This window comes from Protomyctophum bolini (assembly GCF_963924005.1).
Source record: "Protomyctophum bolini genome assembly, chromosome: 6".
Classification (NCBI taxonomy): domain Eukaryota; kingdom Metazoa; phylum Chordata; class Actinopteri; order Myctophiformes; family Myctophidae; genus Protomyctophum; species Protomyctophum bolini.
The window spans coordinates 44,228,364-44,372,542 of NC_137867.1; the positions used below are offsets into that span (position 1 = coordinate 44,228,364).

Below are 144,179 nucleotides of genomic sequence, written 5' to 3' on the forward strand. Positions count from 1 at the left end.
GGTACTACCTAGTACCACTATACTACCACTACGGTACTACCTAGTACCACTATACTACCACTATGGTACTACCTAGTACCACTATACTACCACTACGGTACTACCTAGTACCACTATACTACCACTACGGTACTACCTAGTACCACTATACTACCACTACGGTACTACCTAGTACCACTATACTACCACTACGGTACTACCTAGTACCACTATACTACCACTACGGTACTACCTAGTACCACTATACTACCACTACGGTACTACCTAGTACCACTATACTACCACTATGGTACTACCTAGTACCACTATACTACCACTACGGTACTACCTAGTACCACTATACTACCACTATGGTACTACCTAGTACCACTATACTACCACTACGGTACTACCTAGTACCACTATACTACCACTATGGTACTACCTAGTACCACTATACTACCACTACGGTACTACCTAGTACCACTATACTACCACTACGGTACTACCTAGTACCACTATACTACCACTATGGTACTACCTAGTACCACTATACTACCACTACGGTACTACTACTACCTAGTACCACTATACTACCACTATGGTACTACCTAGTACCACTATACTACCACTATGGTACTACCTAGTACCATAATACTACCACTATGGTACTACTACTACCTAGTACCACTATACTACCACTATGGTACTACCTAGTACCACTATACTACCACTACGGTACTACCTAGTACCACTATACTACCACTATGGTACTACCTAGTACCACTATACTACCACTACGGTACTACCTAGTACCACTATACTACCACTATGGTACTACCTAGTACCACTATACTACCACTACGGTACTACCTAGTACCACTATACTACCACTACGGTACTACCTAGTACCACTATACTACCACTATGGTACTACCTAGTACCACTATACTACCACTACGGTACTACCTAGTACCACTATACTACCACTACGGTACTACCTAGTACCACTATACTACCACTACGGTACTACCTAGTACCACTATACTACCACTACGGTACTACCTAGTACCACTATACTACCACTATGGTACTACCTAGTACCACTATACTACCACTATGGTACTACCTAGTACCACTATACTACCACTACGGTACTACCTAGTACCACTATACTACCACTACGGTACTACCTAGTACCACTATACTACCACTATGGTACTACCTAGTACCACTATACTACCACTACGGTACTACCTAGTACCACTATACTACCACTATGGTACTACCTAGTACCACTATACTACCACTAGGTACTACCTAGTACCACTATACTACCACTACGGTACTACCTAGTACCACTATACTACCACTACGGTACTACCTAGTACCACTATACTACCACTACGGTACTACCTAGTACCACTATACTACCACTATGGTACTACCTAGTACCACTATACTACCACTACGGTACTACCTAGTAGCACTATACTACCACTACGGTACTACCTAGTACCACTATACTACCACTACGGTACTACCTAGTACCACTATACTACCACTATGGTACTACCTAGTACCACTATACTACCACTACGGTACTACCTAGTACCACTATACTACCACTACGGTACTACCTAGTACCACACTGAATACCTGCATTGAACCCATTTAGACCAGTACTACCACTACGGTACTACCTAGTACCACTATACTACCACTATGGTACTACCTAGTACCACTATACTACCACTATGGTACTACCTAGTACCACTATACTACCACTACGGTACTACCTAGTACCACTATACTACCACTACGGTACTACCTAGTACCACTATACTACCACTATGGTACTACCTAGTACCACTATACTACCACTATGGTACTACCTAGTACCACTATACTACCACTATGGTACTACCTAGTACCACACTGAATACCTGCATTATAGACCTCTTCAGCTAAGTATAATTATAGGGTTTACGTGGTTCATAAATGACTTTAAAGTAGTTTTGTTTTACCTGAACCTCTCTCTCTGTCTGTCTGTCTCAGGCTTGGCTCTAGACCGCTACACACACTTCACCTCGCCTATCCGGCGCTATGCAGACATAGTGGTCCACCGCCTCCTCACTGCAGCCATCAGCCTGGACAAGGGCCAGGACCCCAAGGGGCCCAACAGCCTGGACAAGGGCCAGGACCCCAAGGGGCCCAACAGCTTGGACAAGGGCCCGCTCCCCAAAGGGGCCAACAAGGCGTTGGTGCTGAACAAAGAGCTGGACGAAATGTCGCAGCACATCAACTGCAAAAACAGGGTCAGCAATATTTACCTATTTATAGGCTGGGCTATTTTTAAGGATTTGTACCTCCAACATTTGCTTAATTATTACTTCAACTATAGGACAAGTTCATCACATTTGGTCAAATGGGGAAAAAACTAGCAAAACAAACAAAGAAAATCTAAAAACGTTCGATTCCCCGGACCGGCGGGGAAACATCTGGGTGGAGAAGTGAATGGCCACTGAAGTACCCTTTGGGCGAGGCCATTCTACGTCCGAGCATAGACATGGTAACGCCCCGCCTGCCTCTGATTGGCCTACCTACACTGCCACTCTTGCCTGTCCTCCGAGATGCAAGGCTACTAAATAATAATACAAGAACAAGAGAATGGCAACACGCAACAGTAACTTGAGACCTTTGTACAGTACAATAATGTTTCAAGTTTACACACGTATACAAAAACAAAAGTTACTGTTGCGCGTGCCAAGCTGTCATTCTCTTGTATTATATCGTACTTGTATTATTTATTTATTTCCCACCACGGAGTAACCTCGCAGAAGACTATCCTATATATAGTCTATATATATATATATATATATATGAAATCGATTGAATCAGTCTCCATGGCTAGGCTTGTACTTTCCCATAAGATACAGGTCGATAAACTCTCTCTTCGTCTGAAGAAGAGCCTGTAGCCAAATTGGTTTTACTCGCTGGAAATAATGGATATTTTCTTTTTTTGTTAGCCTGTTGTCTGTTAACTGTTGGCGGGTGTTTGATGTGTGCAGGCAGCGCAGCGGTCCCAGAAGATGTCTTTTAACCCATTCTGACCGGGCACCCATTTTGGTGTTGGCATCATGTTATGCTTTAGATATTGAAAAATAGCAGATCTACAAGCTCATATCGCGCCACCGAGTGGCGCGATACGAGCTTGTAGGTCTGCTATTTTTGAAAAATTCGAAGAACGACTGACATTTTTAGAATCTGATCTCAGGTCAGAATGGGTTAATCAGACCAGTGTGTGTCCCGTGGAAACCTCGTATGAATCTGATCTCGGGTCAGAATGGGTTAATTAACTGTTGGCGGGTGTTTGATGTGTGCAGGCAGCGCAGCAGGCCCAGAAGTTGTCTACGGAGCTGTTCCAGTGTCTCTACTTCAAAGATAAGGACCCCCAGGAGGACCGGGACTGTGTGGCCGACGCCGTCATCTACGCCATACGAGCCAACGGCGTGCTGGTCTTTGTCCAGCAGTAAGACTGTGAACCATTATTACACCTTGAATTATTCCGCTGGTCTTTGTCCCGCAGTAAGACTGTGAACCATTATTACACCTTGAATTATTCCGCTGGTCTTTGTCCCGCAGTAAGGGGCGATTCATACTCCTATTTTACCGCTGTTTTGGCGCTGTAGTGCCAAAATAATTTTGGCTCGTCAGAAAATTTCAGTAGCACCGAAGAGACGACTTTAGGACGGTACCCGCCCCCCCCCCCCGAACCTCAAATGACGTCACATTGTAGGCTCTACAGCGCCGAGCCGACTTTTATTCGGCTCTAAAATAGGAGTATGAATCGCCCCTAAGACTGAACAATATTACACCTTGAATTATTCTGCTGGTCTTTGACCCGTTTTGGGCGGGAACCCCTTTTTGGTGTTTTAACCCATTCTGACCGGGCACCCATTTTGGTGTTAGCATCATGTTATGCTTTAGCTATTGAAAAATAGCAGATCTACAAGCTCATAGCGCGCCACCGAGTGGCGCGCAACGAGCTTGTAGGTCTGCTATTTTTGAAAAATCGAAGAACGACTGACATTTTTAGAATCTGATCTCAGGTCAGAATGGGTTCATCAGACCAGTGTGTGTCCAGTTGAAACCTCGTATGAATCTGATCTCAGGTCAGAATGGGTTAAGCATTATGTTATACTTTAGCTATTGGAAAATAGAGCGGAACCGAGTGCCGCGCTATGAGCTTGTAGATCTGCTATTTTTGAAAAATCGCGAAAATGTGGCGCAAATATTTGAATATATATTCTTTTCCAGCGGACGCTTTTAACTCAAATATTTGCTTCTGGGAGGGTCCCTGGAACAACATATTTTCAGATGGGGGTCCGAGGCCCGAATACAGATAATTCTGGGGGTCCTTGACATGAAACTTTGAGAGACTTTGAGAACCACTGACATAGAAGAAACATGAGGTTTTTCAGAAAACTGTGAGGATTTAGAAAGCATTTGTAGAATCGTCAAAATGGGTTAAGACTGAACAATTTACCTTTTAATTATTCTGCATCCATTACACCAGTGGTTCTCAAACCTTTTCACGTCAAGAACCCCCGCAAATTGACACTCAGTAGCCCATGGACCCCATTTGAAAAGATGTGCCAGGGACCCCCGTAAGATTTATTTCTTTTTGTACGGCTCTAGCAGTGATTCTCAACCATTTTAACCCATTCTGACCTGAGATCAGATTCATACGAGGTTTCCACTATGGACACACACTGGTCTGATTAACCCATTCTGACCTGAGATCAGATTCTAAAAATGTTAGTCGTTCCTTAGATTTTTCAAAAATAGCAGACCTACAAGCTCGTAGTGCGCCACTCGGTGGCGCGCTATGAGCTTGTAGATCTGCTATTTTTCAATAGCTAAAGCATAACATGATGCCAACACCAAAACGGGTTCCCGGTCAGAATGGGTTAATTTGACATGCATTATGCTGCCCCGAGGTAAGATGGCCGCCACGTGGCAACGTCGCTCTCCATTGGCCAGAGCGCGGGTGAGCCATCTAGCTTTCTTATATATATGTATCTATGGTCCTAACGTTGACCTCTCCTCCACCACCAGGTATGGCCTGAAGGGGGCGGTGTACATGAGGAACCGCGAGGGTCAGGTGCTGAGCGTGAACGCGGACGGCAGCTGTGAGTGGCAGAGCGGCTCCATCCAGAGACATCCAGACCACATCAGCACCAGCAGCTCCTCTGGAAGCTCCACCTTCAGCCTGTTCCATCACATCACCGTAGGTCACTGTTTACCAAACCTTCAGCCTGTTCCATCACATCACCGTAGGTCACTGTTTAGTGTTTACCAAACGTTTTCATGTCAAGGACCCCCAAAATGATACTCATTTAGCCTGCAGACCCCCATTTGAAAATACATCCGAGGGACCCCCATGAGAGAAGATTTGTACGGTTCTAGGGCCGCCGGTTTGACCTGAATTAGGCCCTCTATTAATGGCATTTCTATCTCTGGTACACCAACACATCAAACTTGATTTAACTCTGAGAGTACTCTAGTCTAGCGGGTCCATTTGGTTCCATTTGTACACACTCTGAGTTACAGTCCCATAAGTGTCCAATTTTGTTCCAATATCATTTAGCTGGGGACCCCCTGGAACTCCCTCAAGGACCCCTAGGGGTCCCCGGACCACTGCTGTAAGTCACTGTTTCCCTAGACTGGAACCCATCTGTGCTTTCTATGGCACAGGATCCGCTACTGTAGCTGCTGGACATGAGACGAATTAATTAGAGAGAAAGAGAGAGAGAGTGTGTGTGTGTGTGTGTGTGTGTGTGTGTGTGTGTGTGTGTGTGTGTGTGTGTGTACGTGTGTGTGTGTGTGCGTGTGTGTGTGTGTGTGTGTGTACGTGTGTGCGTGTGTATGTGTCAATTTAACAAAGGTGCAGACGATCAGAAATCAGCAGAGAGTGATGGTCGTTTGCTCTACTCTATGCCATATTGAAGTGGACTCGGCCCCAGATTTATTTTTTCTCCCTGGAAATAAAAACGTCTGGGTTTTCTGAGGCTATTGTTTCCCCAATCTTAAAAAAGTCTAAGTGAAGTGAGGGGCGCTCTTATATCATCATACATCATCATACATCATCTCATGAACTACTGAATTTATGTGATCGGTTAGCCGATTTGCTCGTCTCCATATGAATTACATTTTCCCTTCATTGTCGATGGCATTTAATGTTTGTGTTGCCACAAATTGACGTCATATTTGAGGTACGCATGCCCTCATTTCTCTTTTCATTACCAATGGCAAATATTGAGACGTGTGGGGACAAAAGCTGTATATAGGAGGGGCGCTCTCGAAAATAAAATATCACACTTGTGTGAAGTGAGGGGCGCTCTCATCATCATCATCATCATACATCACATTTCGTGCTCAGCCAATCAAATCATCACCGATGTCATTCCGGCCAATCACTTTTGCCGTCTACACCTTTCTGCCCTCACTTTTATCCTCAATATATATTTTGCTTAGCCAATCAAATCATAGCTATGGGGTGACCAAATGATGTAGCAGGAGGGACTAGCGGCCCCTCACAATATCAGACTGAATACGTCTTCTGCTGAAATCCACCACATTTGAAGTCCTACGACGTCATAGATATGTCATAGACTGACGTCACAGGCTGTTTCTCTTTAACTGTGTCATTTTTGCCAGCATTCATACAACAAACACCCGGATTAGAGTGAGACTTTGGGGCTTGTATTGTAACTTAGTGTACATCTGCTACTTTAGTTACGGTAATTGACACATAGCTCCTCGTCGGTGGTAATAAGAGCGCTGTCCTCTGCAGGTGCGCATCTCCGTGGCGCCGTCCCGCTGCCACTCAGACAGCATCCACATGGAGATGATCAGCAACAAGCCCCACCGGAGCCCCCAGAGCACCCAGACCCAGGGGGGGGCCCGCCCCCAGACCCAGGGGGGGGCCCGCCCCAGCCTGGTCCAGGAGGTGGTCCGCCAGGCGGAGGAGGCGTCCCAGCAGGCCCAGGAGAAGGCGGCCCGCGGCCCCAAACTCTCCAAGGAGGAGCGGGAGTTCCGCCAGAGCAAAGTCCCCAACCTCTACTCCCTCCTGGAGGAAGCGAGGGAGCTGGCCTTGACGGACCTGTCCATCTGTACGACCCGATAGCTTGTTTTCCCCCGATGACGGATCAGAACTCTTTATAGTCCTGTGTACCTCGTCGACCTCAGGGAGGTGTAGTAGGCACTGTTGGGACATTAGGTCCTTCTATCATATATTACACTGTATGCACTGTATCCTGGTAGTGGGATAATATACAGAAACGGACGAAACAGCACTTGAAAAACAGTTTCTGGTTGATTGTGGACAGTTCTGAACCTCTTGTGTGGAAATCAGACAAGAGAGTACTGCCGAGGCAGACGACCCGCAACACTCCAGGTTAGAGAAGCAATGCTTCTACTGTAGGTGCAAGGCTACTTATGATACATAATGACAATACCAGCACGCAATACATGTACTTTTACATGATTTATTTACCTCTGACGAGCAGACAAGCATACATGTTTTAATCATTGTTTAACATGCCTATCTGGCAGCTCATTTGTTATTCTGAATTAAAGTTGTCCGAGTTTCTTCAGCCACATTAACCCTGGTGTCCCTATTTTTTTGTCATGAAAGAAACGCGGGTAGACAGACACGAGTACTTTTTTAAGCCTTTAGTTTGATGTAATCAAAGTGAAATCCTTCCAGACCATCTCAGCAACTGACGTCCATTTTGTTTCTGTTCTTCTGAATATGAACCGTCTTGCACGCGTGACCCTTGCCACTGTGTCAGAGCGGAGATGGTTGACACTCCCCCGTGAAACATCTTGTAAACCAAGTCCCAACACGTCCGAATCCCAGGCCAGGATAAGAGGATGCTGGCGACTTACTTACCTGTGCAATGTGAGTTTATATGTGAGGTAGCTGATTCAAATGTGATATGTTTTTGATCTGTACTTGGATGCACCAGCAGTGACTGTTGGGGTGGAGACAGTGAGTTGAATGAAGAAGTTGCTGGAAGCAATGATTTATTGTAATATTGCACTTCTGTAGTCTGTAACCTAGCATCTCAATCAGTGAATGTGTGGCCTACAATCGATTTTTACATTAAAGTTCCATCCATCCATCTTCAACCGCTTATCCATAGTCGGGTCGCGGGGGCAACAGTTCCACCAGCGAGCTCCAGATTTCCCTCTCCAGAGCAACATTTGTGACTTCTCCTGGGGGATCCCGAGACGTTTCAAGGCCAGTGAGTCGATGTAATCCCTCCATCTGCGCCTTTGTCTGCCCCGGGGTCTCCTCTCAGTGGGACATTACATTAAAGTTATCCAAAGATATCACACTTGTGTGAAGTGAGGGGCGCCTCACTAAACGTGACGTCATGTGGCAGCATGGTAATGTTTGTTTAAAGTGCTCTAAAACAAACATTACAAGTCCATAGACTTGGCTGCCACATGACAATTCCAAAAGCCAGATGTTGGATGGGCTAGTGCCCCTCAAAAAGAAAAGAAAAATCACACTTGTGTGAAGTGAGGGGCGCTCTTATCATTATACATCATCTCATGAACAACCTAATTTATGTGATTAGTTTTGCTCATCTACATATGATGTAAAGTTTCTTTTCATTGTCAATGGCAATTAGTGTTTGTGTTTCATGTCATATTTGGCAGACATTTTACCTAATTTCTCCTTTCATTGTCAATGGCAAATATGAGACGTGTGTGTGTGGACAAAAGCTGTATATACAGCTAGCGCCCCTCAAAATAGATTTAGTAGGTCAGCGAACACTAAGCAGGGCGGTACTTCTCTGCAAGCCTGCGCTGCTGCCTCACTTTCAGGAAGAACATTAGAACAAGCAACAGGTCATGCAACTGTCTCCACTCTCCGCAAATACCTTTTAGATTTGGTGAGTATATTTGATCATTTCTCAAATCGTTTCATTGAGGTACAGCATTAAACAGAGCTATATGTGACATTGGAGAAAAAAAAGCTCAATATTAAAGTAGCAGCTCTGTTTACATGCAGTAGGTCTACTTGGTACAGATATAGCTGGTATTCCATCGGCTGACAGCTAACCTTCTTTTGTCGCAACAGTTCACAAATCTTGCTGCCGTGTTTGCACATTGTCGTATTTCTCCCAATATAGATATGGGAGTATTTTGTCATTGGTCATATTATTCAAACTGGCTTTGGGTGTGTGTAATCTGTGATAGTGGGCAGGTGGTTAGAGCCTTGTTTCCACCACATTCTGTGTGCAGTGAGTGCATAGTCTGTCTCTCTCTCTCTCTCTGTGTCTCTCTCTCTCTGTTTTCAGGCCCATGAAGTATTGTGTTTGGAGATGTTGACCCTCCTGCTGGAGCGTCCCACAGATGATAGTGTGGAGGTGTCCATCGCCTTCCTGAAGGAGTGTGGACTCAAACTGACCGAGGGGTCCCCCAGAGGAATGAATGGTACTATAATACACTAAACATTATTTATCTATACATTATTACTCAAACTGACCGAGGTGTCCCCCAGAGGAATTAATGGTACTATAATACACTAAACATTAGTTATTTATACATTATTACTCAAACTGACCGAGGTGTCCCCCAGAGGAATTAATGGTACTATAATACACTAAACATTATTTATTTATACATTATTACTCAAACTGACCGAGGACGTGTCACCCAGAGGAATGAACAAGGCCCGGCCCTACCTGGGCCCTCATCAAACCATGTACACTCAAGACACGCTCCATATATGGCCAGTACAGAATTTATTCCATATGTTGATCCGACCCCCCCCCCCCCCCCCCCCCCATCCCAAAGCGCCAGCACTCGCTCAGCAGTCTGCTGTCACCCAGGCAGATGCGGGCCCTCAGGGCATCTTACTGGTTATTATTATTATTATTATTATAATTATTATTAGAGGAATGAATGGTATAACGGTTACCAGAAATAATGTTGATAATTTACTGTGCTTACAGTGCTTTAGTTTACTAGTTTACGATTGTCAAAATAGCTTCACTGCAGGAGTTTTCCACTAACCTTTGAATAATCACCCGGTCTTGATTTCACGGAAATCTGCCTTAAAATAGTGCCATCGTCTGTCATAGCTTCGAAAAATATCCCACCACCGCGAGCAACAACAACAAGGGGAACAGCCCAACATGGAAGCTGCCATGACACCCCATATAGCCTGTGCCTCAACTTCCCAGGATTTGAGAGTGTCTGAGTGTCTCAGTCAATAGTTATCAAAAACGACAAACAAAACAATTAAAACACAACTCTTGTAACTCATGATTGGGAGGGAACAAATACACAACAAATGTATTATGTGAATCTCATCTATTTATTGTAACTAATTGTGTGCGCGTGTGTGTGTGTGTGTGTGTGTGTGTGTGTGTGTGTGTGTGTGTGTGTGTGTGTGTGTGTGTGTGTGTGTGTGTGTGTGTGTGTGTGTGTGTGTGTGTCTGTGTGTGTGTGTCTGTGTGTGTATGTTTTTAAGATGGATCCAGACTTCTTGGCCAATGAGGAGAAATATAAAACTCTGAAGAGAGGTGAGATCAAGTTAGACTACAACTTAAAACATTCATATCATAACTAACTCTTTCTGTCCGTCTGACTGTGTGTGTGTGTGTGTGTGTGTGTGTGTTTCTTCCCCAGCAGTGATTCTGGTGGGGACGGAGGCAGTGATGATGATGATGACGAGGAGGATGAGGAGCATGCAGAGGGAACAGAGGGTATGTATTCATGTTATTATTATTATTTAAGTAAATCAAAATGTATCCCACCATTTTTTTCACTCTGTTGCCAACTGCCTAAGCCAAGGCTGGGCAACTCTGACGATGGCGAGGGCCAACATATTTCCACACTCACTTTTTTGCTACTGTCGTAGCAAGAAATAGCCCATCTACAAGCTTGTAGATCAGCTATTTTTTGCTATATTTAAATTGAAAACCTGACTAATGTTTTGCTATTTTTGAATTGGAATCCTGAAAAGTAACCTTTTTACTGAATTTCAAATGCATTCATTATATAGGCCTAGTTATGTTAACTTTATGAACTGTTAACATACAGTAACTACATTGGACACAAACAGACAATAACATTGTAATACTAGTCATTAAGTACTAGCCATTAAATGCTAATCATGAAGCGGGTTTGGCTGATATCAATACTATATCAGTATTCTGATACTGGTATTAACATGCGGGCCGCATTAAGTGAAGGTGGGGGCCGCATGTGGCCCCCGGGCCGCCAGTTGCCCACCCCTAAGCTGTAATCCTGGGCGCTACTCTCTGCCAACCTGGGGAGAGCCACCGAAGCCATGCTTCCTTCAACGCATGCAGAGTGAGCATGCTGCTTCTTTTCACCTGACGGGGCGGAGTATCCCCGGTTGAACGTAGCACGTGGAAGGAACACGTTGTTCCAACCAGTTCCTTTTCCGCTCCATCAGGCGCCCCGGCTGGCCAGGGGGAGGCAGTATAGAGAACAGGATTACTGCATGTTTGTTGTGAGGGTATCTACCCTAGGGGACACGGAAAGGCCCTTTCGCCAACCCCACCCAGGGTATGGGCAGAGGAGAGAACACGCCCACATAACAGCGGTCCCAGCGGGAATCAAACCCAGAACCTTCTAGCTGTTAAGCCCCAACCACACCATAGGGTCTAATCTACAACTACTTGCAACTACTTCAGTTGCATTGGTGTGGTTTGTTTTGTAACCAGGAGTTGTAGCTGGTGGTTTTCACCACCGTGTCCGCCACCTGACAGATGTTGATTGGACTTTATCCCATTCTGACCTGAGATCAGATTCATACGAGGTTTCCACTGGACACACACTGGGTCTGATTAACCCATTCTGACCGGAGATCAGATTCTAAAAATGTCAGTCGTTCTTCGATTTTTCAAAAATAGCAGACCTACAAGCTCGTAGCGCGCCACTCGGTGGCGCGCTATGAGCTTGTAGATCTGCTATTTTTCAATAGCTAAAGCATAACATGATGCTAACACCAAAATGGGTTCCCGTTCAGAATGGGTTAATTAGACTTGTTATTTGTAAAGACTCCCAGTGGAAAATGTTACTCAAGAACAACGTTTCGAGCTGGATGGGTCTTCGTCAGCACCTGTGGAATCTTTTGAGGTGTGCGCGTGCTTCCTTCTTGGACTTTATTTCAGACGTAATAAAGACTCAATAAAGACACATTTCTTTGTATGTGTTTCAGGAGATGACTATATTTGATCAGACGAAAGTGAACCTGGTGGCATTTAGACTAACTATCTATCTCGCTATCCAGTCCAGGTAAACACACACACACACACACACACACACACACACACACACACACACACACACACACACACACACACACACACACACACACACACACACACCCAGGCAGCAGAGATACTGCAGTAAATAAATGTGTTTATACCACAATCAGGAGTTTGTCGTAAGAGTCTGGCATTTTGGTTGACGGTGTTCGTCGACTCTGTTTCACTCGGACTAATTTTCACTAGAGTTCTATTTGAAGACTCTCAGAGCTATGGGTTCCATGTGAACACCCAGTTATGAGTTCTACTTCTATTTGAACACTCCTTGAAGGTCCTTGAAATCACAAATTCTGTGTTAGTGAGTACTTTAACACAATGCTGCTGGGACCATGTATTTCCCTCATTGACACAGTTTATAATGTAATGTATACACCTTAGTTTTTCTATTTTTTGAGTGGTGCAACCACTCCTACAACCAGAAATGTCCGTGTACCTGTGTCTATGAGCACGAGTATGTTACTTATTTTACCAGTAGGGGGCGCCAGAAACAGAGAGAGGGGTAGTGCTGTGTCTCTAATGAGAGAGAGAGAGAGAGAGAGAGAGAGAGAGGGGGGGGGGGGGGGGGGGGGGGGGGGGGGGGGGGGGGGGGGGGGGGGGGGGGGGAATTGCACCACTCAGTTCACACGTGTGTGATTTTTCTAATGTGTCTGCAATAAGCGTCATAGTGTATAGACCAGGGGTGCCCACACTTTTTTGACTTGAGGTCTACTTTTAAAATTGCCAGCTCAAGGTGATCTACCAACCAAAAACATATTATCCCATTGCTTAAAATACTCAAAATAAATAACATTAAGGCATTAGGACTGTTTCAATCAATAAAGTCTATTTATTTACCAGCTTTATTTTGTTAAAGTTGCTCTTTGTAATAACGTCAATCAATTTTAATTTGTAATAACATATTGCTCACAAATATTAAAAGTATCACACATAAAAAGCATACACAATCACATGAAGGAATAATGCATGACTCAACTTAACCAGAGCAGAACTCCTACCACAGGACTCTGGCAATCAATTAATAGGCCTACAGTTGCAACCACTATATTAATGGAAAGTATTTCATACAATTTAAGTTAAAAAAATGTGAACTATCCCTTTAATCAGATGACTGCTTTCAGCCTTGCACTGAATGGAGTCCGTCAGCGCTGCGTAATCCGGACAGTCACTGCTGACAGCTAGTCTAACAGGCCTCCAAATGATCGTCCGTCAACGTGGAACGATATTTGGCTTTGCAGACCACCTACTGTAACTTCAAATTGTGGAGTTAGGTGTTTGGGTACATTTTGGGTAATTTGGGTAACCATACCAACTTTGATTGTGTTGTTCTAAAACCATGTTTTGTTTGTTATTTTTTTCTCAAAAGTTAATATTTTGGGATTAACAGCTGCTTTCTGCCCGACAGCAGACATATAAGGTTTTAGACAACGACCACATTATGTAAGATCACAGCAGCACACAGTAGCTCTCCCCCTTTTCACTTGGTGCTGGGGTTTCAGGTCCAGGCGGAGGAACTGTTTCCAGGAGGAACTGGTTCCAGTCTGGCCTGGTGACAGGAAGCTGGGTCTGGAAGTGGTTCCAGAACCTGTGGTGGTAGACGTCTGGCTCTCTGCTGATGCGGTTCTGGAAGCCGATGTACAGGTCGTCCCACAGGAGGCCGTTCAGCACCACGTGTCTCATGACTCCCATCCGGTTTCGGATCTCCACATAGGCGTGGTTCCTGTCGGGCCTCTTGGGAGGGAAGGAGAGATCGAGGAAGTCCACCATGTAGTCATAGCCGCCGAGCGTGGGCTTAACCCATTCTGACCTGAGATCAGATTCATACGAGGTTTCCACGGGACACACACTGGTCTGATTAACCCATTCTGACCTGAGATCAGATTCTAAAAATGTCAGTCGTTCTTCGAATTTTTCAAAAATAGCAGACCTACAAGCTCGTATCGCGCCACTCGGTGGCGCGATATGAGCTTGTAGATCTGCTATTTTTCAATATCTAAAGCATAACATGATGCCAACACCAAAATGGGTGCCCGGTCAGAATGGGTTAAAGTCGTCTTCTGTCTCGATCACCCGTACAACTAGGTTGTAGTCTTTGAAACCTGCCCACTTGTAATAGAACTGGATCCAACTGTGACGTCTGAAGATCTCACAGCTGGTGGCGCTGTTCAGCTCATCCAGACACGAGTCAAAATCCCAACTGTCCTTGTAGATTTTCGTGCCGTCAGGTGGATTGGTGATGGACCCACCGAGTCTCAGGTCTGGGTCTTTCAATGCGAGGGCCAGATCCAACGCTGCACCTGGAATGGGTGTCCAGGTCCTGATGTTGGGTGAATTCTTATTGATACGACCGTTGAGCTCTCCTGCAGTATTTTTGACATTTGTTTTCTTAATGTCCTCGTCTGACGGATGCGCCTCCACAAAGTAGCCAGCTATTGGGCAGTAGATCTTAGGCTGTGAGGATTTCACCAGACCACACTTGTAAGTCAGGAGCTTCTTCCGGTCGTTTCTTATGAACTCTGCCTTCCACTCCTCAGTGTATTTCCCGCCATGGAAGGTCATGGGGAAACCGGAGGCGCCCCCGGCAAAGTCGCCCATCATCAAATCCACGTTTTGTGGCAGCCTCCCCCCGTTCGGCCTGGTGCAGTCCACCGTGTTCAAGATCATGTGACCTTTATAGTCGACAATGATGCAGGTGTCTAATTCCGGATGGATGCCGTCCATTAGGATCATGAACCTCAAGTGCTCGTCGACAATTTGCCAGATTCCAAAAGGAACCACGTTGATGTTTGTCAGGTTAACTTGGCTTTGCTCCAAGTACCAAAAGACCGGTCTTGATGTGTCACCCACATAAATCGGCGCGTCTGGCTTCCTCTCTGACAGGGCCTTCAGTGTGGGCCAACTGAGGTGGTCCGAATGCATGTGACTGACATAGATGACGTCTGCCCTACACAGTCTGTCAAAGGAGTCTGCAGGCGGCTCATGGAGAAGCCACCAGCCCCTGGCAAAGGCAGGACCCTTGAGCCAGGGATCGAATACGATGCTCCTCTCTCCGAGCTGCAACTCCATGCATGCATGGGTCAGGTAGGTGACGGTCACTTCCCCCGGCTGCAGTTCAACAGCAACACGAGGGTCCGCCAGCCAGGGGTCTGGAGGACTCAGCTCCAACAGCTGAAGCCCTCCATCATTCAACATTTCTATTTCAAGCTCATCTTGTTCAAAACTTTCTGGAGGATTGACGTATAGCATGGTCGACACATCCAGCTTCCAGCCGTGTTTTGTGCATTTCACAATGCATTCCTCTATGTCTTGTATGAATAACCCACCTTGGTGTTTGCACTGGTTCTTGCACGCCTTCAGGACTTTGTCCTCCTTCTTGTATATGATGTAGCATTTATCTTCCTGGCCTTTCTTGAAATTGATTCCATCTTTGAGCGAGCGAACGGCCTCGGAATCGAGAGTCAGCACTGGCTTTGCTTTCTGGGCACACATAGTCTGAGAGGATTGTCTCTCTGTGGGGAAAAAGAAAAGAAAAAGGGTATTATAATACCGACTGTTGCCACAAGTTGCACTTAATGAAACAAATTTTAACACATTTAGTACATAAATCGTCTGGAAACGTCATAAGGATTGGAACCGAGAGGTGCCTTCGACGTCTGTGGACGTCCTAGCGACGTCCAAACGACACGGGGCGAGGTAAGAATATTCAGAATTATTCCTATTTTTATTTTTTTGGCATTTCGCTTTTCGCTTGCCGTATGCTAACGCTCTGTGCAACTATTAGCTTGTCATTGACTCCCATGTTAGCGCGGCGGAAAGAAGTATCTCCTCATCCAGGGCGCTCTCCGTGGTGATGAATGGATCGATATGCTGGCGCTTCATTTCTGCTCCTCATCCGTCTCTATTTCCTACTCTATTTCCTACTTGAATGAGCTATATGTTCAAAAGTTGGCAAAGTGTCCCATCTGTCATTGTTATGTAAATGAGTGCCGCAATTATAGATCCATCTGAAGTGAATGGTGCTGTTGGGGTGTCTGATGATTGGTTGTCTGACTATTTGTTCTGTACTGTACTGTACTGTAGTTTGTAGTACTGTACTTCGTAGTACTGTTCTGTACTTCGTAGAACTGTACTGTACTGTACTGTACTTCATAGTACTGTTCTGTACTTCGTAGTACTGTTCTGTACTTCGTAGTACTGTACTGTAATGTACTTCATAGTACTGTACTGTACTGTACTGTACTGTACTTGTTGAGCGCCACTTTGGCACGTTGTGAGCTTGTAGATCTGAGAAGAAATGCTGTACTGTACTCCTCCCTGGTGTGTGTGTGTGTGTGTGTGTGTGTGTGTGTGTGTGTGTGTGTGTGTGTCTATGTGCGCGCTGGCCACTTCATACATCCATACACGTACACGCATACATCAGACAATATTGTACTTAAATGAACAAATAAGGTGTCTAGACCTATGTTTTGATGGTCAAGGATCTCAGTGAAACTATTCTTAAACGTTAATGTTAACTTATACAAGCGAGCTGAAGCTATTGTGGAAAAAACAATCATCTTTTAGGGAACTGTGTTGCTGTTGGACAGATTAATTTATACTGCATGAACAATATAAAAGCATGGGACAAAGGACCTGGGCCTGTACACACAGTATAAACATGACAGACACTCACTGTACTTTAATCATCTGCAATAAAAGCCCTTTTATATTCACCGTTTGACGTGGACAGTCAATAAAAATGAACAATTTCTTGATTACAGTGCATAATAGCCTACATTTGTTTTGGCCTCGCATTTTAACTTCCACCTCACTGAAGCGCTGGACAGACTATCAATTCAATTTATACACAGTATATTCTTTTTCTTCTTTTTTTCTCCATTCATTTATGATTTCTTACTTTTAATCAATGCTAAATATCTCTGTATTCCAATATTCCTGTAATCATTGCCATAGTGTGTTTATTTCAGTAGCAGGGGCCTCCCATGCAGTCTCTCCACCAGGGTTGGTTCTGGAGGGGACAGGGGTGTGCAGTCCCCACCGAAATGTGCGGTGCCCACCCAATCAAAAGTTATGGAGAATATTTATTTGTAGCCAATATAAAACATACCACAAAATATCAGTACCATTTATCAGTTCTGATTGGGTGGGCAGCATTTTTAGATAAATTGAACCCATCTGAACACTGTTTGCCAAGTGCTGTTAACCGACAGGAAGTGGCGTGCACATAAGACACTGGGTGGTACTAGAGCACCTGCCCTTTTCCCCTCTGGACAGCAATGTGCCCTTTTGAATGTTCGTTTTTTGTTATTTTTGTTTTGTACAGTATGTGGCCCATGCGGTGACATTGATCAATTCTGGATTAAAAGCTTCCAATATATTATTTATGCCCCAAAATCTATAAATCTCACACACTATTAAGGCAACCGGTGGTTCCACGTGCTCCACAAGGTGCCCTTTTTTTTCTTCACTTGAGCACCTGCCCCTCCAAAAAATGTCTGTGCACGCCACTGCCAACAGGGTGCGGATGGAAATTGGGTTACTGTTGGTCAAAGAAGGAGAAGATATAGATAGACAGATAATCTGAGATGATATAGCATAGTTTTCTATGCATTTCGGGGGATTATTACGCTATGCGGTGCGTGCGGGATGCACCCCCATATATTCGTCCTGCCCACCCTATAGTGGGCCAGGCTACAGCCGGCCCTGGCTACCATGTTTGATAAGTCATATAATAACATTACTTACACGAAAATGAGAATATAAACTTCACAGATTATAGATCACTTGGAATTATAACAATCTGTTGAGTATTGCCTGAATAATGCCACTATAAAATCCCAATTTTTATCGATGCGCCATTGCGCTGAGAACCTTGTGGAGCCTGGCGGTGTACATTATTTATACTTGTGAGGACCTGCTTGGATTCACATGGTGAGTGGCCGTGCGCTCAGTGCGCGCACCGAAAATTCAAAGATCTGCAATCTCATGCGCTGCGTTGTGCATATTGGCTGAGTATAATGGCACGAATTAAACTAGGCCTATAGATTTATTTTGGCGATGCGGAGAATTGATTTTGCCGTTGCCAGCGATATCTTTTTTTTTTTCTTGTCTGAAGACTGACCTGTTCCATCACTGTGAACTCCCATGCAGCAGAGCAGCTCCTACAGACCCAGACCAAAACACCTTTTCTCTTTGGCATTTAATTGCACCTGATCATATTATTGTAATTATGTAGCCTATACTATTTGCCTGTGTTTTTTCTTTTAATTATGCTTTTTTTTTGGTGCGCCGATGGTGATGCTCCACTTGTTTCAGCCTGTAGGCCTACAGCACTTTGGTCAGCTTTTATTATTTTAAATGTGCTATATAAATAAAGTTTGATTTAGGCCTATATTGGAGCAGGTGCTGGCAAATAACTAATTACTGTAATGCCATGCAGTGAAGTTGCGCAAATGTCAACTCAATTAGCAAGCGGAGCTGCTCTCATGCACTCTGCACTGCGCGTCTGCAGATCTCTTCTTAAAGTTTACTTTCAACCATAAACCATAATATGATTGACAAACCTTGGATTATAATTCTTCATCGACCAACAGCGCATAGAGCATATGACTATGAGGTAATTTAACTATGTGGGATTTCTCCATCGGCATCGCATGCATGTCGATAAAAAATGGGATTTCACTAGTGGCATTATTCAGGCAATACTCAGATTGTTATAATTCCAAGTGATCTATAATCTGTGAAGTTTATATATTTTTTCCCATACGCACACTCACAGTCACATTAACTTTTCTGACAAGTGTCAGGCTTGAAGAGTTCATTCATGTTACCGTTCGTTTACAATTGACAGAGGAGTTTGGATTATATATATTTTTATTTGATGGAGAGGTAATGCCTGTTTCAGGCAGTTGACTTGTTACGGTCGGATGTTTTATTAAGTCTAATTATTTGTGCGTCACTGCTTTCATGAAGGCTGCAACAGTTGTTGCTTATTGTTTAAAATAAATGAGACCAATCCAAGCATGCCTTTCTCTCCGCTATATCGTTTAAGCCAAAGAGTCACTGCTCGCATCCCCCCCCCCCCCCTCCCCGGGTATCGGGAATCGATCATGAATCTATCATCAAATACGGAATCGAAGGTCAGCCCTAGTTTACGCACAAATCACCACTTTTTATACTTTGAAATGGATAATTATTAGTAAGTCTGCTGCCTCTCTGCTTACCTTAGATTTAGAACCTCCGATTTAAGAATCCACTTGTGTGAGTGAAATGTATTAGATTAAGTGATGAACACATGCAGTACTGCCTCTCAGTGACCAATCCAGGCTCGTTATCTTCTTATAACGCCCCCCCCCCAGCCACAGGGCCAGGCAGTGGGCTCTTTTATGAGTAATACAATTCAATGTTGATACTGTACCTGCAAAGGCTTTTCTGTAGCTATCAGGGCGGGGGGGGTTATATAGTCTTTATATGCGTTTAGTGTACTGTAGTCCTCTAATCTTATCATCAAGGCCACATACCTGATTGTTGCACCGGCTCAGTGAGGATACATTTTAGTTCGTGATGTATATTTTGATAGCTTATGCCTCTCTACATATGTCATAATTGTTCACATAGCCTAACACTTCGGCCTATAGGTCACACGCAGGGAAGCCTGAGTGAAGAGGTCATTTAGGATAGTCACTAAGATAGCCTAGGGGCACTTTAAGATAAAGCGGGCAACAGCTGTTATACATCCTGTCATATATAGCATATAGTGGACAGGATGAGGTTTTATCACTGAAGAATGCTCTGAAAATAAGATCACCTGTGGTAACTTATTGACAGAGTCTTAAGGGTCAACTGACACGGTGCCAACACAAACATTAAACGCCATTAACAATGAAGAGACAATGTAAATGACACATGTAAATGTATTCCACTGTTTGACTGTCTGTTTTTCCATTTTGTGTTTCCTGTGAGGACTGCGGAGGAAAATTTGCAACTGTGCTATATCCGGTGTATTTACGTCCATGTGACGTCCATTAATCCGGGTCTTAAGCCCCATTCACACTGCAGAATGAATGAATGACCTTTATTTATATAGCACCCTTCTCAGCACGAGTGCACAGGGTGCTTTACAATAGTACAAAAATAAAACTATAAAAACAGCAGGCAGCCATTTTCACAGGGTCAACAGTGAAAAAAAAAAACATAGCAACAAAAAGGACAATAAAAACACACAGATAAAAACACAAACAGTAGAAAAACAGTGTTATAGGTGACCAAATAATCAATCAATAATGATGAAATGCCTGGAAAAACTGATTCTGAACATCATTCTGCCAGCTGTCGGGTCACAGCTGGACCCTTTCCAGTTTGCCTATCGGGCCAAGAGGGGGACAGAGGACGCTGTGGCATGCCTCCTTCATTCCCTTCTCCAACACCTGGATTCATCTTCGGACAATTTTGCCACTATTCTTTTTGTTGACTTTAGTTCTGCCTTTAATACAATTCAACGCCATCATATGATCAAGAAACTGCATCAGCTCAACGTCCCCCCACTTCTCATACACTGGACTCACAGCTTCCTGAGCAATAGACCACAAACAGTTAAAGTTGGTACATCATTTTCATCAACTGCCATCACCAACACAGGGGCCCCTCAAGGCTGTGTCCTCAGCCAATGGACAGGTATGGGAGACAGTCAAACATACCCGTCAAAAGGGAAGAGGAAGGATGGATGGGGAAGGATCAACATATGCGTGACGTAACGTGCCTTCCACCCTTTTGGCGTACCGGATATAATCATTAAGATAAGTTTATGCATGTACTGTGTGTTCTATATGTAAACTCTTCATTTCTATTTTCTAGCCATTCAGTTGCAAAAAATATATATTTGGGGACCCCCAAAATGATTTGGCGACCCCCCCTAGGGGTCGCAACCTACGGGTTTTTTATTTATTTGACAGGGACAAAGCTCATTAATCAACATGTCAGTTTTCACATCAATGTAAATGGGCCAGAGTTAGCCGAAGCTAAATTTCATCTGTAGTCCCTGGGCAGGCTCTTAAAAAATGAATGAATGATAAAAAAGAAGAACAAAGTGTAGTGTGCCTGCACACAACACCATGCGTTGATGCCATGTGTGCATATGTGCAAGCACCCAACACTACGTCCATACAAAACACAATACAATACAGATAAAAGAAGGACAAAGTGTAGTGTGCCTGCACACAACACCATGCGTTGATGCCATGTGTGCATATGTGCAAGCACTACGTCCATACAAAAACACAATACAGTACAATACAGGAACAGATCGACATGGTACAGGGGACAGAACAACGGCAAGTGAAGTGAGAAATGACACCGGTGATGAATACTAAATAGTGCTGATAGTTAGTTACTCATTATTACAAATTTGAGTTGTTTTTAGCCACCTTTTCAGGTTGGATTTGAAGGTCAGATAGTTGGAGGTCTCTCTTAATTCTGTAGGGAGACTGTTCCAGTGATGGGAGGCTCTAACAGAGAAGACTGTTTTACCAAACACACTACGTCTGATTGGCACTTTACAGTCCCCTCTGGTAGTTGCCCTTGTTGTTCTGTCACCACTGTCCGTTCGATCTATGAACTGTTTCAGTGGTGGAGGTGCAAGTCCATTTAAGATCTTAAAAATGAGGCAGGCATCAGCCTCATTTTTGAGAACCCCTGGTCTAGAGCAGGGGTCTCTAAATGTAGAAAAAATGTAGAAAAAAATTCTACATTTAATTTGTGTACTCATCTCATTCAGTTGTGAAAACAGACACTTGGAAAAGAGTATAGGCTAATTTTTATAGAGGGTATGTGCATGCATAAAGTGAATGGAAAATTGAGTGTCAAAGTGAGTCGTTTAATGCAATCATATTTGACTTTTCTGTTTGCATGTATGGACTGTCAAGGCCACACGCATATCCTCTATTGATTAATTGAATACTTTATTAACCTGACCTGAGATCAGATTCATAGGAGGTTTCCACTGGACAAACACTGGTCTGATTAACCCATTCTGACCTGAGATCAGATTTTTTAAAAAATCAGTCGTTCTTCGATTATTCAAAAATAGCAGACCTACAAGCTCGTAGCGCGCCACTCGGTGGCGCGCTATGAGCTTGTAGATCTGCTGTTTTTCAGTAGCTAAAGCATAACATGATGCTAAACACCAAAATGGGTTCCCGGTCAGAATGGGTTAACAGGCTTTGGGCCAAGCCCCTACTAGGATTGTTTCCATGGTGGTCCTCTGTATAATATCGGAATTGGTCAGAATCAGATATCGGCACATATTATGACCCTGCAAATAATCGGAGACCCGGATCATATCGGTCATCATTTCATAATCTTGCTCCCCTGGCCCTATACAAGAAATCAATAGCTTGCAGACCTGCTCCTGTCAGGGTCTCAAACCCAGTGCCGTGTGGCCCAGTTTCCCCAGAAAATCTGCCCCTACCCAACCAGCCCAATGGCTAATTTGGCCCTGGGCAAAGGACACCATACAAGTATAGCTATTTTACTAAGATCATCTCAGAATCCACAACACAACAGGTTGCTTGTTTTCATCCAAGATAGATGTTCCCAAAATCTACTGTTAAACCCTTGGCCCCTAACCTCGTCTCACCAGGCTTTCCACCTCGTAGGAAAACTTGGCCCCACAGAAATGGAACTCTTAAAGAGTGGCAGTGCCACCTAGTGGAGTTTACAGAGAACTGCAGGCATATTTGCCACTTGGCTATTGCTAGTATGGTTTCCTGTTAGGGAAACTAATTAACTAAACCCAAATGCAACGGTAACTCACTCAAATATGAAGTGGGGGGTGGGGGGGGATATTCCCCAGTCCATACATACACACAACTCAGGGTGGCAGTCATATCAGAGCTGACAGGTGAGTGACAGCAAACGGGGGTTAAATGATGAACAGAGGATCCACCAAACACAAAAGTTCTGTTTTTCCGTATCCGCTCCAGACCGGATAGGCATGCTGGCAAAGCTAATCGATCACAGATTTCATTTAACATGGGAGTAACCAGAGCCTCTTAATACATGGCTCTGGGAGTAACTAACGCAGGCGCAGTGCTTTTACCTTTACGACGGGATTCGATCATTAGATTTCTGAGTTGACTGTGGGCAGAACAGAAGGAGTAACCGAGGGACTGTCTGTCGCTGCATTAAGCCTCCAGACCAGTAATAATAATGTCTGACCTAACATGAGGCATCAAAGGAGGCTCCTTTGATTTTAAACGAATACGTGTCGGGTCTACTCCTGGACGCTGCGTTTCTTTGTGTTGTGTTGTATTGTTTGGAATTGGCTGGGGGGGCGGGAGGACGGACGGGTCCATAGGACGGGTCGGACTCGGGGAACACTCTCTACCAGTACCGTGGAGCCATTGGTCACATCACAGGCCGCAGATTGGGGGCTTGTTGCAGGGAGGAGACAGCTCACATCCACCGCCCTGCTGGCCCGCCTGTCCACCGGCCAGCCCGCCCGCCTGTGCCTGTGCCTGCTAGCGGTTAGCTGGCGATAGGATGCATCCAGCAGGCCACCGTACAGCAAGGCAAGCCCTTGGGTGATTTTTATTTGTACACTGCGACGGAGCTGAAGGGTGGATTTGGAGACAACGCCACACCTCTCAAGGTAACGTTAAGAGTCGTTCGCAAAATAAATAAATAATAACAGATCTATAAGCTATAACGCGAAGCAACGCCGGTGTCTAGCTCGTAGATCTGTTCGTTCTGGCAAAGCGAAACACAGGCTAAAGAGGCTATACACACACACACACACCAACATTATAGCTAACGCTAGCCCTTTTAGCCCCCAAATCACATAACCTTATTATCGCACTGTTTGAGCCAATTAAGTTAACATAATGGCAAGCAAACACCTGCTTATGTTATGACAGCCAAGATACGGTGCTGTTTACGATGAGCTATTGTGCAGCCACGTTTAAACTTGAACGAAGGAAATAATATGCAAAAGCATTCGTTATGTATGTGTCAGCAGGTGCCTCAAATAATAGTACATGTAATAATTATGCTCCAGCAGGCCATGGATGGTGGGAGTCTGTCTGTCTGTTTGTCTGTCTCAATTATTGTATGAGTCTCCTGCTGAACTATAACTAAGGTGATGTGTTCATGTGATGAGTGGGGACATGTTGTTGTATAGTAACAACCAACAGAGCAAGATAAACACCTGCAACTTGATATGCATGTTTTTGAATGATATTATAAAGCTGTGTGTGTGTGTGTGTGTGTGTGTGTGTGTGTGTGTGTGTGTGTGTGTGTGTGTGTGTGTGTTACTGTCCCAAGCTAATGGTGCCATCCCTTAGATTAGAAAGCTATACACTTGCTTGTTAACTAGCATGTGGAGCACTGGAGGCTGCTAAGCTTGAAGCACTTTTGTCTTTTTTTTTTATAACAACCACCTGTCGGAAGTGTTAATTGGTGTATTATTGTATGTAACACTGTGGGCGTTGTGTGTTCTGAATCCAGCATGGATGTGGGTCTGTGTGCTGGTGGAGATGGCACCAAAAGGAAAATGGATTTGGCGGGCGTCGCGGAGGGAACGATGGAAGTTGTACCTTTGGACATGTACGATTCTGCCAGAGCAAAAATTGATGCCAACCTACGGTGGCTGTTTGCCAAAGCCTACGGCATTGGTAAGTTGTCTCATATGCACACACTCACTCACTCACTCACACACACACACACACACACACACACACACACACACACACACACACACACACACACACACACACACACACACACACACACACACACACACCTATTTTTCCATACTGTAGAAGATGTTTTCCCTGGTGTCTTTAAAGATGGAGTGCTGTGATTTTAGTACTTTTTGCAGCAGTCAATGGAGATAACATTACTCCAACAGACCCCTATTATCTAATAGGTGTGGTTATAATATTCAAATATTTCTTCCCTGTCTATTTTTCCTTTCCTCCTGAAAGCTGAAAGCCTATAAGGACCAATCGAAATAACAGCATTTTAGTGACATCATTCATAACCCTAAGTTAACCCCTCCCACATTTTCATACAACAGCTGTGGGCGAGCCTTAAGTTCAGGTCGGGTGGTGCTAAGGTGAAAACCAGGTATACTTAACCCATTCTGACCTGAGATCAGATTCATACGAGGTTTCCACGGGACACACACTGGTCTGATTAACCCATTCTGACCTGAGATCAGATTCTAAAAATGTCAGTCGTTCTTCGAATTTTTCAAAAAATAGCAGACCTACAAGCTCGTATCGCGCCACTCGGTGGCGCGCTATGAGCTTGTAGATCTGCTATTTTTCAATAGCTAAAGCATAACATGATGCTGACACCAAAATGGGTTCCCGTTCAGAATAGGTTAACTGGTGGGTGTGGCCACATAAAAACATAATTTTAACACTTTCTGTACACTTTTTTTTTTTTTTAATCTTCCTAGTATAATCACAGTACCTGATGATCATGTTTTAGGGGGGGGGGGGGGGGAATCACAGCACTCGATCTTTCAATGGAGTACAGTACACTGATGTAAACAAGTCTTAGTGCACTGCTTTTTCTGCTTTTATCCTCGTGGCAGATATTGTTATTGACCTGTACTTTCGTTGAAACGTACCCATTCCACAAACGGACAATACAATTTTCAACCAATCAATCATGCGCAGTACAGTAGACACATCTTCAAAGAGGTGGGGGTAAGGCCGATGTTTTGGTACTGTTAGCTGCCAGCATTTTAACTGAACCTGTGTGTGTTTTGTTGCTGTAGCTGCCAGTGTAGTGCCCCTGTAAAGGGAGCAATGTGTAAATACAAATAAACACAAGACGATGTGCTTCTCCTCCAACGCAAACGGCACTTTTATCTCAATTTCGACAATAATCAGACACGTACATCATGAATACATCGTCTTACAGCAGTATTATTATGTCACGAGCACTACTGTACTAATCATGTGACCTTTAACCCTGAATCATCAAATCACTGTAAATGGCATCAATGCATTCAAATGCAATATTCTGTTACCATTTCAATCATTAACCGTAGTAACAGTCTCAGTAAATACACAATATGTATAGTTAGTAGTAGCATTAGCATCAATAAATGTTCAGATGAACCTCTAATATAATCACACATTCACATGACTTACTTAGAATTACATTCTGTAACAAGTAAAGGCACAATGTCACATTAATTAGGAAAGGCACCTTATATGCTTAAGCATACAGTAGAACCATTACCACACTAGAAGTGCATCAAAGTGCTTAAATGCAATTATAACAAATGCACAATCTGTGAACATACACATGAAATACACTGTTGTTCAGTTTTTAACTAATTATTATATAAATGCATTTCTCATTGTACTGTTATCCCTTTTTAACCATAAGTTATTCTTTTTACTTTTCAAATAACTCTCTTACTCTTTCAAATGAACTCAGTTGTCCATATTATTTTAGCTGTGACAATTGAAATTATTGATGCATCATGTATTAAACATTCACTATTCACCAATGTATTGCACTTGTTCTATAAACGAAATGATTCAGGAATAAATGTAAACATCATTCTACACAACGTGCATGCGACGCAAACCAGTGTATTGCTACCTAAAATGGCGGAGCCGAGTGTACACCCTGCGTCCCTGAAACAATAATAAACCCCGGCAAGTATTTGGTCTGTATTAAACTCTTAAGTGACTATAACAAACAAAAATACAGTTCACGTCATGCACAGTTCTCAATCAATATGTTCGGTTCATACTTTGAGCCGTCTGACGGCAGTTTTACCTGTAAAGGGAGCAATGTGTAAATACAAATAAACACAAGACGATGTGCTTCTCCTCCAACGCAAACGGCACTGGAGAGGAAACGCGCCAGATCCCAGAACGGAAACACTGTGACAGACCAAATCAATCGATCCCAAACACCATAGTCGATCCTAGAACCATCGATCTATGTGATATTGCAAGCAACACAACAATAAATTCCAATCTACTACATACTCCCCTTCAAAATAAATGTCGTCCCCGACATCAGAACAGCAATAATGCAGCATCAACATTTTTTTTTTTTTTTTTTTTACAGTTTTCATTTTTTTCTTCCACATGACAATAACACAATGCTGTAATAACTTGACCTTTCGACCATCTCCGTAACTGGCTTAATCAAAAGTCCATGAATGTACGAAAAGACACTCAGTTGTTTCAACAACAGTTCACGAGTAGTGTGTGTGTATAAGAGTATTCGACTTGATTCAAAGCCCACGAATGTGAGGTGCATATGTTGTATATGGCTTGTAATATGTAGTGAGTGTGTGCATGTCACGTTGTAGTACTCGACTTATTTCAAAGTTCAGGAGCGTAGTGTATGTGTTTGTGGATGTATGCGGCACTCAGCTTATTTCAAAGTCCAGGAGTGTAGTGTATGTGTTTGTGGATGTATGTGGCACTCAGCTTATTTCAAAGTCCAGGAGTGTAGTGTGGAGGTGTATGTGTGGCATTGGGGAAAAGGGGGGATTGGTAACCTTCATTCAGCATCCAGGAACGGTAGACTGGTAGACAAAGGGCTGTCCTGCAGGTATCCACACACCTGCTGCCTGCATGGGTCCATAAAGCCGGGGCACTGGAGGGTACCAGTACATGATGTCGCCTGGAGTTCCAGTAGTATAACAGGCTGGTTGGCCGAGCTGGTCATACGTGAAGACTCTCGTAGCTCGTCTCTCTCTTACTGGTCGCTGATAGTGCTGCGCCTCACTGTTGTCACTTGAAGCAGGTGAGGGTGGTGCTGACAGTCTTTCCTCCATGATAGGCTCTTCTTCACCGTGTATTTCCTCTTGATCTGATGTCTCCTCTTCATCCAGCACGTCTCCTATTTCCTGAGCCTCCTGCTGCGGGGGCATGTCTTGCCGCTGATGCTCAGCATCGTTAACATACTCTCTGTCTGTATCCACAGGTTGCCTCACAGGCAAAGGCTGATCCATTGGCCTGTAGTAGTATCCAAAATCATCGTCGTCACTCACATCATCCTCTTGATCTGTGACTTTCTCGTCTTTACTGGTCTGAGCCGTAGCTTTCCTCTTTGATTTGGCAGGTTGTAGCTGAATCTCTAGAGGCAAGTTATCACATGGCAACAGGAGGTTGCGGTGCAAAATCCTACTTCCTCTTCCATTCCCTTGTTCAGGTACAACTTCATATATGGGCATATCTTTTCCCACCTGACGGATGACTTTGTGGATACTGTCTTCCCAGTGATTTCGCAATTTTCCAGGTCCTCCTCTGGGTGTCATATTCCTTACGAGGACTCTGTCTCCCTCGTGCAATACAGAACTCCTCACCTTGTTGTCATAATTCCGCTTGTTCCTTCCTGCAGTTTTCTGTGCATTTGCAGACGTGATGTCATATGCCTCCTGCATCTGTGCTTTCCATTTTCTCATGTATTCTTTGTGATCTGCAGTCCCTGTCTCAGGAGTCAAGCCAAACAGCAAGTCCACAGGCAATCTTGGAGATCTCCCAAATAGCAAATAGAATGGAGAAAAGCCTGTAACTTCACTTCGGGTGCTGTTGTATGCAAACATAAGTTTGTTCAGTGACTCTTTCCAGTTGGACTTCTGCCTCTCGGTGAGCGTTTTCAGCATTTGCAGGAGAGTCCTGTTCATCCTCTCCACCTGCCCGTTACCTTCAGGGTGATACGGTGTTGTTCTCGAGCCCATCACTCCACAATTCTTCTTTAGCTGTGCCATCAACTGGTTCTCAAATTCGCCTCCCATGTCATGGTGGATCCGCTGGGCAAATCCAAATTTCAGGGCATAATCATTGAATATCTTGTCAGCAACACATTTAGCAGATTTCGTTGTTGTGGCATATGCTTGGGCAAAGCGGGTGTAATGATCAACTATCAACAAAATGTATTCATAGCCACCTTTACATTTGTCTAGATGCAGAAAGTCGATAGATACTAACTCAAATGGCTGTTTTGTGACAATGGAGGTGAGAGGTGCTCTTGTTTCTCTACAGGGCTTCTTCTGTTTAAGACATGCACAACATCGAGACATATAGGTTTCTACCTCTCGCTGCATATGTGGCCAGAAGAAGCGATCCCGCACAAGTGATGTTGTGCGCTCCATACCCTGATGTCCCATGTCGTCATGGAGTTGTCTCAGGACTGTGGTCTTGTACTTTTCCGGTAGAACCAGTTGTGTTCTGGTAGCAGTCTTTCGATGTAGTATGCCATCTCCATCCAAACTGAGTTTATCCCACTCTCTAAGTAGTCGTTTGCTCTGTGCACTGAATGATTTGAGCTCCTGTCCCACAGGTCTTTGATCAGACTGTCTGCAGTCCAACACAGGTCCAATATTCGGGTCGTCCTTCTGTGCCTGACAGATGTCCACTCTTGCGAAGGGTGTAGGTGTCTCCTCTTCTGTTGTTTCACACCCTAGGGCCATCATGCACCATGCTGTTTCAGAGTCTTTTGTTTCTATGGCTTGCACTGTAGCTTGTACTGAGAGGGAGGACATTTCCTCTGTACAATTCTCCATCATTTCCTCGATGTCACAGGGCATCCTGGACAGGCCATCGGCGTCACCGTTCTCTCTGCCTGGACGATATTTGATAGTTAGATGGAAATCTGCAAGTTCAGCAACCCACCTGCTTCCTGTGGCGTTCAGCTTGGCTGTGGACAACACGTAGGTAAGTGGATTGTTGTCTGTGTACACAACACAAGATGAGTTCATCAAATAGTCTCTAAAACGGTCTGTCACCGACCACTTCAAGGCTAGAAACTCTAGTTTACCCGAATGAAGGTGGTAATTCTTCTCCGCTTTGGTCAGTGTGCGAGATGCATATGCTATTACACGTAGCTTTCCCTCCTGTTCTTGATACAACACTGCACCTAGGCCCTGGTTTGAGGCGTCGGTGTGCAAGATGAATGACTTGTCGAAGTCCGGGAACCCGAGGATAGGGGGCTCAACTAGATGATCAATCAATATCTCCAATATCTGTTGGTGCTCATCAGTCCAGGTGATTGGTTTATTTGAAGGCGTCCCTCTGTTCTTCACTTTTCCTCTCGTTGTCCTTGTTTTGCTGTTTTTCTGTTTATCTGCTCCAGGTTCCGCTTCAAGCAGAGCATACAGGGGTCCAGCAATACGGGAGAAGTCTCTGATGTACTGGCGGTAGTAACTTAGCAGACCCATTACTGCCCTACACTCACCCACTGTTTTTGGTCTCTTCTCCTTTAATGCTCTCACGGCGAGTGTATCAGCAGGATCCATTTTACTGCCGTCAGCAGACACAATTCGCCCCAAGTAACGGACCTCCCGCTTGAATAGTTCACATTTACTGGGCTTTAACTTGATTCCGTGCTGCCGGAGTCGCTGTAGTACTGCTCTCACATCCTGTACATGGTTCTGGAACGATTTACTAAAGCACAAGGTGTCATCTAAGTATGGAATGCATATTTCATCTCTCAAGCCCTCCAGACACTCTTCCATGCAACGCTGGAACGCCGCTGGAGCGTTCATCAGGCCAAAGGGGATTCGAATCCATTCATAAAGACCCCAGGGAGTCACGAAGGCTGTCACATGTCTGCTCTCTTTGGCCATGAAGCCCTGATGATATGCTTTCCCTTGATCTAGAAGTGAGAACCACGAGTTTCCTCCTAGGCCATCCATGATGTCTTGCACTCTGGGAATAGGCTGTCTATCAGGGAGAGTTTTCCTGTTCACTTCACGGAAGTCGATACACAACCGTAAACTCCCGTCTTTCTTTCGAACACAGACGACTGGTGATGCATACGGTGAATTGGACTTCTGGACCCAGCCCTGTGCGATGAGATCGTGTACATAGTCTTTCATCTCCCTGTACAGCGGCTTGGGCACAGACATGTAGGTCTTTGCAACGGGTTCAGTGTCTTTCAGGGAAATGCTGAGTTGCAGTCTTTCAATCTGTCCGATATCATCATCTGTTTTAGAAAATGAGGCAGACTCCTCTCTCAACATCTGGTGAACTATTTCCCTCTCAGGCTCGGTAAGGTGACTCAGACTGACAGGCGGGTTCCATAGGTCATCCGCTTTGTTCTCTTCAACCCTGATGTGACTTATACTAACTGGAGGTGGAGGGCGGGACCCCTCTAGGATGGAAGCGGGGTGCACAGTCTGAATGTTCTGAACAGTTCCAATCACAGTTCTTCCTGTTAACACTATGTCATGGGCTGTGGGGTTCTGCACACTTACAGTGATAGAGGGTCTGTTGTCTTTACTCACCCTGACAAGTGTGTCACAAATTTCCAGTCCCTCTGTCCAGCGGGGGTTGACATCGGGCTCAAAGATGAGTGTGGTATCTTCATGTGGCGGATACATTTGTACGTGACACTCAACTTTGACAGACATGTGTTTAGGTATGTTGATCCATTCCTTCTTTGTCTTCACAGTATATTCACTTCTCTGCTCAACACTTACTTGCTGTACAAAGGCTTGAGCTTGCTCTGGTGCAAGGTTGGTGAATGCTGTCCTCACTGTGTGGCTCAGGCGTTCAGGAGCATTGGACTGTTTCAATTCACTGTCTATAATGAGCTCAATGACATTGGACCCAATGATTGGTCGACCAAGCTTGTTACCCTTCATTACAAGAGTGGGAACAGTAACGGTAGTGGTAGGTGCCCCCCCTGAAGCTAAACTGAAAGTTACCTCCACCCAGCCTACATATGGCATGTTCTCTCCATTAGCTGCAACAATATCTAAAGGGTTTGCCCTGTCCAAAATCTCAGAAATGTCTCTTAGTCTTGTGCGTGGCAGATGTTCTTCTTTCCATAGCTCATCAATGATTGTCACTTGAGAACCTGAGTCCCACAGAGCCTGAACCTCTTGGCCTTGAATGTGACAGTCGATCAGATACTTTTTACCCACTAGTGGAGCTACTTGGCCCTTCCTCTCTCGTCGGGTGGCAGCGTTCATCGTCATACAGGAGAGAGGTGAACAATGTTTTCTGTGCACAGTCCAATCATTAATTTGACAAGGTCTAGAACAGTAGAGGGCCTTTTTACATTTTGCACATTGCTTCATATCTTCGCCCTGTTTTCCACAGTGCACACAGTGCTGGGACATGGTCATGTCACTGGTCACTCCCTGTCCCGTGCGAATGACCTCTGATCGTTTAAAGGCTCACCTCCAAACTGTCCTTGTTGTCCTCTTGCTCGACATCCTGCCAGGTAGTGTTCACTGCTGCCACACCGGAAACAATGTGTGCAGTAATCCTCTGTCCCACTCTGTTGACAGCCGAGACATCTTTTCATCCATCCACGGTTTGATGGAAAGCCACGGCCTCCTCGCTGTCCTCCTCGCTGCTGTGGACCATATTGGGAGTTGTATTGGGGCTGTGGTTGTTGTGGGGAATTAGATTGGGGCTGGTTATACTGAGGTTGCCATTGAGGGGTGGACTGTGGCTGCGATTGGCATTGTGCTGGTGTATACTGAGATTGTTGTTGAGGGGGGAACTGGGACTGCTGCATAGACTCTCTCAATTGGGACACTTCAGCTTTAAGATCTTTCAGCACGGCCATCTCAGACCTCATTTCTTCAAGCTGGGCAACTACTGCAGGGGGTAATTTAACTGGGTTCTGTGGAGCAGGTGACTTGTCATTTCTTTCAACAGAAGTGTCACTCGACTGAACTGAATGAATAGTAGTAGGCTTCGACTGTCCTAATAATTTCTTCTTATCCTGCCTCTCTGTCTCATAGGCATATGCAGTGTTCATCCTTTCTAGTAGCAGTTCATCAGAGATGTCAGTCTGTTCCAGATAGGGCTGTAGATCACGCTTGATGCTGTCATTCTGAAGACCAGTTAACACTGTGTGGAGGAACATGTTCTGCACTAGACCTGGGTCATACTTGAGACCTGACTCGGCTTCTTGTGAGGCAAACAATATCTTCTGTCTCAGGTCAAGAGAACGAATGAGGAAGTTCTGTGGTGTTTCTTTGATGCCCTGCACTTCGGATGTCAGCTGCTTGTAGAGATCAGTGGCACTTTTCTCTTGATAATGAGAACGGAGTATTCTTCTGAGTGTGGGGAGAGTTAGGTTAGCTTTCCCCTCTAGATAGCTACGAAGCCCCATGCCAGGACTAATGGCTCTTATCACGGCATCTACTATCTCTAGCTCTGGAACCCCTTTACTTAAACCATGTTCAATTTGACGGGCCAGACTTGAAAAGGTCAGACGGTCTTTCTGCCCTGGCTCTCCGATTTGACCAGCTATTTTAAAATCTTTGTGCCAAGGAGTAGGGGGATAACTGTGGGATGAGCTCTGTGTTAACATCCCGCTAGTGGCTGGGGTTTTGACTTCTCTGCTTTCTGACTTCCCTACCTTATTCTGTTTCTGAGTGGCAGCCAGCTGAAGTTCCAAGGCCTCGATCTCTTTCCGTAGTCTTTCCTCCTCTTGTAACTCTGATCCCTGTGTCTGTTGCTGTGCTAGGGTGGCGGCTTCCTGGAGCTCTGTGATTTTGTCTCTAACTGCTAGCATGCCAGCCATACCCTCATCCTCTAGCTCTTCTATCTCCTCTCTCTGGATATAGTCAGAAACCAGCTTGATGAGCGCCCTGTGACTCTTACCAGTCACATGCTCCCTTGCTCCTCCTGCTATTAGTAAGAACTCGCATAGTTCTGCTAGAGTGTCTCTGGGAAGCTCACATAGCTCTCTAATTATTTCGACCTGTAGTTTTTCCACTTCGGATGACGCCATCTTGGTGCAGTGGGTGTGAACCTTCAGATTGATACCTCTTCACCTAGCGGCAGCGTAGTAGCAGCTCTCCTGGTATGTAGCAATACCTCAGATAGTCTGCCTTCTGCTCACTGATGATCGGGTTACCACTGTAGCTGGTTCACCACGGTGCTCTCGATGACTAGGTTGATTAGAAGAGATGGGTGACGGCAGGGAACTTCTGTAGCGGATAGAAGTGGACCCACGCTGCACACCATCCCGGACGAGCCCCCAAAATGTAGTGCCCCTGTAAAGGGAGCAATGTGTAAATACAAATAAACACAAGACGATGTGCTTCTCCTCCAACGCAAACGGCACTTTTATCTCAATTTCGACAATAATCAGACACGTACATCATGAATACATCGTCTTACAGCAGTATTATTATGTCACGAGCACTACTGTACTAATCATGTGACCTTTAACCCTGAATCATCAAATCACTGTAAATGGCATCAATGCATTCAAATGCAATATTCTGTTACCATTTCAATCATTAACCGTAGTAACAGTCTCAGTAAATACACAATATGTATAGTTAGTAGTAGCATTAGCATCAATAAATGTTCAGATGAACCTCTAATATAATCACACATTCACATGACTTACTTAGAATTACATTCTGTAACAAGTAAAGGCACAATGTCACATTAATTAGGAAAGGCACCTTATATGCTTAAGCATACAGTAGAACCATTACCACACTAGAAGTGCATCAAAGTGCTTAAATGCAATTATAACAAATGCACAATCTGTGAACATACACATGAAATACACTGTTGTTCAGTTTTTAACTAATTATTATATAAATGCATTTCTCATTGTACTGTTATCCCTTTTTAACCATAAGTTATTCTTTTTACTTTTCAAATAACTCTCTTACTCTTTCAAATGAACTCAGTTGTCCATATTATTTTAGCTGTGACAATTGAAATTATTGATGCATCATGTATTAAACATTCACTATTCACCAATGTATTGCACTTGTTCTATAAACGAAATGATTCAGGAATAAATGTAAACATCATTCTACACAACGTGCATGCGACGCAAACCAGTGTATTGCTACCTAAAATGGCGGAGCCGAGTGTACACCCTGCGTCCCTGAAACAATAATAAACCCCGGCAAGTATTTGGTCTGTATTAAACTCTTAAGTGACTATAACAAACAAAAATACAGTTCACGTCATGCACAGTTCTCAATCAATATGTTCGGTTCATACTTTGAGCCGTCTGACGGCAGTTTTACCTGTAAAGGGAGCAATGTGTAAATACAAATAAACACAAGACGATGTGCTTCTCCTCCAACGCAAACGGCACTGGAGAGGAAACGCGCCAGATCCCAGAACGGAAACACTGTGACAGACCAAATCAATCGATCCCAAACACCATAGTCGATCCTAGAACCATCGATCTATGTGATATTGCAAGCAACACAACAATAAATTCCAATCTACTACACCAGCGTTTTAACTGAACCTGTGTGTGTTTTGGTACTTGTAGCTGCCAGCATTTTAACTGAACCTGTTGTGTTTTGGTACTTGTAGCTGCCAGCGTTTTAACTGAACCTGTGTATGTTTTGGTACTTGTAGCTGCCAGCGTTTTAACTGAACCTGTGTATGTTTTGGTACTTGTAGCTGCCAGCGTTTTAACTGAACCTGTGTATGTTTTGGTACTTGTAGCTGCCAGCGTTTTAACTGAACCTGTGTATGTTTTGGTACTTGTAGCTGCCAGCGTTTTAACTGAACCTGTTGTGTTTTGGTACTTGTAGCTGCCAGCGTTTTAACTGAACCTGTGTGTGTTTTGGTACTTGTAGCTGCCAGCGTTTTAACTGAACCTGTGTGTGTTTTGGTACTTGTAGCTGCCAGCGTTTTAACTGAACCTGTTGTGTTTTGGGTGAAGTTATGCAGCAGTCTACATGTTCACATGCTCTGTTGGACAGCATGCCACGCTTTCTCATCGTCTCAGTCTCAGGCTCAGCATACTGATGGTCAGCAGAATGCGCTGAGCTTTCTTTAAGGGGGGGGGGGGCATTGACAGCAAGGGCCCAACAGAAAGAAATATGTGTCTGTGTGCACTTGTGCCAATTCTAATTTCCCCCCATGACACTTGGCAACTGAATTCTTCCCCACTGACTCACTGGATATCTCCCGTACGGATCACTGTGCAGTGGCCTTGGGCAGTCCAGCATGGTGGGACAGTAGCCGCAATTTGCAACACTACATTTTATTTTTATTTTTTTAATAATGGGATGAATCTAAAGTTGCAATACCCTCCATTGATAGCCCATTGATCCAAATAAAATTTCCGATCTGCTTGTAAACAAAGTTAAACTCACCAATACTGCAGCTGTAGGGAAAGCTTCAATTATCCTCTTTCAATCTGCAGAGCGTTTGTTTCATAAAAATGCACCGTATGTTTTGAGCTATACTTTCTGCAGAGAAGTTCCGTGCCATGATTTTATTTGTACGTTTCGGCTAACAGCCTTCGTCAGTGTCAAGGCTGTTAGCGACCCCTTCACCTATTTTACTAGGTTGATTTAACCCATTCTGACCGGGCACCCATTTTGGTGTTGGCATCATGTTATGCTTTAGCTATTGAAAAATAGCAGATCTACAAGCTCATATCGCGCCACCGAGTGGCGCGATACGAGCTTGTAGGTCTGCTATTTTTGAAAAATTCGAAGAACGACTGACATTTTTAGAATCTGATCTCAGGTCAGAATGGGTTCATCAGACCAGTGTGTGTCCAGTGGAAACCTCGTATGAATCTGATCTCAGGTCAGAATGGGTTAAGCTGGTAACGTACCGTAAGTCAGAGTGCAGTGGTCACAAGAAAGACCTCTAGATTCATCCCATTATACAGAATCTAGTATAGCAAATTGCGACTAGGTAGGACTGGAGTTCCCCATAGCAAGCTGATGCCTGGTTGAGGATTAGGTTATTTATTTAAATGTCCTCTGGCTGTAAAATAAAAAGCTGTAGAGCTATTCATTCACACTTCCTATCACAATGGCATCAGTGTTAATAGTAACTGGTGCCATAGGCTAGACTTGCATGTCTTATCTTGTCTAGACCTGTAATGACACTTTTAAGTCATGGCAAGCTTAAGTGAATGATTTAATGAGTGAGTGAACTTGCGAGATTGGTTCGTTTTGAACAAAATGCCTCAAATCATGAACGCAGTGTGCAATTTGAGGTATATTTTTCATGCACATTCCTCCTAGGCTGAGGAAGAAATTCCACCATGGTGACGCTATAATTGTATCCAAAAATCCCACAAATTGGTACACGTGATCTCTATAGTCATGTGGTCGGTTCCGTTTGATTTCTCATATTCCATCCTGATTGAATACGATTGGCTTCCAACGTTTCATGAACACAGCATCCAATTGCGGTGAAACTGTGCACGCATATTCCCACGAGGAAGAAATGCCACTTGACATTTTGCCATGAACGCTCCTATGATGGTGGAGAGTGAGACCTGTGCCCAGAGGGACACTTTTTCTAGTTTCTTGTACAAACTAGCTACAGTATATGGAACTGGTTGAAATTACGTGTTCCTTCCTTCCACGCGCTATGTCCAACCGGGGAAACTCCCTTCTGTCAGGTGAAAAGAAGCATAGTTGTAGATCTGCTATAAAAATTTGACCCAAAAGGTCAGGGATGCCAGGTTAAAAGGCAGGTCAAAGGAGAGCACTGTCATTGGAGGGGTTTTGTTATTGAATGACAACAGTGGCATGATGTCGTCATAGCTTCCATTGTTTATTGCTCAGTATTGACTCGCTCCAGGGCGGCTTTTTGTGAGATCTTAAGCATTCAGAGAGATTCAGTCAGTGTTGGTCTAAAGCCCACCACACACCGTCTGCGACCGTCTGGGCGGCGCGGCGCAGCCTGGAAAATAGAACTGTATTCTATCGGCGCGCCGGGCGGCGCGGCGCGGCGCGGCTCCGCGCGGCGGACGGAGCCGGTGTGCGTTAGGTTCATTGAAAATAATGGAGGCGGCTGTGTGCGCCGCGCGGGGGACGCAGCCGGTGTGTGTCGGGCTTAAGTTAGCGGACTCTGCACACTTTCACGTTGCACTGCTTTGCACGTTCCTTGCATGGCGTGTAGAAGTCTCTACATGTCACCTATCATTTACCTCAGGCTCAGAGGCTCAACTCGGCTAACCTGTGTTGAATGTCGTGACTCAGTCGTAACTCATTAGGCAGATTTAGTAAATGAGCCAAAATGTCAATGGGTTCAATACTATTGAGGCCAGGGATGGGATGGGATGGGCCAGGGATGGGATGGGATGGGCCAGGGATGGGATGGGCCAGCACTGAGACCTAGAATACACAGACCCGATGTTCATAGCAATGCTGCTGTCATTTTGGGCCGATGGCTGACTATGAAGGATGCTTGTTTTCATCTGACTGAGGAGTCTCTAAAATGTCTCGTTAGTCATAAACGAAACCCCGGCATAGAAGGCAAACCAAAGATGCAATATTGCTGGACTAAAATGATGCAATTCAGATGAAGCGACCGGGTGGGGATTTACAGTAGAGCTTTGTGTGTGTGTGTGTGTGTGTGCATGAGTGGGTGGGGGGGGGGGGGGGGGGGGGGCACTGTTCTTGGGTGCAGCTGCAATTATTCTCCCCATCCCATGGGAGGTGAATATATTAAGCTTTTAGTGCATTTCACCCTGTGCCTCATGTGGTGGTGTCCACAGCTTGGTCCATGAAATGCACCACGTTTACATTCATACAGCCTCCACATCATATCGGGGCGGCAGGTTCAGTCGAGTCGAGTAGTCCAATGTTTGTTTATCAGTGTGGTTTCTGCGTTTGGTGTAGGGTGTGTGTGTGTGTGTGTGTGTGTGTGCATGTACGCGCGCACACACACACACACACACACACACACACACACACTCCGGTCTTCATGCCAAGTGGACAGGGCACAGCTGTGTGCCAGACGGACGGACAGACAGACAGACGCAGTTTGGAGGAGTGGGCATACTGTATTGTACAGTTTGGAGGAGTGGGCATACTGTATTGCTGCCTGGTCATGTACATTCTCTCCAGCCTGACGTATGGAGACTGTCATCATTTCCCACAATAGAATGAATATACAGTATGCAGTGTTTATTGCCTACCGTTACAGTATGCTAAAGCCCCCCCCCCCCCTCGCCCCACCCCTTTTCCATTACAGTGAGTAAATATTTCAGCCTGGCTGGTGGTGGCGGCTGGAGGGAGGCGGGGCAGCTGCCACATGACATCAGTGTCTCTGTGTGGAGGCAAGTCAAACGTGAAGACCCAGCCGGGCTAGACGGCTTTTGTTTTCATGCACAATCGGGCCCTCTGTTGTTGTGACGGGCCTGGAGTTGATCTACTCTACTCGACACAGCTCTCCACATTGACCCCACACTGCTGCTGTAGCTATACGCTGTTCCACAACAACTGGGTTTGTTGTTTGTGTATGCATGGCTGGCTGCCAGTTGACCATACTACACACGCAGTGTGACGGTAACCTCGCCTCACCAGGCTTTCCACCACCTCGGAGGAAAGCCTGGTCTCTGTTTCAAAAGTCCGTATGATCCACTCGGGGGAGCGGATGATATCGCTACGTCATGTTGTAGTATTGTTTTGTAGTCGACAGACGGGACCAACGGGCGGCAACTTCCTTTTCCCTCAACCTGACGTAACGATATCATCCGATCCCGACCGGATCATATACCCAGGCTAGTGTGACAGTAGCTCAGGAGTAGAGTCGGACGGTTCCATCTCCGATGCCTTCGATGCCTGGCTTGGTGTCAAAGTTCAAATGTCAAAGTTCCTCCCCGCACATGAGGAAGCGTCCGTGAATCCACGTTAAGAGTCTGGCCCCGTCGGGCTAAGACACTGCACCCCTAACTGCTCCCGATAAATGGTAAATGGTGCTTTTGTACAGCGCCTTTATCCAAGGTGCTTTACATAGATTGTGCATCAATTCACCCATTCACACACGCATTCATACGCCGATGGCGGCGGAAACCATGCAAGGCACTAGTAGCCAGCACATCAGGAGTGTCTTGCTCAAGGACACTTCGACACTAACTCTGGGGGAGCCCGGGTTCGAACTGGCCACTCTACCCCCCTGAGCCACCGCCTCCCTGATGAGCAGAGTGCCTGCTGCCTTGCATGGTTGCTAGGCCTGTCAAAAAAAATCGATTCGAGTTAGAATCGCGATTCTAATGCCGTCCGATTCAGAATCGATTCTCATTTTCCAAAAATCGATTTTTCTAAAAAAAACACAAAAAAAAAAAACACAAATGTACCTGTGCATGCAATGCATTATGGCCTGGGTTTCTGCATAGTGCATTTACTACCAGCTAAGCTAAGCCTGCCAATTGTATTTATTTTACACCTGTTTTAATACTAATGTATTGTTCTGGTATTGAGTGAGAAGAGATTTTGTAACTTTTGTACTGGTTCAAATTTGTGCAAGCTAAATAATTTTCTTACTCTTGGATTTAACCTTTGTGTGTTTAAATCATACTCGTACTAAATGTACTCTGCTTTCATGCCAGAAGACTGGAGTAGATCATGCTAAAATTCTATTTAATTGTTTTTAATAAATAAATAAAACTGCTTTAGAATCGAAAAAATCTTTTTTTAATCGAATCGTCACCCCAAGAATCGGAATCGAATCGAATCGTGAGACACCTAAAGATTCGCAGCCCTAATGGTTGCCTCCGCCACTGGCGTGTCAATTTAATGCATGTTGTAGAGCGCTTTGGCTAGTATTTACCATTTTACACGCCGTAAAAACCTTTTTAGTTACGACGTGGTTTTGTCCGGGGGCGAGCTGTCTCGAAGAGCGTCTGTGTGTTTACATTTGCCTGGGTCTTCTAAGCCAGACTGGTCACATCAGGAAGCAATTTACGCTCATATTTTGACCGTACAGACCCACCGTACAGACCACGTCAGCTCGGAGGGTGACATACCAGTGGTCAAGGCATGCGTATATTTATTTAGAGTGCTTTACAATTTAGGCATTTAGTAGACGCTCTTGATCCAGAGCGATTTACAGTAAACAAGAACACAAACGTACAACATGTGAAATTGTCATCATGAGGTGCCACATCCCAGGTAGTTTTCACGGCTTATTGTTGTGTTGCCTTGTGGCTGTAGAGGGTTATTTGGCCATGCTTGCTTGTCTTCCTGTTTGTGCGGAAGGGAGAGTGCTGACGAGTGGTTCCATTTATCCTATCGGAGAGCACGCACGCACACACACGCACACGCACACACACGCACGCACACACACACACACACACACACACACACACACACACACACACACACACACACACACACACACACACACACACACACACACACACACACGTCACACACAGCTTCAGTTGTGTGACATCGCTGCACACTCTGTTCAAAACCAGAAGGCAGATATAAATGCTATTAACATATTTTTGCTTTCAGTTTCATCTCACCTTCTTGGGTTTTTGCATTCATTAACACATTTTCTAGGTTGACATTGATTTATCTCCTCCCCCCCCCCCCCCCCAGGGCCTGTCTTTATGGTGGTATTCTCTTGTTCTGCATGTGACTTTGTACGCAGAGCAACAGAATCCCTTTTTAACCCATTCTGACCTGAGATCAGATTCATACGAGGTTTCCACTAGGACACACACTGGTCTGATTAACCCATTCTGACCTGAGATCAGATTCTAAAAATGTCAGTCGTTCTTCGATTTTTCAAAAAATAGCAGACCTACAAGCTCGTAGCGCGCCACTCGGTGGCGCGCTATGAGCTTGTAGATCTGCTATTTTTCAATAGCTAAAGCATAACATAATGCTAACACCAAAATGCGTTCCCGTTCAGAATGGGTTAAATAAATATAGGTCATTGTTTTGTTTTTCCATGGTGCCTGGCCTGCAGTATTGTTAAATTGGCTTCACACTGGCAGACCCTACCCTTGTCACCTGAGAAGGCTGTGCTCACTCAGTCTAGCTGTAGCTGTTTCTATCTACAGGCTCACACAACCAAGACATATAGTTCAAGCCATGTATGGCCATATTTACTCAAAGTAAACCGAAACCCGCGCAGAACAAATATTTTAGCATTAGAAAGCCCGGCTGCCTTGCTTTTGACACCGTTGTGACACACGAGACGTCATAATGCCGAGGGCTTATAGGCGGGTTTCTGTATCGTGATAGCTCCTCTTTTCAGGAGGCATTGCATGACAGGATGAAAGAACGTGTATTTGTTGTTGTAATGCTGATGTTGGCGTGGCGATGCGTGACCAGACAACTGACACTGAATATGTGCTCATTCTGAAATCTGAATATGTGCTCATTCTGAAATCTGAATATGTGCTCATTCTGAAATCTGAATATGTGCTCATTCTGAAATCTGAATATGTGCTCATTCTGAAATCTGAATATGTGCTCTTATTCAGCTCATAATAGGTGCTTGCCACTGAGCACTAGAGTGGCCAATTACATTATCATTGTTGGGGTCCCTTTGAGAACCTCTGATATAGAATCATAGAAAGCTGTCATGATTTAGAAGACCTTTTGTAGAATCTGTTCTCGGGTCCTCAAATGGGTTAAACCTCTCAAAGTCTCTCTTGTATCAAAAACATAAGAGTAACTCGAATAGAATTGCGCAATCAACTATAGTAGTGCTGCACGATTCTTCACAAAATGAGATTGCATATTATTAGGTGTCTGAATCTAGATCGCAATCTTTTTTTCCCCCGATTTTAATTGTGCAGCACTAACTCGGATACCAGATCAGTGGCCTTGTGGTTAGAGTGTCCACTGTCCGCCCTGAGACTGGGAGGTCGGGGGTTCAATCCCCGACCGGGTCACACCAAAGACTCCCAAGAATGGGACCCATGCAGTGCCTCCCTGCTTGACACTCGGCATCAAGGGTTGGAGTGGGGGGTAAGTCCCTGCGACATACTAGCGTCATGTCCAGGGGGTGTACTTGTACATCAAGCTGCCTCACGCTACAGAAACAGGAGATGGGCTCCTGCCCCTATGGGCCTCATCATGGCTACTTAACCCATTTTGGGTGGGAACCCCTTTTGGTTTTAGCATTATATGTTATGCTTTAGCTATTGGAAAATAGCAGATCTACAAGCTCGTAGCGCGCCACCGAGTGGCGCGCTACGAGCTTGTAGGTCTGCTATTTTAGAAAAATCGAAGAACGACTGACATGGAAACATAGCTTTTTCAGAAAACCGTGTAGGATGTAGAACTTTTTAGAATCTGATCTCAGGTAAAAATGGGTTACCTCGGATAGGCATCGCTGCAATGTGACGGCATTGGATACAGTTGATACAGCGTGAACTCGGGTCTCGGGTGTGGTGGAATCCAGGCCAATGTGAACGGTGGCCAGCGCCCAGCGGGGGATCCGGGCCATCGTATTCGCCGGCGAACAAACGGTGTGAATGAAACGGACTCTGTGTGTGTGAATCTGCCCTAACTCTCCCCTTGTGCCCCCCTCCCGCCCCCTCCCGCCCCCTCCCGTCCGTCCGTCCCATAGACCACATCCCCGAGGACCTGCGCGACCCCTTCTACACGGACCAGTACGAGCAGGAGCACATCAAGCCGCCCGTGCTCCACCTGCTGCTGTCCTGCGAGCTCTACTGCCGCGTCTGTGCCCTCATCCTGGACGCTGAGCAGGCCGCCGCGCTGCAGGCGCACCTGTCCGTCATCCAGGCCCTGTCCAGGAAGGGCATCTACGTGGTGGAGAGTGACGACGCGCCCGTCACCGAGGGAGACCTGGCCTCCGTGCCCATCAAGATGGTGAGTGACTGGGGGGGTAGTGCTGTCGCCTCACAGCTAGAAGGTCCTGGGTTCGAAACCCCGCTGGGGACGCTGTGGGTGCTGGCGGCGTGTTCTCTCCTCCGCGTCATCAGTGCCCATACCCGAGGCGGGGTTGGCAAAGGGCCTTTCTGTGTGGAGTTTGCATGTTCTCCCCGTGTCCCCTAGGGTAGGTACCCTCACATGTTCTCCCCGTGTCCCCTAGGGTAGGTAGTATCCTAACATTTTCTCCCCGTGTCCCCTAGGGTAGGTACCCTCACATGTTCTCCCCGTGTCCCCTAGGGTAGGTACCCTCACATGTTCTCCCCGTGTCCCCTAGGGTAGGTAGTATCCTAACATGTTCTCCCCGTGTCCCCTATGGTAGGTACCCTCACATGTTCTCCCTGTGTCCCCTAGGGTAGGTAGTATCCTAACATGTTCTCCCCGTGTCCCCTAGGGTAGGTACCCTCACATGTTCTCCCCGTGTCCCCTATGGTAGGTACCCTCACATGTTCTCCCCGTGTCCCCTAGGGTAGGTACCCTCACATGTTCTCCCTGTGTCCCCTAGGGTAGGTACCCTCACATGTTCTCCCTGTGTCCCCTAGGGTAGGTACCCTCACATGTTCTCCCTGTGTCCCCTAGGGTAGGTACCCTCACAAAAAACATGTAGTAATCCTGGTCTCTAAACTGCGTCCCCCTGGCCAGTGGCCAGGGGGACGCGCTACGTCCAAACAGGGAAAGTCAGAAAGCCATGACGGCTGTAGCATTATTTCCTTTTGCAGGATGAAAGTATGCTTTGCAATAACGTTGCGATCTGAATCGCCATTTTGGCTTTTTTCCATCAATGACTGTAAATTTGATTTGTTACCCGTTGAATCGATAGATCCAGATTGACTGTTATACACCCTTAATGTTATAAAGAAAAGCAGGGCCTAAACTTTAACAACATGGCTCACAGCTTTGCACATTCCATATCTCGTCCTTCTCCCCATGCCTTATCTTATTTGGATATTGTTCCCATTTATCTAGCATCTTGGCCGCAGCACTTTGAAGACATTGCAACGCTAATCACATAATGGACCTGTCAAATATAACCTTTAAGTCCCGGGTTGCTTACTTTGCTGTTTCACAGGATAACGTGACATCGATCTATGTATGAGCTTGTAGATCTATGAGTTAACCCATTCTGACCGGGAACCCGTTTTAGTGTTTAGCATCATGTCATGCTTTAGCTATTGAAAAATAGCAGATCTACAAGCTCATATCGCGCCACCGAGTGGCGCGATACGAGCTTGTAGGTCTGCTATTTTTGAAAAATCGAAGAACGACTGACATTTTTCTAGAATCTGATCTCAGGTCAGAATGGATTAATCAGACCAGTGTGTGTCCTAGTGGAAACCTCATATGAATCTGATCTCAGGTCAGAATGGGTTAAAGACTAAAAGGCAAACGGAAATGTATTTATTTATTTGTTCCAATGCCAAAACGACAATGATATCTTAACAAAAAATATCATTATTGTGTATACAGCCCTAGTTTTGGGTTCTGCGTTTGCAGCCTGATTTAGCCCATTCTGACCGGGCACCCATTTTGGTGTTATAGCATCATGTTATGCTTTAGCTATTGAAAAATAGCAGATCTACAAGCTCATAGCGCGCCACCGAGTGGCGCGCTACGAGCTTGTAGGTCTGCTATTTTTGAAAAATCGAAGAACGACTGACATTTTTCTAGAATCTGATCTCAGGTCAGAATGGGTTCATCAGACCAGTGTGTGTCCAGTGGAAACCTCGTATGAATCTGATCTCAGGTCAGAATGGGTTAGGCAAAGAGGCTCCATGGGATTAGGTTGTACAACGCTGTTTTATTCAAATCGGGTGTGATCATTTGACTGCTACTCGTGCTAGTGAGGGCGTTGCCACGCCAGAGAAGCTTATGGGTAATCAGGTGTGATCATTTGACTGCTACTCGTGCTAGTGAGGGCGTCGCCACGCCAGAGAAGCTTATGGGTGGCTTTCCTTGTTCCTGGTCGTGTCTTTGTTGTTTTGCTACAATGGCACCGTTGTGTTGTTCACAGAACCTCTTGGCCAGGCTCATTTTCAGTCAACAAGAACACCTTTTTAACCCATTCTGACCTGAGATCAGATTCATATACGAGGTTTCCACTGGACACACACTGGTCTGATTAACCCATTCTGACCTGAGATCAGATTCTAAAAATGTCAGTCGTTCGTCGATTTTTCAAAAATAGCAGACCTACAAGCTCATATCGCGCCACTCGGTGGCGCGCTATGAGCTTGTAGATCTGCTATTTTTCAATAGCTAAAGCATAACATGATGCTAACACCAAAATGGGTGCCAGGTCAGAATGGGTTAATGTTGTTCCAGGTGTCTAGATCCATTGTCTGTCTGTCTATACACAAAGCATTTGATGTAGACAGAAATGGCTCTATTTCTGTTAAACCAAAAGTCTACACTGGAAGAGTGTAGGCAATACAACCTACACAGTAAAGTTAATGGTGCATATAGTGCCTTTATCCAAGGCGCTTTACATAGATTGTGCGGAAACCATGCAAGGCACCAACTAGCACATCAGGAGCAATTAGGGGTTCAGGGTCTTGCTCAAGGACACTTCCACAGTAACTCTGGGGGGAGCCCACAGGGTTCGAACTGGCAACCTTGCGGTTCCCATCCAGGCACTCTACCCCTGAGCCACCGCCGCCGCATTTGTATTTGATATATTTTTGGTTCCATTTGTGCACTCTAACGAGTTAAGCTAACGGTAACACTATAGATGTTTAACTGTGTAATACAAAAAAACTGTCCAAATTAAGAACTGGCAGTTTTTCAGCTGGCAAAGCGAGTGATTCACTAAAACAAGTGCCATGGCAACCGTTGAACTCCACAGGCACATTCCATCAGCCGTGCGTCAGTGTTTTATTCACACAAATGCCAACACTTGATTTTTCCACTGGAGTTATGCTCCGCTGTGTACAGTAGGTAGGTACGTCGAGCCAGTAAAAAAAAAAGATCTCTGTGAAGTGTGTGTCTTATAGGTCTGTCACTCTGCATTCAATGCTTGCACTGTCTGTGAATGGTTGTGTGCGAAGAGGGTTGTGGTGTCACTTAAACACTTAAGACCTATTTTAAGCTTCATGGTAAAAAAAAAAAGTGTTGTGAGCCAGAAAACAAACCTTGACGCGTCATGATTGACAACACGTTCTGATCTTGTATAGATCCCGTGCCCTAGTTGGCTTTGAAAAACGTTTTATTCTATTGTTTAGCTTATTTTATTCACATTGACATGCCCAAAATTGGGGACGCCGATCTTTCCCAGACGCGATTTTTCTTTGCTCACAAATGGCTTTGTGTCTTTGGGTTTAATTGTGTTTGTCATCCGGGAAACATTGTCCCCCCGTAACCGCATTTGATGGCTTTAATTTTCTCCATCCAGCTACCTTCTCTCATCCAGCCCAGCGACCTCAGCTCCTCTTCCTCGTATCCGTCTAGCTCTGTCTCTGGTGGCATGATGACTGATAAACTGTGGATCATGCTTTGACAGCTCTGTCTCTGATGGCATGAGAACTGTGAATCATGCTTTGACAGACACAGGAGTGTTTTAGAGTTGTCTTGGAGGGGGTCCATTAGTCATTTTCTATGGAGTCCATTGCTTGATTGGACGGGGGGGGGGGGGGTGGTGCTAGTAAGTAATCAATTAACCCATTTTGACCTGAGATCAGATTATAAAAATGTCTTCTACATCCTGACAGTTTTCTGAAAAAGCTATGTTTCTATATGTCAGTCGTTCTTCGATTTTTCAAAAATAGCAGACCTACAAGCTCGTAGCGCGGCGCCACTCGGTGGCGCGCTATGAGCTTGTAGATCTGCTATTTTTCAATAGCTAAAGCATAGCATGATGCTAACACCAAAAGGCGTTCCCGGCCCATTTTTATGGGTCCCATATTTTTGGGGTTTTTTTCCCAAAAAGCTAAAGTTTTCATGAATGAAATACCAAATCCAATGATTTTTCTAAAGTAGTTTCTTGAATAAATAAAATAAAAAATCTTAAGAAATTCCATGAATTAGAAAACAAATGTTTAAGAAGTAGTAAAAAAAATAGACTATCTACAAGCTCACAACGTGGCGCGACGCGTTGTGAGCTTGTAGATCTGCTATTTTCACGAAGTCGGCTCTCGGGGGGGGGGGGGGGGGGTGGGGGGGGAAATGTATCATTTCTATTTTTGGGTCACGGGCCTAAAAAGTTTGGGAACGACTGGCATATATAGTTATTATAGTACCACATACTGTCACTAGCAGCCAAGCCACAGAACCTCCTGTCACAGCCATGGTGCAAAGTAGGCCGGGTGATTTAAAGTGCAGAGATCCAGTCTTGGACACAGAACAGATAGAAACACCAGCTCCACTTCCTCTCTCTCTCTCGACTGTCTCTTCCCCTCTGCTGTTACCATGGAAACAAACAACGGTGTGACGGCGGCGTCAGCAGGGGTGTGTGTGTGTGTGTGTGTGTGTGTGTGTGTGTGCAGCTGTGCGCTCGCACGTGTGTGTGTGTGACTGTGTGTGTGTGTGCGCGTGTGTGTGTGTGTGTGTGTGTGTGTGTGTGTGTGTGTGTGTGTGTGTGTTCCTGACAGGGCCCTGGTGAATAATCCCAGCATGGGCCCCTGTGTAAGCATATTAAGCCAGACACAAAGCACCCAAGAGGGGCTGAAAAAAAACCAGTCCGTCTGTCAGACTGCTGGTGGAAGACGGTATAAGAAATCCCCCCCAACACCGGCTTTCTGACTCTTCAAGACGTCTCCATGGCAACTACCATGTTCCTATTCCTATGTGACGGAGAGAGATCCCCTACCCGTTCTGACCTGACTCCTGTTTCCCTTAACAGGAGAACCAGGCCTGAGTAGCATCTGGGCCCTTGTTAAAACCCCAGTGTTGCCCCAGACCCGGGGCAGTAGCAGCAGCAGCGCACCCCCTCCCTGTGGAGTTCTGTGCTGGCCTGATGAAAGGCCAGTTCAGGATCGAACAACACACAAACCCCATTGTCTGTTTTCTATTGTTTGTCTGATCACTACTGCTGCTGCTCATGGACCCCGAAGACATGATTGCTACTGTGTGGCTGAACCAATGGATCAGTAGATCAATGGATCTTGACCAGCATCAGTCCATTTCCATGTCCATATATTAATTTAGTTCTAGATGCCCGACACATCGGCACACATGTGGATACTGTGTATCCATATATGCACTAGACGTACCTGACGTAACCCATTTTGGGCGGGAACCCCTTTTGGTGTTAGCATTATGTTATGCTTTAGCTATTGAAAAATAGAAAATATTGAAAGCTCACGAGCTTGAAAAATTGACTGACTGACACAGAAACATAGCTTTTTCAGAAAACTGTCAGGATGTAGAAGACATTTTTAGAATCTGATCCCAGGTCAGAATGGGTTCATTCATCAGCATAACCCAGATGAGCTGACTAAACAGGCTCCTGTGTGTTCAATTAATCGAGTCATAGACAGACATCCAATTATATACAGTACAATACTATGCAAAAAAAATCATATATAATACGAGTGGTAATAAGAAAGAAAGATATGTACAGTAAACGGTTACAGGGGCCAGTTAACCCATTCTGACCTGAGATCAGATTCATACTAGGTTTCCACTGGGACACACACTGGTCTGATTAACCCATTCTGACCTGAGATCAGATTCTAAAAATGTCAGTCGTTCTTCGATTTTTCTAAAATAGCAGACCTACAAGCTCGTAGCGCGCCACTCGGTGGCGCGCTATGAGCTTGTAGATCTGCTATTTTTCAATAGCTAAAGCATAACATGATGCTAACACCAAAATGAGTTCCCGTTCAGAATGGGTTAATTTGCAGCCGGTGCTCCTTCAGAGCGGTTTTGGAGGATGGTAAAGGTGTAGGGCAGCGGTCCCCAAACTGTTTTGGCCGTGCACCCCCTGTTACCTCCTGACTTAGATGACGCACCCCCCCCCAACGCTCGGTCTCGTTGCATTTGGCCAAAAATGATACGTTCTTTAATATGATTATGGCAAATAATCAAAGAATGTCATACATGCAGCTGCTGTATAGTCCCGCAGCTGCTCATCTCCTTACAACAGTCAGTGGTTACCGGATTTTGGCCTTTGTGCTAAATAACACCATAAATGTGCCATTACCCTTTTCATGCCACACACCCCCCTAGAGAGCGTTTATGCACCACAAAAGGGGTGCACTGGCACGCACCACAGTTTGGGAACATCTGGTGTAGGGCAGCCATTGAGTCTACATTTCGGCGGCATAGCAGTAGAACAAATTTGACCCCATTTTGTTGCCGAAACTGGGTTCGGTGAGATCACCGGGGTTTCTCTTAATGCAGTGAGCACTTACTATGAGACCTAGCAGATCATGTCTGTCTGTGTGTGTGTGTGTCTGTCTGTCTGTCCCGCTTTTGTGCCCATATATGGAGCTGAGTGATTACGTCACCATGACTCAGCCATAACCATATAAGGAGTCCCCAAAGCAGCTATACGTCCAAAACCCAAATATGTACGAGCTGCGTTCGCTTCGCGCGTTTGCGCGTCTTACTGGTGCTAATTGGAGTAGTGTCTGACAGGTACACGGGTCGGGTACCCCTGTTTCCTGGCGTATCTTTGAAGGCCAGGCCCAAGCAAGCATTGCAAGTTGCTTTACTCTTGTCCTCTAGCCTGAGCCATATCCCACCCCTAGCATAGAGAGCAGGGGTTAGGTGAGTTCTGGCTGCGCAGGATCGATTCGCTTGACTAAACTACAGTTTAGTGAGTCTGCATGTACAGTACGCTACAGATTCATGGGAGCGAAACCTGAACACTCTTTTTTTTGGCAGGTTTGGCACGTCGACTCGGCACATGACCCCGGGCCATGCCGGGCGAAGCACATTTATGCTTGTCATGCATAAACCTTAAACGATGTTATGACGAGTACACCATGAGTCTTATGCTAAACATGCCAGCCCACCGGTACAGACCTTTGTGTACAATTTTCATAGCCACCAGCTTAGCAACCACACGCACACTTTACTCTTATGCTTGCTGCTTGTTCTATATTCATAGGACTTTGTAATGCATGTTGTCTACCGTTGTTATCCCTTTTTCCACTCGTTGTCCCTGGGCCGCGTGGGACAGTGCTGCTGTGAGCTCTGAATAGCTCTAATTAGCTTTGTTAGTTCTGTCTGTTCCCCCCTAGTCACCGATTGGATTACTGTGCTCTAGCAGGGTTCAATAAAGCATCGAATGGAGCAGTGCTCTCACTGCTCTGTAGTCTGGAAGTATTTCGGTTAATGATTAGAAACGGAACCGTAAACTTCCGGTTATAAACAATGTCTTATCTGCTAGGGGGGGCAATTTGGGTAGAATTCAGTAAACGATTAGTGACATTAATCATTTGATAACTCAGGTGAGTGATTCACTTCAATGTGTGTGTGTGTGTGTGTGTGTGTGTGTGTGTGTGTGTGTGTGTTTTGAGACGAGTGAAGGGGTTGAATGCTGTATCTGTCATCAACACACAGATGAAGCTATGGCCCACACATAAAGACCATGGGCCTACCATGGTGTACATACCTTTTTATTTAACCTTTATTTAACCAGTAAAAAAAAACATTGAGACAAGTGGGAACTGGCCAAGAGACAGAAATAAAATGACACTTCAATACTACATCGATAATGTCACATTTTGGACCAGCAAATACAACATCCATAATACACCTCAATGTACCTAAATAAATACAACAAATCACCAACAAGTCCTCATCTTTTAGTAGCCGGGCAAAATACACAATGTACAAAATATAAACCTACTGGGATTTGTTACAAAAGGCCATCATGGGTCTTAACCCATTCAGGACGGGAACCCCTTTTGGTGTTTTAAGCATTATGTTATACTTTAGCTATTGAAAAATAGAAGATCAACCAGCTCGTAGCGTGGCAGATCTGCTATTCTACAACTGTTATTTTTGAAAACTCATGAAAATGTGGTGCAAATCTTTGACTATACTATTATTCTTTCAGAGCAAACGTTTTTAACTCAAAAAACTGGGGGGGGGGGGGTCCCTGGAACAACATATTTTCAGATGTGGTCGGCGGCATGATTTAGATGACCTTTTGTAGAATCTGGTCTGTCCAAAGTGGGGGGTGAAGTGGAAGAGTCCATTCTGAAGCCTTCTTGGAATCTGTTGTAGTATTTAACTGAACTGTGCTCTCCATCTCTCTCTCCATGTCTGTCTGTGTGGGTTCCTCTCCTCTCCATCTCTCCATGTCTGTCTGTGATCGTATTTAACTGAACTGTGCTCTCCATCTCTCTCTCTCTCCATGTCTGTCTGTGTGGGTTCCATGATGGTATTTAACTCAACTGTGCTCTCCATCTCTCTCTCCATGTCTGTGGTTCCTCTCCTCTCCTGCGCCCCACGCAGAGTGCTCACATGCCCATGATCGATGCCCTGATGATGGCCTACACCGTGGAGATGATCAGCATAGAGAAGGTGGTGGCGTGCGTCAAGCGCTTCTCCACCTTCAGCGCCTCCAAGGAGCTGCCCTTTGACCTGGAGGACGCCATGGTCTTCTGGATCAACAAGGTCCGAATAGCAAATAGTAGAAGAAAATAAAGTACTCAATTGTGTCGGTAGTGCTACAGTTGCCTCACAGCTAGAAGGTCCTGGGTTCGATTCCCACTGGGGACGGCGCTGGGTGGCGTGTTCTCTCCTCCGCGTCATCAGTGCCCATACCACGAGGCGGGGGTCAGGCCTTTCTGTGTGGAGTTTGCAGGTTCTCCACGTGTCCTCTAGGGTAGGTACCCTCACAAAAAACATGCAGTAATCCTGGTCTCTAAACTGCCTCCCCCTGGCCAGCCGGGGTGCCTGATGGAGGGGAAAGGAACTGGTTGGAATAACGTGTTCCTTCCACGCGCTACGTCCAACCAGGGAAACTCCCCCCCCCCCTGTCAGGTGTAAAGGAGCGACTTGGACACTCGGGCATGAAGGAAGCATGAGTTCAAGTCCGTTGCTCTCCCCAGGTTGGCGGAGGGTGTGTAGAGCCCAGGATCACATTAGATAATTGACACAGGGGTGAAAAATGGGTTACAAAATCGTGGGATAAAATTTCTTTTTTTTTTTTAAAGAAAAGAGCTTTCAAATGGCCAAAATGTATACAGTATACAGGGCTGAAGTGGTTCATGTATGTTTTGTAATAATAATCCCAAACTACGTAAGTAACTAGTAACTACATTCTTCAAATAAATGTAGTGGAGTAAAAGTACAATATTTCTCTCTTGAGTTTTAGAGGAGTAAAAGTAAAACTATTGGAAATTGGAATTACTCAAGTGAAGTACAAATACCCCAAAATTGTATTAGTACAATACTTAACCCATTCTGACCGGGAACCCCTTTTGGTGTTAGCATCATGCTATGCTTTAGCTATTGAAGACCTACAAGCTCATAGCGCGCCACTCGGTGGCGCGCTATGAGCTTGTAGATCTGCTATTTTTAGAAAAATCGAAGAGCGACTGACATTTCTTTGAATCTGATCTCAGGTCAGAATGGGGTTAATCAGACCAGCGTGTGTCCAGTGGAAACCTCATATGAATCTGATCTCAGGTCAGAATGGGTTAAGTAAATGTACTTAGTTACTTTTACACCACTGAAAGAAGCCTGTCATGTGACCCGCGTGGCCTTTCCGACATGAGGCCTTATTCGTCGTGCTCCCGGAGAAGCTTGCGCCGCGTCACAGTGCGACGCCCCGTGAGCTTGTATGTCCACTGTTTCCCCTGTGCGACACCCCGTGAGCATCCAAGCATAGCTCAGGGTTTAGCCGCTGCTGTTTGTACTCACTCAGCACCGTGCCACGTGAATAACCCATTCTGACCTGAGATCAGATTCATACGAAGGTTTCCACTGGACACACACACTGGTCTGATTAACCCATTCTGACCCGAGATCAGATTCTAAAAATGTCAGTCGTTCTTCGATTTTTCAAAAATAGCAGACCTACAAGCTCGTAGCGCGCCACTCGGTGGCGCGCTATGAGCTTGTAGATCTGCTGTTTTTCAATAGCTAAAGCATAACATGATAACAACCCACCAAAATGGGTTCCCGTTCAGAATGGGTTAATGTCATGCACATCGATGTGGCCCACTTGTGTTCCCTGCTTGGGCATGGGCCAATTTGAACACGCACACACACACACACACACACACACACACACACACACACACACACACACAGGTCAGTAACACTCTCATATTGCATTAGCCCATCAGTGGACTGCAGGCTATAAAGTAACTGCCACAGCAGCTATAATCCTTCACTGAGATGTCTCACGTATTGGCAGTTCTTATATGTGTGAGTCTCTCTCTCTCTTCTTGTCACACTGTCCGGAACCCCAGAGTAATCTAGTAAGAGAGAGAGTAGCGACACGCTTTGAGCTCGCCGCAAAGCGGGGTGCTGCTATGGCGGGCTGTAGTTCCAAACGTTGGAACTATCCCATTGAGATAGAATGGGCACAAACATTGGAACTATCCCATTGAGATAGAATGGGCACAAACATTGGAACTATCCCATTGAGATAGAATGGGCACAAACATTGGAACTATCCCATTGAGATAGAATGGGCACAAACATTGGAACTATCCCATTGAGATAGAATGGGCACAAACATTGGAACTATCCCATTGAGATAGAATGGGCACAAACATTGGAACTATCCCATTGAGATAGAATGGGCACAAACATTGGAACTATCCCATTGAGATAGAATGGGCACAAACATTGGAACTATCCCATTGAGATAGAATGGGCACAAACATTGGAACTATCCCATTGAGATAGAATGGGCACAAACATTGGAACTATCCCATTGAGATAGAATGGGCACAAACATTGGAACTATCCCATTGAGATAGAATGGGCACTTCCGCATTCCATTGTTACAATGGGAGTCACCGCTAGTGTCGTCGCTATCGTCAATACTAGATCACGCTGACGGACCCAAGTCATGTGACTCACAACATTGTTAAAGCATTCATGGATTGAAGTTCTGAGGTCACTGGGGTTCCATTCCACAGTAGCCTGTATGTCTTCCTTCCTTCTCTTGTACTGAAAATGGCCGATCCACAAGCTCACAGCACGTGTCATCATGAGCTTGTAGATCGGCTATTTGCAGTTATTCGTTGTTTTAAGACAAGTAGTCAAACCAGACATGGGGAAACAAGAAAAATGTAATGATAATAATAATAAACCTTTATTTGTATAGCACCTTTCATGACATGAAATGCAGCTCAAAGTGCTTTACAGAGCAATGGAGAAAAAAAAAAGAAAAGCAAGGCAACGACATTAAAAAAAACAAGCAGTAATGCAATACAGTGAGGACATGCATAACAAAAAATTAAAAGATCAATTAAAAGCAATGTGGTAGAAGTGGGTCTTGAGCTGTGCTTTAAAAATGTCTACAGAGGCTGCCTGACGAAGTTACAGTGGGAGCTTGTTCCATGCCGTCGGCCCGTAGAAGCAAAAATGTGTAGATAGCATCTACACATCACAGTCCTACATATTCATTCATTTGTTTAGGAAACGTTCATGCTGTTCCACAAATCACAGATTCGGACATGGTTGTTTTTATTTCCCCCATTTTTTTTTTTTTATCCCACGGTTTTGTAACCCATTTTTCACCCCTGTGCCAATCATCTACTGTGATCCTGGGCTCTACACACCCTCCGCCAACCTGGGGAGAGCAACGGACTTAACTCATGCTCCCTTCATGCCTGAGTGTCCAAGTTGCTCCTTTACACCTGACAGGGGGGGAGTTTCCCTGGTTGGACGTAGCGCGTGGAAGGAACACGTTATTCCAACCAGTTCCTTTCCCCTCCATCAGGCGCCCCGGCTGGCCAGGGGGAGGCAGTTTAGAGACCAGTATTACTGAATGTTTTTGTGAGGGTATCTACCCCAGGGGGACACGGGGAGAACATGCAAACTCCACACAGAAAGGCCCTTTCGCCAACCCCCGCCTTCGGGTATGGGCACTGATGACGCGGAGGAGGAAACACGCCGCTAGCACCCACAGTGCCCCGAGCGGGAATCGAACCCAGGACCTTCTAGCCTGTGAGGCGACAGCACTACCAACTGTGCCACCGTGCCCCCCTTTGTGCCAGGGGAAACGAATAAGTCTTCCATTGTTCTTTATCCTCCTCCGTGTTTCCACAGGTGAACATGAAGATGCGTGACATCACAGAGCGGGAGCACAAGGTCAAGCAGCATCCTCTGGAGTCCCCCGGCCACCAGAAGGTAAACGCACGCCGCTTCTCCGCCGTGGCACCGTTTGGGACAAGAAAGGGGCCAGAGGAGAGCCCAAAATGTGAACCCACATTCAGCCAGTATACCAGTTCCTTATCGCTGCTTCAGGACAAAATTAACCCATTTAGGCCTGACCTCAAAATAAAAATAAAATCTTCTAAATCCTCCCCGTTTTCTGAATTAAATATTTTCACGATTAAAAAAAAGAAAAAATAGCAGACCTACAAGCTCGTAGCGCGCCACTCGGTGGCGCGCTATGAGCTTGTAGATCTGCTATTTTTCAATGGCTAAATTATAACATAATGTTTAAAACACCAAAAAGGGGTTCCCGCCCCAAAAATGGGTACAAAAAATTTATTCATCCCGGATAGTGTGACGTCACCACTTCATTCTTTCAGAAGGAACATCTGGGCTGCAAGACAACAGTTGGGTCACACTTTTATAACGAATGTTCCTCACCAGTTGTGTTATGACCTCTTCTCTCTCTCTCTCTCTCTCTCTCTCTCTGTCTCTCTGTCTCTCTGTCACTTTTTCCTTAACCTGGCAGCAGACCCATTCCTCTTGTCTGTAGCCTCTATTGACCTGCTCCTTTTTTCCTTTTATCTGACTACCCACCCTTCCCCTCGCCCCCTCCCCTCCTCTCTTCTATCCCTGCTATCTGGAAAGTCTCCCTCCAAATGGTATTGGAAGCTAGTACCTGTAAGTTGGATGCTATAGTCCCCCCCCTCCCCTCCCCCCCACGCCCTCTCGCACGCTTAGTTCTGTGTCGATGTGCGCACACTCATCCAACGCTCAAGCCTGAGTTACACTTAAGTTGCGTGCGGTGTGTGTGTGTGTGTGTGTGTGTGTGTGTGTGTCGCACCGGAAGTGGCTGATTTAACAAGCTTCTGGGCTTGTAGATCTGCTGTTTTTGGTGCTACGGGTCACGACATCCAGTATAAATCAGGCGTCATTCTGTGCTGCTTGGGGGGGTGGGGTGTCGGCGGATCCGTCTCACAATGCACCTCCAGGTTGTTGTGTGTTGACGACGGACTGAAGGATGTTCCCCTTTGTGTGCAATGTTCTTTTCATTCTGTCCCTCGACACGCGTGTGTGTGTGTGTGTGTGTGTGTGTGTGTGTGTGTGTGTGTGTGTGTGTGTGTGTGTGTGTGTGTGTGTGTGTGTGTGTGTGTGTGTGTGTGTGTGTGTGTGTGTGTGTGTGTGTGTGTGTGTGTGTGTGTGTGTGTGTGTGTGTGTGTGTGTGTGTGTCAGTAGGACTTAGGGGGAAATCCATGCTGCTTTCACACGCCTTTGCAATCCCATCCTTGGCACAGTCCCACCTCACTGATCCTCTGCTGTGTCACCCCCCCCCCCCCTCCCCCCGCCCCTCCTCTCTGTTTTTCCTCCCCTCCTCCGTCTCTCTCAAGTCTGATTTATACTTTGTTGTACAACGCTGTCGCATGCCGGAAATAGCAGATAAGCAAGCAGCCGGAAGCAGCTGCGCGTCCAACGCTTGTGAATCGGCTATTTGTGGCGCTTGGCACCGCCTTACAAGGGGTTATAAATGAAGCATCACTCCCTTCCTTTGCGTCCACAAAGTTTTGTGTCTGACAGCATCTGTATATCTCTACCGTGTGTGTGTGTGTGTGTGTGTGTGTGTCAGTATGAATGTCAGCCTGACGTGCACACGCTGACCCACTGCATGCTGGCGCCAGGGGAGCTCTCGGACGTGGTACGCGGTGCGGTCTCTTTCTCCAAAGCCAGGCCTCTGTAGACCATAGCCTGCTGTAGGCCTCACCTGTACTTAGACCCATTGAGGCTCATACATATAGTTTGGATTTTCGGTGGTTAGGTGACCACCCAACTACAACATGACATCACGAGCCGCGGTGAAGAGCAAACCACCGCCCCAACCCTTCTCTCTGTTTTTACTCACCACCGTTGAACGTTATTTCAGCTCCGGTGGTCAGCTCACCACCGGAGCGGTGGTCACCTCACCACCGAAAATCCAGACTATGAATAGGCCTTTACCCTGCTATAGACTTGCGATACCCTCTAGATCTAGACTAGTTTGACGCTATTAAGTCATAATGTCTTAGGTGTGTGTTGTGATTGGTATGTTTTTATTTAATGGCAACTGTGAATGCACAAATACGTAATTGCTGCTGCAATAACCAATTTAATCGGTTAAACTGTTCATTGTAAAGCCGCGAAAGTAGAAGATCTACGTCGTATTATCGCGCTGTGTTTTCGAGCTTGTGCATCGGCTACTTTTGATGCTGTAGGATTACCGTAGCAGAGATATGAAGTCACAACATACTAAACGTTAAAATATGGAGATGGGAGGTTTCGATATATACTTTGTTGTTTGATGATGAATAGCAAATATAGGCGATTGAAGCATTGTAGCTTATTATAGGGTTGTAGGGTTTGCCACTGATTTTATATATATATACTGTATATATAGGAGCAGAATTTGATCGGCACCACAGTTGTCACCAATTATGCCTAGATTAGACTCACAAACATTTAGAAAGCTTGAAAAAAAGAAATCATTACAGAACCGATATAAAATCCTTCATATTGGGATGGTATGATTTCCAAATCAGTGCGCTTAGGTTCGTTTGCGGCCGTTCTCATTGCTAATTATGCTAATTGACATAATGAGAAATGCAAAGCAGAAGAAAGGGGGGAAAAAAAGCACAGTATTGTTAATTTAAGGGACCCACTGAGTCTTCAATTGGACCTCTTCCTCACCTCACTGAAAACACTGAAAACAAAGTGGCCAAAGAAGAAGGCTAAACTCACGTCTGTGTATCTCTGAATCCGTGTTTACAGTAGCAGCTAAATGCTCCCGTCTAGAGAAACAGTGGGTTTATTTTTCTCACAAAGCCCCCAAGGGTCTCATTTCCAAGTGTCTTTCTTGGCGCTGAAGCAGCTATAGCATTGGTGGAGCAAAGTACGCCTGCTTAGAGGCTTTTCTCCAGGTTATCACACAATGACTAATGGGCTCTATGCACACACACACCATTTTGGAAAGAACTTGGGGTCCCTTCCCTACTTCCTTCACAGGTGTTACCCGCTGATACTAATGAAGGCTCTGTTCCATTCTGGTCAAACAGAGTCAGGGTTAATGATACTAATGAAGGCTCTGTTCCATTCTGGTCAAACAGAGTCAGGGTTAATGATACTAATGAAGGCTCTGTTCCATTCTGGTCAAACAGAGTCAGTGTTGATGATACTAATGAAAGCTCTGTAGTCTGTTCCATTCTGGTCAAACAGAGTCAGTGTTGATGATACTAATGAAGGCTCTGTTCCATTCTGGTCAAACAGAGTCAGTGTTGATGATACTAATGAAGGCTCTATTCTGGTCAAACAGAGTCAGTGTTGATGATACTAATGAAGGCTCTGTTCCATTCTGGTCCAAACAGAGTCAGTGTTGATGATACTAATGAAGGCTCTGTTCCATTCTGGTCAAACAGAGTCAGTGTTGATGATACTAATGAAGGCTCTGTTCCATTCTGGTCAAACAGAGTCAGTGTTAATGATACTAATGAAGGCTCTGTTCCATTCTGGTCAAACAGAGTCAGTGTTGATGATACTAATGAAGGCTCTGTTCCATTCTGGTCAAACAGAGTCAGTGTTGATGATACTAATGAAGGCTCTGTTCCATTCTGGTCAAACAGAGTCAGTGTTGATGATACTAATGAAGGCTCTGTTCCATTCTGGTCAAACAGAGTCAGTGTTGATGATACTAATGAAGGCTCTGTTCCATTCTGGTCAAACAGAGTCAGTGTTGATGATACTAATGAAGGCTCTGTTCCATTCTGGTCAAACAGAGTCAGTGTTGATGATACTAATGAAGGCTCTGTTCCATTCTGGTCAAACAGAGTCAGTGTTGATGATACTAATGAAGGCTCTGTTCCATTCTGGTCAAACAGAGTCAGTGTTGATGATACTAATGAAGGCTCTGTTCCATTCTGGACAAACAGAGTCAGTGTTGATGATACTAATGAAGGCTCTGTTCCATTCTGGTCAAACAGAGTCAGTGTTGATGATACTAATGAAGGCTCTGTTCCATTCTGGTCAAACAGAGTCAGTGTTGATGATACTAATGAAGGCTCTGTTCCATTCTGGTCAAACGGAGTCAGTGTTGATGATACTAATGAAGGCTCTGTTCCATTCTGGTCAAACAGAGTCAGTGTTGATGATACTAATGAAGGCTCTGTTCCATTCTGGTCAAACAGAGTCAGTGTTGATGATACTAATGAAGGCTCTGTTCCATTCTGGTCAAACAGAGTCAGGGTACTGCTCACTGGAACCACTCTGCTACACCAGTGGGTCTCAAAGTGTCCTTGAGTGGGTTCCAAAAGTAAGTTATGGACGTCCTTGAAATGAAAAGGTTTGAGAACCACTGCACACTAAATGGAACAGAGCCTTAATTAGTAACACCTGTGAAGGAAGTAGGGAAGCGAGGTTTATTAAATCATGTTAGGAAACGAAGACCGTGCGGTGGACTCCATGCTGCTCCCTGGAAGGAAAGAAACATACACAATTGAGACCAGGAAGTTGGCCCAGCAGATGGTGTGATCCCCCTATGGGAATTGTAATACAAATTTAAAAAAAACTTAGCGCTGACTATAGCCCGTTAGTTTACCTGTTGCTAAAAGACTCTGGTGAGGGCTATAGTTTGTCCTTCCTTTCACTGTAAATGAAGGCCGCTCCACGTAGGAGGACTATTCAGCCTTTCCTTTCCTTTAACCCATTCTGACCGGGAACCCATTTTGGTGTTTAGCATCATGTTATGCTTTAGCTATTGAAAAATAGCAGATCTACAAGCTCATAGCGCGCCACCGAGTGGCGCGATACGAGCTTGTAGGTCTGCTATTTTTGAAAAATCGAAGAACGACTGACATTTTTTAGAATCTGATCTCAGGTCAGAATGGGGTTAATCAGACCAGTGTGTGTCCAGTGGAAACCTCGTATGAATCTGATCTCAGGTCAGAATGGGTTAACTGCAGTGTTGGGACAAATGAGGGCAAGCTTTATCACCAGTAAAGGGGGCGGGGGTAGGGGGATCCACGTGGGAACCACGTGGGAACACCTTGGGACCCACGTGGGAACACCTTGGGACCCACGCGGGAACACCTTGGGACCAATGTGGATCTTGGACTTCATGTGGAGAGCCTGTGATGTCATTCGCCTCTGATGTGGACTCCCAAAGTTTCAGCCTGATCAGAGCCCCATTTGAATTCTATAATTATTTATAAAATACTCCAATATTAATGTGTGTGTGTGTGTGTGTGTGTGAGACTGTGTGTGTGTGTGTGTGTGTGTGTGTGTGTGTGTGTGTGTGTGTGTGTGTGTGTGTGTGTGCACTCATCCACCCCACGTGCAATATCCATAAGTGGGCCAGTGATTCCCTGGTGTCCCTCCCAGTTGTCCTGATGGCCTGGTTTGACTGGGCCCGCTCCACAGGGCCAGTGACGCAGCAACGCGTTCACACTGAGGCTCGATGACCCATTCTCTGCTTTATGTTGTCCATGTTGTCACTGCTCTGATATGACCGAGACCACCCGGCGCTCCCGTCTCCACCCAGTCAAATTAGGCCCCAGGGTTTTCCCCCAGCGGTCTGACTAATATAATGGTGACGCTCTGACGCCTTGTCAGTTATATACGTCTCACGTAAAGAAATTCCCTTATCAGTCATCCATTCCACAATGAATCGGTCACAGAGACCAGGGGGAGACCCCTGGACTTAAAGTCACAGAGACCAGGGGGAGACCCCTGGACTTAAAGTCACAGAGACCAGGGGGAGACCCCTGGACTTAAAGTCACAGAGACCAGGGGGAGAACCCTGGACTTAAAGTCACAGAGACCAGGGGGAGAACCCTGGACTTAAAATTAGAGATGCTCCGATAATCGGCCGTATCGGCCAAATATTCACTCCGATGGGTGTTCGGCAATTTACCCTATCTGGAAAAATCTATCGTCCGATCGTCTGATCATGAGAAAAACTATCTGTGATCGTCTCAAAAAACCTGATCGGAGCATCCCTACTTAAAATGAGGAGAGTGGAAGCAGATCGATAGCAGACATGCCATGCCGACTAGCTTCACCTGTTTCTGTGTGTTGTTCACGTTGGCACTAGTCATTACTTCTACACTTTACCACTGCATGGTACCAGCTCCACTCCACTGTTCTCTCTCTTGGTACCACCTGTACTTTGTTTTCCACTGCGGAAAGTAACCCCTCAATATAAATGCTCTCCCGTCCACCCTCTGTATCGAGCGCCACTCGCTCATCCCCCTGGTTCCAAGGGGTTTGCAGAAGTTTTTCTCTATGGAGAATAACATTTTGCTCATCTTTAACCCATTCTGACCTGAGATCAGATTCATACGAGGTTTCCACGGGACACACACTGGTCTGATTAACCCATTCTGACCTGAGATCAGATTCTAAAAATGTCAGTCGTTCTTCGAATTTTTCAAAAATAGCAGACCTACAAGCTCGTATCGCGCCACTCGGTGGCGCGATATGAGCTTGTAGATCTGCTATTTTTCAATAGCTAAAGCATAACATGATGCCAACACCAAAATGGGTGCCCGGTCAGAATGGGTTAAAATCGTCTCACATAAGCATTGTGATCCAAAAATAAACAAACTTGTCTCTGCGATAGTGTCGGGGGAGCTGTCTCTGTATCGTTTACGATAGTCGCTCCTATTTGATTGTCTGTTTCTAGCGACAATGTAACTAATTCGGCAGCAGTAACGTAACGTATCAGTGTTTTCTCGCAGTCAGTTGATTGAAGCCGCCGGGATGATTTGTTTATTTTTTTTACAAACACTGTTCTTAAATTACATGAACCCTAGCAATATTGACGTCAGACTTCGGTGGTCTATAGCAGAGAGACGTGTTAAAAGAGCAATAGTGTCTGTAAAACAAACTTATTTCCTATAGTCTGTCTAGCAAAACGTTTCTGCTAATAATTAGGGGAGAAATAGGCCATGCGCAGTTGCTCAATATCGATTAATTTCTAGTTAGAAATGCGCACAGTAATCGAGAGCTTCCATGCAGTCTGTCGTGATGCAGTGAGACTTGGCGACCACTTGACTAACCAGTAGTTAGTCTCTGACTAACCAGTAGTTAGTCTCTGACTAACCAGTAGTTATTCTCTGACTAACCAGTAGTCTGCAGTGTTTTCACGTCGCTCTTGGCATCGCCTCGGCTCGCTTGGAACCTCGACGGAGGTCATACAAAAATAGAGCCAGTACCATGCAGTTGAAAAGGCGCCATTGGTATGTTGCACTCTTGGTGGTAACGTAACGCACTTGTGTTGCCGGTGTTAGTGGTGTTTGTTTTTGTCCTGGCTTTAATGCTTTAATTAAGCCTCCCCCTCTCCCCCCCTCTCCCCCCCCGGTGGTCAGGTGCGGTATCGCAGGGAACACGCCTCCGGCCGTCAGCTGCCCTTCTTCCCTCTGCTGGAGGAGCTGATGAGGGACGTGTGTGACGGTGCCGCCCTGCTGGCCGTGGTCCACTACTACTGCCCTGATCTCATGAAGCTGGAAGGTACTGCAGAGAACAGAGCACACACACACACACACACACACACACGCAGGCGCACACACACACACACACACACACACACACCCCTGTACTGTAGCCCAGGGGTTCCCAAACTTTTTTTGGCCCAGGTACTCCTTTTGGGGGTAGAATCTTTTCCAAGTAAAATGTGTCCTCGCGACACTCGTAAGCATATTTATTTCTGCCTCTTGGCCAGTTCCCACTTTGTAAAAGAGACGCAGTCTCAATGTGATATTACTGGTTAAATAAAGGTTGGATAAATAAAATAAATATACTGTAGTTTACAACCTTAAATGTAGATGCTGTTGGAACTATTTGTATTATAATAACTTTTCAATCAAATTCACAAAACATTTTTAACTTTTATTGAAGATGCCATCTTAGAGTAGATTTTGGAAAAAATAAAAAATAATACTAATCCAAAATGTTGATAGATTCTCATCTGAACCCAAACACTGAAATTGCTGTCAAAAACATTAGCGTTCATATCATAAGCCTATCACATTCTTCCGAAGTAGCTAAATCAGGGTTCCCCAATTAGCGCCCCCTTGTGGCCCCTGGAAGATTTTTTCTTTTTTTTTAATTGCTTGTCGACTCGGCCCCCAGCCTGGTACCCTAGTCAAAATATGTACCTTGAGGAAAAATTTATTGCGGAACCCTGAGCTAAATGATGCGTCACTAAATTCGATTCTGCTCCAATTCAACACATTTTGTCTCAATTTCACGAGGGGTTTCCGGGGTCAGTGACCACTGACCAGTCACATCATGAGATTGTGTCCTCATCTAATCATGAGAGTGTGTCCTCATCTAATCATGAGATTGTGTCCTCATCTAATCATGAGATTGTGTCCTCATCTAATCATGAGAGTGTGTCCTCATCTAAGCATGAGGTTGTGTCCTCATCTAATCATGAGAGTGTGTCCTCATCTAAGCATGAGGTTGTGTCCTCATCTAAGCATGAGATTGTGTCCTCATCTAATCATGAGATTGTGTCCTCATCTAATCATGAGAGTGTGTCCTCATCTAAGCATGAGGTTGTGTCCTCATCTAAGCATGAGGTTGTGTCCTCATCTAATCATGAGATTGTGTCCTCATCTAATCATGAGATTGTGTCCTCATCTAATCATGAGAGTGTGTCCTCATCTAATCATGAGAGTGTGTCCTCATCTAAGCATGAGGTTGTGTCCTCATCTAATCATGAGAGTGTGTCCTCATCTAAGCATGAGGTTGTGTCCTCATCTAATCATGAGAGTGTGTCCTCATCTAAGCATGAGGTTGTGTCCTCATCTAATCATGAGAGTGTGTCCTCATCTAAGCATGAGGTTGTGTCCTCATCTAATCATGAGAGTGTGTCCTCATCTAATCATGAGAGTGTGTCCTCATCTAATCATGAGGTTGTGTCCTCATCTAATCATGAGAGTGTGTCCTCATCTAATCATGAGATTGTGTCCTCATCTAATCATGAGAGTGTGTCCTCATCTAATCATGAGATTGTGTCCTCATCTAATCATGAGATTGTGTCCTCATCTAAGCATGAGGTTGTGTCCTCATCAAGCCTCTTCCCTGTTGTGTTGAATTTGATACCAGAGTGCGATCCTATTCTGGTCAGCTGCTACTGGCTATACACAGCTCCTACAGTACGTTCAGATCTGTGACATTTGTATAGCCATGAGGTCATTGTTGTACTGAGCTGAGCTCAGTACAACAACTTTCTCAGTCGCCATTCTTTTTTTTTTAATATTAAGTTTATTTCAACATCAAAGGGTATGCAAAGTGGAATTCATGTCCATAAGCCGTAATGGATATTTCATAAAAGCAAATACTAAAGCCTCAATCTGTGAATTCAACTGGTTATAACTGGCATAATTCTAAAAGAAAAAATCATAATTTGTACATTGCAGAATAAGAGTTGGTCTAACAAAGCCTTTCAGTCAGAGATACAGTATATATTTGTGCCTGTCTGCTCAGATATCTGCCTGAAGGAGGTGCCCTCCATCGCCGACAGCCTGTACAACATCCAACTGCTCAAGGAGTTTGCCAGCGAGTATCTGAACAAGAGCTTCTACCTGCGGACAGAAGACGTGCTCTATTCGCCCCTGGTGCTCAAGGTAGACTCTTTTATATGAATACTGGACAACTCACCCCTGGTGCTCAAGGTAGACTCTTTTATATGAATACTGGACAACTCACCCCAGTGCTCAAGGTAGACTCTTTTATATGAATACTGGACAACTCGCCCCAGTGCTCAAGGTAGACTCTTTTATATGAATACTGGACAACTCGCCCCAGTGCTCAAGGTAGACTCTTTTATATGAATACTGGACAACTCGCCCCAGTGCTCAAGGTAGACTCTTTTATATGAATACTGGACAACTCACCCCTGGTGCTCAAGGTAGACTCTTTTATATGAATACTGGACAACTCGCCCCAGTGCTCAAGGTAGACTCTTTTAGATGAATACTGGGACAGTTAACTCACCCCTGGTGCTCAAGGTAGACTCCGTTCTTTTAGAATATGAATACTGGTCAACTCACCCCTGGTGCTCAATGTAGACTATTTTAGATGAATACTAGAAAACTCACCCTGGTGCTCAATGTAGACTATTTTATATGAATACTGGACAACTCACCCTGGTGCTCAAGGTAGACTCTTTTATATGAATACTGGACAACTCACCCTGGTGCTCAAGGTAGACTCTTTTATATGAATACTGGACAACTCACCCTGGTGCTCAAGGTAGACGCCGTTCTTTTAGATTAATACTGGACAACTCACCCCGGTGCTTGCCTGTTTTTCCTCCCAGAACTTTCCCCAGTGAGGGGGATGACTTTGTAATATGCTATTGGCTGTTTGTATTCTTTTTGGAAAAATATAAAAAGATGGAAAGGCTATATTATTTTACTTATATTGACCCTATAAACAATTTAGTATATGTAAGGATTTGCCCACTCAGATAATCCACACATTATCCTACAACAACTTCTGTGAACTGACTTCACTGTAGTAGCTTTTCATAAATTATATTATTTGTACTTAGGCTGTCTGCTCATGTCGTGAAAGTTTATAGTTGGAGAAATTAAAAAAACGGAAAAGGGGTGAGTTGTCCTGTTGCTTTCTGCAGGTGCACAAATGGATCCATGGGACCGGATCCATTTGGTTCTCTATTTGCACAATCTCTGAGGTAAACCACTAACTTGACGCTGCCAGATCCACAAATTTGTTTAACAGCTTATTGGGATCTGGGATCGTGGAAGCAAATTCGATGACGGGGCTGTTCCTTTTTTTCAAGATACTTGGTAGATGATTGGATGGGAGCGTGACGTGTCTATATAGCTTCACATCCGGTTTCGCACATATCCCGCCCTTAGCTCACGCTGATTGGTTCGGTACGGGTCGGATCTGTGTTAGCTCAACCCCCTCAGAGATCCCAGATCCAAATAAGCTGTGAAACAAATTTGTGTAGCAAGCTTTTTGGATCTGGCAGCGTCAGGTTAGTAAACCACAGCTGTGATCTGTAAATGTCATGTCCTACCTGGGATTGGATCCTGAGTCCGCCACGCTGAGGAGACCAAACATACGTATACCGCTTTCATTTTACCAGCCAATCGGTGTCCTACTACCAACACTAGGGCATTCACTTCCAGTCATTTTTACTAGTTTAATAGTCGACTACCGTAGTTGTTTAACTACCTATTATGAAAAAGAAACTGTGTACACATTGGTGACTATAACTATAATCTACCTGATCTTGTAGAAAATCGGGAAAAATTAAAAAATATAAACTTATTTTTTCTTATTATCAACTAGTCAACTAGTACCAACAAGGTCGACTAGTGGATTTACTAGTCGACTAGTAAACTATTCGACTAGTTCCTTAATGCCCTAACCAACACCACAGTCTAAATCTAAAAATCTCAATCAAACCTCTGCAGATGTGCTGCTAGTTATGCTATCAACATACCTAGTACCATATTTTGGTTAAAAATAATGTTTTCTTCATTCAAATGAGCTCTGGAAATGCGGCTTGAACACTTGAGGACTTCACAGTGCATTATGGCGGACCCCATTCTGACCGGGAACCCGTTTTGGTGTTCAGCATCATGTTATGCTTTAGCTATTGAAAAATAGCAGATCTACAAGCTCATAGCGCGCCACCGAGTGGCGCGCTACGAGCTTGTAGGTCTGCTATTTTTGAAAAATCGAAGAACGGCTGACATTTTTAGAATCTGATCTCAGGTCAGAATGGGTTAATCAGACCAGTGTGTGTCCTGTGAAAACCTCGTATGAATCTGATCTCAGGTCAGAATGGGTTAAACGCTCTACACTGTTGCCTGTGCTCTCTTCTTCTCGCAGCACAATGTGATGGTGTTCATCCTCTACACTGTTGCCTGTGCTCTCTTCTTCTCGCAGCACAATGTGATGGTGTTCATCCTCTACACTGTTGCCTGTGCTCTCTTCTTCTCGCAGCACAATGTGATGGTGTTCATCGCGGAGCTCTTCTGGTGGTTTGAGATCGTCAAGCCAGAGTTCGTCCAGCCCAGAGACCCCCAGGAGTTCAAAGATGGTACGTACAGACAGTACACGCCAGAGAGCTTTGCTGTGCTCATAATCACTGATGTACGGTCGTACGCCAGAGAGCTTTGCTGTGCTCATAATCACAGATGTACGGTCGTACGCCAGAGAGCTTTGCTGTGCTCATAATCACAGATGTACGGTCGTACGCCAGAGAGCTTTGCTGTGCTCATAATCACAGATGTACGGTCGTACGCCAGAGAGCTTTGCTGTGCTCATAATCACAGATGTACGGTCGTACGCCAGAGAGCTTTGCTGTGCTCATAATCACTGAAGGACATATTTTTTGAACATCAAATATAGTGGTTGCTTAAAGGGACACTTCACCCTTTTTGCAAAAAAATATATGTTAATGACGTTTAGAAGCTTTAGATCACTTTCCTGGGGGTATTTATGTGTGTAATATGTGGTTTTAGATATTTTAGATTGTAGCAGTGAGCCTGTTGTCTCTGATGTCATGGACACTGGTCTCACTACCCTCCTGGACTACAATTCCCATAATTCTTTGGTGCTCTGCTCCTCCTTGTGGATAGGGGGGAGAGCTGTCTTACTGAGACAACATGTAGTCCAGGAAGGAAGTGAGCCCAGTGTCCATGACATCAGAGACAACAGGCTCACTGCTACAATCTAAAATATCTAAAACCACATATTACACACATAAAGACCCCCAGGAAAGTGTTCTAAAGCTCCTAAACGTCATTAACATATATTCTTTTGCAAAAAGGGTGAAGTGTCCCTTTAACCTTTCAAATAAGCAAAAGTAAAAAAGGACAAAACATGCATGAACATGAAGTCTTCCTTTGTATTTGTTATAAAATGTGGCGTTTCGACCGAAACGGGTATTTCATCCTCTAATGCTGCTGTTTATTTGGACAGGACAATGCATATTAATGGACGTCACATGGACGTAAATACACCGGGTATAGCACTGTTAGCACAGTTGCTAATTTTCATCCGCAGTCCTCACAGGGAAACACAAACCGCTGCTCAGTGCTATTCAAAGTCACCCCAGAGTTTCCCCCCCCTCTTGACCGACGACACTGCTTCCACCCTCCCAGCCCGAGCTTTGGCCCAGTGCAAGAGTGGCCGTCCGTCGGTGCCCATCTCCAACGCCACCAAGCGCAGTTTCCTGGCCAGCCCCGGCACCACCGAGGCGCAGGCCATGAGCCCAGAAGTCTGCAACAGGTATTTCCTGCACCCTGAAGACTCTGCTGACCCTCTGTAAGTCTCATTCTGCTTCTCATTCAGTCGCATCATGCTCTCCCGTTCTCTGTTTTTTAACCCATTCTGACCGGGCACCCATTTTGGTGTTAGCATCATGTTATGCTTTACCTATTGAAAAATAGCAGATCTACAAGCTCATATCGCGCCACCGAGTGGCGCGATACGAGCTTGTAGGTCTGCTATTTTTGAAAAATCGAAGAACGACTGACATTTTTTTTAATCTGATCTCAGGTCAGAATGGGTTCATCAGACCAGTGTGTGTCCATGTGGAAACCTCGTATGAATCTGATCTCAGGTCAGAATGGGTTAAGTGACTGTGTGTGTGTGTGGGTAACTGGCTGGCTGGGTGTGTGTGAGCACGAAAACAGCATGGTTGCTGACACGGAGTTGCACCTCTTACTTCACACGGGGTGATTTTACCTGTTTGCTGCTCTGCCCCCCCCCCCCCCCCCCCCGTGCACAAGCTGCCAGGAATGGGTCTTTCACTCGCCTTGAGCAGGGCTGGGTGATATTATGACTTATAATCAATATAAAGATTATTTTAAACTTTAGCCTCGATTATGATTAATGAACACGAAAAATGAAAATAGCAGATCTATAAAAGCTCAAAGAAATTGTACACGTCTTAACACAGGTTTACGTTGTTAATCAGACTTGGTGATTAAAAAACATGTTGATTCGTTGACACACACACACACACACACACACACACACACACACTCACTCACTCACTCACTCACTCACTCACACACACACACACACACACACACACACTCACTCACTCACTCACTCACTCACTCACTCACTCACTCACTCACTCACTCACTCACTCACACACACAGACACACCTGTGTGTGTGTATATAAAAAAATCACAACCGTGTGAAGTGAGGGGCGCTCTTATCATCATCATGCATCATCTCATTCTCAACCAATGGCAATCTCCCACCCAGTCACCCCGGCCAATTACAATTTGCGTCCTCGCTTTTGTCTTCAACGTTTCATTTCATATTTATTTATTTCATTTCAGTTATGGTTTTACATGATTTATATTCATTTGACCTTGTACATATTCCATAAAAGAAAAGGAAGGGGAAGAAGATGGATCTTTGTGTTTACACACTTTTGTCTTCAATTTTGCGGCGGTGGCTCAGGGGTAGAGTGGCTGGATGTTAACCGCAAAGGTTGCCAGTTCAAACCCGTGCTCCCCCAGAGTTGGTGTCGAAGTGTCCTTGAGCAAGACACTGGACCCCTAATTGCTCCCGATGTGCAGGTTACTTGGTGCCTTGCATGGTTTCCGCCGCCATTGGTATTTGGTGTATGAATGGGTGAATGTATGGTTGAATGTAATGCACAGTCTATGTAAAGCGCCTTGGATTAAGGCGCTATATCAAAGGCACCATTTTCCATTTTGATCAAGCTCATGCAATTTTAATCTATTATGCCAGGTCCGGTCTACATTATTGACTGTGCCGTTTGTGTCGCCAATTCTTTCATGCGTACCTCATCGCTGCTCATTCCATTCTCAATCCGGTTGAACGTACTGTACATACGGTGTGAGATATTAAATGTGATCTTTTGTGGTTTTCAGTAAAGGGGGTCCGACCTTCAGCCCGTCCCATCCTCTCCTACCTTTGAGACAGAGGCAACAGAAGCAGCAAGGGGAAGACGCCGGGGCTGGTAAAGATATTAAACATTACCGCTGTGTTAGTTGTATATCTAATGTTCTCTTAACCCATTCTGACCGGGAACCCATTTTGGTGCTAGCATCATGTTATGCTTTAGCTATTTAAAAATAGCAGACCTACAAGCTCATATCGCGCCACCGAGTGGCGCGCTACGAGCTTGTAGGTCTGCTATTTAAAAAAAATCGAAGAACGACTGACATTTTTTTAAATCTGATCTCAGGTCAGAATGGGTTAATCAGACCAGTGTGTGTCCAGTGGAAACCTCGTATGAATCTGATCTCAGGTCAGAATGGGTTAAACATTACCGCTGTATTAGTTGTTGTATTTCTTACACCACAAAATTACTCGCCTCATGCTGCTTTGAATTCACACGGAGATCATTATTATATTTCTCCCAGGAGGTTTGATTGATTGATTGAATAAGAATTGTTTATTAGACAGAATGTATAAACGGCAACAGAGTACAGTCAAACCCTCAGTCCAAAAGGGACAAGTCCTTGCAGTCTTGTTTCCATTTAGGCCCTATGCAATCAATTCATCGACATGACCTGAACAATAATAACAACATTCAATGTCATCACAGGTAAATAGCATGGTAGCATGGTCGCTTGGGAATTGCAAGGTTCCCGGTTCTATCCCCGGCTTTTCCTGGGTTAGTGTGGATCTGAGGAAGGCACTGAACCTCTGACTGCTCCCAATGAATGAACAAAGCTGGTGCTTTGCATGGTTTCCTCTGCCGTCAGTGTGTGAATGAAATGTAAAGAGCTTTGGATAAAGACGCTATAAACTGTAAATGCACCATTTGAGATAGTGTTCATTTGAGCCTATTCTTCAGATAATCCTAACACCTTTTCTAAAATAAGGATTCAGTCTAAATCAACGTTTTATTCAAATGTTAATATTCAAAGGTTTTCTGTATTTGAGCCGTCTGCTTAGTAGCCGATGTGTGTTTTGTGTGCTAGGCCTGAGAAACCGCTCCAACTCCTTGTGTTATGTGTGCTAGGCCTGAGAAACCGCTCCAACTCCTTGACTCAGATGGAGGGACAGACCAGAGGATCTGTCGTTGCCTGGCCGGAGAAGAGGCAGAGGTAACCTTGATCTATTACTGTACATTCTATTTAAGATGGGGTGTATGTGACAAGTGTGTTTAACCACGTTCAACCTGGCGTCCCTATTTGGGCACGAAATGAGCAGGTCTGCAAGCTCCCCTTTGCTATATTCGTTATGCGACAAAGTATGTAGGGCTCAAGTGAACAGCCCCTAGTTGTCATAATGAGTTTAAGTCTTCTGTTCTTGGTGTTCGGTGTTCTTGTGAAAGCTCTACTATATTCTGAGTTAACATACGGTATGTTGTGTTTTCCATGCGTCCTCCCTCCAGACCCATGTCTACACTGAACCCCTACACGTTCCCCTCGGCCACGGACAGCGACGCCGACAGCATCAGCCTGGCCCGCTCCATCAGCAAGGACAGCCTGGCCTCCAACGTGGTCAACGTCACCCCCAAGCACCAGGCTCCTCCCCCCGGCCACCTGCCTCCGCAGGCTCCTCCCCCCGGCCACCTGCCTCCGCAGGCACGGAGAATCAACGGCCACGGCCTGCTGGTCGTCGAGGCCGAGGAGGACGAGACCCTGGCGGCTGTTACGAGAACCGACGCTCCAGCCGGTCCCGAGCGGGCGGGAGGCGGCGCCGGCGTACAGGCAGCAGCCACGCCCGAACCCACCGCCGAGGCTGAGCCCGCCACGGACGGCTTCTACCTAGAACCACTGATGCCTGCCGTGCTGAAGCCGGCCAAAGAGAAGTCTGTATGTCTGAACAAGGAGGAGGAGAGCGGCGAGGTCCCCCGCTCTGCGGGGAGAGGCTCCCTACGCCGAGGAGACGGTCCCGCCGCAGCCGTCCGGAGGAAAGCCCTGCCCGCCGGCCTCAACAGGACCTTCAGTCCCTCCTCCGGCGAGGAGCCGGACCCGCCGACCGACCCTCCCCACGACCAGGCGGCCTGCAGCGCGGACCCCTCCTCCAAGGAGCCGGCCGGGGGCTTCTACCTGCACTCTGACTCCGAGGAGCAGAGGCCTGAGCCGGAGCTGGAGGAGGTGGACGAGGAGGACGAGGAGGAGGACGATCTGGACGAGGCGCTGACCACCAAGGACCCCAACTGGATCAGGAAGACGTTTGACGCGGAAGAGGAGGAATCGGCCAAGCTCCAGGAGGACATGAACGTCAAGGAGCACGTGGACAAGGACAAGGACCTGAACGGGGGCAGCGGGCGCTCCAGCCCGTGCCTCAGCACGCACTCCCAGGCCAGCGGCAGCGTGCGCATGACGTCCTTCGCCGAGCGCAAGGCGCACCAGCAGCGCTTCGGCAGCAACCACGACCTGCGCTCCAGCGCCTCCAGCTCCCAGAGGACCACTCCGGACGGGTCGGAGTGCGGCGGGCCGCTGGCCGCCTCCTCCTGGAGGCTGAGGCGGGACCAGAGCCCGTCCTCGCCGCTCGCCGCCGGCGGGTCCAACAACGTGCTGGCCTCGGAGCTCGTCCAGCTCCACATGCAGCTGGAGGAGAAGCGGCGGGCCATCGAGCACCAGAAGAAGAAGATGGAGGCGCTGTCGGCCAGACAGAGGCAGAAGCTGGGGAAGGCCGCCTTCCTGCACATCGTCAAGAAGGGCGGCGGCAAGACCGACACGCTGCCCACGCCGCCCAACGCCCTAAAGAGCGACACGCCGCCCAGCCCCCTAAAGAGCGTCACGCCGCCCAGCCCCCTAAAGAGCGTCACGCTGCCCAACGCCCTCAAGTCGGACTTTTCTAAAGACGAGCTCAGCGGCGAGAAAGGTACCGCCTCCACGGACGATGTGTGCGTCGACGCCCTGCGGGGCAGCAGAGAGGCCGAGGTGGCCGCCAAGCCGCCCGGCGGCGGCTTGGACGCGGACAAGAAGGGCGGCGGAGGAAGCTTCTACCTGGAGGAAGAGCTGGACCTGAACGAGTGCAACCGCTCCATCGAGCTGCTGAACGAGGCCATCGGCAGCATCCAGCAGCAGATGATGCAGCTGTCGTTCCAGCAGGAGATGCTGATGAAGCAGAATGTACAGTCGCCCCCTGGTGGTGCCGCCGGCCCGCCACCTCCCTCCGCCACCGACAAGGCCGGCGGTGACGCTAAAGTGCGCGCGCCGGTCCAGTTCATGGAGTCCATCTCCACCGCCGGCTCCGTTCCAGCCAGGAAGCCCCCCAAGCTCTCCTCGACCCGAGGCTCCAGATCCAAACCCTCCGAGCTGAAGATAGCCAAGGAGCAGAGTCGGCAGGGCTCCAGGGGCGGCACCCCCACGCAGAGCGGGGACACCTTGCCTCAGCCCAGGCACTTCCACGGGGGCCGGTCCCCCAGGGCCGAGCAGCCCGACGCCCCCAGCCCCAGGACCCCCACCGCAGCAGGGACAATCGGCGCGCAGCCGCCCGGCTCCGGCCACCTCCGGAGCGCCACATTCCGGCTTCAGGACGAAGCCAACCTGCGCCTGCCCACCAGAGTGGACCCGTCGACCGTGGCCGCTGGAGAAGTGTCCTTTGACGAGTGCCTGAACAGTACCATGAGGGAGACGGAGCTCAGCTCCTCGGAGAACGCGCCCTCGGAGGAGCTGCAGCGCAGCAAAGCGCCGCTGATCGAAGTGGACATCTCCGAGCTGAGGGCCGACGAGGAGCTGGACCATGGCGCTGGCACCGAGGGAGGGGAGGGAGAGGAGAAGTCTGGCATTGGCTTTTTCTTCAAGGTACGGTCTCTGAAAGTGGCGGTACTGTTGGATAGAATGTCCAGTGTGTTCAGAGAAAGCACTAAAGCAGTTGTGGTTCATTCTGAGAAACGGTCCAAATACTCTTTGAACCTCTCCTCTCTAGCACAGGGTTCTCAACGTTTTTGGCTGGGGGACCCCCGTGGCCCTGATGTCTCGCGAACCCAAAAAGTAATTGTTGTTAGAATTAACGTTCTAACAACAATTATTTTTTTTGTAATGTGATTTTTACACTCCTAAAATCTAAACGTTTGACATCGTTTTGAACGCTCCTTTCCAACGACTTTAGGCAACATTGATTATGGTAGATGTTTCATACAGTTAATTACATTACATTCATTAATTACAGCGTTCTCCTGTTCTGTTCAGTCATTCCCTTAATTGACTACTAATGTCTTCCTCTCCTCTCCTCTCCTCTCCTCTCCTCTCCTCTCCTCTCCTCTCCTCTCCTCTCCTCTCCTCTCCTCTCCTCTCCTCTCCTCTGTGGCTGCAGGATGAGCAGAAGGCGGAGGACGAGCTGGCGAAGAAGAGAGCAGCCTTCCTGCTGAAGCAGCAGAAGAAGGCCGAGGAGGCTCGGCTGCGCAAACAGACGCTGGAGGTGGAGTCGGAGCTCAAACGCGACGAAGCCAGGTGACCGTTCATACCTCATGTGACCTCACACGCATTCCCATTCCAGGTTTCCAAGGCTGAGATTTGGTGCGTGTGTCTGTGTGTCCCTTCGGTCAATGCTCAGATGCTGAATGGAGGCAAACATTTTGTCTCTTGTTATGTCGGGTGGAGACCTTGGGCTGTATTTTGCGTGTCTTAAGTACCAGGTCTTATTACTTCACTTAACTTAAGACCTGGAGGCGTGGTCAATGCTCTTTGGCCGCTCAGAATAGCCAGATGGCATTGGTCACGCCTCCAGGTCTTAAGTTAAGTAATAAGACCTGGTACTTAAGACACGCAAAATACAGCCCATAATGTCCAAAACTGTTACTTTTCTCGATTCGAATTCAGAAATAGCAAAGGTTGCAGATGATCAAGCTCAACACGCGTGTCATTTCTTTTGCCCCTTTGGTTGGCCAGACGCAAGGCCGAGGAGGACCGCCTGCGCAAGGAGGAGGAGAAGACGCGGAGGGAGCTCATCAAGCAGGAGTACCTGCGACGGAAGCAGCAGGAGATCCTGGAGGAGCAGGGCCTCCTGTTGGCCAAGCCCAAGACCCCCAAGGCTCCCATGCCCAAGACCCCCAAGCCCAGGCAGAAACACAGGCCCAAGGCCGTCTTCAACAGAGAGGAGTCGTCCGGCGACACTTTCTCCAAGTGCCCTTCTTCCACGCGTAAGTCGCGCTCCCTCCCGGTAGCTTTTAGAGCTACAGTAATAGACCAGTGTTTCGCCCTAAACGCTGGGTCAGGACACACACACACACACACACACACACGGATAGGGCGTGTTTGCACACACACACGCCCCATCCCATGTGACATGATTTTGGCACTACCAATGATCGCATCCTGAACGCAAGGAGGAAGTTACACACTAGCTAACTCACACACACACACTCGAACACACTCACAAACTCTCCCTCATCTGTCCTAAAACAGGAGGTCATATCTGTAGCCTATTCAATTACTACTTATATTAGAATAAATGTATTTATTAATTTTTTGTCATTTGTTTGAGAAGAAGTACTGTTTATATGTCTGTCACTGAAATCTAAAATAAAAGGCTTGAGTGAGAATTCTGATTGAGAAACACTATAAAAAAAATAGGTATTTTCTCAGCCTTTTGATTCCAAACAGGCTATTTTTCTGAAACCAAGTTCTATATAACAGACTACAACTTCAGAACGGTAAAAGAAAACGGACTCACGTCTGTGCGTTATGCACACATGTGCAATTTGTCCTGGTGCATTTACCATTCAACTTAGTACTTGCTGCCCTCTAGTGGTCAAAAAAATGCATGTTTGCAGCTTCCATTTTTTTGCCATCATCATCATCATTACTAAATTCACCGATCGCTGTCTGTCTGTCCACTTCCGGGTCACCAGTGAAATGCATGTTGGGACGGACACAGACTAATACTGGGTCACACTTTTCCGCGTAACCGACCCACACGGGGAAAACAACTCGGACCCTGATACTACTAGCTACTCGACAGAAGGTCAACGCGTGTGATCTGTTACATTGCATTACCCTCACTGGACATCATTTGCTGTTCATATATTCAGAACGTGTAACGGACTAGTTGTAATAATGCAGTGTCCTCCTGCTCCCATATAGCGGACAGCCTGAGCACGACCCAGTCAGGCTCCAGTCTGTCCCTGGCCTCCGCTACCACCAACGAAGCTGACAGCGTCAACTCGGGAGGGACGGGCTCCCAGCGGTAAGCTGGCTCCTTCTGACAGAACACCTGCTTTTAACCCAAACATTTTCATTTTAAGGACCCCCAAAAAATATACAGTATATATATATATATTTTTTTTTAATTATATATTTAGGGACATCCACAATCACACTGAAGGACCCCCAAGATTATCATCTCAAAATATTTTGTTCCATAAGCAAAGATTTTTTTTTGTTAAAAATGTTCTCTTTGCACAAATAAATGATGTTTTCCCGGTGGGTTAAATTCCACCCATTATTATGAATTATTGTTCTAGTTATGTTTTCATGTGTATTGTAATGTTTATATTTCTATAATCCTGTGTGTTGCAGCTGTGACTCGGCAGAGTCCTTCCCAGTTATGTTTTCATGTGTATTGTAATGTTTATATTTCTATAATCCTGTGTGTTGCAGCTGTGACTCGGCAGAGTCCTTCCCAGTTATGTTTTCATATGTATTGTAATGTTTATATTTCTATAATCCTGTGTGTTGCAGCTGTGACTCGGTAGAGTCCTTCCCAGTTATGTTTTCATATGTATTGTAATGTGTATATTTCTATAATCCTGTGTGTTGCAGCTGTGACTCGGTAGAGTCCTTCCCCGGCAGCCGGAACACCAGCCGCACGACGGAGAGAGACTGGGACAACGGCTCCACGGCGTCTTCCATCACCTCCATGGCGGAATACACCGGTCAGTGCACCAAGGGAACCCTTCCTAAAATAGTTCTCTGGGCGGTCAGTGCTCTCTGGGCGGTCAGTGCACCAAGGAAACCCTCCTAAAATAGTTCTCTGAGCGGTCAGTGCACCAAGGGAACCCTTCCTAAAATAGTTCTCTGGGCGGTCAGTGCACCAAGGAAACCCTCCTAAAATAGTTCTCTGGGCGGTCAGTGCACCAAGGGAACCCTTCCTAAAATAGTTCTCTGGGCGGTCAGTGCTCTCTGGGCGGTCAGTGCACCAAGGAAACCCTCCTAAAATAGTTCTCTGGGGGGACAGTGCACCAAGGAAACCCTTCTAAAATAGTTCTCTGGGCGGTCAGTGCACCAAGGAAACCCTCCTAAAATAGTTCTCTGGGCGGTCAGTGCACCAAGGGAACCCTCCTAAAATAGTTCTCTGGGCGGTCAGTGCACCAAGGGAACCCTCCTAAAATAGTTCTCTGGGCGGTCAGTGCACCAAGGAAACCCTTCTAAAATAGTTCTCTGGGCGGTCAGTGCACCAAGGGAACCCTCCTAAAATAGTTCTCTGGGCGGTCAGTGCACCAAGGAAACCCTTCTAAAATAGTTCTCTGGGCGGTCAGTGCACCAAGGAAACCCTCCTAAAATAGTTCTCTGGGCGGTCAGTGCACCAAGGAAACCCTCCTAAAATAGTTCTCTGGGCGGTCAGTGCACCAAGGAAACCCTCCTAAAATAGTTCTCTGGGCGGTCAGTGCACCAAGGAAACCCTCCTAAAATAGTTCTCTGGGGGGTCAGTGCACCAAGGAAACCCTCCTAAAATAGTTCTCTGGGCGGTCAGTGCACCAAGGAAACCCTCCTAAAATAGTTCTCTGGGCGGTCAGTGCACCAAGGAAACCCTTCCTAAAATAGTTCTCTGGGCGGTCAGTGCACCAAGGAAACCCTTCCTAACCCATTTAGGCCTGACCTCGAAATTAAAAAAGAATTCTTCTAAATCCTCCAGTTTTCTGAAATAAATATTTTCACAATTTTTCAAAAATAGCAGACCTACAAGCTCGTAGCGCGCCACTCGGTGGCGCGCTATGAGCTTGTAGATCTGCTATTTTTCAATAGCTAAATTATAATAATGTTTAAAACACCAAAAGGGGTTTCCGCCTAAAATGGGTTTTAAAATAATATACATAATATACAAACTCCATTTTAACCATGATGGATTCATTGAAAATACCCATCCTTTTTTTTGGTGACTGATATTTTATTTTATTCTAATACGTGAGAGGGAGCCGTGTTTTCTTTAATTACTTTTTTAATTTATTTTTAATACCTTTTTATAGTCCTGAAATTACGGTAATTGTTTTGGAAAATAACCTCCTTGGAGGAAGACGGAAAAATCTAAAATAATTATTAAAAGTGAATGAAAACGCTAAATGAAAGAAAACATGAATTGATGTGCCTCTCTGGTACAACTAGTGGGTGACAGAATTGATGCACACAAAAAAAAGACGAGACCAAGGCACGACTCTCATTGGCAAAAGTTTAAATACACCACTCTTTTTTTTGTGCTAAATACTGAATCGAGCAACTTAACCCATTCTGACCTGAGATCAGATTCATACGAGGTTTCCACGGGACACAAACTGGTCTGATTAACCCATTCTGACCTGAGATCAGATTCTAAAAATGTCAGTCGTTCTTCGAATTTTTCAAAAATAGCAGACCTACAAGCTCATATCGCGCCACTCGGTGGCGCGCTATGAGCTTGTAGATCTGCTATTTTTCAATAGCTAAAGCATAACATGATGCTAACACCAAAATGGGTGCCCGGTCAGAATGGGTTAAAAACTGTCCAAGGTGTTCACATAAGCCTGAGTAGACAATCTTTATTTTTTATTTTTTATGTGAAATAACTTTTATGTGAAATAACTTTTTTTTGGGTGAATGTTTTCTGAAAATGTTTTAACAATAATTAAAAAGCAAATGTAGCAAACAAAAAAAATAAGGGGACCCATAACGATAAACAATGTGTCTGCATCCCACAAATCCCGACCTACTGTTTGGGTCTGAACTGATTTTCGTTAGGTCCCAAGCTGTTCAAGAGGTTTACACTGTGTCTGAACTGATTTTATTTAGCTTCCAAGCTGTTCAAGAGGTTTACACTGTGTCTGAACTGATTTTCTTTAGGTCCCAAGCTGTTCAAGAGGTTTACACTGTGTCTGAACTGATTTTATTTAGGTCCCAAGCTGTTCAAGAGGTTTACACTGTGTCTGAACTGATTTTATTTAGGTCCCAAGCTGTTCAAGGAACCAAGCGCCAAGTCCAACAAGCCAATCATCCACAACGCCATCGCACACTGCTGCCTGGCGGGAAAGGTCAACGAGCCGCAGAAGAACCAGATCCTAGAGGTCAGAGCCCACACTAGGACTGAACATTTCTCACTCACATTCAATGTTATATAAATATCCCAGATCAGTGGTTATCAAACCATTTACAATTCATGAATTTAGCAGGCGCTCTCAATCCAGAGCAATTTACAGTAACCAAGAACAACACATGGTAATACATCAAATGCATATAAAATAGTACTCCAGGATCATAAGTAAACCAAAACCTATCATCAGTCTAACGGTAGAATATCCGTACATTGAAACTATAAACATTATAGGATGCCAGGTTGTCTGTCTACATAACATGCCATCTAAATTAAATCGTTAGCGTTTGCGTGGCCTTTGCCTTTGCAAGGTCGTCAAGGCTAGGGCAAGCGCTACAGGGGTACGGGCTAAGACGGAGTCTGAAGAGACCAGTCTTCAGACTATGGCTTTTGATGTCAAGGACCCCCGGGCCCTTATCAATATGTATTTTGGACACAGACCCCCATCTACAAATGTTTAGTGCCAGGGACCTCCATCTACAAATGTTTAGTGCCAGGGAACTCCATCTAAAAATGTTTAGTGCCAGGGACCCCCAGATGACAAGACTTGTGTAATGATGTTATCTTTAAAAAATGTTTTCATAGCACATGGATAAGCTTGCACGCAGATCTACTATTTTTGAATAGCCAACGTGTGACTGTGTGTGTGTGTGTGTGTGTGTGTGTGCGCGTGTGACTGTGTGTGTGTGTTAAGGCTGTACCCTAGCCCTGTTTTTAGGACTCGAACTTTGTCAGGAGTTTTCGAGCGAACATCCGAACCATTTGGTTAATTGGTTCTAATTAATTAATTTCTCCGAGTGCTTTTAACCAGGCTGCAATTCATGAATAGATCCTCCGGGGTGACGTTGCATAGACTGTCAGTGAAATAATGGTTAAGTTCATCAGGGGTTGGTGAGGGTTGCTACCGGGTTGGCCGACAGAGAAGGTGTGCATTTTGAGTGTGGAATCGGATACAACCGTCTTTACTTTACACTATAATGACAACACGAGATATCCGTCTTGAACATGATCATAGCGCAGCACGTCTCCCCCTCTCTCTCTCTCTCAACACACACACGCGTGCGCGCGCACACACACACAGAGCGTCAAGTAACTGCTGTGCTCCGCGAAAATGATTTGCACCAGGTTTCAAAATGAGCCATGACTTTTCAAGCAGCCCCCAAAAAATGTTAATTATGAGTAGCCTAACTGTACAGCTGCAGTGTAGCTTTCTCGTTCATTAATTTGTTTCACCTGTGTGCTCTCAGAAGCGCATTGAAGTGAAGTGGGCATAGTGTGTGTGACGGTGTGTGTGTGTATGTGTCACTGTGTTAGTGTCATGCAGGACTTTCAAATTATTGTAAACACAACATGAACATAGTACTCTTATTATGCATATCGCATTCTCGCCGAGAAATATTTCAGAGTAAAATAAATAAATATTATAATAATAAAAAATTATAATAATAAAAAATAAAAAAACGAATGGTTCAAGGCCATAAATTAAGATTTGAGTGCCAACCCTAACGAGCGAACATTCGAACCCTGAATGTTCGGGGACAGCCTCAGTGTGTGTGTGTGTGTGTGTGTGTGTGTGTGTGTGTGTGTGAGAGAGAAGACACTTGTTTCTCGAAGCGTAAATTGACTTTTAAACAAACGTCTCCGCTCCGCCACCAGGAGTTGGAGAAGTGCGAGTCCAACCACCTGATGATCCTGTTCCGCGACGGCGGCTGCCAGTTCCGCGCGCTCTACTCCTTCTTCCCCGACACGGAGGAGATCGCCAAGCTGACCGGCACCGGGCCCAAGAGCATCGGCCGCAAGATGATCGACAAGCTGTACAAGTACAGCTCCGACCGCAAGCAGTTCACCGTCATCCCCGCCAAGACGGTGTCGGTCAGCGTGGACGCCCTGACCATCCACAACCACCTGTGGCAGGCCAAGAGGGGCACCGTGCCAAAGAAGAGCGCCAAGTAACGGCCTCAGAGACGAGAAGGATCTTAAAACAAAGAAGGAAGGAAAAAAAAGCAACTAAACAATCGTCTCCACCGCTCCCACATCATTAGGACTCCGATCATCGTGCTCGTTTTGACCTCCTGGATAGACCGCATTGACGTCCCCCACACCGCCCCGCCCCCTGCCTAGCCTAGCCTAGCTTATACCGCTTGTTGCTCTGGAAGCCTAGCCGGACGCCACGCTTACGGACACGCGGTCGCCTGTAGGCAGGACCGAGGGTACGCTACGACGCCGGGGCACATGGGAAATCCTACCGCGTCACCGGGTGTTCTGTGAGACTCGTCCAAGCAAAGGGAAAACGCCATCTAGAGGTTTAAAACGGTATGGCGTAAAAACCCGCTTCCATCATGTGACCTCAATGCCTTCTGTTCAGGTGCTCCCATGTTTCTACCATGACCGCGACTCCAGCATGTGGCGTTTCCTTCCTCTTCTGTCTCTCATGTGGTGGATCTTCTTTTTATTTACTTGAGTATTTATTGGTTTGGCACTGTCGCGGCCGAGAGCTCAGCTGCAGCTCTACAATCCTTGCCTTCAATACGCCTCTTTTATTTCTTCTTTTTTTTTGACAAAGGAGAAAACGTTGGCAGCAGAACCTGGGCTTGCCGACGAGGGACACGGAATACATCCCCCTTTTTTGGGGGGGCGGGGATTGAAGCGCTCCTCTCCTAAGAGTGGACTAATGCTGGGGTTTTCAAAGTGGATCCTCAAGGTTCCAAATTGTTCCATTTTGTACACTTGGTTATGGGGGGCGGCCCTTGAAATAAATAAATAAACGTTTGATAACCACTGGAGTTCTGGACTAATAGTAACGGTTAAATCAGACCGGCATCGCCATTCTTGCCTCACCACGAGTCTGCGAACCTGCTGCCCTGAACTGTCCCCTCCATGGGGGGGACGCCCAGACCCCCAGCTCCCCCTGAACTGTCCCCTCCATGGGGGACTGAACTGTCCCCTCCATGGGGGACTGAACTGTCCCCTCCATGGGGGACTGAACTGTCTCCTCCATGGGGGACTGAACTGTCCCCTCCATGGGGGACTGAACTGTCCCCTCCATGGGGGACTGAACTGTCTCCTCCATGGGGGACTGAACTGTCCCCTCCATGGGGGGGACGCCCAGACGCCCAGCTCCCCCTGAACTGTCCCCTCCATGGGGGACTGAACTGTCCCCTCCATGGGGGACTGAACTGTCCCCTCCATGGGGGGGACGCCCAGACGCCCAGCTCCCCCTGAACTGTCCCCTCCATGGGGGGGACGCCCAGCTCCCCCTGACGTCTGTTGGCCTTTCATGCATCATGGTACTCGTCTATTTATTCAGCCGCTTTAAAAACAAATCAAAAAATCAACTAGACGCTGGTCTGTGTAGCACTGGGTACTGGGTAATGGGTATAGCTAAGACTGGGTAATGGGTAATGGGTATAGCTAAGACTGGGTAATGGGTATAGCTAAGACTGGGTACTGGGTAATGGGTATAGCTAAGACTGGGTAATGGGTAATGGGTATAGCTAAGAAAAACACCTAAAGAATGAGGTGATCCATTTTATATATAAAGTACTTCTGCTTTTATCAGTTTCAAACCATCCTTTTAGTGAGGGTGACGAAAGGGGGCGAATGATAGGCTTTGGTACAACATTGTCTGTTATTTCTTTTCTTTTTTCTTTTTTTTTAAAAGCAACGTGGTTTCGTGTTTAAGCCGATGTTATGTGCTTTCATCATAACGGGAATTCTCTGACGTTTAGAGTTTAGTCGTGGTTTTTGTCTCTGTCTCTCTATCTCTGTCTCTCTCTCTCTCTTTCTCTCTATCTCTGTCTCTCTCTCTCTTTCTCTCTCTGTCTCTCTGTCTCTCTCTCTCTGTCTCTCTTTCTCTCTCTGTCTCTCTGTCTCTCTGTCTCTCTCTCTCTGTCTCTCTCTCTCTCTCTCACACACGCTGGATCTCTCTGTCTCCCTCCAGTGGACACACTCTTGAACTGTGCTGTATTAAAGGTGCACTCACTCATGAACACGTGTCGAAGGCTTCTACCACGCCATGTACTCCCATCCGCCCCTCCACCTCCAACCGCTTCCTTTTACCCCCCCCGTTCCCCCCATCAGAGAGCTGCATACTCTTGTTGTGCATTTTGTCCCCTCGTAACCCTCCGTTTGAATGACAGTATTTGATATATTCATAATGGGTTACTGTGTGTTGGGTTGGAGGGGCTTCGTTCGGTCGGGGGTGGGGGGGGGGTGGGGCTGTGGTTCAATTATTTACCGACATTAAAGAACATTCCTCCAATGTGTCAACAAACACTGCCACATTGTCTGTCTGTCTGTCTGTCTGTCTGTCTTCTCTGTATGTTCTTTCACATCCAAGTGCTTTTTAGGAACCTTTGTTGGCCTGCAGAACAACCACCAAGTGTTGCACGTGCACTTTAATTAAGCCCGCTGTTGTACTCTGTCGTACCGCGCCGTCGCACGGCGGAAATAGCGGCCACTGCAAGCTTGTGAACTTAACTTGTAGATCCGATATTTTCGCCACGCGACTCCGCCGTGTACCACGGAGAATAATTAAGCATTACTTTATTATTATTTTTACGGGCATACAAAAAACTATGTGTGTGAACTAATGACCATGGTATTGTCTTTAAAAAAAAAACTGCTGTTGTGCAGGAACCTGTCGTGGAACTAAACCAAACACTAAAGATTGAATAATCCTGACCAGTAAACCCTGAAGGGCATCCATTGATACTACTGCTGTCTCCAAAAAAAACAAACTACGTTGAATACTTGATTTATCATCATTTTGTTGCTGCATTTAGATTTTTATTATAATTTTTTTGATACATCTTTCTATTGTACGTACGCAGGTGTGTTCATTTTATGTTTACTAAACGATTGTATTTGGCATTGGTCACCGTTTTTGTTACACTAGTGTACTCTTCATCATGTTGATTTTATTTTTATCTTTGATTCCCATAAATACCACCTATTTATTTTAAGAACAGGAAGCACTGAAACACTATACATTTTCCATTAAATAAAAGAAACGAGAAAACATTTTTCTTTTTTTTTTAATTATTTTGTCATGATTTAATTTGTCCATTATTTTGTGTGACTCACCATTGTTTCTGTTATGGATTTTGGGCACCAAACACCACCTAAACAATAACTGCTCACCACCATCACATGAGTGGCATATTCACTTTTCACAAGAACCTACAGTAGTGCATCCATTAACTCTTATTTCTTTTTAATAATTTAGTGTTTAACCACAAGCCTAGTGTTGCTTTTTTGGGGAAATGTTCAAATTTTATAAAAAAAAAAAAAATCGGGACAGACAGTCTAATGACAGTGTGGGGCCCTTTGATTATATTAACAAAGGATCCCCTTTTGAACATTAGCACGACCTGTCACAGTCACCACCTTTTGAGGTGAAAATATTTTCTTTGTTTTAAGAAAAAATAAAACTATCATAAACATTTCATAAACCATTATAAACCTTTCTAGTTTATATAGGGTTTAAGTGGGCTAAAACGAATGTCTCACAGGCTTGCTCACACCTCTTAAGGACTGATAGAAAATGTCTTCGTTTCCATTGGGTGACTTCAGGCCTCCCTCAGAGCTGTAACTGCCTTCCACTCAAACCAACTGTAACAGCAGGGGGTCACGCCTTAACGCACTGGTGCTCAACATGTGGTCCCCGGGACCCTTCAAGGTCCGTAACAGCAGGGCGTCACGCCTTAACGCACTGGTGCTCAACATGTGGTCCCCGGGACCCTTCAAGGTCCGTAACTGAACAGTGCTAAAGAGTCATGGATTTAAATCAACACTGAGGATTTTACAGAGTACAATCTACTCTGTAAAAAAATCCTCAGTCGGGTTCCAGTATAGTTATAAAGTTTACCTCAGTGATTCTCAACCTTTTTAATTTCAAGGACCCCCCACTGTGGTAAGCAGCATTATTAGACCACAGAACCCCATTTCTCTCTCTCTCTCTCTCTCTCTCACACAGTCCACAATCTAAACTATATAAAATCCTCAGTGTTAATTTAACTCTAAAGAGTGTACATATGGAACCAAATGGACCAGTCAGTGTCCATTTGGTTCATTTGTAAACCCGTCACAGACGTTTGTCCATTTGGACCACTGGGGGGGGGGGTGGTCGGTCCCCAGACCCCATGTTGAGAAGCGGTGCTTGAACGCCTGTGGTCATAACCATGGTAAACTGAAGACATGTCATGGCAACGACATGTCTGGCATTTATAGTCAACTTGCAGGTTCACCACACCGCCATCGACAGCATGTCTCTCTAGACTAGACGTGTTTAGCCCAGTCCAGATTCTTTATTTTTTATTTTTTTATCTGACTCATTAGATCCCTCGCCCAGAGTGCGCACACCGTCTATCATGAATTGTAAGTTTTGTTAACATTTGTTACATTTTCTCAGCTAAATTATGAAATATTAAGCCAAAAATATATATATATTGAAAAATGTCATGTTAATTCCTCTTGTATCTACAGTTTGTGTCCCTGGCCTTGCGTTGCTGCTGGTATGTGTAGTTTGGGACCTGGGCCGTGCTTGTACATTAGATGGCATCACAATGATCTGCCAGGAAGTTCCATCAAGTAAAACCTTAGTTTTTTGTTAAAATCTTCTTTCTATCTTTCTTTGATTAACCTCTTTAACCCTGAGGTCCCACCCAATGTTGAATTAAATGAAGTAGCTCTACAAGCTCACGTGAGCTTGATCGTCTATTTCCAAAATAATTGTTTTTGTGGTTAAACGTTAAAGTTGATAAAAAAGACACACATTCAATATTACCTTTTGCTTCATATGAATTATATTGGTACAAAGCAAAACGTATTTAATTTAATTGAATTTCACAAATCAATACACTGCTTCTGTATCTCTGCACTCAGCTTTCAGCGCGGGTTATTTGTCCTTGGTGATGATTCTGAAGGACGTCGGCCAGATCAACTCCACCGCATTCCGCAGCGACAACCTGGCCTCCGTCACCAGGCTCACCATCAACGGGGCCGGGGTCACCGCCATGGCCGCCGGGGCGCTGGGCTCCTTTCGGCAGCTCCAGAACCTCACCCTGGATCAGAACGGCCTCGCCCGGGTCGACCCGGCCTGGCTCGACCGACCGGCCGCCCTTAAGGCACTCAGCCTGGCGGAGAACCGCGTCGAGGTTCTGGACGGGTCCACGTTTGGCGGGCTCACTGGGCTTACTCTTCTGAACCTGGCCAAGAACCGGATCAGAGCTGTCCACGCCGGTAGTTTCGTCCTGCAGAGCGGCCTGGCTCATCTGGACCTGTCTGGAAACAGACTGACGCGGGTCGACCCAGAGGTGTTCAGGCCTCTCGGCTCGGCCAGCATAAGGCTGGACGGAAACCCATGGAACTGCTCCTGTGGCGTGGAGGACTTTGTTGACTTCCTCAAAGGTCTGTGTCCTAAACATGAACCCTAGCATCCCTATATTCTGTGTATGTCATGATAAGCAAACAGTCAAAAGCAAAAGTAGGAAAACATTCTGCAAAAATGGACCTACAAGTGACGGCTGTAGATCTGTTATTGTTACGTTCATGTGGTTAAACCAAATAAACACTATTATACTTGCAAGTCACCCCAGAATAGAGGGTATGTCATGCATAGAGGTGCCAAAGTGAGTTTAACGTCGCTTAACATCGTTTAATAATGCAATCCGATAAGACTTTTTCTGTTTGGATGTACAGTATGGGCTGTCAAGGCCACTCAGTAGGCGTTCCCGCATAACTTCCGTGTATGACGATGATGTCACACATGACATACACTAGTTCCGTTTTCCGGAATAGAGTTACCACACTGTCAGAGTTGGTATGTGGACTTCATGTCTAGCTATACAATTCCATTTCCTAGGGTTCTCAAACCTTTTAATTTCAAGGGCCCCCAGGCCATAACTACAATACAAATGGAACCAGATGGAGCATCCATTTTGTTCCATAATTATGTACACTGCAGTTACATGGTAAGGGTCCATTTAGTTCCAAACTATCATTTAGCTGGGGACCCCTGGAACTCCCTCAAGGACCCCACTTTGGGAACCACTGCTGTTTGGGGGAGGGCCTCTGGAAACGTGTACACGTATATCTCCTTCCCTCAGATCTTCAGAGCAGATCTCTGCTGGAGAGGGCGATGGAAGTCACCTGCGGGAGTCCTTCCTCCCTGCTGGGTCAGCCTGTGTGGAACACAGCAGCATGTGGGAGCTCCACAACACCACCTTCACCGCCAGAGACCACCCTGCCTAATGGGACCTCCACAACACCACCTTCACCGCCAGAGACCACCCTGCCTAATGGGACCTCCACAACACCACCTTCACCGCCAGAGACCACCCTGCCTAATGGGACCTCCACAACACCACCTTCACCGCCAGAGACCACCCTGCAACCCACGCCTACAGAAATGTTCACCCTTCAACTTAGGCCCACAGGAAAGTCCATCACAGTGCCCACACTCATTGGAGTCATTGGTATTTAGTTTTTATTTTTCATACCAGCTTCATACTCAATCTGATGTTACTTATAAGACAGCGGTTCCAAAAACGTTCCAGACCCATATAGTCTTCCTGCATGGTACCCAAACTCGCACGCACGCACGCACCACACATATTATGGGTCCAACTTATTGTTTGGGAACTGCTGATTTAAAATGCTCAGTAGCTGAGATGGAAGACATAATCAGTGTATTGTACATCAGGTCAGTTCATTATTAACTCTGTTTTTCTCCTTTGCAGTGGCCCTGTGTGTGCTGCTGTGCGTGACATGTTTTCTGGGAGTGCTGTACAGGAGAAAGCGCAAGAGGGAAAGCGTGAAGCCTGGACCTTTGAGTGAGGAAGACAAAGAGAATGTCGACCAAGACGACGGAGCCTCAGCCAAGAGTCCGGAAACTCCAGCAGACCCAGAGAGGACGGACCCCTATGGCCCCACGTGGTGGAACTCAGACCCAGAGAGGACGGACCCCTATGGCCCCACGTGGTGGAACTCGGAGAGCGCTTGGAGGACTCCCATTACTGGAGCCAGAGCAAAGTCAGCCAGCGCCGTCCTCCTTACGTCCCCTACTCGTACCGCAGTTAAAGACCACCTCGCCGCAGGGGCTAAAACAGAGGGACCCTTGGAAAACACAGAGACCACAGCTGACGGGAATGCAAAGCTGGGAAGGGAGGCCGAAGAGGTTGGAATAGGGCAGGAAGAAAATGCCGAATTCACGAACGAAGATGACACTGGCGTGGTCAGATGGGAAGATGTTGACAAAGCCATTCCCCGTGTGTCAGACGCAGTACCGTACTTCAGCATCGGCACTGACCCCTCCAAACCGAACATCGACCCCGTCAAAGGTCAGCGCGATAGTCCAGCGGGTCTTCAGTGTCAGATGGGTAAGGTCATGTCGAGGGTCTCCACCTGGCCACCCACCTCGGCTCAATGGCAAGCAAGATGCAGCACTGCGGAGCAGCAGGAAGGGCTTCATATCACCGCCACCGTTCACCCGCCTAACCTTCCACTACAAGCAGAGCTCAGGGGCCAAGCCGAGCAGCTGAACAACGTGGAGTTCGAAGGTGACATGGAGCAGGTTGTGTGTACGAGAGATGCGATTCCCGGCGACACATCGTCGCAGAGCAGTGTCAGAGTCTGCGCTCTGGAATCATCATACTCAAGTGAGATTATACCAGAGACAGACAGCGCAGATGTGGTCGAGGACACGCGCGTATCAGACGTAGCATCTGCAGTTCCAGACCAAAGCATGGCTCCACCAGAGACGAATGAACTTCCCAGAGAACGGAGAACGTCTCAGCCACGCACGGACACAGAGGGTCCCCAGGAAATGGCAGCAGTAGAAGATGTTCGTTCTAAACTAGGTGACAAGGACCTAAACCCTCCCGGGTCACCTGACCTAAGTCCACCTCGGTCCTTACCCGGGGGGGTGCAGAGTGATGAAGGCCAGGACAAGAGTCAGACCAGCTTGAATGAAGACGAGGAACGTGACGGTGGTGCTGCTGAGGTCACGCTGCAAGAAGGAGCTGCCGAAATCACTGAAGGGTTTGCAAACCGTGAAACGTGTGAGTCTGACCGAGGAGTTTTGGTGAATGAACAGGTAAGCCTGTCACAAAGTGATTACATAATCGCTTGATCACAATTATGAGTTGCAATTATTTATGCATATGGCTGTTGTCAGAATTGTTTACATTAATCTGTATGAAGTCATCTTTTGAAAACGGTTCAGAAATAGTGGAAAAATAACCAATCTACAACCTCACAATGCCTGGATCGGTTATTTCCATTATTTATTTATTGTTTTAAAATTTTAATGTATGATGACATTATGAAATATGGTCTATTTTGGCCATAGTACATTATGTACTACTCACATGTAGCCTATTTATTTGTCATTTATCTGCCTTGTGTATTTTAGTTCATAAAGCCTAAAAAGAAATGTAATCATACAGTAGGCCTATTTATGTTCCAATGTTCAGTACCCAAGCAATTCACTCAATAAATCACTAATCGGAATGAATCGTCAACAAAACATACCTTGTAGCATGCTCTGCCTCCCACCCCTCCTTTCTCTGTAAATACAGAGTCCTTTTATTAACCCATTCTGACTGGGAACCCATTTTGGTATTAGCATCATGTTATGCTTTAGCTATTGAAAAATAGCAGATCTACAAGCTCGTAGCGCGCCACCGAGTGGCGCGCTACAAGCTTGTAGGTCTGCTATTTTTTGAAAAATCGAAGAGCGACTGACATTTTTAGAATCTGATCTCAGGTCAGAATGGGTTAATCAGACCAGTGTGTGTCCAGTGGAAACCTCGTTTGAATCTGATCTCAGGTCAGAATGGGTTAATATCAACCATGTTGACGTGACAGTCCTATATGTCTCCTATGAACAGGAGCAGGTGGGACTGGGCAGCAGCAGGCAGACTGACCAGGGGAGTTTCAGCTCAACGGCGCCCTCTGGTGGTGGCGTCTCTCCGGGTGACGACAGCCTCGCTTACAACGACCTCCTGCACGAGGTGGCCCACATCGACCTCCTGCACGAGGTGGCCCACATCGACCTCCTGCACGAGGGGGCCCACGTCGACCTCCTGCACGAGGTGGCCCACAACCACGGCCGCTGGACCAGACAGAGATGGAAGCAAACGCACCTGAACAAGCAGCGCTACAAGCACCAGGGACCAGGGGCGGACTTAGGGATCTGGAGGCCCTAGGACGGTCCCTGCATGGCAGGCCAGGCAGGGATCCATTAGGATGGCACTTTTTAGAGTGTTAGACAGTGTTGGTGGATATTAACTATTAGATATTAGTCATACCTCAGGGCTCTATATATAGGCTACTAGTGTATTTTCTGTTTCTGTGATGAAAGCTTTCACAGGAAATATAGCTGATTGACAAGCTTGCAACGCGACGTGTTTCTTTTTAGTTTAGTTTAGTTTAGTTTAGTTTAGTTTAGTTTATTAGTTTGTTTTTTCTTTCCATACAAAACATTCTTAGTTCATCAGTTTTTTTCATTTTCTTATTCTGGAAAAAAAAAAGGTATAGACTGAAGCCTAGGCTTATTACGTCTACCCTTTGGTCCATTAAATTAAAAAATTACAAATGTAAAAATATATGTACATCCCTTTTACAGGTCCTCAAACAACATTTCTACTGAACAGTGCAATATTCATGTTTCTTTTCAAATCTTTTTTTTTTCTCTTCTTCTTTCTGAATAAACAAGCAAAAACAAAAACAAAAAAAATAACAATATGCTAATAAAAGTCACAGTAGTAACATGAAGTAGTAGTTCCTTTACTCTGTATAGCTATTTAATACTGAAAACAAAACGCCCGTGGTCTCCGAGGCTACATACTGTAGGTACAGTAGAGAGTGACAGACAGTTGACAGAAAAAGTTCTTTACTGGTCTTGGACCAGTGACCTTGGGTTTAGATAATACCATATTGGTCATATTATCTGTTCTGTACTGGTCTTGGACCAGTGACCTTGGGTTTAGATAATACCATATTGGTCATATTATCTGTTCTGTACTGGTCTTGGACCAGTGACCTTGGGTTTAGATAATACCATATTGGTCATATTATCTGTTCTGTACTGGTCTTGGACCAGTGACCTTGGGTTTAGATAATACCATATTGGTCATATTATCTGTTCTTTACTGGTCTTGGACCAGGCAGTAACCTTGGGTTTAGATAATACCATATTGGTCATATTATCTGTTCTTTACTGGTCTTGGACCAGTAACCTTGGGTTTATATAATACCATATTGGTCATATTATCTGTTCTGTACTGGTCTTGGACCAGGCAGTAACCTTGGGTTTAGATAATACCATATTGGTCATATTATCTGTTCTGGTCTTGGACCAGTAACCTTGGGTTTAGATAATACCATATTGGTCATATCTGTTCTGTACTGGTCTTGGACCAGGCAGTAACCTTGGGTTTAGATAATACCATATTGGTCATATATTATCTGGGCTACAGAGACATGCAAGATGTTGGGGAGAACAAAAAGTTTTTAACCTTATAGTTAGTATTTAGAAGCACACTTTTTCTGGAAGTTTTTCCTTTCAACTGACGGGGAAAATACTTTAACCCTGACCTGAGATCAGATTCTAAAAATGTCTTCTACATCCTGACAGTTTTCTGAAAAAGCTATGTTTCTATGTCGGTCGTTCTTCGAATTTTCAAAAATAGCAGACCTACAAGCTCTGAGCTTGTAAGCCCAAAATGGGTTAACACAAGTAAATTGTGTAAAGTCCCTTGACTCCTTCAGAACCGCTCTCAAAGGGCACCTATATACGGACGTCTGCAATTCAAAACTGGCCCCCGTAAAATCTGAATCCCACCCACCCCTTTTTCCCCTCACTGTATGTTTTTTTTTTACCCCTTTTACCTATGATGATTTGTCCTGTTTTTTAGCTATATAGAAGTGTATATTTGTACAGTAGCCTATACGTCTCTAAGTGTTATGATGAATTGAACATGGTGGACCCTATTGTAAACAAGTGTAATGCAATCATGGTGTCATCCACAGTTAACAGTTTTATATTGAGTTGTGCTTGAAATGTACTGTAATTCTCCAATCTGTTAATAAATACTTGAATCAATCAATCAATGTAAAAGAAAAATGTAAATAAAATAATGTGAGTATTCTACCACTGCATGGTTCTTAGTGTGTCCGTCCAAAAGCTTAGTAGGTTACTTTAATTAGCTACTAGTCCTACATACTTTATACTACTCTTACACCTAGAAACCCCATTCATCTTATGGTGGGCATGTTTGCCTGAAAAGGAATCTTTGAAATCTTTCATAGTTTTAGCCGTAATTGTGACAATTACCTAAACATGAGAGAGATGTGCCATACTGTATAGTATATATGCGCACGCACGATTCCATTCACACCTCTCTCTCTCTCTCTCTCTCTCTCTCTCTCTCTCTCTCTCTCTCTCTCTCTGCACCCTCTCTCTCTCTCTCTCTGACTCTCTCTCTCTCTCTCTCTCTCTCTCTCTCTCTGCACTCTCTCTCTCTCTCTCTCTCTCTCTCTCTCTCTCTCTCTCTCTCTCTCTCTCTCTCTCTCCTCACATGACAATGACCATGAAATGAAAATCAAAATACAGCGCGATATAGTTTCACATGCGGCGCACTATTCAGTAGGCATACGTTTGCAGACTTAAAGTTATGATTGATTGATTGATTGAAGTATTTATTAACAGTCTGCAGAATTACAGTAGGCCTACATTTCAAGCACAACAATACAAAAACTGTTAACTGTGAGTGGACGACACCATAAAGCATTACACTTGTCCACCGTTTTCAATTCATCATACTCCAGTAAAAATGTATAGCCTACTTAGCTACTTTTACTTCTTAATGGTAGGCTACTTTTTCCACCACTGCTCTGAGTCTGTATTGGTAATTTGGTGGCGATCTGTCTGGAGTCACAGAATTCTACAGGTCACCAGTTTCCGTGCAGCTGGAGCTGCAGGGTGAGTGCTTTGGAGGAGCCCTGCCCAAACCACAACTCTATAGCCATGTTGACTTTGGCGTGTGTTGTCTTGCACACATTGATGGTGTTGCATGGTGTTTGGTGGGGTAAGAATTAAACAACATGCAAGGTTTGGTATTGTTGGGGAATTACCGTGAATTCAGAGGAGAGTCATATGAAAACAATGTTTATTGTTTTGTTACAGTTGAGTCTACCAACCAAACGGCCACACTTGAACCTCCATCAACAAACGCAACTGTTGGGATCAATTCAACTACTGCTTATGGTAGGAAATGGAATTATTATTCACTGACTAGCCTATGCTATGTTTATATTATTGATAAGAGCTATAATGCAAGGTGGAAAGAAAGGGGGGGGGGGGGGAAACCCCCTCATAAGATTAAGCATGCTGAGTGAATTTATGGGTGTGTTTGATTGTGACGGTCTCCTGTGCTGAAAACAGCAGACCTAGGCTACAAGCTCTGAAGTTGTGACCTACCTTGTAGATTGTCTTTTTTTGGGTTTTTTGGCTATTTTAAAATATAAGTGAAGCTGTAATCATTGCTTCTGGTCTCCCTCCCTACAGTATCTGTCCAGTTCTTTATAGTAAACAGAAAATCAGATTTGGATACAAATGATATCAAATCAGGAGAGGGGATTCGTACAGAACAGGATAAACAAGTCAAATTGGAAGTGCCAAAGCCATGAACAGAGTGCCAACTGGAACACTATAGGCCTACATTTTAAGCTGATAAAATGGTATCGTCTCTACTCTCTCCTAATTGTCTAGAATTGGTGAACCCACCTGAACATGTATTTCCCTAATCTCTGATCCAGAGCTCTAATGCCTTCATTAGAGCTCCAATGCCTTCATTAGAGCTCTGCTACTCTTCTCTGCCTGGCTCGCATGAAACGCAGACCAGCCACGTTTTTACCTATCCTATACTCACAAACACAAAGGTAGCTTGTGTTATTAGAAAGCCTACTTTCCTTTCCTTACTTTCCCCACACACACACACACACACACACACACACACACACACACACTACACGTATAAAATGTACTTTTTGGCCATGCAGAAAGGGATTATTTTCACCGGAAGGAAATAATCTTGTCTATGAGATTTTCTTTTGGCAATAATCGGTAAACAATGTTTATTGTTTTGTTTTGTTACAGTTGAGTCTACCAACCAAACGGCCACACCTGAACCTCCATCAACAAACACAACTGTTGGGATCAATTCTTCAACTGCTGCTTATGGTATAGTAGGAATAATGCAAGGCTCCCATCTCGCATTATTTTGTTCCAGGGACCCACCCGGAAGCAAAAAAATAATAATATAAAATCCCACAGTTTTGCAACCCATTTTTTCCACCCAGTGTCAATTATCTAAGTGCCCAGGATTAATCCTGGGCACTATACACTCCCTCTGCTGCGAACCTGGGGAGAGCAACGGACAGACCTCACGCCTCCTCCTATGCAGGTGGAGTTCTTTTCACCTGATGGGGGAGTTTCCCCGGTTGGACGTAGCATGTGGATGGAATGCAACCAGTTCCTTTCCCCTCCATCAGGCACCTCGGCTGGCCAGGGGGAGGCAGTATAGAGACCAGTTCCTTTCCCCTCCATCAGGCACCTCGGCTGGCCAGGGGGAGGCAGTATAGAGACCAGTTCCTTTCCCCTCCATCAGGCACCTCGGCTGGCCAGGGGGAGGCAGTATAGAGACCAGTTCCTTTCCCCTCCATCAGGCACCTCGGCTGGCCAGGGGGAGGCAGTATAGAGACCAGTTCCTTTCCCCTCCACCAGGCACCTCGGCTGGCCAGGGGGAGGCAGTATAGAGACCAGTTCCTTTCCCCTCCACCAGGCACCTCGGCTGGCCAAACGGAAGCAAAGATTTGAGTCCGCAAAAATAAATTAATAATAATAATAATATATTTATTTTTTATATTTTTAAGGAAATTAATCCATTTAGACCTGAGTTAACCCATTCTGACCTGAGATCAGATTCATACGAGGTTTCCACAGGACACACACTGGTCTGATTAACCCATTCTGTCCTGAGATCAGATTCTAAAAATGTCCAGTCGTTCTTCGATTTTTCAAAAATAGCAGACCTACAAGCTCATAGCGCGCCACTCGGTGGCGCGCTATGAGCTTGTAGATCTGCTATTTTTCAATAGCTAAAGCATAACATGATGCTAACACCAAAATGGGTTCCCGTTCAGAATGGGTTAAAAAACATTCACAGACAATTCACCTTTAGCTGAGCCTCTCCATCTCCCACTCAGACACTTTAGCTGAGCCTCTCCCTCTCCCACTCAGACACTTTAGCTGAGCCTCTCCCTCTCCCACTCAGACACTTTAGCTGAGCCTCTCCCTCTCCCACTCAGACACTTTAGCTGAGCCTCTCCCTCTCCCACTCAGACACTTTAGCTGAGCCTCTCCCTCTCCCACTCAGACACTTTAGCTAAGCCTCTCCCTCTCCCACTCAGACACTTTATTCACCTTTAGCTGAGCCTCTCCCTCTCCCACTCAGACACTTTAGCTGAGCCTCTCCCTCTCCCACTCAGACACTTTAGCTGAGCCTCTCCCTCTCCCACTCAGACACTTTAGCTGAGCCTCTCCCTCTCCCACTCAGACACTTTAGCTGAGCCTCTCCCTCTCCCACTCAGACACTTTAGCTGAGCCTCTCCCTCTCCCACTCAGACACTTTAGCTGAGCCTCTCCCTCTCCCACTCAGACACTTTAGCTGAGCCTCTCCCTCTCCCACTCAGACACTTTAGCTGAGCCTCTCCCTCTCCCACTCAGACACTTTAGCTGAGCCTCTCCCTCTCCCACTCAGACACTTTAGCTGAGCCTCTCCCTCTCCCACTCAGACACTTTAGCTGAGCCTCTCCCTCTCCCACTCAGACACTTTAGCTGAGCCTCTCCCTCTCCCACTCAGACACTTTAGCTGAGCCTCTCCCTCTCCCACTCAGACACTTTAGCTGAGCCTCTCCCTCTCCCACTCAGACACTTTAGCTGAGCCTCTCCCTCTCCCACTCAGACACTTTAGCTGAGCCTCTCCCTCTCCCACTCAGACACTTTAGCTGAGCCTCTCCCTCTCCCACTCAGACACTTTAGCTGAGCCTCTCCCTCTCCCACTCAGACACTTTAGCTGAGCCTCTCCCTCTCCCACTCAGACACTTTAGCTGAGCCTCTCCCTCTCCCACTCAGACACTTTAGCTGAGCCTCTCCCTCTCCCACTCAGACACTTTAGCTAAGCCTCTCCCTCTCCCACTCAGACACTTTATTCACCTTTAGCTGAGCCTCTCCCTCTCCCACTCAGACACTTTAGCTGAGCCTCTCCCTCTCCCACTCAGACACTTTAGCTGAGCCTCTCCCTCTCCCACTCAGACACTTTAGCTGAGCCTCTCCCTCTCCCACTCAGACACTTTAGCTGAGCCTCTCCATCTCCCACTCAGACACCTTTAGCTGAGCCTCTCCCTCTCCCACTCAGACACTTTTAGCTGAGCCTCTCCATCTCCCACTCAGACACTTTTAGCTGAGCCTCTCCATCTCCCACTCAGACACCTTTAGCTGAGCCTCTCCCACTCCCACTCAGACACCTTTAGCTGAGCCTCTCCCTCTCCCACTCAGACACCTTTAGCTGAGCCTCTCCCACTCCCACTCAGACACTTTAGCTGAGCCTCTCCCTCTCCCACTCAGACACTTTCCAGCCGGGCTCATTCATTCCAATGTAAATATCATGTATTTTACACATTTAAATACTGGTTTATTTTTGGAACCAGACCTTCAACATCTCTTCCAAATCCGTCAACAAGGCCTGCCATATGCACTGGAAAAAAACTTTTTAAAAAAAACAATGTTTTATCATATAGGAAAACCCATTGGTGGAGAAGTTTGTCTAAGCCATGTTATGCTTAGCTGTGATTGGACCATAGCAGTTTGGGGAGGGTCTTAGCTATAGGTCAATTGGCACCAGATGAAAAGATTACACAATCGTCGGATAAAAGTGCTTCAGTATAAAGAATGTGTAGAGAACATGCATGCCCACAACTTATTTAATATAATTGTATCTAACACAATGAAACATGTTCCCTTTTAATATTTCATCAGATGGTGACAAGTACAACAATACAGACCATGAAAATGTAACGATCCATGGCGCCTCTCAATATCATGGTATGCAAGACAATTATGTTAATTGTGACAGCACTATCATAATAATTATCACATAATTTTTGAATCACAATTATTTGAGATAATCGCAATTATTTTTGCATAATCGTAATATTTGTTTATTGAAAGATATTCATCATACATTTTCAAAAATGTTTCAAAAATAGGCGGAAATGGCAGATCTACAAGCTCACAACACTTGTAGATCGTCTATTTCCACCATTTTTTTTGTAGAAGTATGAAATTGCCTAGTTACTGTTAGTAATGTCTTTGTATATTTTTGTCTTAAAAACTCGGAAATGACGTAAAACACAGCTTCTTCTGTCCGCGGCTGTCGGCTCAAATGTGCCCATGGGGTATATGTGTGTGTGTGTGTGTGTGTAGATATATTAGGGCAGCGTTGCTTCACTAAGGAGGAGACCATGGATACCAGGATCATCGGTGGCCAGGAGGCCTGGGCTCACTCCTGGCCATGGCAGGTGAGCCTGACCTTTGCCAAGATGCCGGCCTGCGGAGGGGCTATTATCAACGATCGCCACATTATCACCGCCGCACACTGCTTCAAACGGTCAGTGAATGTACCGCTACTCAATACTCATACATACAGTGAGTGGTAATGTACTCAATATACTGGATATTCTTTCCAAAATAGCTCATTGCAACACTTATTTTTGCTCCTTTTGTGTGACACTGTAGTATGACAAAGAAAGCATTACCAAAAACATACATACAGTACATTGAAAATGTTGGGAAACCAAATGGAAATGTAATGTTGATTTATGTTTTAAAGGTATATTCAGTGATTCCACTTTATTCAAATATCACTTCTTTTTTTTGTTTTGTTGTGATAATCCTCCCTACTATAGAGTGTCGCAGTCCCTCCCCCTTTCAGAACGGCGAGTGGCCCAGGAAATGAAAAGCAATGCATTTTTCGCATAGCCGTTTCTGAAAGTATTTATTTAAAGACGGTTACGCCGCGGACAAAGCCAACTCGGATCGTGACAAATCATGACAGTGAACACAATATTTTGGGCCGATCAAATCATTAGAAAGAAGAAAATAAAGGCAGGAGACAAGACTACCGGTATTTGTTTAGTTTTTCCTCTTATAAATTATTTGATCGGCCCAAAATATTGTGTTCATTGTCATGATTTGTCACGATCCGAGTTGGCTTTGTCCGCGGCGTAACCGTCTTTAAATAAATACTTTCAGAAACGGCTATGGGGAAAATGCATTGCTTTTCATTTCCTGGGCCACTCGCCGTTCTGAAAGGGGTAGGGACTGCGACGCTCTATAGAGTGTGCTGACCATATAAGGAGTTCCTCCCTGTCCCCAGTTCACCCCTGGGGGTCACAAAACCTTATGTTTCGTTTTTGGCTAGGTGGCCCAGCCTTCATCCAATCAGGATAGAGAGGGTCCTTCCACCAATCATGATCGAGCGGGGGCGGGTCTTGGTGTGCATGCTGTTGTCTTGTTGCGTGCCCCCCCCCCCCCCACTGTAGTGCGTGCATGTGCACATCTTGTTACCGGGGCGGACCGGAGGGTTTTAATGTTGAATGCAAATAAATAAATAAACACAATGGAATCCTCAATCACAATTTAGATTTTGGCATAAAGCTTAACAATGATGGATGTGTCATTTCCCATAGGTATAACAAAGCCAAGTTCTGGCAAGTGCTGGCGGGGAAACACGACCTGGGTCTCCGTGAAGCCAGTGAACAGGTAAATAACACCACCTGGGGTCTCCGTGAAGCCAGTGAACAGGTAAATAACACCACCTGGTGTCTCCGTGAAGCCAGTGAACAGGTGAATAACACCACCTGGTGTCTCCGTGAAGCCAGTGAACAGGTAAATAACGCCACCTGGTGTCTCCGTGAAGCCAGTGAACAGGTGAATAACACCACCTGGTGTCTCTGTGAAGCCAGTGAACAGGTAAATAACGCCACCTGGTGTCTCCGTGAAGCCAGTGAACAGGTGAATAACACCACCTGGTGTCTCTGTGAAGCCAGTGAACAGGTGAATACATAACACCACCTGGTGTCTCTGTGAAGCCAGTGAACGGGTGAATAACACCACCTGGTGTCTCCGTGAAGCCAGTGAACAGGTAAATAACACCACCTGGTGTCTCCGTGAAGCCAGTGAACAGGTGAATAACACCACCTGGTGTCTCCGTGAAGCCAGTGAACAGGTAAATAACACCACCTGGTGTCTCCGTGAAGCCAGTGAACAGGTGAATAACACCACCTGGTGTCTCCGTGAAGCCAGTGAACAGGTAAATAACACCACCTGGTGTCTCCGTGAAGCCAGTGAACAGGTAAATAACACCACCTGGTGTCTCCGTGAAGCCAGTGAACAGGTAAATAACACCACCTGGTGTCTCCGTGAAGCCAGTGAACAGGTAAATAACGCCACCTGGTGTCTCCGTGAAGCCAGTGAACAGGTGAATAACACCACCTGGTGTCTCTGTGAAGCCAGTGAACAGGTGAATACATAACACCACCTGGTGTCTCTGTGAAGCCAGTGAACGGGTGAATAACACCACCTGGTGTCTCCGTGAAGCCAGTGAACAGGTGAATAACACCACCTGGTGTCTCTGTGAAGCCAGTGAACAGGTGAATACATAACACCACCTGGTGTCTCTGTGAAGCCAGTGAACGGGTGAATAACACCACCTGGGGTCTCCGTGAAGCCAGTGAACAGGTGAATAACACCACCTGGTGTCTCCGTGAAGCCAATGAACAGGTGAATGACACCACCTGGTGTCTCCGTGAAGCCAGTGAACAGGTGAATAACACCACCTGGTGTCTCCGTGAAGCCAGTGAACAGGTGAATAACACCACCTGGTGTCTCCGTGAAGCCAGTGAACAGGTGAATAACACCACCTGGTGTCTCCGTGAAGCCAGTGAACAGGTGAATAATGCCACCTGGGGTCTCTGTGAAGCCAGTGAACAGGTAAATAACACCACCTGGTGTCTCCGTGAAGCCAGTGAACGGGTAAATAACACCACCTGGTGTCTCCGTGAAGCCAGTGAACAGGTGAATAACGCCACCTGGGGTCTCTGTGAAGCCAGTGAACAGGTGAATAACACCACCTGGTGTCTCCGTGAAGCCAGTGAACAGGTGAATAACACCACCTGGTGTCTCCGTGAAGCCAGTGAACAGGTAAATAACACCACCTGGTGTCTCTGTGAAGCCAGTGAACAGGTGAATAACACCACCTGGTGTCTCCGTGAAGCCAGTGAACAGGTAAATAACACCACCTGGTGTCTCCGTGAAGCCAGTGAACAGGTAAATAACACCACCTGGTGTCTCCGTGAAGCCAGTGAACAGGTAAATAACACCACCTGGTGTCTCTGTGAAGCCAGTGAACAGGTGAATAACACCACCTGGTGTCTCCGTGAAGCCAGTGAACAGGTGAATAAACTGTCCATGTCATGCTGCGTTCACACTACTGTATGTACTGCGTGTGTGTGTGTGTGCGCGCGCGCGCGTGTGTGTGTGTGTGTGTTATTATTCAACCAAAATGCATTGTGTTCAAGCGGGTCCGCGTGGCCAAGATCATGAGCCACCCGCTCTACAACACCAAGACGAAGAAGAATGACTTGGCCATTCTGAGACTCCGGAAGAAGCTGACCTTCAACCAGCACATCAGACCAATAGACATATGGATGAAGCCCCTTGAGCCCCCCTTGCAGTGCACCATCACTGGCTGGGGTTCCACCAGAGAGAGTAAGGGATATATGTCACTTTCACTGGCATTTTTTTTTTCACTTGGCCGCCCTTCACTGAAATAGATTTATTTTAACCCATTTAGACCCGGAAACCCGTATACGTAAACTGTATACTTTTCAACCTGGGCTGTAACCCCCCCTAGGGGTGAGGTTAGGACATTGTACGGTGTTTTTAAAATCGGGCCTCAGGCTAAATGGGCTAAACTGATTTTTGAGCGGCGCGAGCCCCTCCTATAGTCTGCTATTAGTGTGAATTTTCGTCCTACACAAAACATTAAATTCCCATTGACGATGAATGGAGAATTTTACGTCATAGTGTCTGAGCAAATAGTCTGTCTATTTTACATCATGACGATGATAAGAGCAGTACAGTACAGTACAGTACAGTACAGTACAGTACAGTACAGTACAGTACAGTACAGTACAGTACAGTACAGCACAGCACCACTCACTTCAGACGGGTCTGATTTAGTTATAATTTGGAGTTAATCAACTACTGTTTAGTTTGCTTTTAATTCTTAATGACATCAATCAGTAAGTTGATTGGCAACACATTTTTTTGCTTAAACCTTAAACTTATTAATGTTTAGTATTCTCTTCCCTTCTCTAATCATGTCTTAGATTACCAAGTATTTTGAATCATGTTGCAGATTTGTTTTGTACTGCAATCATGTCTTTTGGAAATTCTTTATATCTTGTTCTAAATGTCTGCATTGCGTCTTATAATAGGTAGAGGCCTCGTATAAGCCCCCTGGGCACTTTCCCTTTCTATAATGTTTTATTGTATTATACTGTGCTAAATAAAAAACAATGAAAAGAAGAAAATCAATCAAAACCCTATGTAGTACGTGGACTGTGGTGCTCCAGGGGTCTGTTTCTTATCAATTATTCAACCGCTATTAAATTAACAAGCGACGATTGAATTATAATGACCACGTGTCACGTGTTTAATATATGGTTTGGTTGTGTGGCTTCAGTCCACGCAGTGTTTTAAAGTGGATTAAAAGGTAGGAATTCCAACTAGAAATAAAAGCTCATTCAAAACCCACCTCTTCTCAGACGCCCCGCGCGTTCACAGGCTCCAAGAAGTGAACGTGACCTGTATTTCCAATCGCGTCTGTAACAACTTCTACCGCGGGAGAATCAGACACACCATGGTCTGTGCTGGAGACGCCATGGGAGGTGTGGACGCCTGCCAGGTAAGAGATGATGCAGGCCTGACTGTACTCCTAACCCAGCGCTTTTCAACGCTGTTTCATATCGAGGTTCATTATTTATGCTGCATTGGAGCCACGCACGGACCACCATTTGATGAGATTTAGCCTCTCAGACCACAAAAACTAAATATTTTGTTATTGTCAGATAATATATTGTCCACAATTCCATGCTGTATAATTTGATGTGGTACCATAGGAGAGATGACAGGCAAACGTTGATCAGAATGACCTTTTTCTACATTCTCTAATTGTGTAGACAGAGTGACATCTTTTAAGATTAAGTAATGCAGATGTTTAACAATTTAACTCTTGAGAGCGTACAATTAAATATTTAATTTTACACTTAAGAGTTCATGATATTTAACCCATTCTGACCGGGCACCCATTTTGGTGTTGGCATCATGTTATGCTTTAGCTATTGAAAAATAGCAGATCTACAAGCTCATATCGCGCCACCGAGTGGCGCGATACGAGCTTGTAGGTCTGCTATTTTTGAAAAATTCGAAGAACGACTGACATTTTTAGAATCTGATCTCAGGTCAGAATGGGTTAATCAGACCAGTGTGTGTCCCGTGGAAACCTCGTATGAATCTGATCTCAGGTCAGAATGGGTTAAGGGTCCATTTGGTTAAGCAACTTCATCATTTAGCATGCGGACCACCTGGAAGCACCTCAAGGACCACTGGTGGTTCCCCACTCCCAGGACACGTGGTTGAAAAACCACTGCTCTGACACATTTACACCTGAGGCCGAGTCTAACAATGTATACAGTATAGTGCGCCGCAGTCCCGCCCCCTTTCAGAAAAGCGAGTGGCCCAGGAAATGAAACCCCAATGCATTCTCCCATCGGCACTTCTTATTTAATTTATTTAAAGACGGTTACGCCGCGGACAAAGCCAATTCGGATCGTGACAAATCATGACAATGAACACAATGTTTTGGGGCCGATCAAATCATTAGAAAGAAGAAAAGAAAGTCAGGAGACAACACTATTTGTTTTGTTTTTCGTCTTATAGATTATTTGATCGGCCCCCAAAACATTGTGTTCATTGTCATGATTTGTCACGATCCGAGTTGGCTTTGTCCGCGGCGTAACCATCTTTAAATAAATTATATTCGAAGTGCCGATGGGAGAATGCATTGGGGTTTCATTTCCTGGGCCACTCGCTTTTCTGAAAGGGGGCGGGACTGCGGCGCTCTATAAGGTTGGCGTTGGGCAAGGTTTTACTGAGGTTACGGTTTGGAATAAGGTTGGGTTTTCAACCCTCTTTATATCGAGGCCCATTATTTATTCCATATTTGAGCCACGGAACCACCATTTGATGAGATTTAGCCTCTCGGACCCAAAACGTGGAGTATTTTGTTGTTCTTGTATCGTTCCTATAATAACTACCCATCTTTCTGCTCTTCAGGGGGATTCCGGTGGTCCTCTGGTCTGCTTCACGGGGTCACGGTGGCAGCTGGGTGGGCTGGTCAGCTGGGGGGTGGGTTGTGGCCGGCCGAAGAGACCAGGCGTCTACACCAAAATACAGGACCACGTGCATTGGATCAATGAGAAGTTGGTCGGTAAGGACAGTGGTTCTCAAGCTGGGCCGCTCCCCTACGTGATTTTGGAGGGGGGCGGGGGGGGGGGGTATTGTGAGTTTGTAGATCTGTTATTTTCAAATACTCGAGGGACACACAGACGGACACAGGAACAGAGATATGGATGGACGCACATTGCTGTCTATAGGACTGGCTAGCACCACTCAGAAAATAAAGAAACTGCATAAGTTAACTGTAGTTTGAAAACTGTTAATCTAAGCAACTGATGGCTATTTGTGTCAGCTGATGTTGTATTTTCTGTCAATTGTGTGTGTGTGTGTGTGTGTGTGTGTGTGTGTGTGTGTGTGTGTGTGTGTGTGTGTGCGCGCGCGCATGTTTTCAGATGCTTCCGATGCTGTGCTTAACTCACAAGGTATGTAGGTTTTTTTTACCATAAGAAATAAAAGTATGTATGTATATGTCATCTTGTCTTTGCACCCCCTGCACCCCCTGCAGCGACATGTGGCACCGTGCAGAGGTCCCCTGGCTGTCCCGTGCAGCCCTCCCTGGCTCAGCTGACCCTGTGGTCCCAGGAGGATGGCCAGGTGACGGTGCAGCTGGGTGGCGTGACCGCGGCGTGCAAAAACTCCTGGCCCTGGCAGGTCAGCCTGCAGACGACGGAGGACGGTGTCAACGACTGCAGCGGCACCCTGGTCCACAAAGACTGGGTGCTGGCATCCAGCCACTGCTACATCAGGTGACGGGCACACGGGGCACCCTGGTCCACAAAGACTGGGTGCTGGCATCCAGCCACTGCTACATCAGGTGACGGGCACACGGGGCACCCTGGTCCACAAAGACTGGGTGCTGGCATCCAGCCACTGCTACATCAGGTGACGGGCACACAGGGCACCCTGGTCCACAAAGACTGGGTGCTGGCATCCAGCCACTGCTACATCAGGTGACGGGCACACGGGGCACCCTGGTCCACAAAGACTGGGTGCTGGCATCCAGCCACTGCTACATCAGGTGACGGGCACACAGGGCACCCTGGTCCACAAAGACTGGGTGCTGGCATCCAGCCACTGCTACATCAGGTGACGGGCACACGGGGCACCCTGGTCCACAAAGACTGGGTGCTGGCATCCAGCCACTGCTACATCAGGTGACGGACACACGGTTGTCACGGATGTCACCAATATCTTCACAAGTTAAAACCCATAGACCGTGGTTTCACCAGGGGGTCGGTCTATGCTTGGCTCACACCCCCTGATTTTCACAAATCAGATATTGGCTCTTGGTCTGAAAAACATTTTCCGTCTCTGTTTTTACTAACCATGCACCGTTTCGGTGGTCACTTTATCACCTAAAACTGGAGTATGAATAGGCCTTACTGGTGTTGGTGGTGGGAGCAAACGAAGTGGCAACAGGCAGAAGTGCAATGAATCAGGCTATATGTACGCGCTACAGTGATGTACCGCGTACATATAGCACAAGCTTGAGTGCCGCGCTACGTACGAGCTGAACTCAAATCTTTGCTTCTGGGGGGATCCCTGGAACAACATATTTTTGAGATGGGGGTTCACGGCCAAATGCACATCATTCTTGACATGAAAAGGTTTCAGAACCACCACTGATATATATAGGTTTTTCAGGAAACGGTCATGATTTTAGAAGGCATTTGTAGAATCTGGTCTGAGGTCTCGAGTGTATACTGCCTGAACTAATTTGTGGGCTGACCAAATTGGTCTCTCTCTATTTGGGCTCTATTCCTCCAGGGCCGGATGTACCGTGGTGGTTCTAATGCGTGTCTATTTGGGCTCTATTCCTCCAGGGCCGGATGTACCGTGGTGGTTCTAATGCGTGTCTATCTGGGCTCTATTCCTCCAGGGCCGGATGTACCGTGGTGGTTCTAATGCGTGTCTATTTGGGCTCTATTCCTCCAGGGCCGGATGTACCGTGGTGGTTCTAATGCGTGTCTATCTGGGCTCTATTCCTCCAGGACCGGAGGTACCGTGGTGGTTCTGGGCGTCCATGACCTGTACGAGTATCCGGCCTTCCAGAGTGTGATGGTGGAGGAGGTGTTCGAGGAAGGTGGACTCTCACTCCTCCGCCTCAGTTCTCCTGCCAGAATTAGTAGGTTTTTTCATCATTACTTCACCTTCGGGCTAAAAAACGGCCATCACCACTTGGCCCAAAATGAGCTGACCTCATCACATTTTTTGTGATTACGGCTATGGCCGTTTTTAGCCCGTTTTTTGTGCAAAACTGATGCTTGGAATGGATTCAGAATCATGAAAACCCCCTAGTTTGACACGTCACATGCTACTTAAAGCATAATGATTATTTGTTATTTGAGAATGTTTGTTTTTAGTTCAATGTTTGTTTTGACAATGAAGGGAAAATGTACGTCATATTGTCCCTCATTACGTCGTATTGCCTCTTTATTGTTAATGGCACTTGATGTTTGTTTGCTTTACATCACCATTACATCACTCAACACGAGTTAGACCTTTATATATTGGCGCCCCTCACTTCACACGGGTGTGATGTTTTTAATATTGGATTCATCAAACTCACTTCCTTCCTACACAAAGCCACTGTACCCACACGGCTCAGCACTTTGATGAGCACTGCTGTAGTGTAGCGCTCATGTCATCCTGTTGTCTCGTCATCATCATCACTTTTCGACCACGGTCGAGATCATGGATTTCACAATATTACACCAGACTTCCCGGTCCCTTCATTGCCATCCCCAGCATTCCTGCTTACTGATGCATGTGTCCCTATAGCGATGACATCAGGGAAGGACAGTTTTCTATCTCTGGTCTGCTTTTTTTTTTTTAATTATCTAATGTGATCCTGGGCTCTACACACCCTCCGCCAACCTAGTCCCCACATATGAGGGACATGGGGAGAGCAACGGACTTGAACTCATGCTTCCTTCATGCCTGAGTGTCCAAGTTGCTCCTTTACACCTGACAGGGGGGAGTTTCCCTGGTTGGACGTAGCGCGTGGAAGGAACACGTTATTCCAACCAGTTCCTTTCCCCTCCATCAGGCGCCCCTGGTCTGCTTTGAGGCAGGACTCCAAAGAAGAAGGGAAGATATAACCTCATCGTCAGCTCTGTATAGCAGTGGCCGGCAAACTGTGTTCTTCTGGATCGGACTAGTGAAGAAACACGGGGAAGGTTGCCGTATATTAGATCATTCGATGGGTGGCTCTTCCAAGACATGATTTTGTGCTCTCATTAGAAGGCGGGTGTAAGTGCCATTCAACCGTTTCTCTTGTTTCTTTGAAAGTGTCCATGTCTCGGAGCCATAGAGTAGAATCGGCTCAACTGTCGTCCTAAATATTTTTTACTTTTAACCCATTCTGACCGGGAACCCGTTTTGGTGTTAGCATCATGTTATGCTTTAGCTATTGAAAAATAGCAGATCTACAAGCTCATAGCGCGCCACCGAGTGGCGCGCTACGAGCTTGTAGGTCTGCTATTTTTGAAAAATCGAAGAACGACTGACATTTTTTTAGAATCTGATCTCAGGTCAGAATGGGTTAATCAGACCAGTGTGTGTCCAGGTGGAAACCTCGTATGAATCTGATCTCAGGTCAGAATGGGTTAACATCTTTTGTCTCGTACTACTGTCCCTTCAAGGCGTTGCAGCCATTTTCCCAGTGTGCATGCCTGCCGCCGCGACGCAGCTGGACACCAGCTGGTCTTGTGTCACGACGGGCTGGGGGAAAAGCACGGCGGCAGGTAATGAGATACAAACTGTGCTTCTGCAGGTGTTGTTTTTTTTCACGTCTCACGCTTTCTTGCACTGACCATTGGACTGACTTGTTTGGCTTTGGCTTTGCACTGTTTTTCACAGTGATACACATTATGACGCACTGATTGACTGTATAATACCAGACACCTTATTTGTTTACCCTTGTTTGCTCTCAATGCTCTGTATTGGGCAACCACACTAACCACACTTTTCAATTTTTCAAGAATTGCGACTTTTCTAGTTATTATTATTATTGTTCCTTGATGCATCTTGTCTTTCCTTTTGCCTTGCTTCTACTGTTTACTACAGTACCTTTTCTTTTCTTTTTGTTACTGTATACTTACTGTATACTACATTCTGGCTGATTTTCCCCCACAGGATAAAGGTATCTGGTTCTCAACCTGTGGGCAGATGACAGTACAGCGAGGCTCTGTGAGCTTGTATAGATCTGCTTTATTCTACAATTATTTACTCCTGCATTCTAAGTACTCGTCAGGTGGAGAGGGGGGGGGGGGGGGGTCCACAGTTTACATGTGATTGTTTTGGGGTGTGACGGCCTGAAAAGGTTGAGAACAACTGATATGCTACTGTATATAAACACTGTCAACGGGATTCAGCATTTAAATATAGTTCCACGGGACGCTGTTGGCCACAGTCCCGAATGTCCAACAATAATCGTTGTGGTCTGATTTATCTTTATTTTTATGTCCAAAACCTTGTCTTGATCTTGGAAAGTAAGACATTTTGTCTGGGGGTCATTTGGTCATCTACTCTAGGTTTTGTGCGCACCTCAGACAGATGTTTAGATGTTTGATATTCATGTTATCAGACATCTTGTGATATTTAGTCGACTAAAACTAGACTAACACTAAAACATTCCAGGTGACTAAAATGTGACAAACAAAAAAAAAAACCCTGAAAACTAAAATCAAAATTCAATTCTAAAATCAATCAAAAACAAAAACTGCTTGTTGGACCACTGACTCCTGCTGCTAATTCCTGTGGTGTTGTCGCCCCCTAGAGGTTAGTTTGAACGCTGACATTCTGCACCAGGCTAAGCTGAGTCTGGTCGACCCGGGGTCCTGCAGGAGGAGTTGGGCCGGGGACCGCTTCGACCGCATCAAGGACACTGACCTGTGTACGAACTCAGCTGGCTCGGCTTCCTGTATGGTATGTGTTTTAACCCATTCTGACCTGAGATCAGATTCATACGAGGTTTCCACTGGACACACACTGGGTCTGATTAACCCATTCTGACCTGAGATCAGATTCTAAAAATGTCAGTCGTTCTTCGATTTAAAAAAAAGAGAGAGAGAGCGAGAGAGAGAGAAGTTCACATGGATGTGATTTTTTATTTATTTTCCACAATATACTGAAAATGTGATTTATTGTTTTCTTTCTAATGCGCGAGAGGGCCATGTCCTCTCCGCATTAGAAATGTCAGTCACTGTAGAAGGGGACGTGTGTTCTCCATGAGTATAACATTTTGTAGTTACAATGGGTTTATTTAGGATGTACCCATGACAAAATAATGATAAAATATCTAAATATTGAATCAAGCATCTGTTTCGGCTGTTTGGGTCGTTAAAATGTCCACAGAGGTGTTTTCCTTTTTAACGCATTCCTCACAATTGGGTACCACGTCAATACAGCATGGAATTGTGGGCAAAATCGTATCCAACGACGACAACATATTTTATATAATATAAATAATACCTCTTTGGTCTAAATCTAGAGGCTAAATCTCATCAAAATGGTGGTCCGTGGCTCAAATGCCCAATAAATAATGGACTTTGACATAAAAAGGGTTGAAAACCACTGGTTTAACAGGGTTTCTTTTTGTTTGTTTTTTTTACAGGGGGATCTCGGAGCCCCATTGTTTTGTCAGAAGAATGGCGTCTACTTCCTGTTTGGCTTGTTCTCGTTCGCCAACCGGCGTTGTGACCTAGCCAAACCCGCCGTCTTCTCTAGTATTTCAGCGCATCGCCGATGGATGGACGATGTTATTCTCAAATATAAGCCCCATATTTGACTGTGTAATTCAATAAATATTGACTTTTAAAAAAACACATACACCCATTACTTTGCATGTGTATCGATTGAAAGTAAACTTGCTCATAAAGTACATTTTTAATCGGTCTCTTTGCAATTATGCAGCCGATCCCTGTCCAGAATTTTTGTTTTAGACTTAAAAAAACGTTCTGGACAGGGATTGTCTGCATAATTGCATGTCTGTACATTTCCGATCACAACTTCCCCCGTAATTTTATTCATATATAATAATTTCATTACACGTAAAGTGATTCATTAAGATCTGCTATTTAATAATAATAATAAAACTCAAATATTTGCTTCTGGAACAAAATATTTTGAGATGGGGGGGGGACTGCTGTTATAGCATGTATACGTTTTACAGTTTTTAGAAGGATTTAGATGTGTGAATGTGTTAAAGGATTAATAATTGACTAGTAACTTTATTACTCTGAGTGCCTTGCCCAACAGTGGACAGGAGGTGCTAGCAGCAACAAGCCCTCATAAACTGTACGACAAACATTGACAGGTGGATTTCTAGTGTTCCTAGCTGGGAACAGGTAAGGGTATTATTATGTCTTGTGTTCTGTATGTCTGCCTGCTTTCATTAGACCAGTGGTTCTCAAACTGTTTTAACCCATTTTGACCTGAGATCAGATTCTAAATATGTCTTCTGCGTCCTGACAGTTTTCTGAAAGAGCCTCACACATTTTCAATTTTTAAACATGCAAATGAGGCATTACGCAAATATTGTACTTTTTACTCCAATACAATTATTTGACAGATTACTTTAGTTACTTTTGCGGATTCAGATTAATAATACTAAACCTACATGAAATGTATATATGCTCATTTATGCACACAGAATGTTCATTCATTTTTGTTCAATTAATCAATTCAGTATTGAATGTGTATGACGGTGACAAAATACAAAACAAATCAAGTTGGTTCAAAACACGGTTTAAAATGACAACACTGCCCTCTTGTGGTCAGACTATCATCGCAGGGAAGAGCTTAAGTCTGATTCCAAACAACCTCTCCTGTCTCTTATATCCTATTTGAATCCTATTACTACTAGGCCCAATTCACTTTTTACACTCTGTCACTTACTTTGTCCTTATTTGATTCTTTTCGACAGGGCAAAATTATAGATTTTTGCATGGTTTCTTATTTTTGACACTGTAAGATGTGAATTATTGATTCATATATGTCTGAATGGTGGAAGCGAGCCACTGTAAGACCAGATCCAAATATTTGATTTAATTTCAGGAGTTTTATTGAAGCTAATAAATGACCATCTTCATTTACATACAGTAGACCGATACTTTAAGCTCAAACATGTCTCACCCTTGTTTTCATGAAACTCATACTCATAGACCTTTTGATCATGATGTCATTTAACGTGATGTGTAAAATGTGTTTTCACCCTACAGAAACAATGGCTCTTTCTTTTCTGTAGTTATAAAATGCCGGCACCATTGGACAAGGCATTGACAGTTTTAATTTGCTAACTACTTTATTTACTGTAATGTCAATCTGCTTATTGTATTTGTATTGCCATGGTGTCGGATGTTTGCCAGTCATACTTGCTTAACATTACAAAACATGTACTTAACTTGTACTTAAGAAGATTACTTGCAACACGTTATGCAGACAGTGTGTAGTCACCTGACAGAGGCACACTATTGCAAGATATGATCAATTAAACTTACCAGAATATAAAAATGGTCTTCAGTAAAAGACACTTTTCTTATTTCTACAATTGCTACAAAACCTGTAGTCATGCAGTCATTTTGGGGCATAAACAATAGGAGGATATACAATTAAGTCTGATAATGATGTATATCGTGCATGTTCACATCATGTATTCTTTATACATTTCTTAAGACCATTCCTCTCTCTCCTATAGCATTTTGGACAAAATAAACAATTTTACATCGAGGTGCCCATGGTTGTCAAGGTGCCCTGCCCACTTGACCTGTATCAAATTCATTCTAATGAGTATAAGTTTAATAGATCATAGCTGTGTAGACAATCATGGCTCTTACGAGACAACGTCTCAATCAGATAGAAATATCTTGGAACAAAACGGCTGTCCAGTCCTTAATAATGTACGGACAATAGTAAATTCTGATGCTGTTTAATTTACCACAGTAGCGAGCTTTGTCCACACAACACATTTAACCCATTCTGACCTGAGATCAGATTCATACGAGGTTTCCACTGGACACACAACTGGTCTGATTAACCCATTCTGACCTGAGATCAGATTCTAAAAATGTCAGTCGTTCTTCGATTTTTCAAAAATAGCAGACCTACAAGCTCGTAGCGCGCCACTTGGTGGCGCGCTATGAGCTTGTAGATCTGCTATTTTTCAATAGCTAAAGCATAACATAGTGCTAACACCAAAATGGGTGCCCGCCCAGAATGGGTTAATACCCCCTTTTATTTACCCAGGGTAGTAGCTGAGCACAAGTGCTCATTTTCAGCAACTGTGTTTTTTCATGCGTGTTTCCTATACGAATGATCAACGACTGTGTTTTGTCATGCGTGTACGTAGGTAGGCCTACCACCATAACATCCCTTTTCTGGGTATATCATAATTGTCTCTAAATCATCAACATCACCTCACTCACTCATCATACTGAAATGACTTATTGTGGTTTGTATTTGACAAATTGACTGTATATTGAATAACTGCTCTTAAAATAGATGTTTACATTTGCTTTGGGAGGGGTGGGCAATCAATAACACCCCCCCTTGCAGGTGGGCACCCCAGAGGCAACCGTCTACTGTAGTTGCATGCTTCCTGCAGCTCTAGATTGATTTTTAGGTCCTGGCTCTGCAGGAGTCTATAGTTCGCTGTTCTTGTAGATGCCTGTGTATTGATTAGGGGGGTGCAGGGAGGGCTTATATACCACCCATTAAGTACTCCTGACTTCACATACAGTACAGGTAGACCTGTCTGTGGCAGCAGATAAGTACTATACAGTACAGTACTACAACTGACAGAGACAACTGACAAGACTGACACACACCTGGAGATAACAGACAAGACACAGACCCCCTCCAGAGGCATCGGGGTGAAACAACTGTAATTTGATCTGGGAAATAAGTTATTATGATGGCTATTATTATTGGCTTAGTTTCTTCGGAAACACACTTTTAACCCATTCTGAACGGGAACCCATTTTGGTGTTCCCGTCATGTTACGCTTTAGCTATTGAAAAATAGCAGATCTACAAGCTCATAGCGCGCCACCGAGTGGCGCGCTACGAGCTTGTAGGTCTGCTATTTTTGAAAAATCGAAGAACGACTGACATTTTTAGAATCTGATCTCGGCTCAGAATGGGTTAATCAGACCAGTGTGTGTCCAGTGGAAACCTCGTATGAATCTGATCTCAGGTCAGAATGGGTTAATGCACACCACTTATCGCAGTGCATTAACCGGCCAACTCAATCGATTCAAGGATGGGAAGAGGGAGGGGAGTGCCCCAGCTACCCCTTAACGCATGGCTTTACACAATTATAACACAACACAGTTCAGCACATTCTCGCCCTATAATGTGCTTTCCCATGCATGTGGAAAACCACTTAATTAAATGATACATTAAAAAGAATAACAGGCCTGGGCCGTGGCTCAGCGGTCCAGGCACCTTGGCCGGTATAGTCCAAGTCTGGCAGTGTGTCGCGGGTTCGACTCCCGATCCCGACGGCCACAAAAGATAATAATAACAAAACTGTGTTATTTCCTCTCCTTGTGTCCAATCACTGCTACAGTACACATGCTACCCAGCTCAGGGGTCTTGCTGCCCCCCCAGTGACCCATAACCCAATGAACAACGTCCTGGAGGTTCCTGAACATTTCCTTCTCTGTCCTGATGACTCTGGTGTCTCATCATAGCTCAGTAGTTCTCAACCTTTTTCAGGTTGACTGTGGTTTTGTACAGGGTTTGATGAGGTCTGGCCATATATGGAGCGTGAGTGTATACAGCGTAGGGCCGTAGGCTACACTCAAGACACTGCCACCCGCTGCCACCCTTAGATCCAGCTACATGGAGCTGGAGTATGGAGCTGACCTGTGCTGACATTCCGCATATGTTGAACTGACCCCCCCCCCCCCCCCCCCATGCGACCTATCAGGGCATCTTACTGGTAATAAGTTTAACAACAATAATAATAACAGTTAATAATAATTAATACATTCTACAAACAGCTGACCACATTAATGGCTATCAACCGACATTAATGTCCCCAAATGTGCGGTTATATATAGTAGCCAGGCCTGCAGTTACTTGTGGAGTGTGTGTGTGTGTGTGTGTGTGTGTGTGTGTGTGTGTGTGTGTGTGTGTGTGTGTGTGTGTGTTTGTGCGTGCATGCGACCAAAAAAGAAAGAGAAGAGGACAAAACACGTTTCCTTTCTTCGGACGTGTTCAGGAAATTACAACTTTGAGATTTGGCAGCAAGAGAGCGGAAAGAATATGGACTCTCGCGCTAGAGAACTGGGTTCGAAATGATCCCGGTTCGAATCCTCTTGGTTACCAGACAGTAACTTTGGACATAAAAAGTCACGGATTGCGACAGAAACAAAAGAGGTGGCGTGGTGGGTGTGTTGTGTTTGTAGAGTACAGTACTAGAGTTGACTAGGGGAAGTCCAGCGTACGAGACATCGTAGGGGAGGAGCCGAGACTGAGAGCAGCGAGAGAAGGAAAGGGAACGTGTGTGTGTGTGTGTGTGTGTGTGTGTGTGTGTGTGTGTGTGCCTGTGTGTGCCTGCGCGGGCGGGCGAGCGTGCGTGCGTCAATGAGGGGAGGAGTAGGAGAGAGGAGGGAGGATGTACATGTTCACTATTCAGTAGGCCTACTGGAGGAGGACGTTGAAGGAAGGCTCAGTCCACTAGGGAAAACAAACCGTTCACTTCTTCTTGTTTTCAGATACTTGGACCCGACCTTCCAGACAGGCAGACCGCTAGCTCACCGCTGTGTGCAACTCAACTGTCTGCTGCTGCAACATTATATTCTGGACATTTCTTCCATACAGAGTAGACGCACTCAAAGCCAGCAGCAGGTAAGAAGAACCACTGATTGCCACACTAGTGAAGTCAGTGTCTGAAACTATAAGAATTCAGTCCCATTGCGGAGGAGGAGAGCCCGGGGGAAAGGAGGAGCAGGAGACGGTTTAGTTAGACGTTCAGAGGAAGAACTTAAGCAGGAGCGAGCGGGAAGGAGGAGATTGATAGAGAAAGATAACTGTTGTTAGAGAGGGAGAGAGAGAGAGAGAGAGAGAGAGAGAGAGAGAGAGAGAGTGAAAGAAAGTCAGTGTGCGTGTAGCGTCTCTCTCCTCCTCTGATGAGTGATTTAGATTTATGGTCGCGTCGCGCGCCGGAATTATCAGAACTACAAGCTCACAACGCGTCCCGCTGCGACGCGTTGTGAGCTTGTAGGTCTGATATTTTGGCAAGCTATACTCCGGTGCGCAACTGTTTTGCCGTTACTAATTAATTTGCCACTGCATGGTTCTCAAACTTTTTCATGGCAACTCCAAGGAAGGAGCACTCCTTTGCATTAGAGCTATGGACCAGAGCCCGTATTGGACCCCCATTTGATATGCCGCCTATGCAGTGATTCTCAACCATTTTAATTTCAAGGACCCCCAGTTTGATATGCTTAGGCTACGTACGGACCCCCATTTAATGGCATTTCTATCTCTGAGACCCCAATTTATTATTGTATAAAATCAATGTTAATTTAACTCTGAGAGTGTTGGTTGGTTTCATTTGTTCAGTACACTCTCAAGAGTTACAGTCAGTCCCATATAAGGGCCAATTTCGTTCCATTTGTATACTCTCTGAGTTACAGACCCATGAGGGTCCATTTGGTTCCTAATTATCATTTAGCTGAGGACCCCCTGGAACTCCCCCAAGGACCCCTGGCGGTCCCCGGACCCCACTTTGATCAACTGAGGAGAGAGGGCTTTACTTGTACTCTTGGTGTTTCTTTAAGTGGAGCTGGAGATAATTAAGTGACAACTGCAGCTGCTGCTGGCAAATTGAGACTTTATTTAAGCCTATACTTTAGTTTTGTTGCCAACATTTTAATCCATTCTGACCTGAGATCAGATTCTAAAAATGTCTTCTACATCCTGACAGTTTTCTGAAAAAGCTATGTTTCTATGTCAGTGGTTCTTCGATTTTTCAAAAATAGCAGACCTACAAGCTGTTTTATTTTTCAATAACTAAAGCATGACATAGTGCTAACACCAAAAGGGGTCCCCCCCCCAAAAAATGGATTAAGTGAGATATTTACTAAAATCTCAATGGGTTGTTGTGCACGCATGCGGCATGCAAGCACACAGAGTTTGTCCTTCTGTTAAACAAACCAGATTTAAGTGTAAACCATTCACCATTATGCTTAGGCTTCATGAGAGTAAAATTCTCCTTCAGTGTTTCTTGGTTCAATTCACCTTTTTCCAAATTGTTCACAAATTGTGAAAATAGCCAGTGTACAAACTTGGCGACTGTGGCTCAAGAGGTAGAGCAGTTCGTCCAATAATCCATGGGTTTGGCGGTTCGAATCCCGGGTCCTCCTGTCCACATGTCGAAGTGTCCTTGGGCAAGACACTGAACCCCACATTGCTCCCGATGTGCTGGTTGGTACCTTGCATGGCTTCCGCCACAATCGGTGTATGAATGTGTGTGTGAATGGGTGAATGTAATGCACTATGTAAAGCGCCTTGGATAAAGGCGCTATATAAATGCACCATTTTTCCATTTACAAACTCAACACTCCACATTGGCCTCTTTCCCACCAAAGTAACTTTGGTTCTAGAACTGGTTCCGTGCATCATGCTAGATTCTTTCACGGAACCAGCGTCTGGTGGAACTGGAACCAACATACAGTTAATATATACAGTTAATATATACAGTTAATATGTGCGTGTGTTTGTGTGTACGTTAGGTTTGCGCACAGGTGGTGAAAAACAACCATGCTGTTTCCGTGCTCAGACGCACCCACCCACCCACACACACACACACACACACACACACACACACACACACACACACACACACACACACACACACACACACACACACACACACACACACACACACACACATAGTCACTTAAGGAAGTGGTTGCAACACTTTAAAAAAACGGAACTAGTTCAACCCCGGTGTGAAAGGGACCATTTGTGATGCGTTATGAGCTTGTAGATCTGCTATTTTCACAATTTTGAAAACACCTTTTAATTTGTACAACAAGGTGTTTATGATGGTAAGGTTTGCGCCGATGACAGCTACAGTATGCACCGATAGAGTGGTAGTAGCCTCTAAATCAGACACACACACACACACACACACACACACACACACACACACACACACACACACACACACACACACACACACACACACACACACACACACACAGAGGCCATAGGGAGGAGGGCTTGTACAGTAGTTTAGTTTAGTTTAGTTTATTTGATCATCTGTACAGTACAGTACAGTACAGTACAGTACAGTACAGTACAGTACAGCACAGCACAGCACAGTACAGCACAGCACAGCACAGCACAGCACAGTACAGTACAGTACAGTACAGTACAGTACAGTACAGTACCACCCGGTTCAGACGGGTCTGATTTCTTTCTCTCGGGTCACTCCTGTAAATAATTGTTTCATCCGAGCACCCTTGAAATACATTGTTGTTAACGCTTCACCTCCCGGTGTATGAATGAACGGATGGACCATTTTATGGCGTATAATTATAATAATTCATAACAACGTTATGAAGCATGCCATAATAATGCAATCAATGTGTTCATAATGCATCACACAAATGCTTTCCACAATCCCCACAAATTGTGGAGTCTCATCGGTTATGGAGTAAATACACCATTACTGACACTGTACGCTATTCATTTAGCATGCTATTATTGAGACCTTTTAACCCATTTTGGGGCGGGAACCCCTTTTGGTGTTAGCATTATGATATGCTTTATCTATTGTAAAAAATAGCAGATGTACAAGCTCGTAGCGCGCCACTCGGTGGCGCGCTATACGAGCTTGTAGGTCTGCTATTTTTGAAAAATCGAAGAACCGCTGACATAGAAACATAGCTTTTTCAGAAAACTGTCAGGATGTAGAATACATTTTTAGAATCTGAGCTCTGTGATGGGTGCAAAATCTTCGGTTCCCCTTTGCTTTGAGTTCAACGTGAGTCAACGTGTAACAGCATTGCAGACTCATTGGTTGCAGCGGGGTGGGTCCTCCATGGATATTATTGATATTGATACCGTATACTGTATGTGCCACCTCTGTTGTATGAGCCCGGGGGGGGGGGGGGGGGGGGAGGAGGGATGCTGAATCGAAATGTCAGGGTGTTTTATCCGGTAAGAGGAGAGGACCCGACCACTGGTTCTGTCTTCATAGCTGCTAGAGGTCACGTGAATAATTCAGCGGGCCTGATTGTTCTGGGTTCTTTTGGTGCGCTCAGATATAAAAGAAGTGCTGCCGTTGTGTTGTCTGTATACAGTCTAAAGGGTCACCTGCTGTGTCCCTGGGCTAGGGTGTACAGTCTAAAGGGTCACCCTGGGTTAGGGTGTACAGTCTAAAGGGTCACCCTGGGTTAGGGTGTACAGTCTAAAGGGTCACCCTGGGTTAGGGTGTACAGTCTAAAGGGTCACCCTGGGTTAGGGTGTACAGTCTAAAGGGTCACCCTGGGTTAGGGTGTACAGTCTAAAGGTTCACCCTGGGGTAGGGTGTACAGTCTGACTCTAAAGGGTCACCCTGGGTTAGGGTGTACAGTCTAAAGCAGTGGTAACCAACCTTTTCAAGCCCAAGAGCCCATTTTATTCCCAATTGTAAGCCAAGATCTACCACTAAAACGTGTTAGAAAAAACACTTGTTTTTTTGCTATTTCTGACAGGCTCAATGCATGTGCACACATCCACACAAAGACTAAAGCTTAAATTACTTACTAATCCAATAATCTCCATTTAAATATCTGAAGTTAATGCAAACACATCCTGCATTTTATCGGACAGCAGTTCAATGACAGTAGGCTCAGTAAAGAGGAAAGGGTTTGATACAAAAGCAGCTACTTGACTCATGCGTTGTACTTCAACAAGTTTTCATATTTATCATATTTTTTGCTCTATGTGTGCATGTGTACAGAATTCAAACTGTAGCATTGATTATTGTCACGGACAGAAGTTCACATTCTTTCCCTTTGCATATGCCCTGGAGTGCACTCGCCTATTAGTTTGCATTGCAGACTGGTATATTCAGTATATTTTTCTCATTTATATTTTTGTTGTTGCTACGCACAGTGCGCAGCAGTTGAGGAGAACGCAACTATGCATTCCTTTAAGCAACACAACTTCTGCAGCTGCATCCATATGTTTAGAATTTGCATCAATGATCAAATCCCAATAATAAAAAATATTATAACAACGAACAACGAAAACTGAAGGAGCAGCGTCGCTATCTATCTATCTGTGTCTGCAGCCTGTCACGAGCCCCGTAATGAACGCACGTTGTTCCGTATTTTAATGTCGGGTCGGAGAATAAATACAGTATGAATGACGGCGGGATTTATTTGACAACTCTGTCCTGCTTTCTTCACGAGAAGAGAAGAGCGCTCACAGCTGCTAATATGGTAGCAGCCCTGTGGCTGACCTGTCAGTTCTCTTTAGGCTTGTGTAGTGTAGTATGTGAACCTGGGTCTGGGAAGCTCAGAGCTGCAGCCATTGGCTCATGATACGAGCACACGACCAATGGGACAGGTCATTCAGTGTTGCTAAGATACCACCCCTCCCACCACACACGCACACACACCCTTGGACGATGGGGTCTATTCTCAAACTCAGAGCCACAGCGCTCTGCTCAAAATTAATTTGCATGTGACGAGCGGCACTGACATTATTCCAATGGGTCTAACACTTCGCGATCGACTGGAAACGTTCCCGCGATCGACAGGTAGATCGCGAACCCCTGGTTGGTTACCCCTGGTCTAAAGGGTCACCCTGGGTTAGGGTGTACAGTCTATAGGGTCACCCTGGGTTAGGGTGTACAGTCTAAAGGGTCACCCTGGGTTAGGGTGTACAGTCTAAAGGGTCACCCTGGGTTAGGGTGTACAGTCTATAGGGTCACCCTGGGTTAGGGTGTACAGTCTATAGGGTCACCCTGGGTTAGGGTGTACAGTCTAAAGGGTCACCCTGGGTTAGGGTGTACAGTCTAAAGGGTCACCTGCTGTGTCCCTGGGTTAGGGTGTACAGTCTATAGGGTCACCCTGGGTTAGGGTGTACAGTCTATAGGGTCACCCTGGGTTAGGGTGTACAGTTTGAAGAGATATGCCAAGGAAGCCCCATAAGAGAAGATTTCTACGGCTTATGGCAGTGATTTTCACCGATCTTCATTTCAAGGACCCCCAGGTTTGACCTGAATTGGGCTACGGACCCTCCATTTAATGGCATTTATATCTCTGGGACCCCCATTTTATATTGTAAAATCAAAGTTAATTTAACTCTTGTTGGTTGCATTTGTATACACTCTCAGATTTACAGACCCATGAGGGTCCATTTGGTTCCTAATATATCATTTATCTGGGGACCCCCTGGAAGTCTCTCAAGGACCCCTAGGGGTCCCCGGACCCCACTTTGGGAGCCCCTGCTGTAGTGAATGCGCCACACATGGAGAAAACATGCAGGGAGATGTCGCCTCTCAAACCACCAGCTCTATCGGCAGGAAGTATAGGGATGTTGCAAGAACTTCCTGTAAAAATTAAATAGATTTTTTTTTTACCTGATGCTCACCCATGGTTAACCTTAAAGTATAACCTCTGTACATATAGACTAATGAGACGGAGGAAGACTGCACACTTTCTTCTCTCCAGTTTATGTCTTTTGTCCGAGCACCCGCTGAATTTTCTTACCCCATTCTGACCTGAGATCAGATTCATACGAGGTTTCCACTGCGGACACACACTGGTCTGATTAACCCATTCTGACCTGAGATCAGATTTAAAAAATGTCAGTCGTTCTTTGATTTTTCAAAAATAGCAGACCTACAAGCTCATAGCGCGCCACTCGGTGGCGCGCTATGAGCTTGTAGATCTGCTATTTTTCAATAGCTAAAGCATAACGTGATGCGAACACCAAAATGGGTGCCCGCCCAGAATGGGTTAAGGGACCACTTCACCACTTTTCAACCTATCTTATTATAATAGGTCCTCACTAATAATCATGAAGAAATGCTGCAAGACTGAGTAGAAAATAATTGTGCTATTTTTATCATGATTATTAGTGAGGACCTATTATATGAAGATAGGTTGAAAAGTGGTGAAGTGGTCCTTTAAGGCCTATTCATAGTAGGGCTGTCAGAACGAATTTCATAATATGAAAGAAATTCGAATATTAAAAAATATATATATATTCGAAAGCTAAAATTGCCATTCGAATGGAGCTTTTATAATTTATTAATTCTATTTAATATTTTTATTTAGTTTTATGTTATTTTATCTGCTCACTAAATGTATTGAGTAACGGATCTACCGCTGTGAAATCTCCCCGGCCGCTTCCACTGCATGTGAAAAGGTTCACGTCCGCTCACGTCGCAGAAGAGGTCATTGATTGGCTAAAGTAGGGCCAGATTTCAGGGTAAGCCAATCAGAGACAGTCTACAGGGTGGGCGGGCTTACTGGCTGTTGTAAACGGTAGCACATTTAATGACAGACACACAAACCCTTGTAACACATGCATAGATACGTCTAGTATACTACACAGACAGAAATCGCCGGTAGAACGAAAATCATAATACAGTCTCACGCCGCAACTTTATTGCACATCTGTGCTTGCCTTTCATCCACGCTTCTATAGCCTTTTAAATCTCATTTCCCATCCACGGGCACAAGCAAAGTGATATCAGCATCTTCCACCCGATCTGTGGTGTTGTTTTTGACGAGGGTAGCAACTAGTTAGCATGGGAGCTAACATTAGTTTAAGGGTCCATATCGTTAGAAGCCAAGGAGTCCTCCTTAATAACACACTCGATGCTGCGTTTACACGGGCAGACACAGACGAATGCTAATATCATTTGGAGCAGGCCGAGCAGCTACTGTACACGTCTGTTTGCATCAACATGTTGCTGGCTTCACAATGAATGATAGATTTTATCGTTGCCTCTGCCCGTGTTTAATGGTCAGGATTTCACTGTCCACAGCAGGCAGACCTGTCAAAACTATATGCACTTCCCAAAACTCACAAGACATGCCAGCCACGTGTATTATTATAGGCTAAATATGAGCTAAAATAAACAATGTAAATATTCGAATATTTTCGAAAATTACAAATAATTAAGCAATGAAATTCGAATTGGATTATAGAGGTGAACTGACAGCCCTAATTCATAGTCTGGATTTTCGGTGGTGAGGTGACCACCGCTCCATGTTATATAACAGCTCCGGTGGTCACCTCACCACCGCTCCATGTTATAACAGCTCCGGTGGTCACCTCACCACCGGAGCTGTAATAACGTGGAGCGGTGGTCACCTCACCACCGGAGCTGTAATAACGTGGAGCGGTGGTGATTAAAAACAGAGAAGAAGGGCTGGGGGGCTCAGTGACGTCATGTTGTAGTTGCGGTGGTCACCTCACCACCGATAGATCAGACTATGAATAACGCTTTAGATGTGCGTGCACCTCCTGACCACTATAGTGCCCAGAACATGTCACGTGGCACTGGCAATGCGTTGGTGGGCTTGGAGATCAGGTCTTTAGTGTAAAACACGTGTTAACTACTTTATGTTTGAGTTAAATAAATAGCTTCAAACCCCACATTTACTGGATATAGTTTGAGTTCAGTCGACTCAAAATGTGAGCCCAGGATGCAAATTACTGTATTAGCGCTCTTGACCCCATGCATGAACCCCAATGTCCGTAAAGATTAGGCGAACATATATCAGATCTACAAGCTCACAACGGCTCACTCACAACGCAGCGTGTTGTGAACTTGTGATCTTGTATATCAGCTATTTACGGTGAAGAGATTTGATGTACCACTCACTTAACACGGGTGTGATTTTTACTTGAGAGCTACTTTCAAAATGACCAGCTCAAAAAGATCTACCTACCGAAAATATTATACCATTGCTGAAAAAAGAGTTTAAATATGTACCTGTACTACCTGAGGGGGCTTTGCGATAACGGAGCTGGCGTTACATATAAGACTAATGCTCTTGGGAAATAGAGGGGAAGAAATTGAATAGGTAGGGTTTTTTTGTATTTAATTTACTGACGTTTCTTTGTGCACAGCAACACTCTTGAAAAAAATATATTGAATTGTGGGTTTGAGCTGGTTTCAGTGGTTAAAAAGATGCTATGCTGTCATATTAAAAAGGAAATGAGAGCGATTCCCTGCAGTGACTTCTCTGTTGTGACCACAAGTTGACACATTAGAATGTACTCATTTACTCAGGAACTTCTCAGGAAGCTACTGTTGAAGTTAATGGGTGACCCAGTGCTGTCTGCGTGGGTCTCAACCACACCTACTGAACCTCATTTGTGGGCATGCCACGTTAGGCGAACATTCAGCAAAAAACAGGCAAGTGTTTGGTGAAAATAGACGATCTCAAACAGTTTCATGAAAACAGTTTGCACACCTACAAAAAAAAGGTTAAAGGGCAGGTGTGTAGGCAAACACGTGCGCGTCAATAATAAAATAATAAAATAATACACGCTGCCGTACATTTTTTTTTTAAGTTTGCTGACCTCTATTTGATCTCAAGAGTCATCGTTATCCATTCCCTCATCGGGTTAACTCCTATATGGCGAAATAATGCTGAGATGAATCTGTTCTGCATTCATTCTTATTTCCTCCATCACTTCATGAGACAGGAATTGGCTGGAATTGTTTATTTTATCCGTACCGTAGTGATAGGAAATCTATTTCTAAACAGAGTGTGGTGTTGTCAGTTAGTTGGACCGATTTGTCTATAATATTTTGGATGATGATGAATAAATGCTTTCTATATACGTAATAACGTACTACTATGTAATACAAAAAGGTATGCTTTAAGAGGTAAACACAGGGGTGGGTTGAACTCATCACGCACAGTGTGCGTCAGTGTGTCCCAAACCTTTTAGCTCCCAAGACCCACGTGTTGTGAGCTTGTAGATCTGCTATTTTCACTACTTCTTCGCATCAGATTCAATACTAATCTCTACATGTTCTAGTAAACATGCATCAGATTCAATACTAATCTCTATCTCTACATGTTCTAGTAAACATGCATCAGATTCAATACTAATCTCTATCTCTACATGTTCTAGTAAACATGCATCAGATTCAATACTAATCTCTACATGTTCTAGTAAACATGCATCAGATTCAATACTAATCTCTATCTCTACATGTTCTAGTAAACATGCATCAGATTCAATACTAATCTCTATCTCTACATGTTCTAGTAAACATGCATCAGATTCAATACTAATCTCTACATGTTCTAGTAAACATGCATCAGATTCAATACTAATCTCTACATGTTCTAGTAAACATGCATCAGATTCAATACTAATCTCTACATGTTCTAGTAAACATGCATCAGATTCAATACTAATCTCTATCTCTACATGTTCTAGTAAACATGCATCAGATTCAATACTAATCTCTATCTCTACATGTTCTAGTAAACATGCATCAGATTCAATACTAATCTCTATCTCTACATGTTCTAGTAAACATGCATCAGATTCAATACTAATCTCTACATGTTCTAGTAAACATGCATCAGATTCAATACTAATCTCTACATGTTCTAGTAAACATGCATCAGATTCAATACTAATCTCTACATGTTCTAGTAAACATGCATCAGATTCAATACTAATCTCTACATGTTCTAGTAAACATGCATCAGATTCAATACTAATCTCTACATGTTCTAGTAAACATGCATCAGATTCAATACTAATCTCTACATAAATAAATACGCATAAAATAAAATAAATACGCATCAGATTCAGAGGCTACGGTGTCTATATCTCCACACAACAGCAGGATGTTGAAATGTCACTTTTCAAACATTTGAAAGCTTTCAAGAATAGCAAAAAAAAGGAGCAGATTCCGCAAAGTGCGTTTAGCTCTCTGCTCTTGTAGATCGGCTATGTCCGCCGTTTGTCGTATCATAATGACAAAGTGTTGTATAGAGCGTCGCAGTCCCGCCCCCTCGAGAGACCCGGAAAATAAATCCCCGTTAATTTTCCTCATAGACTTTTCAGATAGTATTTATTTAAAGACGTTTACGCCGCGGACAAAGCCAACTCTTGTCGTGACAAATTATGACAACAAACACTTTTTTTGTTGTTTTTCCTTCTTTGTAATTATTTGTTTGGTCCAAAATATTGTGTGTGTTGTTGGAGTTGGCTTCGTACGACACTTAAAAGGTCTTTAAATGAATACGTTTTTAAATGTCTATGGGAAAAATGCATTGAGATTCACATGGGCCTGGCGTCGTCACTGCGACGCTCTATAGGGCTTAACCCATTTTAGGCGGGAACCCCTTCTGGTGTTAGCATTATGTAATGCTTTAGCTATTGAAAAATAGCAGATCTACAAGCTCGTAGTGCGCCACTCGGTGGTCTGCTATTTTTGAAAAACCGAAGAACGACTGACACAGAAACATGGCTTTTCCAGAAAACTGTCAGGACGTAGAAGACATTTTTAGAATCTGATCTCAGGTCAGAAGGGTCAACATTCCTGACTAATGAAAGTGGGAATATATACATTAGTGAAGCCTGAGAGGTGCCGTGGCCCAGCAGGGAATGCCATGCACTGGTGCTTTTGACAGCATACTTTGATTTAGTTCTTCTAGTCACAACAGTCCTTTGGATACAACTTCAGTTTTACTTTAGTGTCGATTTAAAAAAAAAAACTTCTAAATCCTAACATTTTTCTGAAAACCCCACGTCAGTGGTGCTCAACCTTTTTCATGTCAAGGACCCCCAGAATTATCTCTATTGGGCCACGGACCCCCCATCTCAAAATATGTAGTTCCAGGGACCACCCCCCCAGAAGCCAATATTTTAGTTAAAAATGTTCGCTCTGAAATATATATTAAAATATTTGCACCACATTTTCACGATTTTTTCAAAAACAGCAGACCTACAAGCTCATAGCGCGGCGCTCGGTGCCGCACTATGAGCTTGTAGATCTGTCTTCTGGCTCTCGTTAGCAGTTTATCTGTCCTAAACTCGGCTCTTCGGTGCTACTGAACGTCTTTCTGACGAGCCGAAACAGCGGTAAAATAGAAGTATGAACCGACCCTTGCAGAGTGTTGCAGTTCCAATTTCTGTTGCACTATTGCAGTGATATCTCCTGATTGAGACCTGGTGGGTAATGGCCCTGTTACTGTAAAAACTGTAAAAACAGTGATATCTCCTGATTGAGACCTGGTGGGTAATGGCCCTGTTACTGTAAAAACTGTAAAAACAACTCTGGATGAATTACTATGGGATCAGAGCTATGAAACACTTATTCTGTAGACAGCTGATTGACATGCACACAAGTTGACGCGTTAACCAGCGTTTCACCGATTCAGGATGTGGTTATGCAGCAAGCAAAGGCTTCACGAAGAGAGGCGACCATGCACACACACGGGTCCAGCGCAAACCGCCCACACCCACGCCGTTTCCCCCGCCAACCGCTGGCCACGTTCCCAGAACTATACAAGCAATGACTGGGATCTGGGCGTTCAGCTTTCATGTTGAACATTTAGTGGGTAGGTGACATTTAGGTCACTGTTTGGTGGAAGTTTGACTCATTATACTTACTTGAGGTTGACCTAAAATCAACGTTTTGGCTCAACACAAACTTTCACAGATGCTGAGGAGGTTCTGACTCTTAAGTTCGTGGTCTTCAATGGTTTTTTTTTTTGCCACAAAAGTAGTTTTGTTAAGACAAATATTTAGGAAAATTCATTATCAAATATAAATGTCAAACATTAAACAGTCTACATGTCCCAAAAGAGAATGCATGCATTTCATCCCGTCTGACCAGAAGCAGGGATTACATTTTGGGTGTGTTAAGATTAGAATTGTTATATTTTAGCCATTGAAAAATAGCAGATCTACAAGCTCGTAGCGCGGCACTTGGTGAGCTTGTAGATCTGCTATTTTTGAAAAATCGTGAAAATGTGGTCTAAATCTTTTAATATATATATTATTTCACGGTGAGCGTTTTTAACTCAAATATTTGCTTTTGGGGTAGGGATCCCTGGAGTCCTTGACATGAAATAGTTTGAGAACCACTGACATATAGAAACATAGGTTTTTTAGTATAGAATCGTCCTCAGGTCTAAATGGGTTAAACATATCCCCACTGGTCATACAAATGAATGACCCTCCAGCAACAAAAACTAATTTGGGCTAATTATAGCTGGTAGTTCGATAAGACAAGTACCTGTTGACAGATACATACCAGTCCAGGGAGGGTGGATCCTCAGTGTAAATTTAACTCAGAGAGTGTACTGTACACATTTTGGTTACATTTAGTTTTCGTCAGTGAACAAAAAAAAGGTAGTCGACGAACATATTCCGCCATAGTTTTTAGTCGACGAAATGATGTAATTAAAACCAACACTGGACTCATGGGTTATAGGGGCTGTGTTCTGTCTCAGGAGCTGATCAACACTGGACTCATGGGTTAGAGGGGCTGTGTTCTGTCTCAGGAGCTGATCAACACTGGACTCATGGGTTATAGGGGCTGTGTTCTGTCTCAGGAGCTGATCAACACTGGACTCATGGGTTAGAGGGGCTGTGTTCTGTCTCAGGAGCTGATCAACACTGGACTCATGGGTTATAGGGGCTGTGTTCTGTCTCAGGAGCTGATCAACACTGGACTCATGGGTTATAGGGCCGGCGTGTAGTCTTAGGAGCTGACCAACACTGGACTCATGGGTTATAGGGGCTGTGTTCTGTCTCAGGAGCTGATCAACACTGGACTCATGGGTTATAGGGGCTGTGTTCTGTCTCAGGAGCTGACCAACACTGGACTCATGGGTTATAGGGGAGGCGGCGTGTAGTCTCAGGAGCTGACGGCCATCGTCGCTCTGCGCGGGGAGCGGTCGGTCGTCTCTGCTCCGTCACTGAATGACTGATTTCATTCCTCCAGAAATGTAGAGACAGAAGGAAGAAGAGTGAGAATCGAGGAGGAGGTTGGGGGTGAGGAGGTGTGTGTGCGTGTGTGCGTGTGTGCGTGCGTGCTTGCATGTGTGTCTGTGTGTGTGTGTGTGTGTGTGTGTAGTGGACACACATACAAAGACATCTGTGTTTGCAGCCTTTAAAGACCAGCACCCTATCCACTGGCTGGCAAATAAACTCTCTCTCTGTCTCTCTCTTTTTCACTCTCTGTAGTTCTCTCTCTCTCACGCACGCGCACACACACTCGCACACACACTCGCACACACACACACACACACACACACACACACACACACATACACACACACACACACACACACACGCACATGCGCACGCGCACACACACGTTCACCTGTGCTCTAAGGAGAAGGCTCTTTCTTTGAGTTGAAAACAAGTGGTGGGTTTTCATAATGGACCACTGTGTGCTCAGCAGAAACCAGAGACTGACTGGGCCTCGTCCATACCACCCCGTGACCTCTGTGGCCAAACTCACACAACAGGTGACTGTGAGAGAGAGAGAGAGAGAGAGGCACTGTCGTCTGCTCAGGCATTGTTTGCTGAGATGATGTTGAATTCCTTCACTTGTGTCCAGCATTGGCTTTGGATGTCGTGTTATGCTTTTTCATGTCAAGCTACCGGTATATGTATTTGACTGAAAACAATTTGTGCCCGGGAGGGACCCAGCAAAACTTTGACTTAAGTATATATATTCAATGATTTGCCCACATTTTCATGATAAAAAAAGAAAGAAAAAAGAAGGCTGATCTACAAGCTTATAGCGCAGCACAAAGTGGTGCACTATGTGCTTGTATATCTGCTATTTTAGTATAACATGCTGTAGTGCATGGTTAATGGTTAACCCATTCTGACCGGGCACCCATTTTGGTGTTAGCATCATGTCGTGCTTTAGCTACTGAAAAATAGCAGATCTACAAGCTCATATCGCGCCACCGAGTGGCGCGATACGAGCTTGTAGGTCTGCTATTTTTGAAAAATCGAAGAGCGACTGACATTTTTAGAATCTGATCTCAGGTCAGAAGTGGGTTAATCAGACCAGTATCTGTCCAGTGGAAACCTCGTATGAATCTGATCTCAGGTCAGAATGGGTTATAATGATTGTGACTATAGGGTATCAATCAACTGGTAGGCCTATATCATTTCATCGTATCATTCCTACCAAAATGACACTTTGGTGGAGGTTTGCGTGTTAGCTTGCCGTGATGTAACTCCAAATATTAATGTAATGTTATACATTTGCAGAATCGGCTTGGATTGGTTCATGACATGACCATGTGCTCAATGAGTGACTTTGAGGGTTGTTTGTTCAGAGCTGTTTTAGTAATGAGGTACATGAATGAGGCTTTACTGCTGCTTTGGTTGGATTGTGATAAAAAAAATAAAGAAATGCCTTCACTTTAGATCTTGAAATCAAACTGCCATAATCTAACAAGTCACAACCTTTGACATTTTATCATCAACAGGAAGAATGTGTTTTGGGTGGGAACCCCTTTTGGTGTTGTGTTAGCATTGTGTTATGCATTATCTATTGAAAAATAGCAGATCGAGCTTGTAGGTCTGCTATTTTTGAAAAATCGAAGAACGACTGCCGTAGAAACATAGCTTTTTCAGAAAAGTGAGAAAACTGTCAGGATGTAGAAGACATTTTTAGAATCAGAATGGGCTATCCACATGAACTCTAGCATTCATGTCTATTTCTGGGTGTGTCATAAACATTCTGCGAAAATGATGGAGCTATACACTGTAGCACGCAGCGTGTCACATTCATTGAGCTTGTGAGTAGACTGGAGGGGGGAAAAGGAGGGGACCAAAGATACGTCGACCCCCGAGGGACCCCCGAGGGACCCCTGCCGGTCAAAGAAACATGTAAGGTTTGAGACTTTGCGTAAGAGAACGTTCCATGCGTTGACATTTGAAAAGGGCTGCTTTATAGGCTGTGTGTGGTTGCATTACTTACTGTACCCCGGGGTCTGGGGTGGAAAATATGATTGGTTTGTCCGCTCGGTGGGGCTGGGTCTGTGCTGCTTGCATACAGTAGAGTAGGCCGCACTGTTTGCCTGGGTTCATCAGGCAGAGAATAGATACCAGACAGAAGGTAAACTGTACTCTACTGTACTGTACTCTACTCTACTCTGAATGTACCAGACAGAAGGTAAACTGTACTCTATTGTACTGTACTCTACTCTACTCTGAATGTACCAGACAGAAGGTAAACTGTACTCTATTGTACTGTACTCTACTCTACTCTACTCTGAATGTACCAGACAGAAGGTAAACTGTACTCTATTGTACTGTACTCTACTCTACTCTGAATGTACCAGACAGAAGGTAAACTGTACTCTATTGTACTGTACTCTACTCTACTCTACTCTGAATGTACCAGACAGAAGGTAAACTGTACTCTATTGTACTGTACTCTACTCTACTCTACTCTGAATGTACCAGACAGAAGGTAAACTGTACTCTATTGTACTGTACTCTACTCTACTCTGAATGTACCAGACAGAAGGTAAACTGTACTCTATTGTACTGTACTGTACTCTACTCTACTCTGAATGTACCAGACAGAAGGTAAACTGTACTCTATTGTACTGTACTCTACTCTACTCTACTCTGAATGTACCAGACAGAAGGTAAACTGTACTCTACTTGCGTAATGGCAGTCCTGACTGGCCACAGGTCGTACCAGGCATATTCCCGGTGGGCCGCGACCGTAGGCAGGCAGGCCAATAGGCGGCAGGCCACCAGGAAAGGTCCGGGCGTGCTGCCATTCTGCCAGTGCCATCATGATAATTTCACTGTAGCTGTATCAGTGAGTGACAAATAAACCCTCTACAAAGGGTTGTGTATAGTTTAGTCTGTTGGTTTGTATCATTTATGTTGTTCTGTAAAAGTGGTGGTATTAATTAGGGCTTGTTTGTTTGTGTGTGCCTCGACGGAGCGGGGCGGTAGAGTTTCTGCTATCTTTGTGCTGGTTGTGGTGGGCCGGACGGTCTGGGCCAAACTCACGTGAAAATGACCAGGGCCGCATTTCTGTCCCAGTCTAGCCCTGACCACACAGCCCATGATCTGTCCCAGTCTAGCCCTGACCACACAGCCCATGATCTGTCCCAGTCTAGCCCTGACCACACAGCCCATGATCGTGTTGCTACAATCAAGGATTTTTGCGAACCACAGTCACCCAGGAACCAGGATAGGTTCTGGCTGAATACCATTTTGTAGTAAGTGCCAGGACAGCTTATTGTCTGTCAGTCAAACCAACGTCACCGTCCCTGATCCCTCTGGTGTCTCAGCAGTGTGCTTGTGTGTTAATCAGACCAGTGTGTGTCCAGTGGAAACCTCGTATGAATCTGATCTCAGGTCAGAATGGGTTAAAGTCATTGAAGGCACATGTGGATGGATGCTATTTATAGCTGCAGCAGTGTAGTGATGTCATGGCAGGGAGGGGGCGGCTCCCCCTCTCAGACCACTATTTCCTGTTTAGAGATCTTAAACAGGAGCAGATGGGCCCCTCCGACACACACACACACACACACACGCACGCACGCACGCACGCACGCACGCACACACACACGCATGCACACACACGCACGCACGCACACACACACACGCACGCACGCACACACAAATACCTAATGGACCCGTAAAAGCCTCTCAGAGTTGTAAATGGATACATTGACATTGATGATTTTTTTTTTTTTTTTTTTTTTTTGTACACAATGACTTATTATTATTATCTAAAACAAATTACTCTCCCTGTCTGGTCAGCTTCAGCGTAAAAGGGTTATCGTGGTACACAAATGTCGTATATTAATTAAACGTCTCCATAAAGTGATCATTTCTTTCTATACAAATGACTGTAAATGACACCATTCAACCATGCAGCTCTGCATCGTGACACTATTGTGAATGTTCACCTAAAATGCCCCCCTATGCCAGATGGAAAGCCGGTTAGATGAACACTCTGCATGGGTCTTTACAGTGGAGCCAGCCAGACCATTATTCTCCAAGTCTGTCTGGAATCTGGATCCATTATCACCTCATTATATAGACGGGAAACCAAGTCTCTGTCTGTGTTCCAGGGCAGGGCTCAGCCTGGCAGTGGCATGAAGCCATCTTAAACCCATTCTGACCTGAGATCAGATTCTGAAAATGTCTTCTAAATCCTGAAAAAGCTATGTGTTTCTATGTCAGTGGTTCTTCGGGTTTTCAAAAATAGCAGACCTACAAGCTCGTAGCGCGCCACTCGGTGGCGCGCTATGAGCTTGTAGATCTGCTATTTTTCAATAGCTAAAGCATAACATACCGGTAAAAGGTGTTAGCATTCTATTCGGGATTTGAACCCCGCTTTCCTGCGGTTTCAGTGCTGAAATGGTTTACCATTGAGCTCATAGAGCCTGCCTGCTTGCTCAGAGGGGGATACATTGAATCCTGACCGGGTCAAAGATGGTTCCAAGTTCCAACGGATTCGCGAGACCCGAAACCCCGATGACCTTGACATACATCACTGAGGATACGTCCCTGGTGCATCCAAACAGATAGGACAAATTTACATTTTATTAGGGTTACAATAGTTTGAATAAAAAATATATATTTATGGTGCTCTCTGTTATTTCAGTAGGAAGACTATTCCAGCAATGGGAGGCTCTAATGGGAGAAGTTTGCCCAAATCGTCCTACTTCTCTTCTGTGTTGCAGCACAACACAGCCACCTCTGCTTTATCCTTGATGCTCTGCCCTGTGAAGGGTGAACTGACTCAGTGCAGGAGGTGCCAGCCCTTTTAAAACCTTAAAGACGGACTGCGTAGGTGAGCCCAGAGTGTGACAGAGACAGACATGCAGGGGGGCCAGGGAGGGACATGGCCTTTATAGGACCCATAGTCTGGGTGGCTGGACGCTGTAGTCATCCAGCCGCGGGGGGAGAAGGAAGGGTGTCTCCCCAGCCCCACTGACTCACACTTTTCTCTGTGTGGGAAAGACATTTTGGAGGCCCAATATAAGGGCTGATGCAAACCCCGTGCAAGCGCCGCGAGTAGACCTGAAACAAAGGTACTGCGAATCGTCACTGTCCCGGGCAGAAACCTTGTATATCCATATAGGGTATTTCATAGTTTTTATGTTGTTGTTCCATGAATTAATTCAGATTTTATAATTCTTTCCGTGGGATTTTATAAATATTTAATCAATGAAATGTATTTACAAGAGCTTGTGACTAATTGATTGATTTCCTGAAAGGTAACGCTTTTGGGAAAAAAAGGAGGTTTCCGCCCGACGTCAAAGATATATCGTCTCTGTCGGGTGAAAACCTCGTAATGCAGGCTAGCAGTTATTCAGTCCGGTCTGGACCCGTCTGAACTTAACTTAAGACCTGGAGGCGTGATCAATGCCATTTGGCTATTCTGAGTGGCCAAAGAGCATTGATCACGCCTCCAGGTCTTTAGTTTACTCAAGTTATAGGGAATAAGACCTGGTACTTAAGACACGCAAAATACAGCCCTCTGAAAGTCATGGAAAAAAAGTAACTGTCTGAGAAAAAGCTGATATCTCCTATGAAGCTTACCACTTACCTCCTTTACAGAGTTCAGTCCGAACGGGAGGTGATATAGCTACAAGTTGACGTCATTCAGAACGTCTGAGAGGCGGTCTGGTCTCACAACCTTTTTCCTTTTTTTTATCAGAAATCCTGCATCCCCAGTTGTGCTCGACTCCCCGACTGTCCAACACGGCAGTTTGTTTTACGACGTCGGAGCGTACTGTACTGTACATGTATCGGCCTTCGGTTTTAACCCATTCTGACCTGAGATCAGATTCTATACGAGGTTTCCGCTGGACACACACTGGTCTGATTAACCCATTCTGACCTGAGATCAGATTCTAAAAATATCACAGTCGCTCTTCGATTTTTCAAAAATAGCAGACCTACAAGCTCGTAGCGCGCCACTCGGTGGCGCGCTATGAGCTTGTAGATCTGCTATTTTTCAATAGCTAAAGCATAACATGATGCTAACACCAAAATGGGTTCCCGTTCAGAATGGGTTAAGAGGGAACGAGTGCTTACCTCATAGGGCGACTGGTGGAAAATGGTACTATAATAGCAGTTTAATACATAGCATGGCACTGCCCTGGTTGGCATGTGGGGTGTTGGTATAACTCTAACACAGTGATTTGGTGTGTTTAGACTAGGGGAAACAGGAGGAGACCTACACCATTCTTTTGGTGTTTTAAACATTATGTTATAATTTTAAGCTATTGAAAAATAGCAGATCTACAAGCTCATAGCGCGCCACCGAGTGGCGCGCTACGAGCCTGTAGGTCTGCTATTTTTGAAAAATCGTGAAAATATTTATTTCAGAAAACTGGAGGATTTTGAAGATTTTTTATTTATTTCGAGGTCAGGCCTAAATGGGTTAACATGTGTGTGTCTCTCTGTTCACAGCGGGGTTTGATAGACAGATAGAGAGTTAACATGTGTGTGTCTCTCTGTTCACAGGGGGGTTTGATAGACAGATAGAGAGTTAACATGTGTGTGTCTCTCTGTTCACAGGGGGGTTTGATAGACAGATAGAGACAGACAGACGAAGAAGTGTCTTAACAGTTAACATGTGTGTGTCTCTCTCTTCACAGGGGGGGGATGATAGACAGATGAAGCAGAGAGGAAGATAAGATGACCTTCTTTGGCATGGACTGCACCAGGAGGAAAGAGAGAGGTACATTCAATGCACAATCCTTTGTTGCCTTTTAGTAACATGGATGCACAGGGAGAGACTATGAAAGTCTGTGTTTGAGGCTGTCACGGTTACAAATGACGAATAATTTATTAACAATTTAATTGTGTTACAATTAGTATTTCAGTTTGCCTTTTTTTTTTTAAGGCTGTGTTCTTCTTGTCACTGTGAGATGTTTTTTATTCTGCTAATAAATAAACCTTGATCTTTCCTGTCCTTCAGAGCTGGAGAGGAAACTCCGTGCCAACGATAGGGAATACAACCTCTCTTTCAAGTACGCTGTAAGTAACGTGTGTGTGTGTGTGTGTGTGTGTGTGTGTGTGTGTGTGTGTGTGTGTGTGTGTGTGTGTGTGTGTGTGTGTGTGTGTGTGTGTGTGTGTGTGCGCGTGTGTGCGCGTGCGTTTCAGACAGTACAGATATTATATTTATGATGGTATTGGTATGTGTGTGTGTGTGTGTGTGTGTGTGTGTGTGTGGTCATTATCAGTAGACTGGCTCTCAGCCAATAGCAGGGGAGCAGTGTACTGCTGAAAATGGGAATTCTCCTTAGCAGTGGTCTCTACTCTCTATTGTCCATTGTCACAGATAGAAAGTAGAAGAAAGCAGCTGCAGATGAAGAAATAAACCTTTACGTGTGGGTGTACTGCACACGTATGTTCTAGAGAGCTCCTGATGATTTCACCCCAAAAGCCCTGTAACTAAGGTTGGGTGATAACTACTGTAGGACAAATATATTTCTGGGGTCATATTTGTCATTTTATTTAGCAAATCTACTGTAATGGCCTGCCTGGTCGTCGAGAAAATGCAACTATTCGAATATGGCCGAAATGAAATGTGAATGAATTCGGGCCATTCTGCTATTATGCTCTCTTGTTGCAATGATTTCGGAACAGTTTAAATGATTAAACATAAATGATTAAGCACGCATATATATACCCACTGCACAACAATGAATGTTTTCTGGTATTAATCCAGAGTTTTCCTTCATGCGTTTGTTGTCTCGTACAACTTGGCTCACTTTTTATGGCTGTCCTAAATGTGGACAGCCATACCAAACAGGGTGTGTACACCCTTGTACTGTACATACGGTATACAGTATGTAAACAACACGCCAGTGTGTTTACATACCGTGTGCAGTGAGTCCAGAAGACTTTTAGGACATTTTGCAGGGAGTTTCACTGTGGCCATAGAGCTGTCGGCCTCTTGATAAGAGACACCTGGTGCTTAACAAATGCTTCCCATAGAGCAGAACTATAGAAGCCCCTGCAACCCGATATACAACTATAGAAATAACTAAGAAAATAGCATAATACGGAAACACTAAAGCTATAAATTAATATTCTTGTTCTATTCTTGCTATCCTAAGCATGGTCCAACTAGAACAACACAAACAAAGCATTACATTTGTAAACAGCAGCAGCAGCAGCGTATAAACGATAAACAAGCTGTAGCCTATTTTGTCACGCCTGCGCTAATGAAACAAAACACTACTACGGTTCATATTAACAATCATCTTAAGCGACACCAGTTCCTTAAACTTAAAGGAATTGTGTAGCTTGATGATTGATTGATTGATTAATAATGTTTTCTTCTAGAGCAGGGGTCTTCAACGTTTTACAGACCAATAAGGACTTTTTCTTAGATTTCAATACTCACTAACCTTTCACTCTGTACTTGGTTTGATGTTTTACAATTTACAATTTTTTATCAGACGCTTTTAATCAAGAGCGACTTACATTAAGCAAGAACAAAAAAGCATGGGAATACATCACATAAAAAGCATTTATCATGAGACATGTGTACTGTAAGCTAAGACAGTAACAGTGGAATATCTATATAATGAAACTATTGTATACATATAAACTATACATATATACTATACTATGCTATACATATGTACTATGACGTGCTATGACTACATACAATGCAAGCTTGTAGATCTATACTATTGTTGGCTAAAGTTCTCCCCAGAATAGCGATTCAAGCGGGTTCAAGTGGTTAGTTAATATACTATACATAAAAAAAGTATCCTATCACAAAGACCCCGCCGTAGTAACCCTGAGGACCCCCTGGGGGGTCCCGGACGCCCTGTTGAAGACCCCTGTTCTAGAGGAAACGTTTGGGGAAGTGGTGCCGCGGCAGGTTCTTGTTCCAGCGCCAGTTCTGGGTTCACCGCATGGAACGGCAGCAGCAGGTCTGAGGTCAGGGTCACCTTGTGATGACTGTACAACTGCTGACCGGATAACATCACGGCCATGTATTATGCTCACTAATGGACCCTGCCCATGCAGGCCACATTTAGAACACGTATTGGCTTACTACAGGACTATGAATTATGAATTATTTCATATAGCAGTCGACGCCAGAGATTACAGTATATATATATGAGACAAAAGATGTGTGGCAGTCCGTCAGTCGGGTGGAGGGAGGACACAGAAAAAAAAAATGCGACACGGCATAATGTATTATCCCATCCCTCCCTTCCTCCCTCCATCCCTCCCTACCTTCCTCCCTTCCTCCCTCCCTCCCTCCCTCCCTCCCACCAGACCAACGCCATCAAGACATCCAAGTACAACGCCCTCACCTTCCTGCCTCTCAACCTCTTCGAACAGTTCCAGAGGATCGCCAACGCCTACTTCCTGGTCCTGCTGGTGCTACAGGTGAGGAGGCACAGACCGCCGCGTGTGTCCATGCGCACACGGCCACACACCTACGCACGCACACACACATATGCCATCTGAAAAATACGTGCATGTGCACATATACGCACGCTCTGCCATAATTCCAGTGTGAACTGTCATTTTCCTATAAATGAGTATAGTGCCATTTAACCCTGGCTTCAGTTTACTGAACTATATGACAACAGAAAGAAGTATAGTGCAGCTGATATGTATTTCTGTTGTTTTTTGTCAGAAGAAGAAGTACTTTGTCAGAATAATTACTTTCAAATATCTCCTCGCCAAGGTGTTCAGTATCAAGAAATGGGAATACTCAAATTAAGTAATGCTAAAATTGTACTCGAGTAAATGCACTTGCTAGTGAAGGCTTGTATTAGAGTGAGCCAACAAACAGGATATCGCTCAGTGAAATAAAATGTGTTCAGATTAACCCATTCTGACCTGAGATCAGATTCATACGAGGTTTCCACTGGACACACACTGGTCTGATGAACCCATTCTGACCTGAGATCAGATTCATACGAGGTTTCCACGGGACACACACTGGTCTGATGAACCCATTCTGACCTGAGATCAGATTCTAAAAATGTCAGTCGTTCTTCGAATTTTTCAAAAATAGCAGACCTACAAGCTCATAGCGCGCCACTCGGTGGCGCGCTATGAGCTTGTAGATCTGCTATTTTTCAATAGCTAAAGCATAACATGATGCTAACACCAAAATGGGTGCCAGGTCAGAATGGGTTAAGTAAGTGCGATGGCGTCCTGGAAGTTGGCCTAATTCATGCTTCCAACTAAATAACATTTTCTGATGAAAACATGTCATTTTTGATGAGATGGTTAAGCCAAAATCAGTGGTTCTCAATACTTCACCATGTCAAGGACCACCATATTGATACTGTATATGTGTTTGGCCGCGGACCCCCGTCTGAAAATGTCTTGTGCCAGGCAGTGCAGGCACGCCCAGAAGAGACGATTTTGTGTTAAGAAATAGCAGATCTGGGGGCACGGTGGCACAGTTGGTAGTGCTGTCGCCTCACAGCTAGAAGGTCCTGGGTTCGATTCCCGCTCGGGGCACTGTGGGTGCTGGCGGCGTGTTTCCTCCTCCGCGTCATCAGTGCCCATACCCGAAGGCGGGGTTGGCGAAGGGGCCTTTCTGTGTGGAGTTTGCATGTTCTCCCCGTGTCCCCTAGGGTAGGTACCCTCACAAAAACATGCAGTAATCCTGGTCTCTAAACTGCCTCCCCCTGGCCAGCCGGGGCGCCTGATGGAGGGGAAAGGAACTGGTTGGAATAACGTGTTCCTTCCACGCGCTACGTCCAACCAGGGAAACTCCCCCCTGTCAGGTGTAAAGGAGCAACTTGGACACTCAGGCATGAAGGAAGCATGAGTTAAGTCCGTTGCTCTCCCCAGGTTGGCGGAGGGTGTGTAGAGCCCAGGATCACAGTAGATGATTGACACAGGGGTGAAAAATGGGTTACAAAATCGTGGGATAAAAAATATATTTAAAAAAAAAAGAAATAGCAGATCTACAAGCTCGCAGCTCTGCACATCGTGACGCTGACGCACTGTGAGCTTGTAGATCTGTGCTATTCAATGCACAGCAAAGCATATACTAACTAGGGCTTAAAGGAGAATTCCATGCTAGAATGCTTTCTTATCTTTCTTACCTTTCTTTGTAGTTGTTACGTCCCCACCAAAGAGGTCCAGGTGTTTTTTGTGCAAAAACTCCTTATTGGCTATTTCCCCTACCATAAGCCCTCAATGAATTGCATTGCATTGAATGGGAATTGAATGGGGCTATGGGGTGTTATGCTAGTTCGCTTATTTCCATCAAAAGAAGTAGTAAAGTGTGCCGCTTGGGATATTATTTACATTATGAAGAGAGGATATATACAAAGAAATTATCATTTTGAGCGATGGAAATAAGCAAATTAGCACAACACCCCATAGCCCCATTCAATTCCCATTCAATTCAATGCAATTCATTTAGGGCTTATGGTAGGGGAAACAGCCAATAAGGAGCTTTTGCACAAAATAACACCTGGACCTCTTTGGCGGGGACGTAACAACTACAAAGAAAGGTAAGAAAGCCTTTTAGTATGGAATTCTCCTTTAAACCCATTAGTCATTTTTTCTATTTTAGCGTTCAAAAATATAGCAGATATACAAGCTATTCATATTTCGTGGCATGCTGAGAGATCTGCTATTTCTTAACCACTGGTCCCTGCATGGTCCCACAAAGCATTTTCAGACCGCGGGCAAATATAATATCCAGACGTGCGTGCTGTGTGCCGTCAGTGTGATGTTGATGCAGACCTGCGTGTTGTGAAAACCCCCCTTTTCAGACTCCATCATGGCCCATAGCACTTACCCTAGATAGCATTTCTGTAGACTTAGATAGAGCATTTGATACAGACTTATAGCATGTTATGTGTAGACAGCACTAGAATTGCATTGTATGTATAGTCATAGCACGTCATAGCACATATGTGTATAGCATAGTATAGTATATATGTATAGTTTCATCATATAGATATTCCACTGTTATACGTTCTTAGCTTACGCATGTTTCATGATAAATGCTTTTATATGTGATGTATTCCCATGCTTTTTTGTTCTTGATTAATGTAAATCGCTCTGGATTAACCCATGTTGGGCGGAAACCCCTTTTGGTGTCAGCATCATGTTATGCTTTAGCTATTGAAAAATAGCAGATCTACAAGCTCATAGCGCGCCACCGAGTGGCGCGCTACGAGCTTGTAGGTCTGCTATTTTAGAAAAATCGAAGAACGACTGACATTTTTAGAATCTGATCTCAGGTCAGAATGGGTTAATCAGACCAGTGTGTGTCCACAGTGGAAACCTCGTATGAATCTGATCTCAGGTCAGAATGGGTTAAGAAGAGCGTCTGCTAAATGGTTGTTCAAGGTTCAAGGTTCAAGTTTATTTAAATGGTTGTGTCCATGCAGGTGATCCCTTGGATCTCCTCCCTGTCCTGGTTCACCACCGTCGTTCCTCTGGTGATGGTGCTGACCGCCACGGCGGCTAAAGACGGCATGGACGACATCGTAAGTGCTGTTTTTTTCCCCCCCGTCCCTATGTCCTTTCTTTCTTTCTTTCTTTCTTTCTTTCTTTCTTTCCGCAAAATTCCCAATTCTGCGAAGTTGCATTTGTGGTTACTATAAGTACAGTAGGATGATGACGCGTATGATGAAACCAACACTCTTTGGGGGTTGCTCTATACATAAAGTCGGCGAAACTATACTATAGTGTGGTCGGCCTGTTAGGCGACGCTACGCTAAAGGGAGCTGTTTTCGTCAGTCAGTGCCTTATACCCCCTTATCCCTAAAACGGCTTTGCCTTTTCTTTCACTGTTTTGAACATCATTTTAAAAACTGTTCAACTATAGCCAATCTATACATCGACACGTTGTGAGCTTGTATAGATTGGGTATTATTTGAACTATACTCAAGGATGATTTTCGAAATAGTAAAACTAAAAAAGACAAAGACGTTTAGGGATAAGGGGTGAGGAAGACGTTTAGGGATAAGGGGTGAGGAAGACGTTTAGGGATAAGGGGTGAGGAAGACGTTTAGGGATAAGGGGTGAGGAAGACGTTTAGGGATAAGGGGTGAGGAAGACGTTTAGGGATAAGGGGTGAGGAAGGCGCTGGAGTAAATAAGGCCATGAAGTATACTGACATACTGGCAGCGTGCACGTTGAATACGACGCAACCCGACCCAGCGGTTATAGTGAGATAAAGCACCAGATGGACAACGACAAACATTAGCCCTGCACAGACAACCTAACCACGCCCCCCGCTCATAATAATAACCCATGTTGGGCGGGAACCCCTTGTGGCGTTAGCATCATGTTATGCTTTAGCTATTGAAAAATAGCAGATCTACAAGCTCATAAGCGCGCCACCGAGTGGCGCGCTACGAGCTTGTAGGTCTGCTATTTTTTGAAAAATCAAAGAACGACTGACATAGCTTTTTCTGAAAACTGTCAGGATGTGTAGAGGACATTTTTTTAGAATCTGATCTCAGGTCAGAATGGGATAAAGACATAAAGAAATAAAAAGTGGGATCATGTGGATCTGGACATCGACGCGGGGAACGGTACGTCTCCAGGTGACCTGCTCAGGCTTTAGACACGGGGAACGGTACGTCTCCAGGTGACCTGCTCAGGCTTTAGACACGGGGAACGGTACGTCTCCAGGTGACCTGCTCAGGCTTTAGACACGGGGAACGGTACGTCTCCAGGTGACCTGCTCAGGCTTTAGACACGGGGAACGGTACGGCTCCAGGTGACCTGCTCAGGCTTTAGACACGGGGAACGGTACGGCTCCAGGTGACCTGCTCAGGCTTTAGACACGGGGAACGGTACGGCTCCAGGTGACCTGCTCAGGCTTTAGACATGGGGAACGACACGGCTCCAGGTGACCTGCTCAGGCTTTAGACACGGGGAACGGTACGGCTCCAGGTGACCTGCTCAGGCTTTAGACACGGGGAACGGTACGTCTCCAGGTGACCTGCTCAGGCTTTAGACACGGGGAACGGCACGGCTCCAGGTGACCTGCTCAGGCTTTAGACACGGGGAACGGCACGGCTCCAGGTGACCTGCTCAGGCTTTACGTGACCTGCGTAAAGTTAAATGTAGTTATTATCAAAACAAGTTTAAAACATGAAGCATGAGTTCAAGTCCGTTGCTCTCCCCATGTCCCCCATATATGGGGGACTAGGTTGGTGGAGGGTGTGTATAAGAGCCCAGGATCACATTAGAATTAGATGATTGACACAGGGGTGAAAAATGGGTTACAAAATCGTGGGATAAAAAAATAAAATAAAACAAGTAGAAAACATAATAGTAATACAGTAATAGTGAAGGTACGCTATACTTCTTTTTGCAAGATAAAGCCCAACCCCTCCTCTCTTCGCACGCACGCACGCACGCACGCACGCACGCACGGTCGCACGCACGCACGGTCGCACACACGCACGGTTGCACGCACGCACCCACGCACGGTCGCACACACCCTCTTACAGATGGCTCTCCTCCTACACAGTCACATGGTATAAAAGGTTGCCATGACTGATGTTTTTCAGCATCAGTCACACGTGATGAGGCAACATTTTAACAATATAGTATTCCGCTCTACAAAGTGAAAACGTTGGCGTACTATAATTGCATAAATGACGTTAAATATTTGTGCTCAAACTGAACCGGCTCAGCTCCATTGTGTGCGTTAATGTTTGTGTTAAATGAAGCGTGGCGATTGGCTAATGAAAACATTTTCCTTAGAGGGTGCATGTGGAGGTCACACTATACTGCCGTTCCATAGAGGAACATTTACTTAAGTACATTTACTTAAACACTGTACTTTTGCAATTTTGAGTTTTCTTTCTTTTCTTTCTTTCATTTTTATTTTTTATTTTAACTTTACGAGAGTATTTCAATTTTTCAGTACTTTCACTTCTACTCCACTATGTCTCAGAGGAAAATATCAAAATATTTAAATATAATACTCCTGACTCCTTACTACAATTATTTGAAAACTTTAGTTTAACTAGTTACTTTATAGATTAGGATTATTTTTGCAAAACAT

General features: G+C 45.1%; 4 protein-coding genes across 6 annotated transcripts in view; 3 read left to right on the forward strand and 1 right to left on the reverse strand.

Moving 5' to 3' along the window:
• dis3l (DIS3 like exosome 3'-5' exoribonuclease) overlaps nt 1-8,163 on the forward strand; it is a 29,336-nt gene extending 21,173 nt beyond the window's left edge. The window contains exons 15-18 of the mRNA XM_080766405.1: nt 2,038-2,297; nt 3,366-3,511; nt 5,101-5,272; nt 6,839-8,163. Coding sequence (XP_080622531.1) covers nt 2,038-2,297; nt 3,366-3,511; nt 5,101-5,272; nt 6,839-7,171 — 911 coding nt within the window. The 3' untranslated portion in view covers nt 7,172-8,163. The remainder of the gene's footprint in view (nt 1-2,037; nt 2,298-3,365; nt 3,512-5,100; nt 5,273-6,838) is intronic.
• Nucleotides 8,164-13,808: 5,645 nt separating this feature from the next.
• LOC308317039 (cytidine monophosphate-N-acetylneuraminic acid hydroxylase-like) lies at nt 13,809-15,851 on the reverse strand (the record flags this gene model as incomplete). The annotated part of the gene is made up of 2 exons (XM_080765830.1): nt 13,809-14,169; nt 14,404-15,851. 2 exons carry the CDS (start codon nt 15,849-15,851, stop codon nt 13,809-13,811), a joined length of 1,809 nt encoding a protein of 602 aa, XP_080621956.1.
• A 7,781-nt stretch (nt 15,852-23,632) lies between these two features.
• camsap1b (calmodulin regulated spectrin-associated protein 1b) lies at nt 23,633-84,685 on the forward strand. 3 transcript variants are annotated; one of them, XM_080766401.1, is made up of 18 exons: nt 23,633-24,009; nt 24,864-25,030; nt 43,652-43,914; nt 52,378-52,539; nt 56,158-56,238; nt 63,654-63,795; nt 65,779-65,918; nt 68,278-68,374; nt 69,441-69,603; nt 71,197-71,285; nt 72,297-72,381; nt 72,672-75,039; nt 75,551-75,687; nt 76,126-76,376; nt 77,320-77,422; nt 77,998-78,110; nt 80,371-80,489; nt 82,172-84,685. In XM_080766401.1, the coding sequence occupies exons 2-18, from the start codon at nt 24,865-24,867 to the stop codon at nt 82,466-82,468; spliced, it is 4,776 nt and encodes a 1,591-aa protein (XP_080622527.1). In that variant the 5' UTR covers nt 23,633-24,009; nt 24,864; the 3' UTR covers nt 82,469-84,685. The 3 variants fall into 3 exon arrangements, with proteins under 3 accessions (XP_080622527.1, XP_080622528.1, XP_080622529.1); XM_080766402.1 differs by having other exon boundaries at nt 69,441-69,567; XM_080766403.1 differs by lacking the exons at nt 23,633-24,009; nt 24,864-25,030; nt 43,652-43,914; nt 52,378-52,539; nt 56,158-56,238 and adding an exon at nt 56,917-56,946.
• Nucleotides 84,686-115,834: 31,149 nt separating this feature from the next.
• Nucleotides 115,835-144,179, forward strand: part of LOC308317421 (phospholipid-transporting ATPase ID-like) — a 63,081-nt gene continuing 34,736 nt past the window's right edge. Inside the window, exons 1-5 of the mRNA XM_080766404.1 lie at nt 115,835-116,020; nt 135,793-135,875; nt 136,116-136,174; nt 138,440-138,553; nt 141,541-141,639. Coding sequence (XP_080622530.1) covers nt 135,833-135,875; nt 136,116-136,174; nt 138,440-138,553; nt 141,541-141,639 — 315 coding nt within the window. The 5' untranslated portion in view covers nt 115,835-116,020; nt 135,793-135,832. The remainder of the gene's footprint in view (nt 116,021-135,792; nt 135,876-136,115; nt 136,175-138,439; nt 138,554-141,540; nt 141,640-144,179) is intronic.

What these genes read in the sequence shown, in the direction of transcription:
- camsap1b (XM_080766401.1), top strand. Translation starts at nt 24,865, where the DNA reads ATGGATGTGGGTCTGTGTGCTGGTGGAGATGGCACCAAAAGGAAAATG. An exon ending in TGATCTCATGAAGCTGGAAG is followed by an intron (nt 63,796 to 65,778) that starts GTACTGCAGAGA and finishes CTGTCTGCTCAG; the next exon opens with ATATCTGCCTGAAGGAGGTG. An exon ending in CTCCATGGCGGAATACACCG is followed by an intron (nt 78,111 to 80,370) that starts GTCAGTGCACCA and finishes GATTTTATTTAG; the next exon opens with GTCCCAAGCTGTTCAAGGAA.